Genomic DNA, 133,326 nt, shown 5'->3' with positions numbered 1-133,326 from the left:
CAAGTAGTGGATTAGCCTAGTTAAATCAGTTCTAGAGCTTCCAACTCGTAGCAGAGTATTTTAACCAACTGTGGGTTTGCTAATAACTCTGAAACCTAAGGTTCATATTCTAGGTTGTTTATATTCATTTCTAAGCACAGTTTAAGTCTACAGGTATTCTTAGAGAAGGGTAAGCCCACCACAACTAGGTGGTGTGTTTTGTCTGTCTTCCACCCTCAGAGATCAGCACGGCTGCAGCAGCTCATACTGCAGATTATCACAGCTGTTAACAGAAAAATCCTTCCCGCTCCAATGGGGAAAAGAACCTTAAGGTGAGACATACGCTCATTTGGGTACCCAGTTCTCTTTCGGTTACGGAGAGAAAAGAGGAGGGGAATGCAAACAGTCACGGCCCATACGCTTGCAAGGAACAATGTAACAGCTGAATATGAGATGACTACAGGACTCACTTCTCCAGGCATCTCTGTGTCCTGTTACATTCAGCTTGAACAGTGTGAACACAGCCGCCTCTGACGCCTGCTCTGGTCTCCTAAAGGTTGTAGTGTTGACCAGCAAACCAGTCAGCTGCTGGCTAAATTGTGTTCAGCTTGGGCCGCCCAACGCTGATCTGAGGTAAATGTGCCACATAGGCTAAGCTCTCTGTTGAGATTGGCACAGTTTATAGCCTTGATGGAGACTCTACTCTGTCTTAAAGGTGTTGCCACGAGCCCACGGCCGATGAGAAGACTGACTCACGTAGCTCAATTTCCTCCCATCAACAATTTATTTTCAGCAACATAATATTTTTGGATGGGGTGCTTGCATGATCCCAGTTTAAGAAACAAACAATACCTGAAATTCAGATAAAGCTAACCTTGGTTGATGCAGCCTACAAAAGGATTCAGAGTTGTGCAAAAACCCTATGATTTGTAGCTTATTCCCTTTGTTTTTCCTTCAAGTATTGTGAATTGTTTCTTTGCATTTGTAGCTTACCTCTAAAGTTCAGAGACATTAAATAATATTTTTAACCCTCTCGTTAAAATGAAATGAGTCTTAAAAATACTTAAACCCTAACTCACTAGACTGGAATAAATAGCTCTTAAAATATTTATGAAAGATGCTCAGGTTTGGGATTTTATTCTTTTCAAAGAGAAATTTGTACAGGTTTGGGGAGGTGGTGGTACGAAGCCATATCTTCTCCACTCACCCGCCCTGCACCATCTCACTCCACTTTTTGTGCACGCCTAATGTGGTGGTGGTGGTGGTTAAAAGCATACTTCTGTTTGTCCATGGTTCATGATATCAAATACAGGTGAGAGGCAGATAAAGACATGCCTTCTATAAAAGTTCAGGATTCAATTCCAGCAGCACCTTAAAAACCAACAATTTTTCCAAGGTATAAGCTTTCCAGAATGAAAGCTGCCTACCCTGGAAATTTTGTGGCTCCTTAAGGTGCAACTTGGTCTCGAATCTTGGCCTTCTGCTGCAGATCAACATGGCCACCCATCTGAAACTGTCTTTTATAAAAGTTACTCTGTTTCAAGAAAAATAAGATGATCCAAAGGTGCTACTAAAATCTTTTTTTTTCAATGACAGTTTTATAAAATAAATTCATTTAGAGGCCTTCCAACAGGTGCTGTTTTGGGATTCTGTTTGTCGTAATCCCCGGAACTCCAGAGTCGCCCTGGCGTCATTTTGCTTTGTAGTATTTTGTTCTGTGATACAAGTGCATCAGATTTGGTTCCAAAGCACATTTCTGGTCCCTGTCCCTTGAGGACCTCTGAACAAAGCCCACAGTCTCACCTTTGCTGCTGTTTTTATTCCCCACGCTGTATGTCAAAGCAGATTTTGTGTGTACATTTAACAAAGCACTTTAGTCTGCCCCAAGTCAAACATTGTACCATGTGCTATTTATTTTTTTTAAGTCTCAAATCCAAATAGGATTAAACTGTTCCACTGCCTAAAGATCAATATGTGATACTTCTGCACGACAGTATGAGCATTGCTTCTCTGCTAATTTCACTTCAGCTACTGTCTAAGACACGTTTCTTAAGAAAGATGTGGATGTCTTATATGCAGTGTTGACAGTCGGCGTTTGTACTGCAACTTTCATTGTTCTTGCGGAGAAAGCTGGACAGGAGTAGAAAGTGGAGGTGTGGCTTTATAAGCAATGGAATGTAATAGATACTTTTTAAACCTGTAAATGTGAGGTGTGCTCTAATTCCCTTTTAAAAATTGGTTCCCCCATGTCTCGGGAAGATAAACTTGAAAATACAGCATGTTTCTTTTGTGCCTGGCGCAATCCTATGTGAATTCTAAGCAGAGGCTTTCGTTAAATGATCTGCCCCACAAAATGTCTGAGATTGTATTGTACAAAATGCAGTTTGACCCACTTAAAGGAGAATGGTAATGAGCATTTAAAACCTCACCTATTTATATCTCTTTTCCATCTTGCTAACTAGGCATTTCAGTGATAAATCAGCCCCCTGGAATATTGATTTGGTGCATACCAGGGCTGGTAAACAGTGGTCACTTCAGGAGCTTTTCTGCACTTTGATGAATTTACAAAAATTTCCAGTAACTCCTGCAATCTTGATGCCTTCTTGTAAGCAAACTATGCAAACATATAAATAGGTGGTAGGTTTTTTTAAAAAAAAAACCAGACAGTAACTTAGCAAATGAATTTTGATTATGAACCTAATGACTTGACTTACACATGCCTAACTTTTTTCAAAGTGCACGTTCGTTCCTCTCTCAGAAGCTGTCTCCACAGGACCCCCAAACTGCTCTTTAAATTTTAGGGGTTACACAAACTGGAGGAAGAACCACTTGCATGCATAGCAACATTTTCTTTTTGAAAAGTTCTCTTGTCAAAACCCAAAAGAGGTTGGAGTCATCTGGAAAGATGGCTCATGCTTTTTTAAAAGGGGGGGCGTCTCTCATAGGCAGTGCGTGTGCACCCTCTTGACTCATGGCCTTAGTTTGTGACAAACACTTTCTCTTGATTCAAGAAACAAAGTTAAACATTTAAATTGAATTCCAGTCTCTAAATTGGAGCGGTACAATTATCCCACCACTCTTACTGTGAAGGTAAGGGGTTCCTGTTTAGCTGTCTTTAATTGTGTTGGCAAAAAAACCTCATACAATGTAAACATTTAGCTTTGCTTGGTATGAAGTCGCTCGTAGCTTGTGGCTGCTTTGATACACACCTAATGCTAATCCTTGTAGTGCTATAAGAGGTGGCGTCTTTCAGGGCTAGACAGAGAATGTAAGAATGGGCAGATCATAACAAGACGGAGACAGAAAATGGCTAGGATGCATATAAATGTCTGCCAGCTTCCACAGTTGACCTTGTTCAATACTTTCACTGTTTTCAATCCAAAAATAGTTAGCCAATAAATCTGGGACTTCAGTCTGTATTTAAAACAGTTACACTTGGTGCTTGGTGCGTCTTTCGTCTGCACTGCTTTACAACTATCAGTCAAGCCTCAAAACAAGGATTGCTTATTTCTGTGGAAACTGAGATTGAATGTTACATGGAGGAATGGTCCGTGTTGGTGCTACATATAGGATACACGGGCTTTTGCTTCCTTGTGCTGCTTTTAGGCCACTGAAGCGTACTTCTTGATCTTTCCCCCCACAAAAAGAGGGACAAAGGAACCCATGTTACTGATTGTAAGGTCTCTAAATATAATGCTTTGGGGGCACATTTTTTGTGATAAATGTGTTCTAGTTGTCCCTCTTTGGAACTGATGAGACCAATGGGAGATTCAGCATGCATATATCCCTGTGTGCACCCAACAATAAAAGAGATCCCACGTCTCAGTTTTATAGGGTCTTCTAATAACAGCAATTTAAAAAATTGGTGGGGGAGGGAGGGGGTTGTTGTTTTAGAGGTTTTAAGTTTTTAAGGGCTTTATTGGACAAGGAGAACAAAAAAAATATTTTTAGGTGCATGACTTAATTCTGGTTCTGCCAACTTTTGCACTGTGAACATTTTAATTACATATTTTAAACGAACAAAAAAAAATAACCGAGGGCTTAACTGTTCAACTTTCTGCCTTTTAATCCAAGGGTCACTTCCGACACAATTTTTGCATCTTTGGCATAGCTCTTGAAATGATTCCCATAGGGTGTTTGTGTGGGATCCCTAAAATATTTTACAAGAATGGGTCATCCCTTGCCTTATGTGAACTGCAGTGTCTGAAGTTTCAGCCTCAGCTCACGGGATCATCTGTAATCAGCTTAAGCGTGATTGGGCAACTCTGCCAAAATGATTTCCATGTATCCTTTCAGGAGCAATCCTGTGGATGTAAAATATTACACTGGACTGACTCCTTTCTTTGTTAAGACCAGTAATAGGTGGAAGAAAGACAGTGTGTATGTGTTTGGATGTAGACTACGGGCATCTGTTTTGAAACCGTGATAAAAACGGGATCTATTTAATCCTAAATTATCTGCTAGCGTACCTGCAAGACTATGTAGCTTTTTGTCTTCCACTTCATGACAAATATTTTTACACCCAGATGCTAAACATTTGTTTGCAGCTCTGGCAGAATTTCACGTTTAATGATTAGTTGGAAGAGGAATTTGGGACGCCCTGTTCCGAGCACTGATTTGCATCGTGTCAAGGTTTAAGATTGGGACGTTAATGTCCATATTAGGTGATCCCCCCCACACACACACACCCTGTGTTTATGCTTTATGGTTCATGTGAACATTATATAGATGTGTTGCTTGAACCAGAATCCCAGGTCTAAACATACCATGACGTGTCTGACATTAAGATCTGGATTCCCCCCCAGCTTATGCTGATTTAGATTCATCAACCTAGGAGGTTTATCCTTGAGAATGAAACTCTGCTTTCAGTTTCCTTGGGGGGCGGGGGGTCTAGCTTCTTAACAATGCCAGGGTAAGTCACCAGAGTTTCTCAGTAAAACTGGGTTTTTAATAAACCAGCGTAACCATCCTAAAGAGTCTCCTTCCCTGCAGAGAGTATTCTGAGCTTAAAATCGTGCTGTTGCTTATGAACAAAGTGATATTTTTTTCAGCTTTGACCTGTTCTGCTGGCAGAGGGCTGAATTTTTGGTACTTGTAGAACGTGCAAAATTCATGCTTCTGCCCTTGCCCGGGCATTGAATCATCAACATAGTGTTATTTTCCATGTAGCTATTTAGAATGTATATCTTCTGAATTTTGTAAGAATATATGATAAAATGTAAGGGTTTTCTTTTTTTAAAAAAGATCCAAACACACCAGTGATATAGGGATTAAAAGGGGATGCTAGGGATACCCCACACTGAAGTGATCAACTCTGAATCCATCCTTCTTTAGGACAAGTAGGATAACCTTTAACATCCATAAAAAGCCATTAATGAAATGAGCTGGGAAAAAGGCATCCTTTTCCAAGAAGAAATATCTGTTGAAAAGACATCAGTAACCGTGTACAAATCAGTCTGTATAAAACGTGTGTGACTTTTTTTATTTTCTATTATTTGGTAAAAGGTACATTGGTTGTGTTCAGTTTTCTGATCCAGAAACAAAGACCAAAGAAGGCCAACCTCATTTGATAGTGTATATTCTGCCTGTCTTAATTATTGATAGCTATAAAGGATACAGTGCAAGTAAGTGAATCTGGTAATCAATGGGGGGGTTTTTTGTATGTTTTTTCTTAAGGAGAGGAAACTTTAAAATGTATAATTTATTGCTCAGCAATACCCATGTTGTTAATAAAGATTAGCAACGTGTCCTGATTTCCCAATAGCATTATTATATGTTGTCCTTCAGTTTGTTGTATTGTTATTTGGTATTTATTTGTGTTTGAAGGTCTTGCTATGTCTTGTGTTTTGATGCTAATAAATGAGAACAGTGTGTAGAATGCCAAACTTTGAAATGCCGAACTGTATTAAAGGGAAAAAAAATAAACCTAAGTAGGAAGTCATATTTTTTAATAAATGGAATTCTGTCTTAATTTTATTGTACGATGTTCACTTACAAAATGCTCACTAGTTTTGATTTTGATTATTAATATGCCTTGGAGATTTATTTAGAAACTTAAGTCCTGCCTTACCATGGGTTGGATCCAATGGAGTCTGCTGTCAGAGCGGCTTTCCATCAGTGATGTAGAACTTCCTTAATGTCGTCTTCTCACTGCAACCCCAAATAGCCTCCAAAATGCTGTTGTGTGGACTCCAGGAACAGCCTGGCAGGGGCTTTGGGGTTGCAGAGCAACTTTAGGACATTGGTTCAGTTATCATCTGACTTATCACGCAAGCTTGTTCTGAGGAAAATAATGGAATCAGCCCATCCACGTACTCCTTGAAGGAAATGTGAGTTGTGAATGTGATGGACTGGTGACTGAATGAATTTGAGAACAAATGAATACTACTACTTGGCTAGGTTATTTTGCTGAGACATTAGCCTCTTGGCTAATGGGTGCGAACCAAAATACGAACCAAAGTTCATCACGAACCGGGCCAGTTCGTGTTTCGCAAACCAGTAGTTCATGGGAGCTCATTTTTAACGAACCAAAACAAACAGGTATGATTTTTAGCACGGTTCGTTTGGTTTATATTTCAGTTCGTCACTGCAGACAGCCTGGCGCCAATCAATCAGTTTCCTAGGCAACGGGGGGATAGGCTTTCTGCAGAACTACTAACCCAGAAGTGAAGTTTTCACAAACCAAATGAACTGGTTCGTGGTTTATGAAATGCTACAAACCACAAACTGCAACGAACTGCCGTTTTTTTTGGTTCATACTCATCTCTAGTCAAGATCTCTGACCTCAGCTCTATGGGAACTTCATCAGCCTGAATAGCCCTGATTAGCCAGAGCTTGGAAGCTAATCAAGGTAGGCTGTGCTTAGTACTTAGATGGAAGACCACCTCTGCTCATCTCTGTCCTTGAAAATCCCATGAGGGGTGACGTTGCGCTGCTTACAACATTCCATACCTCCTGGAATATTTTCAATCCTCTTCTGACTGTTTTTAAGGGGTTTGTTTGGGGCATTTGCAAGGACAGATTTTTCTCCCTGCAGGGAAATACCCCAGAGTAGCTAGAGATCACTCCTATTCCTGGTTTTGCTGCCCTTGTTAAGCACATGGAGGGGAGGGGAATGCCTGGAAATGCCTTTGATACTGACTGGCTGTACTAATCTTTCCCTGTAATCCGCCTTGAGTGTCAGTGAGAAAGGCGAACAATAAATGACATAAATTAAGTCAGTTGTGACTTGACAGGAGATTATTATTATTAAGGGAACTTCAGCATAACCTTGGAGCAACTAACAAAAATTCAATGCAAAACCGATGGAGAATTTTCATTTTGAGTAGCATTCATTGGATTTGCTGCAGGCTCGAGGCAATAGATGAGATTTCTCAGAACCTGCCTCAGGTGTTTGCTCTACCTTTGTCTAATGACCTGGACAACAAAGTCTCTTTGTCTAGGGTGTTTAGTTTATGCAACAGAAGGTAGTAAAAAGTAAAGGAAAAACGCCCAATTTTAAAGGGATGGGGGTGTTAGGTTAAATATTAAGGGGGGGGGGGACATTACATTTTTAGCAATGGCTTAACCTGCCTAATGAGGTGTGGAATTTCCTTCCTTGGAGGATTTCAAGATGATGCCAGATAGCATATCAGAAATTTTTTATTTATTTTTTATTTATATTCCACCCTCCCCACACCAGCAAGCTCAGGGCAGATTATGAACACATTGTTAAATCTTAATAAGTCAGTTTGGGTCAAGGGAATGGGACCCCTCATTGATTAATATCCCTTCCAGTTCTGCTACTTCATATACCATCCTGCACAGTCTATAAAGTGTCAAAGTTTTCTTTTATTAGACACTTAAGACTTTGTCCACTTACATGCAATCCTATGCAGAGTTACACCAGATGAAGCCCATTGGGATTAATGAGTTTAAATAGGCTGTATAGGATTGCATGTTCAGTGAGGTTACTTATCTTTGCCACATTTTAATACCTAATTGTATACAAACAGAAAGCTGCAGAATGGGAAGGCATAACTATGTCTTGAAAATGATCCCCGAATCAAATTCCAGGCAGCACACTTGAACTTGACATAGCTATAGTATCAGGATACTGACCTCCATTTCAAACACGAAGCTGGCTTTGTGTTTTAATAAGAGTCCTGGCCTCTGCATGATTAATTCTGAATGAAATTTAGTAGGGAACAATAGCTCAGTCAGATATCAAAAGGACATCAATGCTCTTTTAAGATAAGGCAGAAATAAGATTATTTCTCGTGAACATGACATTCACTTTCTGTGCATGGAGAAGATTAAAAGAGATGAAATTGCAATGTGAAATCCTTGCAAACGATGTTAGTGCCACCCCCACCCCCACCAGTTTATTGTATTTTCTCTTAAGCTTGAAACAAAAACCATCACAAATAAAACCCTGAGGGCTTTGTTGCTGCACACTTAACAATACAGACCATATGAAGTTACATTTCCTGCAGGATATTGAGAGACAATTTTACTTGTTCCTTCAAATATGGTACTTTTTTTATTGTGCGCGGGAAGATTTTTGTCCTTGCCATTTAGATGGAGAAGATGACATTAAATTTACCTCTCAAAAATCTTTCCGTTTATAAATTCCATATGTTCCCTCTCCCATCTGTTTTCATCTATTCATCTCAGTCAAAAGCACTGGATATGATTTGCCCACCTCTAGAAAAGCTGGGGGGGGGGCACAGTTTGCTGAAAAACAAAAATGCATTTATATTTGAATATTTGTTCTGACCAGGGCCGATTCCAGACGGCCCTCCCCATGCCGAAACGTTGTGTGTCGTCACGCGGAAACCGCAAAATATTGTGTTTTCTCGCGCAAGTTTTGCGCGACGATGCGCGACGTTTCGGCATGGGGAGGGCCGTCTGGAATCGGCCCTGTACTGAAGGTGTTTTCAAGGAGTGTATGGTACATGCGTGTGCGCACATAAAAGAGGGTGGGAAGGTACCTATGTTGATCGTCCTAAATTAATCTGTGTGCTCTTCAGACTCTTTCACACCCTGCAAATCTGCATGATATTGTGGGAACAATTTTAAGAAATGATTTGCGCTGTAGCCACTTTCCTTTTCTAACCTTACCTTTTTAAGTCTCTTCTCATCACACATCCAAGTGCTCTTTGTATACAGTTATTGCAATCTGTTGGATACTTCAGCTTGATACTCAACCACCCAAATTTAGAAGAAACAGTATACAAGGAAAACATAATCATGTTTTTAAATAACTAACCTCTTACTACAAGATATAAGTCTGGTAGCACCTATAAGATGAACAAAATTTGTGGTTAGGGTATGAGCTTGGCTCACGAAAGCTCATTCCCTACCACAATTTTTGTTAGTCTTATAGACTCTTGCTCTTTTTTACTGCCACAGAAAAACTGCCCATCTTGATCTACAAGACCTAAATTGTAACAATGAACAAACGAAGACAGTACATGTAACTTCAGTGTGTCCATTGCAAACTCTTCTGTGCTCTGCAACTAATGTACCAGGTTAATATAATGATTGGGGGTGAGGGGAGATTCCAAAACTGATATTAAAGAAATATGGAACCGAAATGTCACAAGCCAACATACAAAATGGGGAAGGATGAATGGGGCGAAATGGAGTATCAACGGTAAGCATGACAAACTACAAAAAACTGTCACCTCCACTTCCAGAGACATTCAAGGACCTAGGGGATTTCTGATTTCTGTGAGCCGTTTGCAGGCGAGTGCTGAGTGGGGGCGGAGAGCGGGGAGGTGGCACGGCGACAAAAACCCACACGAACACAGTGCTGGAGATAAAGAGGCCACAACTTTATTGAGATTACAGCTCAGGGAGCAAAGGCGCACATAGGGCACAGATCCGAGCATCGGCTGACCTGCCTGCCAAGCCGATGACCCACACACCCCCTCAGACCCCTGCTGAGGGGGGGAACCATGGGATGACAGTCAGTGGGATGCCACGTGGGTATACACCCCTGTGTGAATCATCCCCTGCCACCTTGGAGTGAGGCGGACTGACAGCCCCTGACTGGGCATGCACCCGAGGGGCGCGGGCCAGCTTCTCAGACCAGGAGCCCGCACCGGATGTGCCTGGGCGTGCTCACCTGGCCCCTGGTCACTCCCCGCCCCTCCACAACATGGCGGCCACCAAGCCATCTCCCCGCTTACCTCCCCCTCATCGCCCGCAACTCAGGCTCCCAGATGAGTCTGGAAGCCATCATTTCCAACAGTTGTCTTGACTGGTTAGGACTGGTGATGGCCTCAGCACTATTATCATGGTGTAGTTTACCTCAGGACTGCTCCCCCAGCAGGTTCTCGTGTCAGATGCTTACAGTTTTCCTTATGGGCTCCCTCCTCCCCTGTTGTAGCATGTGCTTCATACAAAACGTGATACCTACAAGTTACACCATTTGAGCGGCAAACCCACTGTGGAATTATATTTGCCCAGTTTTAGTCAGGCACAAGCTTTGAGCTCAGGGTAGAGGGGAAGAAAAGAATTTTTTTAAAAATACTGGGAAAACATTTGAAAATACATAATTTTGGAAAGGGAAAGTGGACAGCTGCCTAACACATGGAGAGGCAGATATTTGGAGACAAGTACCATGGGTCTATGAAGGAACAAAGGTGGATGTGTACAGAGAATCTCTCTAGACCTTGAAAATCAACAATTAGTAACTTCATTGATAGCCTGCCTTTCTCACTAAGTCTCAAGGAGGATTGCAAAATATGAAAAGCAATTCAGACAGCAAAGACTTCCAATAAACAATGCTGTAGGACTAGCTTTACAGGACTGGAAAAACAACACAACTGAAAATTGGTCTAAGGCGTGACATACCACAATGAACAAAGTACAAAAATAAAGGACATTAAAGGAAAAGGGGAGGCTTGAAGCACGTACTCTGGAAAATCTAGTTGCTCTCTAAGATGCTGCTGGACCCAAATCTTGCTCTTCTACAGGCCAACACATCTGCTCACCTGAAACTATAGACTACATCAACTTCATTTACAGAAATGACCTCTTGTGTTATTCCATGAAGCCTTCCCACAGGAACCTGCAAAGTCTGTGAGCCAAACTGCGCACTACAGAGGCCACAGTTCCAACCTGAGGCCACTGATGACATTTTAGAAGACAATTATGCTGTTTAAAAATTGCCACTAGGGTCTAATCCTGATCCGCCTGCCTCCTTTCAAGTGCCAAAATAGTTGCTTCCCCCAAGTTATGATCCTCTCCTCAAGAAGTGAGGTAGGTACTGTCTGTACAGATTTTCTGAAAGAAACTAAAGTTTTCTTATTCCAGAAGGCCTAACTGGTCATTGTCAACTGTGTCGTGTGTCCTCTATTAAAATTGTGCTTTTGTTTTGTCTTCTGTGTTTTAAACGTGTTAGGTGGTTTTTATTTGTTTTCAGGCTGTTTTGATGTTTTAGGCATGTCGTGAGCCATCTTGGAGGCTTAAAAGGAGGCACAGAAATTAAATGAATAAGAATTTACCCACCAGTAAGGGGGAAGGACTACCTGTTGACACTTTGGCCGATTCCAGACGGCCCTCTGCAATCCGAAACGTTGCGCGTTGTCGCGCGTCATCGCGCGGAAAACGCGATATTTCGCGTTTTCCACGCGATGACGCGCGACAACGCGCAACGTTTCGGATTGCAGAGGGCCGTCTGGAATCGGCCCTATTTATAGGTATGGTTGTATTACTCTCCGTCAGCTATTTCTGTTTCTTTTTTATGTTGAGGAAGACGATAGAAGCATGGAATTACTTTGCAAGTGGCTCCTGAAAAACAGAGTAAGTTGAGAATTGGGTTCTACTTCAAAAAGTTTGAGCTGCCGTCCTGAGAATGTTTAGCCCTGAATGAAAACACTGATTCCTTTCCTTAAATAACAAACTCATCTTCTGAGTGCCAAATCATGAAGTTTAAACAGCCAAAAGAAAACTTGGGCTTTTTTAAAAAGTGTGTTTCTGAGCATTAATCACGATTTGTTAATTAGAGTTTTAAAGAACAGTTTGAAAATATAAGTGGAATTCAGGGGAATTTATTGCCTCTAGCTTGTAGCAAATCCAATGAAATTTAGTATACTGTTTCTTCTAAATGTAAGTGGAATTCAGGGGAAGAGGGCAATCTAGACCCCCAAGATCCAGAAAATAGCTCTTTGGTAAACAAAAGTATATTTTGCCTGTACATGGATACATCTCTTTGCAAGAAAGAACGGCAATGTGTGTTCACTTTCAGATAAAAACAGTACCTGGGTACGTGTGAGGTTTTTTACCTCACAATCTGCTGTACGTGCAGGGCTTTTTTTCAGCTGGAATGTGGTGGAACGGAGTTCCGGAACCTCTTGAAAATGGTCACATGGCTTGTGGCCCCGCCCCCTGATCTCCAGACAGATTGCACGGAGGGCAATCTAAACTCCCCTCTGTCTGGAGATCAGGGGGCGTGGCCACCAGCCATGTAACCATTTTCGCCAAGGGCGATTTAAACTTTTAAAAACTCCCCCCTTGTTCCAGCTGACCCAAAGTGACGTCATTGGCCCTCAAAGCATGTGTGCACTTTGCGCTCGCACATGTGGTATCAGGGGCACCACTTCCTGCCAAGAGTTGCCCCCTGTGCTGGCAACCCACTGAGTTCCACCAACTCTTTTCCCAGGAAAAAAAAGCCCTGTGTACATGCATTGAGTTTAACATGAGAATGAAGAACAAATGCAGAACAAACAAGTGTACGCTATACACAGATTGAACGTGTGTTCACTGATGCTTGTAAACAAGGCTACTGTGAGCTCAGTTTCCAGAAAAAGTGATTAGTGTGGGAATGAGATGCACTGTGGAGGAGCTCCTTTTCTCCAGGTTCTGATGATCCCTTTTATTTATTTATTTTATTTATTTATTTTATTACATTTATATCCCGCCCTTCCCCTGAACAGTCTCAGAGTGGCTTTGCACTGCAGGAAGGAACTGTACTGGAAGGAACTGATCCCTCTACAATGAAAATAATGGTGTCCCAAAGTTTTCTCTCCTAGCTGCAAGGTTGATTTCCCCCTCTTTGAATTTGCCACCTGTCAGTGTGGTGAGCCGACCGGCAGACCGACAGACAGACAGAAAGACAGACAGATAGATTCTGCCTGCTCTTGCATATTGATGAGACATGTTTCTTCTCTCTCACCGCCAATCATGACTCAGCGTGCGCACCCTTTTCACCTTCCTACATGTCACTTCCTACTCTGTCTTGCTTCCTTTCAAGGCAAAAATTCCCCGTCATTTCAGCCTTTTTATCACAGAGCTCTTCTGTTCCCTTAATCATTTTCTGTGAACAACTTTTGCCAGTGATATGCCAATTGCTTGGATGTCGTAGGAGAGCGAGCACAAAAGGCCATAAATGTAGCTAAAATTAATTAAAAGCAAAAAGAAAAAGAAAAATGAAGCCCAACAGGCTGACTATTACAGCTGTACAAGCCTTTGTAGCAATACTTCTGCCAGATGAAAGGAGGCAAAGATGCGGCGATGACTCTGACTCTGTGACCTCACAAATGGAACTAGCTTAGGTTAGATTTCATTCAAAATTTACATGTTGACTTTGGGAAACCATCCCAAGAAAAATAAAGAGCTCCCTGGCACTATCTGAACATTATTCAGGAGCAAATATATGTGAGGCTTCTCTTGAAAAGGAGCCAAAAAATGTTACACTGATGCATAAATAGTACTAATTGACATAGAGTAAATCCAGCCAGCACCCGCTTTCAGTCAGATTGTGGGAACTAGTCGGATTTTATTTTTATCCTCAGTGATGAGACACATTTCTGCTTTTTCTTATCGTCCGTTATGATGTCATTTGTGGCCTTTTCATCTTCCTAGGTGTCACTTCCTGCTCTGTCTTCTCTTATTGTTTTGGTGTTTTTGGCCATTTCTTCACGTCTTTATAGGGACAGCCCACTCACGGAACGCTGGTGGCTTTCCCCCAGAAATCCAGAGTAGACATCTTCAATTGCAAAACAGTTGCAGATTTGGTTTCTGTTTTTGTTTTTCAGTCCCAGAAAAAATGCTGGAAAAAACAGAAACCAAATAGCCTGCAGCCGTTTTGCAAATGGAGACGTCTGGATTCCTGGGGGAAAGCCGCCAGCGTTCTGTGAGTGGGCCATCCCTATAATGACGTACAGAAACAGCCTTTATTTCAGAGCTGTTCTGTTCCCTGAATCAATTTCTACGAACAACTTTCACAACAGCTTCATTTTTGTGCAAGTCTGGTCTTCTGGTTGTCACCTTCTAGTTGTTCCATTGCTGATGATGACCTGCTCGGTGTTGTACTAGTGCCCATTCCATCTCTGCAGAGGCTGCCACCTTGTGAAACAGGGTCCCTGAGGAAGTGCGGTGGCACAGTCTTTCCAAGTTTTAGGAGGTGCTGTAAGGTCGTTCTGTTTGCAAGGGTTTTTAATGGGAGTTTAAGTTGCAGGCATTTTCTTGGGGAAGAACTTGATGGGATTTTATTATTTATGGGTTTTCATCCTGGAATTGTAATCTGCTTTGAGCTACAAAAGGAAAGGCAGGGTATAAATATTTTAATAAATAATTTGTTTGTTGATTATTCCACCATCAATGAATACAAGACGGAATACTCTGCTCGTATGGGCCAGCTTTGGGTCCAGTGGCACCTTAGAGACCAACTAGATTTCCAGGTATGAGCTTTCGAGACTCAAAACTCCTTAGTCAGATACATGAAGGGGGGAAAGGAGGGGCTACACTCCATGTATCTGATGAAGGGAGGTCTGACTCTTGAAAGCTCATAGCCTGGAAGTCTACTTGGTCTCTAAGGCGCTACTTAGGGTTGTCAGGTCCCTTAAGTCCCCTGGCAGGAGACTGGGATGCTGGTACTTACCCTGTGCTGGCTTCGGCTTTCTCTGCGAACATGCGCGTGCTCCCGGGCATGCATGATGATGTCACATCCAGGAAGTGACATCATCATGCGGGTCAAAGGGCAGCCCGGGAGCATGAGCATGCTCCCCAAAAGGCTGAATTGCCCTCCTCATGGAGCCGATTTGGCCCAAAATGGGCCCTTTGCAGAGCACAGGAGCTTGCCACGGTGGGCCACAGAGGTGTGCCTGCGCTGCTGGGGGAGCCTCAGGGGTACGCCCCCTTGCTGTCCAAGTAAGTGGGGGCAGGGGGAGGAGGTGGGAGCAGGGGATCCCCCACCTCCAGCAGAGGAATGTTAAGCCTAGCGCTACTGGACCCAAATCTTGCTCTTCTACTACAGACTAACATGGCCACCTGCCTGGAATTATCTATTCAAATGAGTTTAAAATCCAAAAAGGGATAACACAGTATTGTATCCTGCCCCAAATGCAGTTCTGGGACTGGAGGGACTTGAAAATTTGTTTAGAGCGGGGGAATCTGCAAAAACCGTCCTAAGTAGAAATTTCAATTGGATCCAACCAAAACAGTAGGGAGGAAAGTGAGGATAAACATGGGAGGAATATGTGTTCCTTTCTCTTACGTGTCATTAAGCATCCTTTCGGTAAGGGATGAGGCCTAAGGAGCTGTGCCGAAAACCTTGACAGAAAAAGTAGGTTTTGAAAAGGAAGTTGCAGAATGCGAAGACTTCAGAAAATTTCCCCAGTTAACCATTTTAATACTTTAATGCATTTCTAATTTCAGTGGCTTCAAATAGCTATGTAAGACATGAGAGATTGGGTAAAAGGATTCAGACCGATGATTTATTAGGTGTTATTCGGTTTGGCTAAAAGCCTTCCCTTCCAAGGGAGAACATCAGTAGCTAGCATTGAAATTCAGCAGATTTTGCTTTGTGTACCAAATCCTTATGAAGGCACAAGCCACAGAGCGATATGAGTTTCGATCTTTTTTAACCTTTTACACTTTATCACAGCCCAGAGATGATTTCCAGCAGGAGTCATTAGAGGCCAAATGCAGTCGCTCTGCTATCTGCGCTCAGTGCAATTCATGCTTATTACTGGTGTTCCCTCCCTTTGGCAACATTGGTTCCAAACTGTAGACAGAGGCAAGATCTTGACTTGTGTGTGTGCACAAGGGATTTACTGTGGATATTTTACCATATCTTCCCTGGAAAGCCCTCTGCTCGGCAGACCAACATCTGCTGGTGGTCCCTGGCCCTAGGGAGGTTCACCTCACCTCGACCAGGGTCAGGTCCTTTTTGGCCCTGGCACTGACCCGTTGGAACTCTCTGTCTGTAGAAATACGGGCTCGGCATGTTCTACTATCTTTCCGCTGTGCCTAGAAGACAGAGATGTTCTGCCAGGCATATGGTGGTTGAGGTGAGTGCCCCCCCCATCTGCTGAACATCAGGCAACTTGTCACCCCTCCCTCCCTCATGGGTTCTTGGATGTTGAGGGATTGTGCAATAGGAATGTTTTATTAATTGAGATTGTTTTTAATTATGATGTCACCTTGTTTTACATTTTGATGTGATCCGCTCTGAGCCCGTTTACAGGCAGATTGGAATACAAGTGTGATAAATAAAATAAAAACGCTAACAGAAAAGCAGGACACGACCAGGCAAGGTTCTGGAGATCTGTCAACATAATATACGTCGCTTTAAATTTCTACTAATGGTAGATAGAACGGTAGCACTGGAAACTCACACTTTACTTTCATGCCATTTTCCTTCCACAGATTCCCTCTCTTCGAACTATTTTTCCCAATAGGTGAAACATACTGTGAAGAAAATGCCTTTGTTCTAACTTATACAGAAGCCATATTTATTGAAACTTTGGTCGAGAGGCCTCATGTAGAGAATCCTTTTTGCTAGGAAAATCCCTCTTGCCCCCAACCCCCCTTTCTTTCAAGAAGCCTGTCTGAGAAACTAGCTGTCTCCAGAGTCTTAGTTCTCTGTGACCTTGGCGATCAGATAACACGTTCTGCCTTGTTAGCAAGTGAGCCTCCGTGGTGCAGTTCACTTGGAGCTAATTAATAAACACTTTGCACCTGCAGGACTGGGTGGGTGGTGCCAAGAACTGCAGACTTGGTCTCACTCCTCCTTTCTCACATACTCATTTACCTTTTAGTGACATCAGCATTTGGACACCTGATTGGCTAACAGGCCTGGGCCTACGGTTGCCAGGCCCTCTCAACCTCCCGGCGGGGGACAGGAGCCTATGGGGAGAGGGGGGTGAGCGTGCACAGAGCGTGTGCATGCGCCCCCACAAGCATGATGACATCACTTCAGGAGTGACGTCATCACGCGGCCCCTGGGCAGGCCCGTTTTCGGGGGCTGCAGAGTGCTCCTGCAGTGCCGAAAACAGGCTGTTCTGCCATGGATCAGGTGCTGCAGAGCGCAAGAGCGTTCCTGCGCTCTGCACCACCTCAAACTGGGCCCAATCCACGCCAAAACGGGCCCATTTTGAGCACTGCAGGAGCGTTACTGCGCTCCGCAGTGCCTCAAAACAGGCGTGATCTGCGGCAGAACGGGCCCATTTTGGGCACTGCACTCCACAGCACCTCAAAACGGGCCCGATCCACGCCAAAACTGGCCCATTTTGGGGCACTGCAGAGCGCAGAAGCACTCCTGCGCTCTGCAGCTGCTGAAAATGGGCCTGGTTTGCCATGGATCAGGCCCATTTTGAGCACTGCAGAGCGCAGGAGCACTCCCGCGCTCCACAGCGGCCCCAATCCGGGCCAAAACGGGCCTCATCCCAGTGGCTGTGGCGCACAGGAGTGCACTGTGCCGTGGGGGAGCATGCAAGGAAGGTGCGTGCCCCCCCTGCTGCTCAGGTAAGTGGGGGCGGGGTGTGGGGAGCAGGGACGGGGGTTCCCCCGCCCCCACCAGGGGTCTGGGATCCCTACCTGGGCCACTTTGGCTTCCAAATGACATTACAGTAGCTCCCCAACATGGAGTGTTCAAGCTTTCGGTAAGATTCAGTGACTTGACTGGCCCCTTGCTTCACTCCTGGCTCAGAACTCTGTGATGGAAGCTTATACAGCCCTCTATCCGTTTTGCTGTGAGGCCTAGCTGATTTGTCTCTTGACTAGAGACTCTGACTTGGCACCTTTGAGAACAACTTACTTTGTCTTCTGTTGAAATACTGTGGTGTGTATAACTGGAATTATTTGTTTTATCCCCACATTCTGTCTTGTGTATTTAATGTAACCTTGCACCTTAAAATAAATAAATAAATAAATAAATAAATAAATAAATAAATAAATAAATAATAACAAGCCCTTAAATAAATAAGCCCTTCAGGATGACTTAACACCCACTCAGAGCAGTTTACAAAATATGTCATTATTATCCCCACAACAAAACACCCTGTAAGGTGGGTGGGGCTGAGAGAGCTAGAACCTGTGACTTACCCAAGGTCACCCAGCTGGCTTCAAGTGGAGGAGTGAGGAATCAAACCTGGGCCGAATCCACACTACATAAATTTTCCCGCAGTTTTCCAACTTTTTTTGCGCAAATCTGAGTGCTGTTCACACTACCTGTTTTCCATTCCACAGTTCTCCTGCTTCTCTTTCGGTTTGGTTTTCATCGCCAGTTACTGGTCTCTTGCGGGAGTTGCACGGTGGACGCGAATGCCGAGAAGCGGATTTCAAGCGCCTTTTCTTGAAACCACCCCCACTTCCGTTTCTCTACCCTGAATAGGAAACCCGTTCCTAACACGTCGATTGTCTTATTGTCCAGACCTGAATCTTGCTCTTCTACTACAGGCCAACAGGGCTACCCACTTGAAACTTGCAACTGCCTTTGTGTAATGCCTAACTCCTTACTTAATTTTGTACTCATCTGTGGGCTTATCTATCCCCAGTAGGATGCAATTTAAAGCTCTCTGCTAAAAATACATTACTCCCAGACCTTATGAGGTGCAACCAGTCTCTCAGCAGTAGTCCTTCATTAGGGAAGCTTAGGCTGTGATTCGAGAAATCCTACTAGAGGGGACAATGCTATCATCAGGAAGTTCAAGAAGAGGGGGACAACGGCAGAGGGGAATATCAGCCGGTTCAAGAACCAGGCAGTTGCACGGTGGACGCGAATGCCGAGAAGCGGATTTCAAGCGCCTTTTCTTGAAACCACAGTATAGAAGAATATATACATGAACATAAAACAGTCCAGCACAAAACAACTTTCTTTCCCGGAAAAATCCACAGCCTGGAAAATCCACGGCAACCTTCTTTCCTCTCTTTCTCCTTCTTTCCATGGGTAAGGTGTGGAATTCTGTGAACTTGGCATTTTCTTAGCACATAAGTAGTTTGTCAGAATCTGTGTTTTGTCCAAAGACTTTAAGGGGCTTTTGCGTCTGTTGCTTTGTTGATGGGTAAAATGAATATCTAAGAGATAATTTTGTACTTCTGCAACAGGCATTATTTCTGGCTGGCCAAATTTTCAAAGGAACCCGTTACCCATATCACGTTAACAGTACAATTATAATATAGCTTAGAAGGCCAAGTTTGATATAAATGATCCAAGCAAGATGTTCCCAGGTAATGTTAGTGACTAGTTGCATATTTTTTGTTAGGAAATTATCAGTCTCACATTTGCAAAACTATGGTACATGACATTCTGGGCCTGGTGACATCTCACTTTTCAGATTTGTCAAATAGCCCTAGAACTGCATAATATTTTCTCACTTCTATTTGATTTAGTTCTTTAGACACCATCTCTGAAAATAGTGGTTCTGGTATTGCCATCTTTTAAATATATTCTACTGTACAGAATGATATAAAAGCAGACAAGCAACTCCTGGTAATCCCTGGCCCGAAGGACGTCCGTCTGGCCTCAACCAGGGCCAGGGCTTTTTCTGCCCTGGCCCCGGCCTGGTGGAACGCTCTCCCACTGGAGATCCAGGCACTGCAGGACCTGTTACAGTTTCGCAGGGCCTGTAAAATGGAGATGTTCCGCCGGGCCTTTGGCTGAGTGCCAGCGGGTGTCCTCCTTCTTCCATCTAAGGGCCAAACTACAAGTGATGAATGACACAGGTTGGACACTTGTCAGCTTCCCTCAAGTTTTGATGGGAAATGTAGGCAGCTTGGCGGAATGTTGGACAAGTGACAGTTGAAAAGTCCATTGGACAACAGACGGAGAGCCAAGCTACAAGACCAGGATGCCTACATTTCCCATCAAAACTTGAGGGAAGCTGACAAGTGTCCAACCTGTGTCATTCATCACTTGTAGCTTGGCTCTAAGACCACCACTTCTTCTGGGGCTGCCCTTGGCCATCTGCTATGCCCATATACAGACTCCCAATATTTGTTTAAATAGCCTGCTCCTGGACTATTTTAATGACTTTTAAAAAATTATTATTGATTTTATGTTTTTGTGACTTTTAATGTATTTTTTAATGTTATTAGCCACCCTGAGCCCATCTGTGGGGTGGGCGGGGTATAAATCGAATAAAATAAATAATAAATTAATAAATAAATTCAGCTTCTCTGCAGTCTCTCTGTCTTCTTTGGCCATCCTTTCACCATTTTGTCTGATGGTATAAACTGGGATGCCCAACCTTTTTGAACCTGTGAGTATCGATGAATTTTGAGAGGGGGTGGTGACTGGTGAGTACCCACCCCCAATGGTTGCCATAGGAAGTGAATGGGAGCTGCAGAGGCAGAACCAAACACACTACTTCCCTTCTTGCTTTGCAAAAGAATTGCCTGGCAACCACACCAAACACATGAAGTAGCCTTCTTCAGAGTGTGATGGTTGGTCCGTCAAGTTTTGTATTATCTGTACTTTGGTTGGAAGCATCGTCCAGCCCCTGGAAGGACAGCAAGCCTGAAGAAGGAGTGGGAGGTCTTCTGCTCCTGAACACTTATGGAACACCTTGTACTTTTATAGAACAAAGCTCCCTCTCTGCTTTGCAAAAGAAGCTAATGGTCAGTCAGTCAGTGCTGAAGGAGGAATGAAAACATACACTAAGGAATTCCAAGGTGCTTACCAGTCCTTCTGATTCTCTGGTGGCTGCAGCGGCTATTGTAGCCATAGAAAATGCGTTCATTTGAATGAGTAGCAAAATCAATACCGTGAAACCTTACTAAGACAGAATTTAAACTATCAGGGTCTATAATAAAGTATATTTAATGCAAGTGTAATCATTCAAAAGATATTTCACTGCATAACCATCTACAAGCGGTTAGTCCATAAAGAGCACATACCTACAAGGAGCCTTGAGCTCATATATACCATTCCTATAACATACTAAATTGCTAATGCCATTAAATATTACATATAGGAATTCCTATATCCTATACTTGGGAGTGTACAACAGAAAGTGCTATTAGCAGTCAAATACATCAATATATTGCTATATGTAATATTTACTGGCATTAGCACTTTAGTATGTTGTGGCAAAATGGGGCCTTTCCTCCCACTGGTAGACCCCGCTCTGCCTACCCCTCCCTTTCTGCCTCTGGCCAGGCACCTGAAGGGGCTGTCTCCCTTCCCTGCCTCCGGGTATTTGCTGCCACCACTGTCCCTGTATGGGGTCCTGGTTAGGCGGGACAGCCTCCTAACCTCCCTCCTCTGCTAGTGGGCCCAAGCGGTTGGGGGACTACGTGGAACAGAAGAGCTTTCCTCCGTCATCAATTCCGAAACTCATTTATTGAACTGCTAACTATACACAGGCAAATATACAGTGAACAGAAGGAATAATACAAACTGAAAAGAAACCCCTACTCTATCTCCCTCATGCCCTAATGAGATGTTGTGTAGGGCAGGCCCAGTCCTTTGCTACCTGGGGTTACACTAGATCTACCTCTCCCCTCAGAGCCATGTCTCCCTCCACTCTTCAGCCACCAACTGCCAACTTCCAACTCCCCTCCACCAACTGACTCGCTCTCCCTCCAATCACATTCCACTCCAGAACTGGCCCCTCCCCTCTGCAGCCCATAGAAAGGTAACTCCACAAACAGAATGGCGTTTCTCCACATATGTTATAGGAATGGTATATGTGAGCTCAAGGGTCTTTGTGGGTACATGTATTTTATGGACTAACCTGTTGTAGATTGTTATGCAGTGAAATATCTTTTGACTGATTATACACAAACTTTCATTAAATATACTTTATTATAGACCTTGATAGTTTAAATTCGGTCGTAGGTTTCACAGCATTGTTTTTGCTAGACTTTCCTACTGATGATACTCTCCTACTCTCGTATTTTTTCATTTAAATGAGGACAGCCAGTTACAAGCCCTGCCTTACAATGAACCCATTCTCTTTCTGAAAAGCTCAGTGGACACCAGCGAATGTGGTGATGAGCACCAGGGCATGTCTGCACCACATTGGGAAATGCGGGTATAGACCCAGAATTAGTCAGTTGGTTACTAGCAGCTAGTATGGGTATTACAGTGTAGTGGAAACAAGTGTAAACTCCAAATATTACAGACTGTTTACTCAGATCTGAAAATTAACTTCAGCAAAACTGATGTTGCATCGCAGATCTTGTTTTGTAGAAAAATGATGTTTGTTTACAATGTACTGTAATAACAGGATTTTGGGACAGAGATGTCCATATGGTACCTGAAAGTAATTTTGTAAGTTATATGCTTGTATGTTTATAATAAAAACTTACACATAAATAAAATGTGTCCCATAGAACAGGGGCACACGTAGAACGGTGTAATTTCTGTGGAGAAAAGGACATCCTCTCTGCCCTTTACTTTATTCACTTTTGCTTTTCATGGTTGTCTATCTGGGAAAATAATAATACTTTTAATAAATTTTTGTTCTTTTTGCTTTTATAGACTACAAAGGTAACATTAAGTAAGGTGAAGTGGTTTGCCACAAGTCAAACATAGCTGAGCCAAAAAACCATAGTTCTTCATTGGGCAATTGTGTTTGTGTGTTCTGGAGCAAACAAGTTGTGATGACTGCAGATGCACCCTCCTTCAAAGGACAATGTCACAGTGCCCTAAGAACAAGTCATTTCTCTTTCATCTGTAGCCAGAATATCTGCGTTTGTGCTGGGAACTCACTCTGGGCGAATCTAGGCCTTCCTCTCTGAGTTTCTAGACATTCTTTTAGACGCACAAAGGCCGTTTCCACACACGTTGAATAATCCACTTTCAATACGCTTTAGTTATCCTTTAGAAGTGGATTTTTTGTTCCACACATGGAAAATCAGTTACAAATGTTCACTAAAGCATATTGAAAGTGGATTATTCAACGTGTGTGGAAACGGCCAAAGTGAAGCTTCATGGGTGATACAGCAAACACAATTGTTACATATACGTAGTTTACACATATACACATAATTGCTATACTAAAGTGCTACTTGCTCTCTCTATATGCTGTTCTCTGCATTACTGTGCATGATATTCACACATACATACATATAGAGAGTGATTCTGCACACGTTGGATAATGCACTTCCAATCCTCTTTATAGATCATTTGGAACTGAATTTTTTGTGTGCGGAACAAAAAATCCACCTCAAACGATTGATAAAGTGCATTGAAAGTGCATTATCCAACGTGTGCGGAATCAGCCAGAGATGGGGAAAGGTGTGCTTTCTGCAGAAGAGGGAAATACAAAATAACACCACACAATCTGTACCTGTACTGCTTTCTGCCCCTTCCCCTTTTGCTCCCCCTGCCATGGCTCAGCAATCCCCCTTTCCCAGCTGAGCTGTAGTGTAAACCCTATACCGTGGTTTAGCAGTGGAAAAAAGGCCATTAAAGGCCTAAAATGGAAAAAGAAATGTGGTGTATAACTCTGCCATTTTGAAGGAAGGTCTAGGTTTGCTCCCCTCCATATCGGCTGTGGGCCAAGCATCCATGTGGACATTCCAACTGCAGCCACCCCACAAGTCCTCCTTTGATCCAGCTGAAAGGAGAAAGGTCCGTCAGTTGTGCCCGGATTGAGCACAACGTATGTTGCGTACACAATGGCAGCTGAACTGTATTGTGCAAGAGCCATTGTTCCATAAGGACGTCTTGCTGGATCAGATTAAAAGCCCATTTAGTTCAGCCTCCCATAATGGCCAGCAAGATCAGCCCAGGAAATTTATATACTGGGCAAAAAGTGTTGGGGGAAAAGGGTTAAAAATAGTTTAAAATCAGAGGTGCAATGGATCTTGAGTCAATAGAGAGTCAAAATGTCAGTTTGCTTTTAAAAACATTTACTTCTAAAGGAAAAAGGTATACAGGATTGCTACAAAAAACGGTGAGCTACATCTTTACTGACCACGACCACGAGTACAAACAAAGAGATAATAGCAATGGGGATTCTTCCTCTGTCTTCTTGACCCTGAAAGAAAATCACCTGACCTATTGACCAATAACAGTTTACGAACACATCTTAGCAGGGCTTTTTTTCTGGGAAAAGAGGTGGTGAAACTCAGTACCGTACAATGACGTCACTTTGGGTCAGCTGGAACAAGGGGGGAATTTTTTAAAGTTTAAATCGCCCTTGGTGAAAATGGTCACATGGCCGGTGGCCCCGCCCTCTGATCTGCAGACAGAGGGGAGTTTAGATTGCCCTCCGCGCTGCTTGGCGCGGAGGGCAATCTCAGCTCCCCTCTGTCTGGAGATCAGGGGGCGGGGCCACCGGCCTTGTGACCATTTTCAAGAGGTGCCGGAACTCCGTTCCACCGCGTTCCCGCTGAAAAAAAGCCCCGCATCTTAGTTTCCAAGGCTTCCAGGCTATTGGCTCGGCGCCAGATTCTCTTCCAGGTCAAAGCAAGACAATAGCACAGTGAGTAAATACATTAACTCCATAATGACTGAATGTCAGACCTTGCAACATATATTCCAACAGAAAGGTCGTAGGCCTCCTATCCTGCAGTCCCCTCAGCAACACATAGTTAGCATATTTAACTCTTATTCAGCAACTGGTAATAATCATACTGCCTCTTAATATGGAGGTTGTATTCACTCATCACAGCTAATAGTCAGTGACACAGTTTGTAGAGTGACTATTTTGTACAAGATATTAATACTAGAATTACAGCTAATGTGGAAAGTTGAAAAGACTCGATGAATTCATTAACAAGAGTCTTATACTGAAAACAACACCCTTCCATAATGAAATTTTTAAAGATTGACCTGGCAGCATGTCCCTTTTTAATAATGAAAGTATTTTGTTATTTATCACCCTGCTAATCTGTGCTTTATCGGCACATTTTATCAACAATTATTATTTTTGTTCTTTTTTTCTTAATCATTAATAAAATTGAGCAAAGAAAAAAAATACAGTTCCAAAAGTGAATGATAACTCGTCGGAATGCAAATATAGTAAGTAGGGTTGCCAGCCTCCAGGTGGTGGCTGGAGATCTCCCGGAATTACAACTGAATTCCAGGTGACAGAGGTCAGTTCACCTGGAGAAAATGGCTGCGTTGGGGGGTGGACTCTGTGGCATTATACCATTCTGAGGCCCCTCCCATCCCCAAACCTCTCCCTTTCCAGGCTCCACCCCCAAAGTCTCCAGGAATTTCCCAGCCTGGACCTGGCAACCCTAATAGTAAGACATCCTATCTTTCCTGGTGTCAGTATCAAATAAATATTTTGCAGCAATCTGGATTGAAGCTTTTCAGAAGCTACCTCATGTCTATAGAACAATCTTCCACATAAGGTTGCCAGATGGCATTTCCCAGGAGGCTGTAGAAGGCAGGGCTTTCAGAAATGGCTTCTGTCACTGTCCCAAAGTCACTTATGGCTGCGCAACCAGAAGTGACATCACTGTGTTGCAGGATGCACTAGGATTCACTTGGAACTCTATGGTAAAAAAAACTATAAAGTTTTGGCTGAGTTCTACAAAACCAGAAGTGATGTTGCAGTGTTGACAGAAGTCATTTCACCCCTCCCATTCCCCGCTGCTGTACCATAGAGTGCTAGTGGGAGAATTCTCGGAAAATGGGAAGATTACTCCTAGAAGAGGTTGAAGGCGCCTGCCCTCCTGGCTTTCTATCAATGCTGCAAGATAGAATTATTCCTTAGCATTTTAGGGTTAGCCTGATCTTGGGGAAATGGGGAAAAGCCTCCAAGTGGGGCATATTTTAAGATCTATTTTAATGTTTATTTTTTATTCCATTTTATTAGATTGTTTTATATTGTTTTTAATACCTTTATTACTTGCCTTGGATCTGGGGGTGATCTGAAGAAATAGGGGTATATAAATATTTTAACTAAATAAACAAACGTAATGTAACTCATGATATAGAGAATTCAATACCCTATGCTTTGAGGCCAATTTGTTTATGTTTAGCAAATGCTGGCTGTCCTGGCTGTAAGAAACATTAATGTTTTCACAACTCCGTTCTAGACATTGTAGACTTCATAGGTATTCTTAAAGGAATTGTCACATTGCCTGCCACTGTACATTTTTTTGTAAAAGACTGGATTGGATACCAAAGGACTGATGTTACTGCAGTCACGTGCCAAGAAAAATCTCCCATGGCTTTTGAAAGGCAAATAAAAGAGATGGCCGATGTCCACAAAATCAAGGTAAATATGAGTAGTCTTTATGTACCTTTTTCTGAATTTATGAACATTGGAGTCAGGAAGAAATGAAAGACTGACGTCCTAATGAGTGTTTGGCAGGACAAAGGTTGAATTAACATGTCCCAATTAAAGCACTTTTCAGCAATGCTTTGTCTTGTGGTGTGCACATACGAAAAACAAAGGCAGTTATACTTGTACTACAATCATGTTTCTGATTTGAGAGCTGTGCAAGAAGACTGATTTACAATTGCAATCCAAACTTCCTTGCATTTTACAATGTGCATGTGACTTTGGCAACAACTTCAACTGTACAGGAAGGGATGGAACAGTATTTTTCAAAGGATGCTGGCCACTATCAAATTACCAAAGAGAGAACATCTTTGCTTGGATTGTTTTTTTTTTCTAATCAGGCTGACTCAACGATGATTTTGTATGCTTCACAACCATTGCATCAGGAAGCTGACCTAGTGGTACTGAGTTCAGCATCTGGTGATAATATCACTATCATATTTTATTAGCACGTTTTCCTGACTACTTCGAAATACTCACCTTAGACAATGAGAGTGGAAAAACCTGGAAATTGATTAATCTGACCCGAACCGGATGTGAGTAAGAAAGCATTGTTGGGACTGTATACCTTTACTGGAAATGCTTATATTTCCTCCTTATTCACAAAGGTAATGAAGCATGGCTTAATTTAAAGAACCAAGATATTTTAATCGGGCTGGGAGCACATTGGAAAGAAGGATTTTTTTTAGGCCAGTTTGGTGTAGTGGTTAAGAGTGCAGGACTCTAGTCTGGAGAACTGGGTTTGATTCCCCACTCCTCCACTTGAAGCCAGCTGGGTGACCTTGGGCTAGTCAAAGTTCTCTGGAGCTCTCTCAGCCCCACCCACCTCACAGGGTGTTTTGTTGTGGGGATAATAATAACACACTTTGTGAACTGCTCTGAGTGGGTGTTAAGTCATCCTGAAGGGCGGTATATAAATCGAATGTTGTTGTTGTTGTTGTTGTTGTTGTTGTTGTTGTAGTAGCACGTAGATGGAAGAATGCTAACAGACCAAACAAGCCCTTTTGGCAATGTTTAAAGTCTGGCAGGCAAATAATGTGTCTGGTTACCACAGTCTGTAATATTACAGTGAAGGAGATGGGTTCTCCTCACCAGCAGCTTGAAGAGAAGGTCTTCCAGCAATCCGTGGCTGGCGGATTGTTGAGTAAAGACAGGGCTTTTTTTCTGGGAAAAGAGGTGGTGGAACTCAGTGGGTTGCCCTCAGAGAAAATGGTCACATGGCTGGTGGCCCCACCCCCTGATCTCCAGAGAGAGGGGAGTTGAGATTGCCCTCTGTGCCACTGAGCGGTGTGGAGGGCCATCTAAACTCCCCTCTGTCTGGAGATCAGGGGGGCGGGGCCACCAGCCATGTGACCATTTTCAAGAGGTTCTGGAACTCCATTCCACCGTGTTCCAGCTGAAAAAAAGCCCTGAGTAAAGGTATTGTATATTAGAGATGTGACCACCAAAGACCACATCTCTGAGTTTACCCTCTAGCACAGCAGAGGCCTAAGACTGAGAGGGGACAATTACTTATCCATCATTCCAACTATGTATGTGCCATAGGGGACCTTCTACAATACCAACCATAACTGTTGACACTCCTGAACATCTCGGATGGCTCTAAAATTAAAATAGATTCAAAATCCAGAATTTGTAACCATACACAATTGTTTTAAAGACTGTGTTCTCACAGTCTTGGAGTGATACTGGATTCCTCCTTATCGATGGAGGGCCAGGTCACGACAGTTGCCCAGTCTGCTTTTTTCATCTTCGACAGGCCAGGCAGCTTGCACCCTGTTGACCCATGGCCTAACTACGGTGATCCATGCAACGGTCACCTCCAGAATAGACGACTGTAACTCGTTCTATGCAGGGCTTTCCTTCGGCTTAACCTGGAAATTAGAGCAGGTCCAGAACGCCACTGCACCTGTCCTGATGGGCACACCATACAGGGCACATATTACTCCCATCTTGCTGCAGCTGCACTGGTTCCTCGTGGAGTTCTGGATTAGGTTCAAGGTTTTGGTTTTGACCTTCAAAGCCCTAAATGGACTGGGACCAGCATACCTGTGGGACTGTCACTCCCCATATGTACCCCGGAGAACATTAAGATCAGCAAATAAGAACTTGCTGGTGGTCCCCAGCCCCAGGGAGGCCCAGTTGGCCTCGACCAGGGCCAGGGCTTTTTCAGTCCTGGCCCCAACCTGGTGGAACTCTCTGTTGGAGGACACCTGGGCCTGCCAAGACCTTATGTCCTTTCAGAGGGTCTGTAAGACAGAATTGTTCCACCAGGCATATAGTTGAGGCCAGTCTTTGATTTTCTGATTGTTTTAGGAGCCTCCATACCGGTCTCCCGCCAGGGAGTCGACGAAGTCATCTGCCCACTATAAATGCAGTCACCAGAATATTATCAAACTATGCTCCCCACTCACTCTCTTTGGTTTGTTTTATGCTATGATTGGGGAAATTGGAGGGGGCCGCCATCTTATATGTTGTTTTATGTATTTATGTTCTCCGGAATTTATATTTTTATTTTTTATATTTATATTTATATTTTTATTGTACCGCAGCTTGAGCCTGTTTGTGGGGAGGGAGGGCTAAAAATCGAACTAATAAATAAATACCATTTTACTCTCCCACCGAAATCTCCTAGCCTGAGCTGTGTGCCCCTAACCACAGAGGTAAAGCTGATGGCACCTGAGATGGGACTTTTTCAGTTTTGATACCTCATTTCTAGAACTTTCTTCCCTCTAATGATCCACCAGGCACCCAGTCTGCTATCTTTTAGGACAATTTTATTTGTTGCTGGTTGTTTTACTGATTGTGATCCCAGTCTGGTGGTTAAAGACCATCTTCTGCCATGGTGGAATCCCGCTGACAACCCTATCAGCAACAAGGAAGCCTATGGTGCTGGCTGATTCTTATCCATGCCACCACAGGTTGCCCTACATCCCCCTTGGGTGTTAGTAGCCATACTTGCAGCTGTCCAGGAGAGTGTCAGGAAAGCAGAGCCATAAAGCCTTTAAGGTAACCAGCAGCTGTCCCAGGAGGCGAAGCATTCTCCCAGAACACCCGGAGGTGGGCGGAGTCAAGTGATGGCAGTAAGCTTGAAAGCCTGAGGGAGAGGTGGAAGAAGGGAAGGGTCGAATCCACATTACTCAATCTAAGTCGCATGTTCCCCACATTCCCCACGCAATCCCGAGTGCCGGTCACATTACCTCATTAAACAGATGCATTTCATTTGTATTTCTCCCGAATATGTGGTCACAGGTTTTCAACGGGAGTTTCACGGTGGCCGTGAACGGGCCAATGCGCAATTTACGCAGTTTTTTTTAAAACCACCCCCCTTCCTGTCTCTCCGGCCGTTCTGAGAGTTCCTATTGGTTGATTCAACTTGCAAGTGCTCTGTAGTCTGCAAAAGACTGTTTTTGACTTCATAGCATTGGATTTATTGATTATGCTGTTTCTGAATCAAATCTGGTAGTTTGAAAAATCATTTTGGGGTGAATCCATCCTTAGAACGGACTCGCAAAACTTCCTTTTTAACTGTTTTTTATTATTTTTATTTTATATTACTGTAATATCGAAATTACAAAATATCGAAATAATGACACTCCAAGGAAGTGAAACTTCAGTAAAATTCAGGCACTGAACTGTCCTGCATAGGAAATGCCCACGAAAGCTTCCCACATGCTTCCAAATTTCCAAAAAAGAAACGGGAGAGAGCCATCAGTGCTGTCAGTGGGGGAAAGAGAGAAATCATTATCTTCAATGATGTTTCTTTATAAGGCAAGATCGAAATAACGGAAAAGTGCACTCAAAAAAATTTAAAAAATGGGCGGGAAAAAAGGTCCCGCCCAAAAAAGCACTTTTCGAGCAGCCGTGTGACCGGAGGGACGCGCGAGAAAGACGGATTGGAAGCAGGAATGTGAACTAAGAGGAAAAAATTGCGGATTGGAGGCAAACGGAAGATATCCGATAAACATGCGGGTAATGGGTGAATGTGGATTTGACCAAGGTCAGAGAAGGAGGATGGTACCTGAACTATCGACCTTGGGAGGCACAGTAGACGCAGAACCTCTTGAAGCAGGGGAGATCAGAGATATAGAGACTTGCAATTTTGTGATTGTAAGTCAAGAATGTCAAATAAAAAGACTGTGAGTATGCCAAAATCCATGCCTTTTATCTTTTTTACAGAGTACCAGACCTTTCATGTGTCTCTGCCATGGGGGTGGACATCCCAGTTCTTAAATGTATGTTGTTGTTTTTGCAGTGCCTTTTATCTGTCTGGCCCCATATTTTGTTTTACTTTGTGGACTATGACCATTTAGCAAATAAATAAATAAATAAATAAATAAATAAATAAATAAATATTGCGGTCCCTGTATTTATGGAATACCGTGTTGCTGCTGTTTTTATTTATTTATTTATTTATTTTATCATATTTATATTCCGCCCTCCCCGCAAGCAGGTTCAGGGCGGATAACAGCATTAAAAACATTTAAAACATTTCATTAAACATTATCATAAAACATTAAAAGCATTGTATAAAGATATTAAGAATAGCAGCACTCTTTTTTTTTTTTTAGTGGCGATTACAGAAAGTGCAGCAGTGCAATTGAAACATGGCAGCAGCTTCAGAACAGTGGTGGGCAGCTCTCATAGGGAGGGGAGTAGATGTTATATCCTCCAGCCAGTGGAGGCCCAGCCTCAGCCATAAGCCTGGCGGAACAACTCTGTCTTACAGGCCCGGTGGAAAGATAGTAAATCCTGCCGGGCCCTGGTCTTGGTAGACAGAGTGTTCCACCAGGTAGGAGCCAAGACTGAGAAAGCTCTTGCTCTAGTCGAGGCCAGGCGGGCCTCCTTGGAGCTAGGGACTGATAGTAATTTCTTTTCTCCTGATCGGAGGGTCCTCTGGGGAATATACGGGGAGAGACGGTCCCTCAGATACACTGGCCCCAGTCCGCACATTTTTACGGATGTTTTGCTAGGGTTTATTGTATATTAGGCCAAAATTTATGATTGTTTTTGTTGCAATTAATTCTTGATTTAATTTTTCTAATTGTTTTATTGTTTTAATTTTATCACAAACTGCCTCGAGCAGATTTCTGGAGAAGCAGCAAAGAACTAATCTAGTAGACAAATGAAAGTGTTGATGGTCAAATAGAAAATATTGGTGTTTATGAAGACAATGTTTCACTCCTAACTGCTTGTTGTGATAATAATAGTGATAACAAGAATTGGTATTTAAATAAGGGAGATTGACTCTTGAAAGTGTATATCCTGGAAGTCTCATTGGTCTTTAAGGTGCTACTGTTATATTGCAAACGTGGCTACCCACCTGAAACAAGAATCAAGACAGCTATGTTACAGTACTGTGAAATGATACTTATGTGATGAGGAGGTAAATATTAGAAGGTTGGTTAGAGAACAAAATAAGGTAAGGCTTTATAAGTCCTGGATACTGATTGTGTTTTTGATATGCTGGTAACAGAAAAACTTGGTAAGTGGTGCTTAATGAAACATTTACGGTACATAACCCTTATTGTCAACTTTTTGTGTGCATGCAGGTGTTGTTGCATCTATAGCAACATTGGCTATTTCTAACAGTAAGCATCCTTAGATGGCTGAGTAACATAAACATTTGTAACCAGCATTCCAAAAACCCATAAAATGAGATGAAATCAAAAGTCCCCCCCCCCCAGGTGACTCCTTTCAAAGAATACTCCTAATGTCTCATATCCTCAAATTATGCCTAGAAGTGCATGTACAAGCTGCTCTAGATAAAACTATAGTTTGTGGTGGAGCACTGCATTTTCATGGACCTAAAGGCAAGTTCAGGAAAGGGCAGGATGGTTCTCTGGAAGGCAAAACACAGAATCTCTGCTCTGAGACTATTTGTTCAGGAACCAAATGTTACATAAAGAAGCACCACTCAAATTATCCTACTCCATTACCTGCTCCTTATAGTGGCTCTTCATAAATTCAACCCATATTAATCTGAAAAAAGAGAATGTTATTCAAACAATATCATGGTGGGTTTGTAGTTAAGATCCCTGAAGATTATGGCTGAGAAACCTGAATGTTTCTGTGGTAGACAATTGCGTTCAGAGTACCTAGCTGAAGTTTCTTCTCTGACCTTTCACAGTGTGGGGAAATTTAAGATGGTTCTCCAAAGGTAATAGATGCTATAAATAAAATTAGTCTTAAGGGTTATGTCCCATTTGTTATGTAGCCTAGAGTACCTGAATTCTTCTTTCCCTAAAAACACCCTGCCTGTATTCAGATTATATGTACCACTGTGGTTAAGAAAAAATGTATATGAACTCACCTTGGCTGTTTCCACACGTCTTACCTGCCAGCGGAACATTGCGCGAAAGACCCAGAAGACAGCGTCTTCTTGCGCAAAATTGCGCCAGGAAGATGCTGTTATCTGGGAGTTTTGCACAAAATCGCGTCTTCCTGGTGCGATTTCGCATGAGAAGACACTGTCTTCGGGGTCTTTCGCACGATGTTCCACAGGCAGGTAAGACGTGTGGAAACAGTCCTTGTCGTCTGGACATGGCTTAGGCCATTTTCACGTCTTACCTGCCGCCAGAACATTGTGCAAAACACCCGGAAGACAGTGTCCTTGCGTGAAATCGTGCCATGAAGATGCTGTCATCTGGGAGTTTTGCGCAAAATCGTGTCTTCCTGTCGCAATTTCACGCAAGAAGATGCTGTCTTCCAGGTGTTTTGCACGATGTTCCAGCGGCAGGTAAGATGTGAAAACTTCTCCCTTGCATCTCACATCAGGAATAATGGTTAAATGCAAATACGAGCTATCTGGGATATACAAATGCAGGAGTATGAGTTAATGAGAGTTTGTCCCCTCTCCCTGGTAACCAGGATCCTGGACCAGGATTTAGCAGGCAGAGGGAGACCTTTGGCTACTCCAAAAAGGCAGACAACTTTCCATCCGTCACAAAATCTTTGCCACAAACCTCAATTGTAAAATGTTAGTAGGTTCCAAACCAAGCATCCTCCTGTGATTAAGACAGCTACTTCTGAATTGGCATTTCCTGTAGACTCAGTCCCTCCTAGGATCTTCAGAAGTGCCTCCTACTCTACTGAGGTGGAGGACATCCAAGACCAGCTCTTTGATTTGGGAAAGAAACAAGTGAGCACCAGCAAACAAATCAGCGGGCACCGTTGTGCCCATGGATGCTGCATTGAGGATCGCTGGTTAAGCCATTGGTGGGGGAAATAACCCATGAAATGGATTAAGGAAAGAACACGATGTCTCAGCTCTCATATTAAAGACAGCTGCAGTGGATACTCTGGCTTCAATCTAGGCAACTCTCTGTGGACAAAAGTGGAGCCAGACTTCCTCACCTCCTCCCTCCTGCTCCAAATGTCCACCTCAATGATGCTTCTGGGAACAAAGGGCCTTCATAAACAGCAGGAGGGCTGGAGAGCTGTAATGGGAGGACAGAAGTGGCCAAAATCCTGGATATTTCCAGCAGAATCCAACCTACTTAAGGCAGAGGTGGAAAGTCAACTGGGAATGGTCCAGATTTTGCTGGCAAGGACAGACTTGGTATTAAGAAGAAGAGTCTTGCTGGATCAGACTAGTGGCCTGTGTAGTCCGGCATTACGTCTCACACAGTGGCCAACTAGTTACTCTGGAGGGCAAAGAAGAGAGGCTGAGGCCTTCCCCTGAGGTTGCTTCCTAGCACTCATGGGGCAGAGCACTTCAAGCCACTTCAAGTAACAAGTTAGGTTTTGAGCACCATAAAAATATCAATTGACTGTTTCATTGATTATTGGTACTTGTTGATGCAAAGCAGACTGAAACTGAATCCCATGAAGATGGAGGTCCTTTACCTGGGCCATGGGCTGACAGGTTCTGAGATCCATGTTCATGTTCCGCTTACATGGCTGATTCTCTGGCATATGCGAAGCATCACCGTTTGATTTTCTTTATGGGTATTTTCAGAGATTTAGGGGTTTTCTGGAGAATGCCCTGCTGCAGGCTAGATGCATTCCCGAATGGCGAAACTGGTCAGAGTTTCATACTCTGCTGCTGTGCCCTTTTCTTGCTTTGGTATTAAGCCATCCTTCTTTCCTGAAGCTTTTATGAGCCTGCATTTCTTTCCTTCACAACCTGCCATTTTCTATGGGCTTAGCAAAACAGTAATGCGGGTAATTTTACTGGGATACTGCAATGATTTAAATACTCCGGAAAGTCATCCTTGTCCATCAGAAGAAAAGCCTGTCCGCTTTTAAGTCCATTGTCCCTCGTACTTGCATGGGAAATACTATTAGGGAATTATCCATCATCCGCTGTGCTGCAGCTGGTCTGCCTACCGTGCTGCCGAACTAAAATCCTTCCAGAAGGCCGAGCATAGCATGCTTCTGCAGGCTTATCTGTGGGCCACTAAGCAACACTCATCAGATCAAGAAGCGGTGGCTCTTGTGGTAGGAGTCACTCCGCATGCTTCCCATCCTCGATAGGACCACATCCCTGGGGGGAAATCAGGCCACTATCACATCAAGCGATTCTGTCAAATGTAAAAATGATTCTGTGTGGCGTGCTATTTGCACCACTGTGGGATGTATATATACTAGTGGGATCTGAGTAAGCAAGCTTGGAAAACAAGTTACTCTGCTTCTAAATTCTGTCAGCATCAAAAGCAAGTCAGGAAAACCCCAACCCTATGGGCCAAACTACAAGTGACGAATGACACAGGTTGGACACTTGTCAGCATCCCTCAAGTTTTGATGGGAAATGTAGGCAGCTTGGTGGAATGTTGGACAAGTGACAGTTGAAAAGTCCATTGGACAGCAGTCGGAGAGCCAAGCTGCAAGACCAGGATGCCTACATTTCCCATCAAAACTTGAGGGAAGCTGACAAGTGTCCAACCTGTGTCATTCATCACTTGTAGCTTGGCCCTATGTTGTACAAACTGTCATGTTCTGTTCAGGCCTTAGACTCAACTCATCTGGCCATATTGATCTATGCTTTCGTTACCTTATGGTTGAACTACTGTTCCCCCATTTGCATCTATATTTATTAGTGTACTTCATTTATATATGGCCTTTCTCCACAACGGAGATCCAAAGCAGCTTACATCATCCCCCTTTCCTCCACATTATCCTTGCAACAACCTTGAGAGGTAGGTTAGGCAGAGTGTGACTGGATCAAAGGCACCCAGTGAGCTTCCACAGCAGAATGGTAATTCAAAGCTGGGTCTTCCAGATCCTACTCTTAACCACTGCATTATACTAGCTTTGGAGGACTGGGGGCTGCTTTGAACAGTAGAAGCAGCCAAGTCTGAGTGAGTCATGAAAATCATGTTGTATCAATTTATCCAGTGGTTGCTTCTGGGACTGGGCCAAAGAAGTCCTACCTCAAAGACCAAAACAGCATTGGAAAGAGCCCTGCTTCCTCCCCTTGCCTTTTATTGACAGCAACCAAGCCTGGACTACTGGCTAAACTATGATTGCCCAGCAACAGCCGCGGGGGTGGGGGGGTGGGGGTGGTATCTGGTTAAAGCTACAGGCGCTCCTTTTATCATTTTGGTTTTTTTTAACTTGCCCCCCATGTTCGTTTTTAGCTTTCAGATTTTCCCATAAATCTAGGGCATTTTTCAGGTGCATAGGAAGAACTGTCTTGTCTGTTCATGGCTCCAATCTCTGGATTTAAGTATCCTCAGATCAGAGCCACTGGACTATTAATATATAATATTCTAATACAAAATGAATATGAATAATGACTTCCTCCCAAAAGGACCGACAACATGTCCAGAGCATATCTTTAAGAGATGCATCTTGTAAGTTACAATGCCAGCAATGGTGTCCAGAATACCCTAAATATGGCCTGACCTGGATAGCCCAGGTGAGCCTGATCTTGTCAGATCTCAGAAGCTAAGCAGCGTCAGCCTTGGTTAGTAATTGGATGGGAGGCCTCCAGCATTGTCTGTCTCTTTCAGAGACAGACAATGGCAAACTACCTCTCTTTGCCTCTTGCCATGAAAACCCCAACAGGAGGTCGCCATAAGTCAGCTATGACTTGAAGGCACTCACCACCACAACCATACCCTAAACAAATTTTTTTGCTGAATCAGTTGCAGCTTATGATACACAGAAGCAATGGGTATAAGTTTTTGGGGGGAGATATAAGTCTTAAAACCAAGTCCCATTTCTTTGGCAGTCCTGGTTCATACTAATTTATCAGGTAAGGTTTTATGAGGAATCGCAGGGGAGGGGTACAACAGAAAATCATTCCTGTCTTCCAGTATCTCCCCCCTTGAAGACTCTTTAAGGTCTTGGGCTTCAGTAAGCTGATTTCCCCTTTCCCGTTTTTAACACACATTCTGGTGCTGTCAACCTTCCACTCTATCTGAAACATTTCAGCCCTCATCAGGTCAGGCTTTTTGGGGGGTGATGGTGATTGGGAGCAGTCTTTTTCTTTTTGATTTATTTACAAAGTCTTGTTTTTATGCCCATCCAGAGAGTTCTCCAAGTAATTAGAGACCCCTACTTTGTTTGTGAGTGGCCCCATAGTTCAGCTTTGAGATCTACACTGGGGCCAGACATTTAACTACCAGATAGCCTGATTGCTGCTACTGTGGATTTAGGAAATGTACAGTGCAATCCGAAGCAATGTTGTGTATTATTGAACCCATTGACCTCAACCGACTTAGAAAGGTGTAACTCTGCTTAAAAGTCATACAGGTCTTTCTGACCTAAAAGTAGCAGTTATTCTGCAGAGGAATTTCAAAAGGAGATTAAAAAGAGAGACTGCTGAATTGCAACGGACAACAAAGCTCAAGACAATGCATCCACCTGGACTGAATCGAGACATAGGCTTCCTGTCTCATTACCAGTGCTGATTTCTCCATGCCCCTCTGCATACCCCACCCTATCCAATCACACCTGCTCTTGTCATTCACCGGCTATTGTCATTCTGCATCTGCAATCACCCCGCTCTCCAAGATGGAAGGACAGATGGACTCACATTCTAGCCGTATCTGAAGTGAGCTGTGACTCACAAAAGCTCATACTCTGCCACAAACTGTGTTAGTCTTATAGGTGCTACTGGACTCTTGCTCTTTTCTACTGCTGCAGAAAAACACGGCTACCCATATAGGTCTTTCACAGCATTGTACACTATATATAATAAGTTATCGCTTTAACTATTATTTGAAGCTGACTTGTATGCAAATTACAAAGAATAAATATTTGAAGTAAAGATATAATACTGACCTACATTACAGGGGCATTATAAGAACAGCATGATGTACAGGAAGCATTTAAACATTTGAATGTACCATATAAATGCTTATGTTGATCCTCATTATCATATATCAAGTCTTCCTCTGAATATTCTCCCTGTAAATACCCCCTTTTCTCTACAGATCTCGGTTTTTAAAAAAAGATTTGTTAAATTCAAGAATCTTTGAGAACAGACTTGTATCCATCCACATAGATCCAAACATTTAAGGGCATTTTCTTCAAAGAAGGTGGCGATTTCAGCTGATTCTACCCTCACTCTGCAGCCTACGGATTCCCTGGAAATGTTGTTTCTGGGTGTTGGTGTTATCCCATGAAAAGCATAAGGGATAAAGTGGGGGGTCTGCTGTAGGAGGGGATAGTTGGGACCCCCTCAAGGGAAAGTTCCAGGGTTTAATTAGGGTTCCCAGTTGTCTGCTAGTGGTGGGCAATCTCTCGGGGGGGGGGGGTTACCCCTTTGCCCGCTGATCACTGGCAATTGGCGGGAGGTGGCTGTTAGAAGAAGGGACTGGCGGTGTCTCTTGCTCAGGCCTTTAGGACTGTGCCAGCAGAGAAGAAGGAAGGCAACAACCATAGAGTCCCTTAGATAGATAGGCTGCTATCAGTCTCCTTCCTTGCCAGGGGAACTTCCTTCCCTTCTCTCCCCCTCCTCTCTCTTTCCCCCCCTGCATGCACCAGGAGAGGCGGCATGGTGTCTTCTCCTGAGAGAGATGGCTTACTTTCAATCTAAAGCCATCCTAGCCTGTTAGTTCAGTTACTAGTTCTTTCCACCAGGGGTCATTTCATAGAAAAAGAGCTGGAGGAACTCATTAGCATAACACATTAGCATAACTCATTAGCATATGCCACACCCCTTGGCACCACCGGAAATGTGTCATTAGCATAACTGATTTGCATATGCCACACACCCTGACATCACCTATCCTGGCTGCTTTGGACCCAATCCTGGCCATTCAAGGCCAAAATTGGGCCCAAAATGGCTGAGAGTCAGGTGGGTGGGGCCACCTGACATGTGACCTCTTTGGGGAACTGCCGGAACTGCGTTCCTGTGCATTCCCCCTCAAAATGAGCCCTGCTTTCCACTAGACTTATGTAAATATATTTCTTTAGATAAACAGTTATTGGTTCTCTAAGTTGGATGAGAGCTTTCTGCATGCAGTTTGTTTAGTTAATGTGCCTTAACTAAAACCCAATAGTGGCACCCTTTTCCCCGGTGATCGCCCACCAGCAGCAGAAAACCCAAGAAAGCAGGCAGGCACCCAACAGGGCACAACAGGGCACCCAACAGGGCACAATGGTGTCAATTCCCAGAAGTGATGTCATCACAGGAGCGTCAGGAGCGCATGAGCACAAAGCAGGCACAAGAAGAAAACACTCCCTGTAAGGGCCAAATCCCCTCCTCTTGCTGGGAGGGTATAGGGACCTGGCAGCCCTGGGTTAAATCCCTGATATCTCCAGTTAAAAGGACCAGTAGAAGATGTAGAAGACCACAGTCGTTTTCACACATCTTTAACATCGTGCAAAATCGTGCAAAACTCACAGAATGAGAGCGTCTTCATGGCACAATTTCTGACGTCATCGCACCACAAAAACGGAATCATGACGGGGTTAAGTCAAAAATTGCACGATTTTGTGCACTGTTAAAGACGTGTGAAAACGACCCATGACTTGAGACATGGGAGAGCTGCTGCCAGTCTGAATAGACGGTGCTGACCTAGATGGACCAAAGGTCTGAATCAGCATCAAGTAGTTTTGTGTGCATTCAAGTTGTTTACTCAAAGAAGCGTCATGTACTCTTGCAACATCTGCATTCTTGAACTATTTCATTCTTTCAGTACTCAGTCATGGGCATCCTTGTGGCATTTGAACACTTTGGCCTTCAAAACATTTTTATTCTCATGATCCGTGAAGCAGCACAACCGTGAATGAATCACAGCTCTCTTAGAAGTCTTAAAAATGTAATGGATGAATAGATTTTTAAAAAACTGTACGGCCTTACAGCCCTGACCTGGATAGCCTTGTCAGATCTCAGAAACTAAGCAGAGTTGGCCTTGGTTAGTAATTGGATGGGAGACCTCCAATGAAGACAAAGGTTGCAGAGGCAGGCAACGGCAAACCACCTCTATTAGCATCTTGTCTTGAAGACCCCATCAAGACTCGACATAAGTCAGCTATGACTTGATGGCACTCTCCACCACCACCAAGGCCTTCTAACAACAAAATATAATGCAGTGTGACTGCAGGAGAATTGCCCATTCACACAACACCCGAGGCCTTTAATTAAAGGGAAGAGTTGCTGATATTGAACGAACCAGCAAGCAACAGGAATTGCTTGTCTTTTTCTCCACTGAAGGCCACCATTCAAGATTGGGAAACCATCTGGATGGAGCTACACTCTCTAGAAACAACTGTATGCTCTTTATATCAGTCCCTCTCAGTCATTCCCCCCTGCAGCCACAAACAAAAATTGGACAAGATTAATCTAGCAATGGACAATGGCTAAAGTCCAATTGTATGCGCACTTCAGCTAGGATTGCCTACTTGAAGCCCTCTTTGAGAAAGCAGTAGTGGTGTGTTAATATCCGGTTTGGTCTGGAAGGGACACACAATATGTACTTCCATCACTTGTCTACGATCCCTAACTGGATTGCAGCAATTATCTTTCATTTCGATCTTGGTTATTATTACGGCCCCTCTTTGTACGTGTCCGCTTTCAGAAAACGGTTTTAGCCCACCCCAAATGCAAAAATCCAATGGATTTAATCCAATGGATCCATTCTGCGAACAGCATCTCTCTCTCTCTAAACCCCCTCCACCATTGCAAGGAGACACCCCTGGACAGAAGCATTTTCCAGGCTCTTTGTGCCAGGGAACATGTCACCACTAGCCGAATGGGTTGACGGGATCCAACACTTTATTATGAACAAACGCTGTTCCTCCAGTCCTTTAAAACTGTTCTTTGCCTTTTGCGAAGTCTCTTATTTCAGATAAGCAGAAGCTGCACAGGGGTACGTGTTCTCCTGCTGCAGAGAACTGGGAGTATGGAGAAACAGTTATTGCTCACCCGTTGTGCTATCAGGGAAGGTGTTACAAATGTCTCCTCTGAGAACGTGTCCTCGTTTTTTTCCTTCAGAGGGAGAACATTATGAGAACACACGTTTCTCCTCCTCCTCCGTTTGTTCACATTACAAGTTGTGATCACCTTTTGACCCTTTCCTGCCTTGACATTGTCTATACTGGGATGGTGAGAGGGGCCACTACTGAGTTCGTCAGGTAATAAAAACCATTCAGTGTCCAAAATACAATGTGCAAAGATTTTTGTTCACTGCTCTCATCGGAGAGCATTAACTGGAAAAAAAAGAAAGAAAGCCTCATTTGACACCATTATTAGTAATTATAAGATAACAGGCATTTTGGAGAGGGGGTGAGCACAAAAGAATAATGCTTAGCAGTTCTATAGAACGTTACCGTTTTACAAACAATGAATGAAATCCAATTAAGGTTTAAAGAGATCTCTCAAACCAATTTCCGACTAAGGATCTGATAGCTCTAATCTACAACCTGCTTCCATTGGAGCAGCCCCATTAATTTTAATAGAACTACTCTGGAGTAAATGAGTTGTGGCTTTCAGCCTCACGCCTGGATTCCTGGACTTGTCGGACAGGCAATTACATGTTGGAAGAAGGGGAGTACGCATTATTGTATCATTAATTTTCTATTTATTTTCTTCTGTCTCTTAAAGTATTCTGCTCTGCAATATTTCTTTTCCTTAGGGCCACTGAAGTGACTTCAGGCGTGTGGTTCCTCTGGGCTTGCAGATCGCTCCATTTATTACTTTTTAGAGGCCCAGGATTTTTGCACACTGAACCACTTTCGAAAGGGATGTGAAAATCTATCATGCAAACGTTATAATTTTAGAGAGTTATATTTCATGTATATAGGAAAGTCTATCTGGGTTCCCATTTTGGGTTGGAGAAGTGAGAAACATTATTGACCAACTGGAGCGGAAGACAACTGCTGTTTTTGAACACCTTTGAAAAAGTCCATCCAAAACAGGAGTATAGCTTGCACCCTGTTGAGCATTTTTTGGATTTTCCACCTGGGAGGTGTCTGCCGCATTAGAGCCCTCCCCTTGGCTGGATTTGCACCTGAAAAGGGGGGGAGGGGAAAGACTTTCATACTCTTAGAAGATTTTCTCATGGACAATAGATCCAGAGGAGTTAGCCGTGTTAGTCTGTAGTAGCAAAATCGTAAAGAGTCCAGTAGCATCTTTAAGACTAACCAACTTTACTGTAGCATAAGTTTTCGAGAACCACAGTTCTCTTCGTCAGATGCACCTGATGAAGAGAGATGTGGCTCTCGAAAGCTTATGCTACAGTAAAGTTGGTTAGTCTTAAAGGTGCTACTGGACTCTTTACTCATGGACAATGTTAATGATAGACTTACCTGTTGACTCCAAGTCTCCACTTTGATGAAATAAGTAGTTACAGTCTGGGAGTAGAAATATACTTCCTGGCGACAGGATTTGAGAAGTGAATTGGTATGACTATGAGTATTGGATGTGAACGTTGTATTTATTTTTGTCTATTGTTATTTATTAATGATTGAGTACCTTGCACTTTATATACATGAAATATAGCTTTCTAAAATTATAACTTTTGTTGCACAGTGCATTTTAAGAACTTAAGGTCTGTGGGTTGTTACGGCGGCAGGTCCTTGTCCTTTTCCCACCAGTACATGGCAAGTGTCAGGTGGTTTATCCCTGGAGACTGTCAAGATCAGGTACTCGGCAGCACAACATCAAGGTGGCAGAGATGACGAGTTTATTTCTCTAGCACACTTCCCCCCAAAGAGCTCAAAGAAGCTTATATGTGGTTCCTAGGCGGTTGCCCAACCTACTTAGCATGACTGACTTGAAATCATTTGTAACATCTTTCCACAATCTTGGAGCCAATTCATGCAACTATTGGGTTTATGACATTTGCTACGTATTATCGATTTGACAATCATCTGATGTCAGGTATCAATCTACTATCAAGTCCAGATTAAGGCCTTTGCTCATAACTCTCTGGTACAGAGCATACTCTGCACAGATAGATTCATCATCAGATACCTATCGTTAAAATGATTTCATGTAACTGGGGAGGAAAAGACCCCTGCTTGAGAACTTTCATAGAGGCTACCAATCAGAGCAGAGAAAACAAAGCTTGGTGGTCCAACGTTGGTGCCATCGAGCTACACTTAGTGGTCTTCTTAATCTGGAAAAGGTACAGTAGGTATTTACCTACTGTAAATTCTTTGCCCCTGACTTTCTTGGGTATTCCATGTTTTATGAATTGTTTTTAAAATTTGTATTATGTTTTTATAACTGATGTACCTCGCCCTGAGCCCGCTTGCGGCAAGGGCGGGTTAGAAATGTAAACAACAACAACAACAACAATAGCAATAGCAGCAGCAGCAGCAGCAGCAGCAGCAGTAGTAGTAGTAGTAGTAATAAAGGAAAATGGTTGCACTGCTGGAGTAGTGGACCCTGCGCCAGTGTGGGGCCCCAGCATCTGCCTGTCCTTGCCTCCCTCTAGAGCCAGTGCCTGGTTTCCCATCCTTATGAAGTGCCTTGTACTGAACTTCACTGCCGAGCACAGTCCCCTCACATTCCCAAGCGTCATATGATACTGTGTGGTGCAAAGTTCATTGGGAGACCCAGGGAAGGCAAAGTCCAACCTGCCGGTGGCGAAATGAAGACGCTGCTTTCCTTCTTCATTTTCTTACATCTCCTTGGTAAGCAAAATATTGTTGAGGAGCATCTGGGTGTAGAAAATGAGGACAATTATTCCCTCCCTCCCCCACCGCAATAATATCTGAGAGAGCGACGGACTTGGGTGTGCGTGACTTATTTAAAATGCAGGAAGGAGAACTCATTTCCAGATGGACAAAGAGAAGATGACGGAGTGGCGGCCTGCATATGCAGAGCGCTGCACCTCTGCAGCTTGGATTTTCCTGATTCTTTTCTTGTCCTTCCTTTCCCGTCCCCCCCCTTTCCCTACCCCCACGACAATGTACAGCCTGAAGCTGTGCACTCTGAGCCAACTTCTGTTGAATATGCATGGCTATTTAACATTCAAAGGCCAGGATTCCATAGTGGGAGAACTGATTAAAGCAGAATTGGGGAGGATATTTATAGAAATGGGAAAGCTGCTTTAGGGCAATAATGCCCTGGCTGCCCAGTTGAAATCTGCAAAGATGATGGTTATGGGGATGGGGATGATGATGAAGATGAAGAAAAATGATGATATAACACTTAAGGTTCATAACAGAGCCTCATTATGAGTAAAAGTCACTCCAGCAGACTGGAAAGTGCCGTATGCAATTCCTTTTTGTTGTTCTGTAAAATAACATGGTGACTTCACCACAAGAAGGAATATAATAAAGTCAAATGAAATACATTTTCCTGGCAGAATAGATTATTATTAAGAACTTTTAATGTACAATACATTTACACCCAGAGAGACTTCTGGTGTTTCAGTGTACTTTATAACAGCCTTATAAGCTGGGACAGTATGATTATTCCTACTTTGTTGGTGGTGGATTGGGAGAAAAGTGGCTTGTCTAAAGCCCCTTCATGAGTCTGTGTCTATGGCCGTTTCCACACTTCCTAAAAACAGCACCCCATTCACCGAATGCTGGCGTCTTTTTCGCAGGATTTATGAGGTCTCCATTTCCAAAGCAGAGGCAGGCAGTTTTCGTGGCGCTGCGAAAACGGAAGCAAAACTGCCCGCATCCGCTTTGGAAATGGAGATGTCATAAATCCCACGAAAAAGTTGCCAGCGATCAGTGAGTGGGGCACTACTTTTAGGATGTGTGGAAAGAGCCTTAAGTTGAGATTAAAGCCTGTAACTAACAAGTTGGGTCATACTGCCAGCTTTTCCATTGAATTCCCTGTACTTTTCATTTTCTTAACATGTTGGGAATTGTCAGGGCTTTTTTTCAGGGGGAACGCGGGGGAACGGAGTTCCGGAACTTCTTGAAAGTGGTCACATGGCTGGTGGCCCCGCCCCCTGATCTCCAGACAGAGGGGAGTGTAGATTGCCCTCCGCACCGCTCAGTGGTGCGGAGGGCAATCTCAACTCCCCTCTGTCTGGAGATCAGGGGGCAGGGCCACCAGCCATGTGACCATTTTCTCCGAGGGCAACCCACTGAGTTCCACCACCTCTTTTCCCAGAAAAAAAGCCCTGGGAATTGTAATAGGCTTCCAAGGGAATTGTGGAAGCAAGCCTAAGCAAGTCTACTCAGAAGTAAGTAGTGATTTATTCAATGGGTCTTATTTCCCAGGGAAGTGTCCATAGGATTGCATTTAAAAAACCACTTATATCAAAACACGTTCCAGACAGCAATTGAAGCACCTGTACCAAGTCTGAACGGCAGCAGTGAGACTCATAGATTGTTCTTCTGTTACATTGAAAAGTATAACAGCCCTAGTACGTTACCCCCGATAACACCTAATGCGGGATTCCAGGAAAGTGGCCGATTACCACTTTATTTATTTGCTTGTTTGCTACACAGGTTGCAATCAAAGGCCACGTTTGCACTGAAGTGGCAAACCTGTTTCATTTGAAACTGCAAGTTGCGGTATGTGTGACTGAATATACTCCTCCAAACAAAAATAGCCCACCCGTCCCTTCCCGACATGGAAAACTAGATGCCAGGTAAAAGGGTTCTTTCCAAGTCTTCTCCCTGACATCTAGTTTTTACAATATATCAGGAAACTTTTGGAATGGAGAAACATTTCATTACATGAATCCACATGGCCAGGTACAGGCCAGATACAAATTTTCCAGCTGAGTCAGAAATAAACTCAAAGGAAGCCCTCTCCTCCAAAGAAATAACCATGCTTTTCATAATCTCGTTCATCAAATAACAGTCTATTGTTCTCTCTCGATTGTTTACCTTGATTGTGCCGTATGTCAGTGTTTGGCACCACACTCTGCTCTCCACACACCTAATTACACCTCATAAAACTGAAGATGTCCCCTCATAACCACTATCTCCTCTAATGAGCAGATGTTAAAAATTTCTTAATTAACAAAAAACATAAACTAGGCATCCCTGTCGAAACTATACTTAAAACTGTTGGGGGATAAAATTATTCTCTAAGAATTGTTTAGGTTTTACAGAATTTTACACCGTTCAATCAGATTTTTACAAATATATTGGAATGGATATGGACAACTTGCCGGAAGCCCTAGAGATAGGAGTGACACCAATTAAATGACTACTCTGGCTAGCCCAGGGCATTGTGCCATTAGAAAAGAGTTTTATTACAAACCACGCTATCTTATTCTAAAACACCCTTCGGCTTGGGTGAGACTTAGCAGGCAATCCTAAATATATTTACACCTTCTAAGCCCATTGACTTTAGTGGCCACAGAAGGCTGTAACTCTGCTTAGGATAGTAGTGCGGATCGCAAATAATAGATGCTATGGAATAGGCAGATCGGATCATCTGGCAACCCCTGGGAGACTGGAGGGGGTGAGGCTTACCAGAAGGGCATCTATCAATGCTGCGACATCACTCCTGGTTGCCGTAACTGGTAGGGATGTCACTAGGGATCCCAGGTGCCCGCTGGTGGCGGGCAATCTCCTGGTGGTTTACCTGCTTGCTCATCAGTTGCTAGCAACTGGCGGGAGGTTTTGGATTGCCAGAGATTGTCTGCCACCGGCAGGCACCTTGGGAACACGCACAGCCTGTGCGCTCCCAGTGGACACTACAACGTCGTTTCTGGAAGTGACATCATCACGTTGGTGCCAGGAGCACGAGCACTTCTGTTAAGTACTGTGTCCCTTCTGCTGGGAGGGTGTACGAGTCTGGGAACTCTAGATGTCACAGGAGGCTCTAGAATAGTGTTTCCCGGGATTCTGCAGGACATTGTCCTTGTGAGAAATGGAGGAATAAATAAATACATTTTTTGAAATACCACCAAAAATCCAGATATCCCTTGAAATATCATGGCTATTAAGGTGTAATTATTATGTAAGCTGACTTACATGATCTTACTGTCTTTTAATTGGTCACGTCCAGGGCTTTTTTTCTGAGAAAAGAGGTGGTGGAACTCAGTGGTGGAACTCAGGACCGCACAATGATGTCACTTTGGGTCAGCTGGAACAAGGGGGGAGTTTTTAAAAGTTTAAATCGCTCTCAGCAAAAATGATCACATGGCCAGTGGCCCCGCCCCCTGATATCCAGACAGAGGGGAGTTTAGATTGCCCTCTGCACCACTGGAGGGCAATCTAAACTCCCCTCTGTCTGGAGATCAGGGGGCGAGGCCATCAGCCATGTGACCATTTTCAAGCAGTGCCGGAACTCTGCTTTCCCGCTGAAAAAAAGCCCTGGTCACATCAAATTCTTATGTTTTGTTCTGGCAATGTTTCATTGCTGCATTCCTGTATTTGAACTAGAGGAGTTAGCCGTGTCTGTAGTAGCAAAATAGTAAAGAGTCCAGTAGCACCTTTAAGATTAACCAACTTTACTGTAGCATACACTTTCAAGAACCACAGTTCTCTTGGTCAGATGCATCTGACAAAGAGAACTGTGGTTCTCAAAAGCGTATGCTACAGTAAAGTTCGTTAGTCTTAAAGGTGCTACTGGACTCTTTACTATTTTGTATTTGAACTGTATGCCTCTTTTCAAATGTCTGCCATGCATACCCTATTATATTGTTTATTGATTGTCCCAGCTGTTGATAGAATTATGCTGTGTAATCCACATTGGGTTTCAGTGAGAAAGGAAGACTATAAATATAAACAAACAAACAAAAGGCCTTGACCCAATTTCTAATCAATTTAACCCTTGATTGGAAAGCCATTTCACCGAAGGCTGCAGCAAGAAACTTTTTAGTTAATAACTTCTATCCAGTGATCAGTTGAACAGTTCTGTGAAATAACAGGGGGGAAAGACCAGGTTACCCCCCCCCTCAAAAATCTTTGAAGTGCCTGTGTTCCGTTGAAAATTGCTGTTTGGCTCTTTGTGATCTGTGGATGCATGGTGGCACCTCATTTTTGGTCTCCCTACTGAAATCTTTACCGGAAGTCACTATGACAGTCACCCTATTAGAGTTCCTAGGGCGGAATTGTCGGTTTCCAGCAACCAATCAGCACGTTTTAAAGCTAATGGTCTGAGATGGATCTGCAAGCTTGATGTCAGTGCTGGTAACAGTAGAAACTCCTGCCTGTTGAAAGCAGCAAAAACCAAATCTGTCTCCTTCCGCCAAGGTGGAGATTCCCTGCCCCATTCCTTGAAATCTTCCTGTTCATGTTCACCAGACGGGCATGAGAAATTCTTGCCTTCTGTTCTCATGAAGGACTAGCAGGCCCTCAGTGGTCCCGAGACTCCAGTTTGAGAAGAACCGCTCTTGACTGTACCTCATCCAGTAGGACCAGACGTTCTTCTCCTATTTCCAGCCACTCACTCACCTGTATCCTTTCCTAATCCAGGAGTCGATTGATCCAATGGGGTCAATACAGCCTGCCAGATTTAATAGTCTTTCAGCTTTGCCATTACTCTTTCAAAATGAGATTTGGATTTCTGTTCCAGTTTGCTGACTGGAGAAGGAAAATGTGCAAAGACTGAGGGAGGAGGGTCTCCTGCCTTCTCCTTGTGCCATTTTCCTAACCTGAATCACCCCTGGGGGTCTTCTTTAGCCCTTTGGAGTGCTGCATGTTGAAGCACTCAGCACACATACAACCACACTAAGGAGACAAATAACACTTGTGGCTGTTTCAGGTCAGGAAAACAGTGGTAGGGGGGAAGGCAGGTACCCCTCGCCTCCCCCTGCATGGTCTCAAGCCAAATAGGTTCCCTGCGTTGCTTCTAAATTGAGTTCCAATGGGGAACTCACAGGTGTTCTGCGGTTGCAAGTCCTGTGGTAATCACGTAATAGATGTAATGTGTAGTTTGGATCCACAAGTTTTGCTAACCCTGGACCAATGTTCTTTTCACACAAGTTTTTCCTGTGGTTTGTGTGCAGACCAGCAGAGGTTTTCCTTTGAGCTTCCTCACATCATCTTTTTATGTTTGTTATCCTTCCACATTTTCCTTGTCATTTCTCCATGCTAACTCAAACCACCTTTGATTCAAACTGAGAACGCACAGAGAAATGAGAAAGAAATTGTGGAAGGACAGGGGGGAAAAAAGGAAAAAGGGACATGAGGAGAAAAACTCCTGCAAATTGACACCCAACTGCAGGAAAAGATGTCAACATAGAATGCAGCCAAATATAGGGCAAGATGACTGACCTGCTATATTTTGCTATCTATGAATCAGAAGACGATATGGGTAAAAGCCAATGGTATCAGGTATCTATCGTAGCTTGATTTTGCAACTTATGGACGAAGTGAGGCTAAAGGAAAGAGATAATTCCAGCAGGATGCCTGCCCCTGCCAGATTTTAGCATAACATGCAAGGGGGAAATGACTTAATATGGAAGAAACATTTAATATGGAAGCTTGATCATACCTGCTTAAAGACCAATCCAATACTTTTCCCTGGTGTCAGCAACAAGTTCCCAGCTAGGAGCTATTAGCTTTCCTCTAGGCCTTAAATAGCACTGACCTTCAGCGAGAGATGGTCAGAAAACCTAAATAATGTCATTTTTCATTTTAGTGGTAAGGAAAGGAGGTTCTTTGCCTGCACAGCCGCTTGACTTAAGGGAACTAAAGGCCAACGAAATGAGCTTTGCAAACTTAGTTGGCAGCCCAATTCTAAACCCAGTTGTCGGTGCCATTACTGCTGGTCAAAATCTTGTGTTAGCTTAGCAGAGGGGAAATACTTACAAAAAGACTCCAAGGTCTGGGAATTATAACAGATGAACTGGAATCCAGTGTGATCTTGCCACAGTTCACCCACTGTGGTGTGGCAGAGGCACGAATCACTTGTGAATCCAAGCTATTATTTGATTCGGCAGTTTTGCATAAACTCATCCTTAATCCTTTGTGGAGCTAATAGGAGCAGCTAATAGGTATCAGTCAGTGGGACAGGATCTTTGGATGTAGCATTTTGGGGAGCATGTGATGACTGGAATTTATAGACTGCTAAGTTTTTTTACTTGGCCAGTGCAATTAGTTTGAGAGGCTGCCTTAACCTACGGAACATGCAGAGGAGCACAATTTCCATGCCGGGGGGGGGGGGTCAATAACTGCAATTCAATAAATGGAATATCCATCATTAAGAATCTGCTACAGTGTCTTGTTGATAGATTGTCCTAAATTATACTGTGTTCCTTTGTCTTTTATTTTAGGTACTTCGGCTGCTGTGTATAAGCAATGGATCCCAAACACCAATTTTGAAAATGCTTCCAATTGGGATAAAAAACGAGTTCCATGTGCCAACGATGTGGTTGTTTTTGGGAGCAGTGAGGTATTTAACCTGGGGCTGGGGGACCACAACATTTCCTGCAGTCAGTCTTTTTGGGATCTGGTAGAACGATGTACTCTTTGTTTCTTGCAGGAGGTGTCTGTCTTCGTTCAGTCACCCCATATTTTAACAGATATGGTAAGTAAGTACAATATTGTGAGAATTGTAAGGAATATAATAAAGGGTCAGGCTAACCTGAGTCTTTCTACTCAAGAAGACTTCTTACATGAGGACGCAATGTTAGCTGAGAAGCATAGTTTTAAAAGACAGAGCCAGAGAAGATCGCTCCTCAGAGGGTTTGTTAATTTCATTGGGAAGGTGAAGATGAAATTAACAAACCCTCGGAGAAGTGATCTCCGCCGGCTCTGGCTTTTTAAACTACCCTTCCCAGCTAACATTGCCTATCCCTACACTTGTATCCAAAGAGGCTATCCCCGGTATAACCTGAAAAACTAAAGTGGAAACCCACCCGGAAAAGCAAACAAGAATTACATTCAATACAAAGTGTAATATATATTCATACAATTCATGCAACTGCTCCGCCCAAACTGGGACCAGTTATCACTCACGCAGATTTTCGTCTTGCGGACTTCCTCAGGGGCACGCAGTTCTTCCACCGTTTGTATTGTTCTACATTCATAACCTGGAGAGCGACGCTGACCGAAACTGGTGGGTGCATTCCCACCTTGTTGTTGTTTCAGCGGAGGAATACAAGGAAAGAAGATACTTGCCTTAGAAACATATGAGAAATTCTCCTTCAGCTTGTCCCGGAGTCTCTCTGAGTTGGGCTCATGCTTCGAGATTAACTTTTCAAAACAGTGACTACAAGTTCTTGATTATACCTGAACTCTTATACATGGTCATAAGTACATTTAAGCATTGTAGAGTTGCACAAATATTGTAAAAATAGCACGTTGCACTTCATTGACTGTGTATGTACTGCTGCATGAATTGTATGAATATATATCCCTACACTTGAGCATCCCCGTGTAAGATGTCTTGTGTAGACAAACTCTAAATGTGCTATAAGAGATCCATCTTCTCTTGTTTCTAATTCTGTTGTGCATGCTGCAGGGTGTTAACTGTGGTGAGTTCTTGCAAAAATCAAAGCAAAACAAAATGATCAAGGCTGTTTCCATATGTCTTTACATAGTGCAAAACTCACGGGACGCGGGCGTCTTCATGGCGTGATTTCTGATGTCATCGTGCCACGAAGCCATCCACGTTCTGTGACTTTTGCGCTATGTAAAGACATGTGGAAACAGCCTTCAAAGGAATGGAAAACGGTATGCATACATTATAATGCATACATAATGGAAAACGGTATGCATACATTACAAAATGTGATTGGACAGACCAAACTGCAGTTTTAAAAACTTAAGTTCTAAGATGGCAGGCACATTTTTGAGCTGGGCCCCTGCACTTCATAAGCACATCAAGAGACACAGTTAAATTATATGGCAATGTCTTTAAAATTTCCTTCTCTTAGAAATGGCTTCCAACATTTGTCGGTCTGGTAAGGAACACTTGTGAATAGGGCACCAAATCACCTCATGTGGCAGAGGCCTCAAGGGGATATCTTTCTGTTCATGGCTGAGATCTGAATCAAGAATTTGATTTTGATCGATTGATTAAATTTATAGTCCGCTCTCCTTGCAAGCGGGCTCAGAGCAGATGACAACATATAATATAATCATGTTAAAATCACAATAAAACATGCAATTCTGTAAAAGCAGAAATAACTCTGCACTGCAGCCCAATTGCTCAACCCAAGCCAACGTATCCCATGGGGTGGGAGATGGTAAACAATGGTAGAGAAGTTGGCAGAGAACCAGGGGAAGGGGGTTACATTTCCTCCCTCAACAGGAGGCAAGAAAGCCCACCCATACCCCCACCTCAACCATATGCCTGGCAGAACATCTCTGTCTTAAACACCTGGTGAAAGGGTAACATATCTCTCTGGGCCCAGTCTCAGCAGATAGAAAGTTCTACCAGGCTGGTGCCAGGACCGAAAAGGCCCTGCTCTGGTCGAGGCTAGGCAAGACTCTTTGCGGCCAGGGACCACCAGCAGCTGTTTATCAACCGATTGGAGCACCCTCCAGTGACCATATGGCAAAAGGCGTTCCCACAGATTTATGGGTTCACGCTCTGATGGCTAAACTACGTTTTCTAACAAGTTGGGTCCAGGGAACCCAGACATGCAGTGTTCTGTGCACACGAGACTCCAAAATCCAACAAATAACTCCATCTGTGGGGCCATTTCAACTTGGAGAAAGTGTGTGTGAGAGGGGAGGAGCCCCTCCTGCCTCCATGTTGTGGTCCCAAGCTGAATTGGGCTCTTGTGCACTTTTGAAATGCCACTCCTTGCAGCAGCTGTGTGGTTGAGGGGAAGGCAAATCAGTGGAGTTAGCAATCTACAGATGGGGCCTGGAGCTCTCCCCTGGATCCGTTCCTCTGGAGAAAATGGCTGGTTTGGAGGGTGACCACTTTGGCATTATACCCCACTGAGGTCCTCCCTAGGGACTTCCCCAAAATCTCCAGGAATTTCCCAACTTGGAGTTGGCAACCCTAAGAGTCAGGTCCCAGACCTGACTTGTTAGAAATCATAGTGTGTAGTTTGGCCCACTACCACACTGTAACTTTATCTTGTAAATTCCAGGTGGTGCTATGTAATATGTAGGTCCATGCTTCTTTCTTCCTGAAGACTAGAGATGAGCACGAACTGAAAAAATGTTGGTTCATTGCGGTTCATAGTTCGTGACATTTCATGAATCATGAACCGATATAAAATTGCCCAGTTCGCAAATTGGTTCATTTGGTTCGCGAAAATGTCACTTCCAGGTCAGGAAAAGGTCTGCAGAGAGCCCCTCCCCCCCATTGCCTAGGAAATTGATTGATCGGCACCAGGCTGTCTGCAGTGATGAACCGAAATACAAACCAAACGAAATGGGCTAAAAGTCATAGTGGTTCATCATGGTTAATCAAAAACGAGCCTCCACAAACCACTGATTCGTGAACCACAGAATGGCCCAGTTCATGATGAACTTTGGTTCGTATTTTGGGTTGTGCCCATCTTTACTGAAGACTTTAAAAAAAACACACACACACAGAAAGCCGACCTGGATACAGCAGTTTTAGAGAGACTAGCACAGCTGGAGACACCCAGTTTAAAGGCTCCTTTCTCAAACCTTTTTCCAAACAAAAAATTCCGCTCTCAAGCTGCTTTGGGGGAAAATAGGGTTACCTGTACATTTTCTAGGGCTGCCAGTCCCCCACTAGGGGCGGAGGATCCCCTGCTCCCATCTTCTACCCTCGCCCCCACTTACCTCGCTGGTGGGGGAAAAGGTGGGGAACGCGCCTCCTGGGGTACGCTCCCAGGTGGTGCAGCACACCCCTATGCTCTGCACTCCAAATCAGCCCACTGCGAAGCTCAAGAGCTTTCCAGGGCTTGTCGTACTGCCCCGGCAGCACTCCCGCACTTCGCAGAGGGCCAATTTTGGCCCCAAATGGGCCCAATTCAGTCCACTATGGAGCGCAGGAGCACTGCTGGGAGGACACTGGAGAACTTCTGTGCTTTACAGCAGGCCAATTTAGGTGCCAAATAGGCCTGATTCAGTCCCAAATAGGCCCACTACGAAGTGTGGGAGCACTCCCAGGGGCGGCACAAGGCTCTGCGCAATGACATCACTTCCCAGAAGTGATGTCATCATCATGTAGCCTGGGAGTTGTGTGAGGACATCTAGAATGGTGAGACATCTCACGAAGACATCTAGAATGGTGGGTGCTGGGCATCCTGCCTCCTGCCTGGAGGGTGAGAAGACCTGGCAGCCCTAAACTTTCCCTTAGCAGGGGTAAAAGAAGTTGGGGGTAGTGAGGTTGATTTTGAGTAGGAAAACAGCACAAAAGGAAAAAGCCGAGTCCCACTATGTTGGTCTCCCCCTTAAAACTGCAGCCTCAGTGGTTGCTTTCTTGGTTTTTTTTAAAAAAAAAACCAGTGGGGAAAGAATGACCCCCTCTGCTGCAAACCAAACTTTTAAATGCACTATTCCAACAGTATCCCTGTTGTCACAGTTTCTTGCTTCTATTTTCGATCTGGAGCCTCTGTCAAGAAACTCAGAGCTTCCAGTCTCTTTGCACTAACTGGCTGAGCATAGCTCTCTTGTGTGCTCTGTAAGGAGCAACGATACACTGCCGAAACAGCCAGGCTACGTGACGGTGTGGGTTCCCCCCTCCCTGCCTCAGCTCTGTTTCCTAGTCAATGCAGCTCTGCTACACCCAAGTGCCCGAGCAGAGTGTGTCTCATAAGGACGGAGGTTGTGCTCCAAGATGACCCTTTCCATTCAATAGCAACATTTTCAGCTCTCATGCTAGGATGTTCTTAGGGCGTTTAATAGTACAGCGAGCATAGTCAGATGGAACAAAACCATTTTTTTTAAGCAAATGGTGTTGCCGTAAACAATGATCTTGTCAAAATATCTGTCTTTTGATTTTTCCCCCCTCTCTGCAAAACCACATTCATTCTGGGAAATGGCAGCTGAGGTTGCCACGGTGATTTGATTTCTCAGCCACTGAGTTACCAACCATTAAATAGCTGCATTCAAAACTGTTTATATTCTGTATCTGCATAGCACACAGAGCCAAGTCTGGAATTAAGAGGTAGAACTGGACTTGCTGAAAATTTAACTTCTCTTTCTTGGTTTGCAAAGCAAGTGGCTACAGTGTTCCCAATATAGGGTAGCTAACTCTGAATTGGGAATAGGGTGACCAGGTCCCCTTACCCTCCCGGTGGGAGGGTGTGAGACCTGGCACTTACCTCCTTCTTCCCCTCTCAATGTTGCATTCGCGCGGCTGCATGGTGACATCATTTCCAGCAACGTCACTTCTGACGTCACTGCACCGCACAGAGGAAACACAGAAGTGTTCTCTGGGCAGCACGATGACATCAGTGACGTTGTTGTGCTGCATCAGGAGTGCACCTGGGAAGACCCATTCCCGTGCTTTCCTCCCCCGCTGGCCAGGTAAGTGGAGGCAAGGGTGGAGGGTGAAAGCAGAGGATCCCCTGCCCCCGCCGGGGGAATGGGATCCCTAGTTGGGAAGTTCCCGGAGATTTGGGGGTGGCATCTCGGGAGGTGGGATTTGGGAATGGGAGGGACCTTACAGGGAATAATGCCGAAGAGTCCACTTTTTCTCCAGGGATACTGGGCTCTGTAATCTGGAGTTCTGTTGTATTTCTGGGCAATCTCCAGGCCCATTTTTCTCCACTTCACTGGAGTTCTTTCAGAATAGCCCAGGATGCCTCATCTTTGGGTCTACAGGGAACACCTGTTTGGAAACAACTGCCTCCACCATAAGAAGAGGCTTAACCTGGAACCTCAGGACACCTACTAACATATTTTGACCGAGCCCATGTGACAGTAGGATTGCCAGGTCCCCTTGCCCTTACCCTTACTCTGCGGGAGGGCGGGTACCTGAGACTCTCCTTTGTTGTGTCCCTTGTGTGCTCTCAAAGCGTGCACTCATCCCTGCACTGGTGCGATGATGTCGCTTCCAGCGACATTGCTTCTGGCCAACGTCATCACACAGATGCAGGAACTCGCACACGCTTTGCAGCAGAACAACTTGGGCCTCAAACAGGTGCAACTTGGCCCAAATTGACACGCTGCAAAGTGCAGGAGCGCTCTTGGGGCAGCGCAATGATGCCACTCCCAGGAAGTTACGTTGTTGCACCGCCCCAGGAGCATGCCCAGAAGGCCTGTTCCTGCACCTTTCCCCCTGCTGGCCAGTTGAGTAGTGGCAGGGAGTGGAGGGTGGGAGTGGGTAACCGTATCTACGGTTGCCAGCTCCAGACTGTGAAATTCCTGGAGATTTTGAGGGTGGAGCCTGGGGAGGGTGGAGTTTAGAAGGGGAGGGACCTCAGCTGGATATATTGCCATACACTGTCCAAAGAAGCCATTTTCTCTGTTGTCTGGAGATAAGCTGCAATTTCAGGGAGAACTCTAGCTACCACCTGGAGGCTGGCACCTCGACCCTCCCTAAGGAACACCTCCAAATATCCAGGAATCTCCCAAACCAGAACTGACAACCTTAGTTACTTAGTTAGAACGACAGCTGAGAAGGAGCAGTTTAAGTGGTATAAATTCCCATCCACCTTGCTTGTTCAGCATGAATGGTATTCCAACAGAGGTGTGTAACTCTATGACATCAGTGTGCATGTGATTTCTGCTTTCCTTTTTCTTCCAAGCAGAATTACAGCTAGTTCCATCAGCCGCTGTGATCCTAACCAAGGGTTGTTGTTTTTTTTTAACCAAATGGGGTTATGTCCATCACAGTGCTGTAGTTTCTCTGTGTTACTATCACTTATATTGTTAAGAGAAAACGGTAGATATTGCCTGGCATCCAGAAAGTAGCAAGTTTAACATTTGTCTATGCAAGTAAAATATTTGCCTCTATCAGTCCAAACCAGTAGTGAATCAACAAAACATTTGTCCTGTTCTTCACCAGCACGCCACCCAAAAACAGAATTGTCTGAGTAAGCAAGAGCCACACATTAAGTAAAAATAATGCCCTTCCCAAGCAGATGGACCTGCAGTGTGATTCATGTAAACGCTCGAGAAAGGCAGATCTATCAGCGCAGTCCTTTACGGTGGCAAGATTTGTGTCACTCGGCTGATCGGTGTGCTCCTGCCAGTTACGTATTGCCTGAGTCATTCTTTCTAGCCTCCCTCGGCTCTCCATGAACTCTAAGTCAGACTGCCAGATGCTAGAATAAAAACCATATTCTCTGTGAATTATTTACAAGCCCAGTATATATGCCCGCTTCATGGGTTGACAGTGGGTGCAAGCACACTGGCCCCCGCTTCTGCATGGTTACTGGCTCGTGAGCACAGCATCTACATGTGGAGAACATGCTTGTATATTGGCTCTCTCCCTGTGATAGACAACGGCCGCTTCCACATGTCCGTAAAAGGACGGCATACCCACAAAAGGCTGGAGGCTTTCCCCCTTCCCTCTACACATGTCCATTAGCAAAACGGGTGAAGGGCATTTACCTACTGTTTTTTAGACACTTCTGTCAGGTTCTGTCTTGGGCGTTGCCTTGTGAGGTGCTGGCCCTCCTGACCTTGAGATGGGGATGCTGTCAGGGAATATGCAGGTTCCCGCTCTGTGGACGGAGTGGGGGGGGTCTACATCACCCTCGCTCCCTCTCATTACCCTCGCAGGCCTGCTCCACCTGACAGAGTCCTGGCTGTCTTCCCTCCCTCCTCGCCTTCTGCAGCCCCCAGACTCCTGTCCCTTTCTCTCCTTCATCCTCTTCCTCCTTTCAGCTTCTCTTGTTCTCTGTCTCCTCAACTCTACCATCCTCCTACACAACAACCCACCACACCCTGTGGGTGGATTCTCCTTATATCCTTTCCCCTATTCCCAGCTCCACCTGCCAGCCACACCCTCCCCTGCACTCTAGCCACAGCCTTCAATGTCTCAGGCAACTACACCTGGGTTTTCTCTGCTGGTTGCCTTGATCAGCCATAGCTGTGCTTTCCTGGCTGGCTGCCAAGCTTTCCCTGCTGAGTGCCTCAGGTCACCATACCTAGGATGACTTTGCTCCCAGCTTTTCCTAGTCCTGGCTAATCCCCCGCCGGTAATGTTGTTGGCTGGCTTGCCGGCTTGCTGGCTGACTGCCCTTTCTGAGTCTTCTCCCTTGGGGCTGTTCCGCCCCTGGTGGTTCTCACTTTCCTGGCCTGACCCTTGGGCCTTCCCCCAGAGGGTGGGGCTAGCTGGCTTCCAACTGCCCCGCATGATTCTCTAGGGCTTGGGTGCTACTCTACCCTCCTGAGACTGGGGCATCTCTCTTTCTCCTTCTGTTGTCGGCCTGGTCTGGTCCTGGGTGTCCATTGGTGTGTCTGGGTAGCTGTCCCCCAGCTGCCTCCCATCCCGTTCTTCTGGCAAGTCTGGGGGCTGGGCCCCAGACTCTGGACAGTTTCTTCTGAGAACGCACTTTCTCTAGTCTTTCCTTTTGGCGTGGTTTGACAGAGCACTTTTTCTTCATTTCTGGGCATGTGAATATTAAAAGCACTCCAAGGAAACCTTCGATCACTGCCCGGCTCCTCCCCACAAGCTCTCAGCATGCGATCACGCATGTGCAGAGCTAAAAAAACATTTGAAAGGGAGGCAGGTGACGCTGATGAAAGTGCCCGACCTCCCCTCCAAACCTACTTTTTCTAGGAGATGCTGAGGCTGCCTGCGACCACAAAAGTCAAGGTTAGTGCTTTTGGGGACTGCATGTGAATGCTGAGTTTTCAGTGTCTCCGCAAAACACAAACAATAACCGGGACCAGGGCAGGAATGAGCAGCTGTGTGGAAACGGCCAACATTTGGAAAGCAGCATCCACAATCACAGAGAGAAAGAATACATATAGACACTTCCGCTGTGCATTCACACTGTACACATGATCTGGTAAGAGTGGAGGCTGGAGAGTGAGAGCCAAGCTACAAGTGACGCCTGACACAGGTTGGACACTTGTCAGCTTCCCTCAAGTTTTGATGGGAAATGTAGGCATCCTGGTTTTACAGCTTGGCTCTCCATTACAGCTGCAAGACCAGGACGCCTACATTTCCCATCAAAACTTGAGGGAAGCTGACAAGTGTCCAACCTGTGTCAGGCGTCACTTGTAGCTTGGCTCTGAGCGTGGAACTAGCATGCGTGTCCAACTAGCCCTCCTGGTGTGTTTAGTGAACATGTGGAGGAGTTGTGTGTAGACAGCTACTGTAATGAATAAATGGAGTTTTTCCCATCCAGGTTTTGATTAGTTACTATCCAAATGCACATCCTTAGTTTCTTTAGTGATTCAGGGAGTGTCGCTTTTATTTTTGGTATAAAGCTCTATCTGTCTTGCTTGCGTTTCTGGTGTTTCAGTGAAATAGCATCTGCCTGTCAACTGCTTTTTTTAATGACAAAGTGTGGCTTGCCCAAGGCTAACCTCAGGAACCATGGATCTCACAGCTTGACTTGTGGGTAACAAACTCTGACAATTTCAAAAACCTTGATTGGTGGTGGTGTAATATTGTGTGACAAGTTCTCGCACTTATGAGATCTAAATGGGAAATGTATCTGATTAGTTGTACAGTGCATACATTTTGGATTTAAGTGCATCACCGAGTATGCAGACTGTCATTCTCACCGGTATATGGTGCTAAGTGTAGCTGTTTGCATTTGCAAGCTGTTGGGAGGCATACAGTGGCCCCTAAGGGCACAACCCACATGAACACATCAAGCTGCTTCATACGGAGTCATTCAGCATTCGTCTTGCAAGGTCTATCTTTTTTCCTGTGACTGGCAGTGACCAGCATCTCGGGCAGAGGTCTTTCACATCACCTATTATAAGATCCTTTTAAATGGAGATGACAGGTATTGAACCTGGGTCCTTCTGCATCTAAAACAGATTCACTACCCTGAGCCACTGCACACTAAGCACTGATACCGTGGGCACCCCAATAGTGAATTTCAATTCCCCAATTAACAGTTATGCCAACCATTCCGGGGTATAAACAGGATATACATGAGGAATAATGTTAAGCTAGCAATAAGGCCCGTTGCTTGGGAAAATACAATGGGACCTAGCAGCGCTCCTCCCGTGCCTCCTCCCATGGCAGCAGTTGAGGGGGGGATCAGGGAAGAGATGGGGCTCCCTCCTCCTCCAGCCCCTCAGCTGCCACTCAGCTTGTGGACGGAACACCCAAGGCCCCGCGGACATGGCGGGGAGCCCCCACAGCTGCTGTGGGATCTTGGGAGGGCTTTGCTGTCACGCTGAGCCTTCCCACAGCTGCACTAGGCATTTCCAGGCCTCTGGAGGCCCCAAGGAGGCGGCGGGGAGGCAAACCGTTTTGCCCCTGACTTCCTTCTTATTGCCCTGTACTGCACCTGCCCAGGGATAAAAAGTGAGTTGTTAGCAACATGGTTTGCCTTTTATGACTTCGGATGAGACAGTGGCAGTGTCTGGAAGAAGCTGCAGTGGGACAGTTAAGACGTGCTTCATCCTTTCCCTCTGAAACAAATTTGTGAAGAACAGGCAGACATTCTAAATGTTGTGGAAATGGGTTTTTACACAAATTATCTACCATGAAAAACAAAGACCTTGTAATCTAGCATGTGATTATCCAAGCCAAGTCTCTCTAGTGAGGACATTCTTATCCTGCCATCATTCCTCCATGGAGCTCAAGGTAACAATACATGATTTTCCTCTTCACTATTTTGTCCTCACAACAACCTTGTGAGGCAAGTCAGGCCAAAACAGAGTGACTGGTCCCGCAAGCTTCATGGCAAGATGGATGCTTGAATCCAGGTCTCTGAAGGGTCTCTCCAGACATGCTATGTAGCCGCTGAGAATGGCTGTTAAAAAATAAAGGAGAGCCCAAACAGCCTAAGAATGCAATCGCAGGAGGAGGAAGGGCTCCTCCCTCCCCCTCAAGCTGTTTTCTAGACTACCTAGTGGGGCAGAGGCGGATCTCTCTGATTTTACTGCTCCGTGTGGAGTGTTCTGTGCACATGGAGCAATTTAAACAGGTAAATAATCCCACCCCATGCTATTTTGACACAGGGAAATGGCTTGAGAAGAGAGGCAGGAGCCCTTTCTCCCCCCTGCATTGGTGTTCTGAGGCCGTTTGGGCTCTCCTTTATTTTTTAACAGCCATTCCCTGCAGCTGCTGTGTGGATGCGGGAACCTGAGTTGGGTCTGGGAAACCCGGACCCAAGTCTTTTAAAACCTCCACATCTACAGAGACCCTCACAGATTCAGATCCTGAAATCTAATCACTACATCACACTGACTTTCTATGCATCGCAAAGTTTAGTTTCACCCTTAGTTTGATTGGCCCATACCTTGGTTTTCTCCCTGCCCCCTTAGGAATACTCCATCATTGCCTTGGATAAATGTAAACGATTTCCATTTCCCAGTTTTTCCAATATCTTACAAGTCTCTTTCCTCTCTCCGTATACACTGACCAGCTGCAGAAGGAACTGAGTAATGCTGTTTAGGGGAAGGATAAAAGAAAGTGGGTCAGGGAAGAGGGTCGGCTGTCCTTTAGCTAGCACAGCGTGGAGTCTGGTTTGGCCTCCTTCCTAATGTTGCCCTTTTAGTGACTGTGCGGACAAGCACAAGTGTGTCTGTTCAAATTGCCACTATAAATTTATGTGCCATAATTTATTCACACTGCTTAAACTGCTAATTACTTGGATGTTTTAATAAGACAACATGCTGAGTTTAACTGGTCTATAAATGTCCACATGAGGAATTTTGTGCTTCTGTGTGGATAAGTTTCAAATGTATTGTGTTTTAGGAGGAGGAAAGAGGGATACAAGTAAAAAATTTTGGAAATATGAATATTGCCTGTATTTTAAAGATAAACAGTCCTATGTATTGTCGAAGGCTTTCACGGCCGGAGAACGATGGTTGTTGTGGGTTTTCCGGGCTGTATTGCCGTGGTCTTGGCATTGTAGTTCCTGTAGTTGTAGGAACTACAATGCCAAGACCACGGCAATACAGCCCGGAAAACCCACAACAACCATAAACAGTCCTCTTTAAAAGAATTTGCTTTGAAATTAATGCATGTTATTGGTAAAGCACTGTCTTAAGTTTTTTTTAAAGAAGTTGCAACAAGAAGGGATTTGCAGGGGTACCCCCCATCCTGCTCTTAATTACTTATCCTTTCGCTTCATGTTCTTCCCTCTACTCTTTGCTTACTCTTTATTCTTCCTTCCTTCTGCTCTTCGAGGTCTTCATGCTTGCCCACTCCTTCTCCACCCCCCACTGGCCATCTTTCAGTTTCATAGTGGAATAGATTACTCCCAAAATGTCATGAGAGTAAATCGTGATATCTCATCAGCCGTTTTAGGTTGGCTAGGCAACCAGAGCCATCAACAGACTTTTGTCTGCCGTTGCCTGGAAAATCCAACATGGCTGCCAAAATTTCATGAGGTAATCTTGTGAAATCTCAGCACTTACACTATTTTATGTTCATTCCCTCCCTCCTTTTATGAAAAAAAGCTTACTCGGGTTTGTAAAAAAATCCCCTCTTTCTTTACACAGTCCCATTGTTCCATTGTGTGGATTTTTCACATCTGCACTCTGGGTCCAGGTTCAGAATTAGATACAGAGATGATGCCCACACAAGGTGCCACTGCCATATTATCTGGCACGATAGAGGACACAAATAAATCATGGGTTGTGCTGTTTCTAAAACACTCTGGCTTGTGTATCTAGCATGCTGGAATCCTGTGCCTCCTAGTCAGATGTGAAGGGACATGCATTATCTCCCTGAGGCAGCCATTGTAGGCTGGCTGCATTGCTTCTTCACCTATCTGGGCTGCTTCAGCCTCCATCCCAAACTCTCCAAATCACCAAGCGAACAAAACTTGTGTGTGCTCTTTAAATCTCTCTTTAAAATGGCCTATCTTTTCTTTTTTTCTTCAAGTATAGGGCACACATGAACAGTAATTCACCACATAAGAATAGGGAGCTCTAGCTGCAGTGTGCATTTCTGCATATCATTGACTGACATGATGAAGGGGGAAAGAGAGAGAGTCATTGTCCGTGGTTTCAAACAAAGCACATAAAGGAGGAGGTTCAGCAGTCTGACAGTTGCAACAGAAAGGGCAGTGTGTGGCAAAATGTTATTTTGCCTAGATTAGCAAAACTATCACTTTATTTAAATGTTGAAGGGTAAACAAGCTCGAACTTAATTAATACAAAACAGGGGTAATGTAGACTGGGCGGTCCAAGGACCTGAAGTCCTCCCCACTTTTGATGGGGTCCAGCTGACTCCTTCTGAGTTGGTTAAGAGCCTAGGGGTGACATCTGAGAGAAGCTGGAGAAGCAAGCTGATGCAACGACCAAAAAGACATCCTACAGTCTCCACTTAGCTTGGAAAACGCCCCCTACCTTGACTCTTCTGACCGGGGCACGTGGATCCATGCTATGAGTACCTTCAGGCTAGATTACTGTGATACACTCTACATGGATCTGCCCTTAAAGACAACTTGGAAACTCCAATTGGTACCAGGGCCAGGACCTTTTCAGTCCTGCCCCAACCTGGTGGAACTCTTGGTCAGAAGATACTCGGGCCTGTCAAGATCTTATATCTTTTTGGTGGGCTTGTATGACAGAGATGTTATGCCAGGCATATGGCTGAGGCCAGTCTAAGGTTTTTCTTAGCAATCCCTCCCTACGAGTCTCCCGTCAAGGGGGGGGGGGGCTACATAATCATTTGCCCCCTCCTATGTGAAGTCACAGTGGCGACACCAGTTTGTACCCCCTCCCCCCCTGTTTATATTTTGGTTGGGAAACAGTGCAGGGGGCTGCCATCTGGGATTTTGATTGTATATATACTGATAACTCTGGTTTTAATGTATTTAAATGTCTATTTTTGTATTATTATATTGTTATAATCTGCCCTAAGCATGTTCACGAGGAGGGCTGGCTAAAAATCAAATAAATAATAATAATAAATAATAACACTACAGCCAGGAGAGGCCAGGGTTTGTGGGGGAAAGAAATCTCAGCAGAATATAATGCCATAGAGTCCACCCTCCAAAGCAGCCATTTCCTCATCTGGAGATCAGTTGTAATTCTAGGAGGCTGTCAAACCCTAACTGGGACCCTTACTTGCACACTAATACCAGGTCTTTCCATAAGGTAGCCCCAAAACAGGCAGCTTTGTAAAGGATTGCAACCCAGAAGGTGGGGTTTTGTGACCTTCCAAAGGTCTTGGCCCAGGGATGCAGACCACTGGAGTAGTGTTAAAGTACTGCGCTAGGACTTCGCGGGTTCAGATTCAAATACCCATGGGGCAAATTGCTGTCTCTTAGCTCAGCCTACGTCGCAGGGTTGTTGGTTTAAAGTGAAGGAGGTGAAAACCATGAACACTGCCCTGAGCTCCATGGTAGGAAAGGCAGGCCACAAACTATGAAAGATAGATAGGCATCCCGTTTCCTTAATTTTCTTTCACTGACTTTATGCAGAACCGCCAAAGCAAAAGTTGCCTGTCACTTCTTTAATGGCATTTAAGTGTCATCAGCAAAGAGAACAGATACTCCCATTATTAGGCGGCAACCCTGAAAACAGGAAATTATCCTGTTTTACTAGAGTAAAGGCGGGGTGGGGGGATCACAGCTCTGGCCTTGTGCTATTTTGAAGTCTCCTCAACACGGCTGAGTCTCCTTCGAATTCCTTTTAAAAATCTCAGCATGTCCCACACAACACGCACGCTTCCGTACCTTCCCTACGTTATCCAGTTTTTAATGGGGCCCATAAACCAGCTGCAAGTGGCAATCTAATAGGAACTGAAGGGGAAGGAATGGGCTGCTGTACTTTGCTTTGCAGCTGTCAAGTTCACCCCTCATATTTTCAGCAAGGAGGCAAGGCATGAAATATTTAAGAAGCACTGGAAATTCTTTCCTCTTCTCCAGGGTTTTCTTTAAGTGCCTAGTACTACACGTCTAAGAATCCCTGATAGCTCCACCATGGGACCATACTTTCTAGAACCTGGAACAGGTGACAAGATGAACAGGAGGAAGCATCTAGCAAGATTGGGATAGTTCTTTCTTTCTTTCTTTCTTTCTTTCTTTCTTTCTTTCTTTCTTTCTTTCTTTCTTTCTTTCTTTCTTTCTTTCTTTCTTTCTTTCTTTCTTTCTTTCTTTCTTTCTTTCACTTAATATGGCAGGATCACCACAGGTGCAAAGAAAGGCAAGAGATGGAAGCAGATAGTAGGGAATCTGAAAGAAAGCTCAATGCCATAACCTGTTTGACCAGAAGGGGCAGTGTACACAATGGGAAACAAAACCTCAATCCACTTTAAACTCTTGTAAAAGAAAGAACGGTTGTCTGTCTTGCCCTAAAGATGATTTGGCTCAGCAATAATGGTGCAGAGAGCCAACCATCTGTGCACAGAAGTCACAGGGAGTTCCCCTGCTTTCCTCTCAGTTCCTGAAGCCTCTTCTCCTCTCCAGAAAAAGTGATTCCTGGGTCAGGGCCCCCATTTGGGGGAGAGGGTAGAATTTACTGAGGCTTGGAGGTACAGAGGGTAGGGTTGCCAGGTACCTCTCACCTCCTGTCGGGAGGGTGGAGTACCTGGCACTAACCTGTTGAGTGCGAGGTCTTTTTCCCCATGCACGCTTTGCGCATACACGCCCCGAAGCTGGTGTGATGACATCACTTCCGGAAGTGACATCACCATGCCAGCCGAATGAGCGCTCCCATGCTCCACACAGGGCCGATTCGGTTCATTTAGGGCCCAAATTGGCCCCAAATGAGGCGTGGAAATGCAGGCAGTGCAATGATGTCATTTCCAGAAGAGACATCGCTGCGCTGGTTGGGAGTGTGCACCCGGCGCGCACTCCTGAGGTGCCTGCTGGGCAATTATGGATGAGGGGGCAAATCCCTGGAGCAGACAAGGGAGCAAATCCCTGGGAGTTTGCCTGCCACTGGCAGGAACCTGGGAATGCTGAACAAGGGGTCTGGCCCAGGGTGCAATTCTCATTACCATGAGGGGAAAATTAAGGATAGACTGTGGATCAGGGGTCCCCAGTGCGGTGCTTGAGGGCATCTTTGTGCCTGCCGATATCTTTCCTGGAGCCCACCAAGTGTTCTTTAGAAAGTGGGTGGGACCATGTGGGGCTTTTGCCAGGCATGGCTTCTGATAGGCCACTGGAGTTTTGACTGGCTGTGCAGATTTTTTTTTTAAATTGCTTTGTCAGAAGTTGCTTCCACAACACAAGGATCTTAAATGTGTGACTGAAGGAAAGCTGTAGCAGTCATTTTGTGGCTGGATCCTCCTCCTGCAGCAGTAGGATTACCAGTCCTCCGGTGGGACCTGGGGATCCTCTGTTCCCAACCTTCACCCCCCCCCCACTGCTTACCTGGCCAACGTGGGGAAAAGTTGTGGGGAATGGGCCCAGGAGGCAAAGAACCTCCCAGGAAAGCACATAAGGGGGCATGCTTCTGGCAGGCGCAACGTCACTTGCTCAAATGATATCATTGTGCCCAGTGGCAGGCATGCTCCCACACTTCCCACAGGCCAATTTTGGCTCCTAATGGGCTGAATTGGCCCTGCACAAAGCATGGAAGTACTCCTGCTGCCAGCATGATGATGTCACTTTCTGGAAGTGAAGGCATTACGTTGGTGCTGGGAGTACGTGAATGCTTTCCAGGCACATTGGAATACAAGTCCCAGTAAGTGTCAGGTCCCCTGCTCCCACCGAGAGGGTATTGGGACCTGGCCAGCCTGGGCATCCTCCACACTGTGCCAGAATTCCAAATGTGCCTGCGGATTCGAAAAGGTTGTGGACCCCTACGGAAGATTATACCTAACGATATTTATAGAAACTTATTTCATTGCATCTATATATCTATTGTCCAGATCTTATGAGATTAGCTAGAGCCAGTCAACAACAATGTTTGAGCACCATATCAAGTCACATGCCGAACTGCTGGGCCTCCTACTCTATCATATCAAAAACTACCAGTCCCAGAGTTCCTTTTGCATAGGCAGGAGGGAGAGACATCTGGTGGGAAGGGCAAAGCAAAGCACCACAAGACAGTGGGAGCAACTGTTGCTGCTGCTTCTGGTTGGATTTGCAGGAAAGGTGGACTATAAATAACATAAATTAATAAAATAAGAATATATGTAGGTGTCTAACAGTGCAATCCTAAGCAGAGTTACTCCAGTCAAGGCCCATTGAAATCAACAAGCTTAGACTGGAGTAACTCTGCTTAGGATTGCGCTGTAAATCACTCGCAGTTTGTAGCAGAGCATCTGCCTTACCTGCAGAAGGTCGCAAATTCAATCCCCGGCATCTTTAATTGGATCAAGCAATGTGTGATAAGAAAGACCTCAGCCTATGACCCTGGCTAGCTGTTGCCAGTCAGAGTAGGCAATACTGACCTTGATAGACCAATAGCCTGACTTTTTTGTGTGACTCAGTATAAGGCAGCTTCGTCTGAGTTCATAGTCATTATGCTCTACGGCTGTAAACACAAAGAGGCAGCAGCATTTTATTCACATGGCTCATCCATATATGGGGCTGCCCCTCTTTTTGCACTGCAGATGAAAAGGGGAGAAGTGGCTGTAACAATCCCGGATGCTGGCAGCTGCCAGTTCTTAGCTCCTGTTTTGAACCCCACTGGCCCCTTCCCTCCCTCGTTTCAATAATGTATAAAGAGCAGCTGTATGTGGCTTCCATTCATGCCTCTAAAGCACAAAGGATTGTTGTCTGCTCGTAGGTTCCTCTTTGGACCCCCCTGGCCCAAGAGACAGTCTTAGAGGAAAAGAAACCATTCTTTTAAAATGGAGTCTGAGCTGCTGATGCGCAGCTGGGAATGCAGAGTTTGTCTCTGATGTTTGTCCTACCACCTTCAGACGAAAGGCCGCTGACAAGCGCCTTCAGGACCTGGTCTATCTGTGCATTATCACTGCTGTGTAGGCTGGCAAAGTGAGGGAAACATATAAAAATGATTGCTGCTGGGGAAAAGTCAAAGGGTGACAACGTCTAACAAGACTTTGTAGTCCCAGAGGTTTATTGCCAGGCTCCTAATTGGTAGGAGAAGAATGTACTAAACTTTTCTTCAGGAACCTCGTAGCTAGCAAAGAGGTTGATCTTGAAATGCCAGCTAATCTCCAGAGAGGCTGTTCTTAGCCAATTGAAATGTTCCATTCTAGCTCTAAGGGCCGAATGCTTCTCTACTTCCTCCTTTTCTTCTAAAATAGCCAAATGGTCATTGGAATCACAGACAAGAAAGGCATTGGTTCATATCAAGCAGTCCGGAGATGGATTTTAGAGTAAAGTCATTATTAAGGCATGGTAATACTGTGCAGAATAACAACCTGGTGTGATGACTGAGAGTACCCAAACAGTGCGATTATGGAAGGATTCAGGGCCGATTCCCCTGACCATTTTGTAGCGGTGTGATTGTGAGTGGAGTGAATAGGGGGTGAGTTCCTTTATCTCATACAATCAGAGTATCACGTGACTTAACCATATAGTCAGATGACCTACTAATTAGTCATGTGATAAGGGGAATTGTGGAGCTGCTTACAGGGTATAAAAACAGAGACATCTTTGTGTGAAAACTGAAAGCCCCATGGCAGATAGAGTAGTATAAATGTAAGTAAAATTAGCAAACTCCCTTGGGCTTGAGGAATTATAACTAGAGATGGGCACGATCCGCATTACGATTGAAAAAAACACACGATAATGGTGATTGCGCGATCGTGAACCAGTGGATCGTGATCGTCCACGGCCAACGATCTAGCGTTTGGGGCAATCGGGATCGGGGCGATCGGGCTCGGATCGGGGATCCAGACACTCAGGTGCCAGCAATCTATTCCCCTGGCAACAGAGCCAGGGGAATGCCTGAGCTCTGTTTGCCCTCCTTCTGTCACCCTGGAAACCCGAATGGAAGCCCAGCTTTCCTTGATCAGCAGGGCTTCCTTCCAACCACGGAGCAGCAAAGCAGTCACAAGTTGGGAGAAGACACCCAGGGGAGGGCGGTGGAAGGGGGTGTTCTGTAGCCATGGGCACTCCAATCTCATCCCTGCAAACCCTGATAGGCAGCTCTGAAGGCCAAACACAGACGAGTGGCCAGACCCTCCGCCCCCTGAGGGGAGGCCCGTGCCCGCCAGGCCTGGTGGCTGCCGGCACCACCCACCTTCCCACATAATACCAGCATGCCCCACTTTGGCCTCTATGATCCACGGCTCGGGAACGGGAGATGATCGGCGCGGATCACTATTTCGGGATCGGCGGCGCCGCTGATCCACAATCCGCTGGATTGTTAAAATTTTTTGGATCGTGCCCATCTCTAATTATAACCACCCTGATTTCTGGGTGTAAATTCCTAGGAGGGCTTTCTTTCCTCCAGTATTGCTAGTGGCTCAGTAAAGAAGGTAAGTTTGCCAGCCTCCAGATGGTAACTGGAGATCTCCCAGAAATACAACTGATATCCAGGCAACAGAGACCAGTTCCCCTGGAGAAAATGGCTGCTCTGAAGGGTGAACTCTATGGCATTATACCCCACTGAGGCTCCTCCCTTCCCCAAACTTGGCTGTCTCCAGGCTCCAAACCCCAAACCTCCAGGAATTTCCTAACCTGGACCTGACAACCCTAGCTGGAGGGGGGCGGGGATGCAGAGTTTAGCTATGGAGAAGAGTCCACCTGCAGCTACCACAATTTCCCTTTGACTTTGGAGAAAAATGGGCTTCAGTTCTTCTCTGGAGAAAAGGAGGGGGAAAACAGGTGCCAGACATGAGCTTTATTTCAGGAAATTCTGAATGGACAGATTCCCTGTCCATGCAGGGGAAAATAACAACAACATTTGATTTATATACTGTCCTTCAGGATAACTTCATGCCACACTAAGAGCAGTATTGTTGTTATCGTCACAACAATCACACTGTGAGTTGGGTGGGGCTGAGAGAGCTATGAGAATCTATGACTGAGCCAAGATCCCCCAGCTGGCTTCAAGCAGAAGAGTGGGGAATCAAATCTGGTTCTCCAGATTAGAGTCCTGCCGCTTTTAACCATTAAACAAACTGGCTCTCCCCACATGGGAGCAGCCTCTGTTCAGAATACTGCATACTCTTTTGTAAAGCCTGCTTTCCACTCTATCATTATAAGCAGTAGACTTGTCTATGTGAAGGGGAGAAGTTTCTTTTCCCCTGAGCAGTAGTAAAAAAAATGGTGGGCATATAAATATCGGGAGGGGGTGCTCCAAACCCTACCTTCTCTGAACTTGATCAATACATCATTTAGCAGCAGTGCTCCCAGCAAAATGAACATCTATTCCACTATTGGCAGTAACCCAGCATTTGGAAGATCGCTCCATCAGGTTGTGTAAGAATAAATGACAGTCGAAAGCCAGCGCAGGCAGTCTAATGGTCTCTCTTTCCAGGCATGCTTTTATGGCACTGCAAAAAATGTCAAAAGGCATGCGGCATTCGAAACAAGGCAAGGCAAAGCAAAGAGCCTTTTCTAATGAACCAGAAGTGTTGGGTTTTGTGGCTGGGAAGAGGCAGTAGCCCTTTTCTGAAAAGTTCTGCAGGTCACGAGAATAAAGTAGGATATGTGTGCTTGTGAAGTCTTCAACAATGGTCAGACTTTAAAAAAATATATATAAATCCCTTTCAATCCACCTTTCTCCCAGCACGGGCTCAAAACAGGTAATAACAGGGACATTTTTCATGGAGTGCACCATCAGTTCTTCATAGCAGTGTAGAGGGCAAAGGGCATAGAAGTTTAAAGAATGTGGCGGCAGGGGTGATGCCATGACAAGGGCTGGTCAAAATAGACCAGACTGAGATCAGAGATCTCTCAGCATCTTTTTAACAGTATATTTCAGGCACTTGTGGCTTCAAGTTTGAATCGGAGAAGTAAAGAGAGGGAAGAAGGAGTTTAATTTCACCCTGCATGACTTTTGCATATCAAACCTACCCTCTCCCTCCCACTATTAGTCCTGGAAGGGAGAAAACGTCGGCCTTGGTTTTTTGTTCATTTTAAAATTTTATTTCCATGGTTAATCGGAATGCAGGGAGATTACATTCTCCCTGCATTCCTAATCTAAACAACTTCTAAATTTCAAGCAGATTGAACAAAGGGAGATGACCTTACAGAACGTTAAAGTAGTTCTCCCTCTGAGCAGCCATACTAAGTTCTTCCTACTACTTCCTAAAATGGTCATCAAACAGCAGCCAGCTGCAGAAGAGCTCCAGCCAGCCATCAGCATTAAAAAAAACAAAGCTCTGTCTGCATTCATTTCATTTCCCTATTGATTAACAATTTAAAAATTCATTAAAAATTCTTTACCTTTCCACTGGAAACTCTGAATTTTCCTTCTTTCCTTGTTGTGGCTTGTTCTTGGTTTCTTTTCAGAAAATGAGGAAGGCTTTCCCCTCACACCATCATTGTACTTTCATTATTCCCTATGGGGAACTACTGGGAGGGAGCTGGAGTCATTGCTTTTCAACCAAATTTCACCAAAATTGCAGCAGAGCGTCTTCTGCCTGTCAATCAAAGAACCCTTAAGTTTCAAATAAATTGGGGAAAGTGTTAGAATTTTAGGGCCCCTAAACAACCTTCCCTTCAGCCATCATTGCTCTTTGAGTGACAGCGCCCACCCACTCATGTCCCTGTCCACCAGTCTTCTGCCAGGTGCCAGGTACTGGCTAGCAACTTTATGTGGTACCCATATGCTGATGATGCCTGCATCTGCCTTTCTTTTTATCTGATCCCAAAGATTTACCAGTGTTTAGTGATTGGTTGGATGGGGGCAAACAAAGCTTAAAGCAGAGGCTCTGTTGGCTGATTTGAGATGTGGTATTCATCTTGATTGGGATAGGATTATACTCCTCCAAAGACTCCAATTCTGGAGGTATTTCTGGAGCTGTTTTTCTTCTTTGTGGTCGGATCATAAACATAGCAAGGAATGTTTTTTATCAGCTTAGGCTGTTGTATCAACTGTGGCCCTTTCTGGAGAAACCTGAGGGGCTGCAGTTACATGTGTTCTCTTAACTTCCAGAGAGGAATATTATAATGTGCTTTATAAGGGGCAACCTTTGAAAAGTCCTCAGGAACTTCAGCTGGTTCAAAGCGTGGCCACCTGATTGTGTCTGAGTGAACTAGTTTTGCCACATTGTTCAGCTTCATTGACACCCAGCTATTATTTGGGCCCCGTCCAAAGTGCTGGTTTTGGAACCAGGATGCCTGAAGGACCACCTTTCCTTTCCTTTCCTTTCCTTTCCTTTCCTTTCCTTTCCTTTCCTTTCCTTTCCTTTCCTTTCCTTTCCTTTCCTTTCCTTTCCTTCACTCTGATTAAATCTCATTGACTAAAAGTCTTGAGCAGTCAAAACCCATCTGTTGAATGGCATCATCTTGACATAACACTAAACCAATAAAAGAATCTTGCAACAGCAAGGATAAAATTTGACACTCTATCAGATATAAGGAGTAAAACTAACTCATATTGAGACAGAGCTGAAAAATTGTATAAGCTCTAAGTTAAAAACCTTTCTCTAAGACTAATATAAAGCAGACGCTCTAACACAATGCATCTGATGAAGAGAACTGTGGTTCTCGAAAGTTTATGCTACAGTAAAGTTGGTTAGTCTTAAAGGTGCTACTGGACTCTTCTATTTTGCTACTGCAGACTAACACGGCTAACTCCTCTGGATCTAACATAATGTGTGTTAATGTATCAGTTCTCCCCTGAGAACATCCACAAAGATGATCTGAATAAGGAACCGGACCACTTTTTCTAATATGAGCCTAGCCACATATTTAGGTCAGCTGGTGATGCCCCGTGTGCCATCTTCTTTAGATCTTTAGTGGGTAGCCATATTCAGCAGAGCCTTTTTGCTGATTACACCAATGTTTTAGAGCTCTGTAACACATGACGAGTAACAGGCATCATCTATTCTAGCCTTTAGGGGGATGGTCTGTCCCTCCTATTTTCTTACCAAGCTTTTGGTTAATTGATGCTGAATTAGTTGCTGATTTGGTGCTGCTACTTGGTTATGTTTTTTGGTTGAATTGTTTTTTGGGGGACTGCAAATTCTGTGGATTTTATGAGATATTTAATATTCTATCCTGTTTATTTCCCCCCCTCCAGTTACTGGTTGGTGTGTTCTATCCTTCTGATTGGTTTTTTAAAAAACAATTCTTTATTTGTATCGGCTGACAAAAGATAATTACTTCTTGTATAACAGTACAGGGTGTTACAATATAGCAAGAGATTAAGAATTTCAGCTGGTCAGTCGAGTGTAACAAGAACAGGCTAATGTGCAATGCATTATTTATATCATAAAATTAAGCATTTTAGATAAAGTTTATGACAACTAAAAGACCACTTACTTTGTGTGTGTGTATACTTATGTAAAGTAAAAGAATCTTCAAGGGTACGTGCCAAAACTCTTGAGACCATTATTCTATCTAGCTATTTATATAAGCCATTTTGTGTGGCTTTAATTCGTTCAGTTATTTTGTAAGCTATTAAAATTTCCCATATCATATTATATATACCAAATATTTATGGCAGGTGTTAATTTTGCTTTCCAAAGTTTACCAATTTGCATTTTTGCAACTAAAAGCAGGAACTGTATGAATTTTTTGTAAATCTTTGGAATAAAGGATCCCAATAGAATGTGTATTTCTTGTTTTAAATATATTTTGTATTTCAGATTTTATTGTTTTGTAAACTTGGTATTATTACCAGGACAGAAATATTTTAATAATAAATGACCCTTGTTTCCAACTGACACTTGTGGCTGTGATATGGTACCACGCAAAGCAGTGAGAGGTACAACGTCAACATATTTCAGTCCTAAAGGATCTTTGGAGAGAACGTTTTTCTTGACGTATGTTAATATTATAGCAAGTTCCTTGCCTCGGAAGAAGTTCAGTTTGAACTGAAACACACTGAGAAATCAGTGTTGCTCCAAAACTGAGACATTGGTTCTAGCATAAACCCAGAAGCCACATTGGGGCAATGCTCTAGGATTCCACTGAAACTCTATGGTAAAACAATAGGGTTTGGATGGGATCCTAGAACATTGCCCCAGTATAATAACATCACTTCTGGGTTCACTCAGATCAATGCTAATTGACTTGTACCCACTTCCAAAAACTCCTACTGTGTACCACTCCTGGGCTGGTAACCTAGCAGAGGGATGAGATTTAGATTCCCTCATGACATTTTCCTGATCCATAATGAATCCAGAGAGATGTTATTGACCAGCTGCCATGAGAGTTGGGTCAGAGGAACCCAGACCTGACTCATGGCAAAGCATCCTATCTAATTTGGCCTCAAGTTTATGGTTTCTATGAAATCCTGTTGCTTTTGCATCTAGTAGTATTGCTAGCCAGTGCCAGGGCTAAGGGTGAGGTTATGGGAGGGTATGATGCCAACTGTGGTATCATATCGTTACTGTTCTAAAAAAAAAGAAGTGACATGGGTAGCTGAAGGAATTGCTGGAAACTCTATAGTAAAACCATAGTTTCCGATGATTCCTAGAACTAACCCATGTCTCTTACAGCTTTTTTCCCACTGGAAGTAACATGACACTGCATTTTTTTTCTCCTGCTATTGCTCTGAGCAGTGGCGGGCTACAGGACAATGGGGAGGGGAGTCCTCCATCCCCACTGGGGCCGCAGGACCCCTGGCATCTAGGGAGACCTCCCAGTCACCTTCTTTGTTGCATGCTGCTCTGCCAAGAATTAGCAAAAGAACAAAATGCTCGAAAACTAGTGTGGCACTGGTTTTGCCGTAGAGTTTTGTCCAAATCCTAGAACATCATGTTGGCATCACATCAGCAATGTGATGTCATTTCCAAGTATTTACTGAAAGTGATGTTATGCTGTCATTATGATGTAATTTCCTCCTCCTTGCCCCCTCCTCCTCCTGCTGGCTGCCAGCCAATAAACCCTACTTGCACCCCATTCAAAGAATTTTGAAAGACTTTACACATTTGCTTTGTTTTTGGAAGGAGGCTATTCATTTGCTTCCAGATCCCATGCCAGCACAGCTTGTTTACTCTGGCATTGCTAATTTTTTAAATCATTTATCATGCAGTTTGAAAACATGCCCAGCTATTTGTACAGGATATGATGGGTTTGCTCTGTCTCTTTCATTCAGTAAAATTCATTAAGCTTAATCATTCAAAGGATTTCTAACTGTTTTGTGTACCTGGTCTAATCTCCACATTCTGAGGGCTGGCTTTCTATGCATAGTCATGTTGATGGGATTTTGAGGGGATGACTCTGATCTCTTGGGGTTGAACACGAACAGTTTTCCTGTTTGATGAAGCCAGCAGTAGATTAAAATTTGTCCAAGTGCATATGAATGGGATGGACAAAAAGTTTTTGTTTTTTCTCACAGGATCATCTGTCTCCTTCTCTACCTTCCTAGAGAGCCAGTTTGGTGTAGTGGCAGTGGGACTCCAATCTGGAGAGCCAGGTTTGATTCCCCACTCCTCCACTTGAAGCCAGCTGGGTGGCCTTGGGTCAGTCACAGCTCTCTCAGAGCTCTCTCAGCCCCATCCACCTCACAGGGTGATTGTTGTGGGGATAATAATAATACTCTTTGTAAACCGCTCAGAGTGGGTGTTAAGTTGTCCTGAAGGGCGGTATATAAATCAAACGTTGTTGTTGTTGTTATAACATCCACATTAAATAATTGCATACCTTGTTATGCAAATGATTTAACCAAGTTCACATTGCTGCCCTTGAATTAATACTGCTTGGGTTATACGTGCATACTAAACCTATATGAACTGACAGTTCAGGAGAGAAGAGGGTGGGTTTTCATCTTTATAGAAAGCTCCGTGGGGAAGGTTGCTCCCCCGTGATTGCTGTGGGAAGCTATAAAAATCTGGTACCAGTTCAGTGGTCTTCAATGAAGCTTTAAAACCCAGCTGTATATATTTAGTGAACTTGTGATTGACTAGAATAAGGTCTGATTCAAATGTGGTACTTCTCTGTCCTAGACAGCTGGTCTACATTTCTGAAAACATGGTATTTCTGGTCCCTTTTTCACCTTTTTGAAGTTGCTACTATGAACTTTTCCCCAGAAGTGCGATAAGCTACTGGAACCCTCAAAAGAAATAAAATTCAATTCATGTGAAGTTGGGATTAGGTGTTTTTTTTCTCTAAAACCTTGCCTTTTTTCTGGTGGCTTTGCAATTCCAGAGAATGCATGTAGATTAATAGATCCACGTCACTGTGTGCACTTTATAGCTTCATTACAGCCTTTTTTTTGGATTTGATAGTTGATGCCTTTTAATTGTTGGCTATTATGTAATTTACTTCTGCTTTGTGTCTCTCTACACAAGACGTTTTGGTGCATGTTCGTCAAGTGTAGGAAGATGCAATGTTAGCCAGGAAGCGTAGTTTAAAAAGACAGAGCTCCCAGAGATCACTCCTCAGAGAGTTTGTTAATTTCATCCTTGCCTCCCCAAAGGCTCTGTCAATTTTACCTCTCCAGTCTAAAACCATGTGAAATCATGAGAGGGCAACAAGGAATGGGAATGGGAATGGGCTGGAGCTGCCTTCCAGAGCCGGGCTTGGACCTGGAGAGGTTCTAATGGGCTGAAGTTTCCCTTCTGTCATTTCACAGCACCTTCACACAGCTCCAGTGTATAGCAAAGCCTTTGCCCTGCCGCCAGCTCTAACTTTTTAAACTACTCTTCCCAGCTACCATTGCATCTCCTGACAGGTGTTCTTCATGTGTCAGATGTCTTGTGCAGAGAGACTCTTTGTATGGTTTAATATTGTTGTGACCTGCCTTGAGCCTGCTTGCCCAGAGGGCGGGATATAAATAGAAAGGAGAAAAGGGTAGATAATGTGAGGTTTTGTAATGACAAAGCTGTTCATCAAGTGTTCGTCCAATGGATTTAGGGGGAGTAACTCTGTTTAGGATGGCATTGTCACTGAGGCATTGTTTCTCAGAGCAGAACTACAAGTGACAAAAGGCACAGATTGGACACTTGTCAGCTTCCCTCAAGTTTTGATGGGAAATGTAGGCAGCTTGGCGGAATGTTGGACAAGTGACAGTTGAAAAGTCCATTGGACAGCAGTCAGAGAGCCAAGCTGCAAGACCAGGATGCCTACATTTCCCATCAAAACTTGAGGGAAGCTGACAAGTGTCCAACCTGTGCCTTTTGTCACTTGTAGTTCCGCTCAGCCTCTGCTAGATGGTCACAAACCTGAACAGCAGAAGGCCTATGAATTTGCTATGGAAAATAAGGAAGAAAACATTGTAACTGTCTTGGGGTACTTGAAAATATAAATATCTTTTAAAATAACATATTTATGCATGTATTGAGTATACAATTATACATAGATACAAAATTTAAGTAAATACATAAAATATTTATAAATAGTAATTATATCTGTTCCTATCTACAGCATTGCAATTAACGCCAATTAATAATATTCATTAGTGTTCTTCAAAGATTGTAATTTCTGATTAAATAGTGATGCTTCTGCAGAATCTCGCAGTTTATTTTTCATCTGCTATTTGCTACTGTTAAGATCATAGTTCTCGTCAAATCAATACATGGAAAATACGCCCCCCCCCCCACACAGATAAACTTATACAAATTACAGCAACAGGCATGATCTAGTCCAGGGGTCCCCAATGTGGTGTCTATGGGCACCGTTGCACCTGCCAATGCCTTTCTTGGTGCCCACCAAATGTAAAAACATTTGGGGTGGGGCCGGGTGGAGATTTTGCAAAGCATGGTTTCTGATTGGCCATTAGAGATTGGCTGTGCAGCTTTTTAAAACATGGTTTTGGTAGAAGCTGCTTCCACAGTACAAGGATTTTCAATGTGTGACTGAAGGTAAGCTGTTGCAGCCATTTTGTGGCTGGCTCTGCCTCTTGTAGCAGCCATTTTGGCAGCCATTTTTTTGGGTGTGCCCACCATGCTGTGTCAGAATTTCAAATGGGCCTGCAGGCTCAAAAAGGGTGGAAACCCCTGATTTAGTCAATGGTAAACACTTCTGGGCCTCATTGATTTCAATGGGAATGCTAAGAATGGGAACTCTTTCCCATTGAAACCAATGGCATTTAGGAACCCTTGACTTTGTCTGGATCATGCCCATTGTGTGGGAAATGGAGTGTGGAGATCACTAGAGGAAATGAGGCACCTGCCAAGAGAGACACCAATCTCCTCCCTGATTCCAGGTTATTTTTTATTGGGCCACACCCCCTGAAGTCCCTCCCAATCATTAATACTTTTCCCACCTGTCATTTATCCTGACTAGCGTTCTTTACACTCCCTTCCCCATGGATGTTAAGTCAGGCAACCCTGTAGTGGTCCCTCATTTTACCATTGTCTGTGGACAACTGTAACGTGATTACTGGAACTGAAGTTTAAAAAAATGTAGGGGGAGCAGTTTGTAGGAGAACAGCTCCCAGCCTTATTCTGGACACAGATCTTAGTTCACTCGAGGTTTGATTGCAGGCCTATCATTTGCTGAACCTCTCTTTTTCTTTTGAACTTAAATGAAGTTGCAGCATAGAAGCTGTGATTTCTTTAAAATATAGGGGGAATAAGGTTACCAGTCCCCCTGTGGTAGCAGGGGATTCCCCACTCCCACCCTCTGCATCCCACCACCACTCACCTGGCTGACGGGGGGTGGGGAAGCTCAGGAATGGGCCTCCCGGGTATGTACCTAAAGCATACTACTATAGTGTATAACATTTTTTTAAAAGCCACAAATCTGAGCCTGAAGCCTACTGTACATCTCAATTTCTCATACAGCAGACTAGCTCAGAGCTAAGCTACAAGTGACGCCTGACACAGGTTGGACACGAGTCAGCTTCCCTCAAGTTTTGATGGGAAATGTAGGCATCCTGGTCTTGCAGCTGTAATGGAGAGCCAAGCTGTAAAACCAGGACACCTACATTTCCCATCAAAACTTGAGGGAAGCTGACAAGTGTCCAACCTGCGTAAGGCGTCACTTGTAGCTTTCAGATGTGGTAAAAGGATGAGTTCAAACTATATACAGACCGGTAAGGAATTGGAAACACCCAGGAACTAAAGCTTTTATTTTTAACACCCACACAGCAGCAATGAGCCAGTGGCCCGTTCTTGTAGCCCATTCTTATGTGCCTAGGGTAATGCCCATCAGGCAGATCGACCAGGCAGATGAATTAGTTCTTCCCTCTGTACCACTTCCTTGATAGAAAATACCCCCCAGCGTTGCTCTTAACTATAGTTAGCACAAAAAGTCATGTACAATACAGTCTTTCCCCCCATAAATAATAGTATTTCTGGACGATAATTTCTATCAGGAAATCGTGAGAGAGAGGAGGGAAGGGTTAGATCTCTTCACCCAATGACCCTAGTACAAATGAACCCCTCAGCTGTCTTGTATGCTAGATCTGGTTTTGAATGTTGCACACAACTACAGATGCTCGAATAGCTGCCAGTTCACCTCATGTCCTGTTCACCGGTCATGAATAGGGAACTGATTTTATGATAATCAGTTCAAGTATTCATCAACTCAATATTGGCTGTTTAGCAGGATGTGTTACTATATTCCTTCCTTACCATGCAGTAGCGCTCAATTGGCTTTTGGTGCATGCACATTCTCTTAAAGCCTGAATGAGTTCTCCTATCTATCTCCACTCCACTGCCTTGGAACCAGTAAAAAAAAGATTTGTCTCCCCGCACCCATCCAATGGACAACTTTGTTTTCAATTGGCTCATTCCCCTTCCCTCCACAATGCCACTGGCCTGCCTGCTGCCCAGCTCATTGGTAAGAATCGAGCGGAAACGCACGGCACGAAAACTCACAAAGAGACAGAGGGACTGTTTGTTACAATTCAGTTTCCTGAATTTGGTTCAGTGTTCCGGAATCCACTATAATGAGTCAATCCAGCAAAACTCATTTTCATTTTGGCTTGTTATGCACACCCCTAATAGCTACCAATCAGTTTGAACTGACTGCATTTTTGCAAAAAAACCCCAATGTAACCCTGTTCAGCAGGCATTCGTAACTATTCAGCATGAACCGATCAGGCTGGGTGATTGGCTCACGTTGCAATCAACACCTTTGAATACCACTAGTTTGACTGTCAAACACATTGTCAGTCCTTGGCAAGTAAATCCCCAAGTTCTCCACTGCAATCACACAGGTGAATTGGTTGAAGTAACTTTTATTAGAGATCTATCAGGTTCAAGGTGCTCAGACAGTGGAATTGGCACAAGTGACGTATTGAGGGAAATCATGGTTAGTTATAGGTTAATGTTCCGCCCCCAGGTTAGTAGCCCGTTGAAATTCTGGCACGAATGCCAAAGACAAAAAATATCACAGTTTAGACTGCATCTACAGAGTAAGCATGAAATGATCCCTGTTCCCAGGGGAAGCCTCGTTTGTGTTTGGTGCAGCCGGTCTCAAGGCCGCTTGCTTCAAAAGGGAAAGTATTCTGCTTCTTCGGGAAAGTGTTTACGTTCATGGTAGAGATAACACACTTAATTTCCAGGCAACAGGCAAGGAGAGGTAACCACCAAAACTCTTCATAGTGTCAGAGGATTAATAGACCACCCACAACCTACTCATGGCATGTTTTGCAGATAGGCTTAGATGACACACATTTGTGGCAAAATTCTCAACATCCCTACACATAACTTGCAATTTGGAACTTGGGTTTCTTTGGGCTGTACTGCCTCCTAAGTAGGGTTCCTCCCACAGATTGTCTCCATTGCCCACCACCGCTCGGAGCAGTGCATGTGTGCGTGTGGGAAGAAATAAAGAAAAAAAATACACCGCCAGCCTCTGTGTTGGTAGCTCTAGGGATCACTGAGTTTCTGGCCATTTCTAGAGCTACCATTTTCACTTCTGGGTTGTACCTGACGATGCTGAAGTCACACTCCCCCAGTGTCTCCACTCCCCAACCCTCCTGCAGGTTACCAGGCTTGGCCTATCAATCCTACTCCTAAGGCATCTTTGGACAGTCTTACTCTGCCTTCCTGTCTTCTGTTGGCAGAGCGGATGGGGGAAGTGATAAGGGACCCTAGAAAGGCTCTCCTCCTCTCCTGCTCTTGGAGGTTCCTGCTATAAATCATGGAAGACAGATTCTTCCTGAAATGCTGGATCAGTGTCACGGTGCCCTGCACAGAGACTGATGAGCGCGGCCAGGGCAGCAACTATGGACAGCAGCAGAAGGATGCTGACAGCTGAGTGTATCTTAAGACTTCTCAGGAGGAAACAATAAAGATGTATTGCTGTGTTAATATTAGCAAGCCAGAGTGGTGGTGTGAAAAGGGTATGGATAAACGGAATAAGATGGAGCAGTTAGCTGAAGCTGAGAGATGCATGTTAACCTGTGTTCCCTCCTAACGCCACGTTGCTAGGATCAGCATCAAATTATGGCATGAGAACTGGATGTCAGACACGCCCGGGACTGTTTTAGCAGCAGGAGTCCAGGGGCAACTTAGAGACCAACAAGATTTTCAGGGCATAAGCTTTTGAGAGTCAGAGCTCCCTTCATCAGAGCTCTCTGAATAAGAAGAAAAGAGCAAGAGTCCAGTATCACCTATAACACATTCACAAAATTTATGGTAGGATAGGAGCTTTCGTGAGACTCACGGCTCATTTTTTCAGCTACAGCTAGAATGTGAGTCCATCTGTCCTTATATCTTGGAGAGTGATTTCAGATGCTGAATGACAATAGCAGGTAAATGACAATAGCCAGTGAATGACAATAGCAGGTGTGATTGGATAGGGTGGGGTAGGCAGAAGGGTAGTGGATGTGGAGAAATCAGCATTGGTAATGAGACAGAAAGTCTGTGTCTCGATTCAATCCAGGTGGATGCACTGTCTTGAGCTTCGTTATCAGTTGCAATTCAGCAGTCTCTCTTTCTAATCTCCCCTTGAAATTCCTGTGCAGGAGAACTGCTACTTTTAGGTCAGTAACTGAATGTCATGGAAGATTGAAATGTTCCCCCGCTGGTTTTTGAATGTTGCGGTTTCTGATGTCAGATTTATGTCCATTCATTCTTTGTCGAAGGGACTGGCCAGTTTGTCCAATGTAGAGGGTGGAAGGGCACGGCTGACACATGATGGTAAAAATCACAGTAGAGGATGAGCAGGCGTATGAGCCTGAGATGGTATGGCTGATGTTGTTGGGTCTACTGATGGTGTTGCTAGAATCTACATGAGAGCAAAGTTGGCATCTTGGTTTGTTGCAGGCCTTAGTACCAGAGTCCATGTTAGTGTTACTCACTCATTGTGGGTGACTAGTTGTTTTAGGTTAGCAGGCTGTCTGTAAGCAGGAAAAGGTCACCCCCCCCTCCCACAGTGCCTGTGTGAGGGAAGTGTTACCATCTAGCATGGGTTGTAGGTCATTAATAATGTGTTGAACTGGCTTGAGTTGTGAGCTGTAAGTGACCACAAGTGGTGTTCTGTTGTTATTTTCTTTGGGCTTGTCTTTGACTTGTAGCAAGCAGTCCCTGGGTGTCATTCTGGCCTTTCCAATCATCTTTCTCACTATGTCAGGGGGATACTGTAGTTGCAAAAAGGCCTGTTGCAGTTCCTTCAAGTGAGTATCTCTGTCTGATGGGTTGAAGCAGATGCTGCGACTATAGCATAGGGCTTGGCTATACAGAGGGGACCTGGTGAGCCTAAAAGGAAAGGTGCCAGTGAGCTGGAGTTCAGAAAATGCTGTTCTAGGTCCACATTGAAAATGTTGGCATACCCTCTGAAGAAGGGAATCTGAAGAAAAGAGCATTGACTCATGAAAGCTTATTCTCTGAAAATCTTGTTGGTCTCTAAGGAGCCATGGGGCTCACATCCTAGTGTTCTACTGCAGACCAACATGGCTACCTATCTGAAATTATCTTCAGGTCTGTTTTAAGGCTCTGACAATGCAACCTCAAATTATGCTACATCCTTTTAAGTCAATTGAAGTCAATGGGCTTAGAAGGGTGCAATTCTGCTTGGGATTCTACAGCAAGGGACCCAGGGGCTGACTATTCATTGGAGGACCGCTTTCTTTTGACACTGTATGTCAACATCATTTTTTTTCCTTATTAAAAATGGATAGTCATACGATATTTTTGCAAACCGTCTACATTTGATGTTGGGACTTAATGCATGCAAAGACTGTAAAACTTTTAAAAAATCTATTAGAGTCACTTGTAAATGCAGCACTTCTTTTGTAAGTGGGCTCCTCCCGTTAAGTGGGTTTTTCCCCCAATGAGATTCTTGGAAACAGATATTTCCCTCATAATTTTATTTATTTACTGTGTTTCAGGGGTCATTTCGTAGAAAAAGAGCTGGAGGAACTCATTAGCATAACTCATTGGCATAACTCATTAGCATGTGCCACGCCTCTTGCCATTACCGGAAGTGTGTCATTAGTATAACTGATTTGCATATGCTACACCCCCTGACATCACCTATTCTGGCTGTTTTGGACCCAATCCTGGCCATTCAGGGCCAAAATTGGGCCCAAAATGGCAAAAAGGGGCTGAAAATGACTAAAAAGGGGCCCAAAATGGTCAGGATCAGGCCACTGCTGAGTGGGAGAGTGATCCTCCACCCATCAGAGGCCCAATCAAGGTCGTTTTGGCCCAAATCCAGGTGGAAACAGGCCCAAAATGGCCGAGAGTTGGGTGGGTGGGGCCACCTGACATGTGACCTCTTTGGGGAACTGCCGGAACTGTGTTCCTGTGCATTCCCCCTCGAAATGAGCCCTGCTTTGTTTACACCCTACCCTTCTCCTCAATAGGGACCCATGGCAGTTTACATTGTTCTTTGGTTTCACATTTTATCCTCACGATAACCCTTTGAGGTAGGCTTGGCTCAGAGCATGCTGCCGGCCCAAGGTCACCCGGCAAGCTTTCATTGAAGAGTGGGAATTTAAATCTAGGTCTCCCAGATCCTCCTAATCCGACACTCTAACCACTGCTTCGCACAGGCTGTCAATGCTTTAATAGTTAGACTGTCCCTGGGAAAAGAGCTGATAATTCCCAGCATGAAAACATAGAGCTGTTTGCCAGTGCTGACGTGCTCCCTTCCATGACATGCTCTATCAAGAGGTCATGCACCTGCCCAGCTGCACTTCTAACCTTCCAAGGTGTGTTTGTCTCGCAAAAAGCAAGTTGTTTGTAGTTGGACAGCAGAAGGGTCCCAGCCGTGCATGAAAATAGCCTGGCGCCTGGTTACGTATGGTAGGTAAGTGTCACGTCCAAGGAGGGCTTTTAATGAAAGGATTGCTCTTTTTAACACAGCAATACCCTGTGGCTTGTAGAAAGCCACATTTGCAATTGCCTTCAACCAAAAGAGTCACATTTACTTCCCTGAGAAGAGTTCTGGAGAACTCTAAAGCTTGCACACTATTTTGAGTTGGGGAGGGGTTGGTCCTACTAAAAGGCATTGCATTGGCCTGCTGTGGCTACCTGCAGACTCCTTCTACAATGACTAATGAAATTGCCAAACCAAATGGTCCATTTAGCCTAGAAGGTGATCTCTGGCTGAGAGCCACTTTGTGGAACTTCAGAAAGAGAATGATCTTCTCCTTCTGTCATTTTCCATCCGAGATGAGGGCTACCAACAACTTTCAACAGTGGCTTGAAGCGCTGATGCTTTTCATGGCACAGAAGTAAATAACATCACCTGGTTAAATATCGCCTCTTAAAGGGGCAGCGCATTTTCCCCCTCCAGGTTGTTGGCAACCCTATCTGAAATCCTTCTTTTCAAGTAGGGAAGTCAAGGATTGATCCTGTGACCTTTTATATGCAAGTCATGTGTTCTGCCACAGAGCCACTGCTCCTCTACACATTCTCTGCGTGACTGCTTGGGTGACAAAAACCTTCCCTTAAGGATTCATGGACCCCTGTGCTTGTTTTCTTCATCCTGAAAGTCATTCGATCAGGTCCAGCTTTTCCATACAAAGAGAAAATGTGTGGGTTTTCTGCAAACTGGTTCTGTAGCCAGAGGATATTGGCAAACTCTCGCCCTTCATCCCCCTTCCCTTCACCCCTAGTTGGAAAAGGAATTGTCTCCTTCTATTTCTCTGAGTAGACAGTGCTAGAAAACTGCTGCCACCTGCAGGCAAGAGCTGGTAAATGCCTATAAAGACAAGGACAGATGAAAAATAGATGGAAAGTAATTAACTGGATGACAGGGCAATCTGCCTCTCCCCCCTCCTTTCCTTTTCTAATCCCAGATGCAGCTTAGTTTAAAGAACCCTGCAGGAAACTTTCTGTATTAAAATCCCTGTATTCTTTTCAGAGTCCCCCTCAATCAGTGCCAGGCTATCTAAAAGGCACTCAGCATTATTTTATGGCGAGAGAAGGGGAGGAAAGTGCAACGCCACGGCCAATCACAGTCGTCACACAGCCTGATTGCGAGTGAGCCTTCTGCGCAGCCCTGGCAAACGTTTCCAGCATTGCAGAACAGCATGCTCCCTGGTGCAGCCAGTGACATGCGAGCGAGGCAGCTCTGGCACGCTTCAGGCACGGCAAAGCAGAGAACGTTTCTCTGGCTCAGAAAATGAAAATGACTGCATAGCAGGCTACATTTAATAAGACCGCCTCTGCCTTTAAGAACATTTAATTCCTCTCTTCCCCTTATCTGATTCCTTCTCTGGAAGCCGGCATGGTACGGCGGATAGAGTGTTGGGCTTGCACTGGCTTAGAGGGCTTTAAAAGGGGATTAGATACATTCAGGGAGGCCGATCAGCGGCTCTTGGTGCTGATAGTTAAAGAGGACTTCCAGGGTGAGAGTGAGAATGCGACTGGAAATTCCAGCTGTTGGGGAACAGAGAAGAGCTGGGGAGAATTGCTGATTTCATGCCCTACTCGTGGGGTTTTCTGGAAGTAACAGATTGTCCACTGTGGGAAACAGAATTGATTTTCACCCGTCGAATCAACAGGGCTATTCTTACGTTAAAGGAAGACCTGGGTTAAAATACTGATACAAGCCACTGTCTCTCAGACTAGCCTACCTGACAGGGCTGTTGAAAGGACAAAATGAGATCTCCTTTCCCCAACTTTCCTCTGCCCAGAGCTTCTTGGAGATAGGATAGGCAGAGCATGTAGTAAATACAATAAATCAACTATTACGAATTTGTTACACTTGACTTTTGACCTTTGAGAGCCAGGGTGGTGTAGTAGTTGTGGTTCCCGTCCAGGATCTGCGAGACCCAGGTTCGAATCCCTCCCTCCTCTGCCATGGAAGCTCACTGGGTGACTCTGGGCCAGATACACATTCTCACCCTAACTATACATGATGTTTTAGAAAAGTTTCCTCTGGGGATTTACTGGTCCCTGGTGGCACCTCCTGTGTAAAAGCATTTTGGGGCTTGATTTGGGTCAGGAGGACCATGGTGTGAAGGAAAGAGGGGCTTTTGAATTCCCTCCTGTGCCATTTTCTAGAGCTGAAGCAGCCTGGGAAAGCAGGGGAAGGCATTCTTTGTCCTGTTGGATGGCTGCCTGTGTTCTGAACCCTTGCACTGAACCCTTGCATGATAGTGCAAAGAATGCCATCCCCCGGGACCATGTTGGCCCCAGAAAATTGTGCGGGCCTCCCCCAGTTTGGTTCCAATTTGAATTGGGCCTTGAGGTGCTTTCACACAGGAGTTGTCACAGGGGACTGGCACCTGCAATATGGCTACCCAGCCTGGTGACAACTCGTGTAACATATAACTTGGTTCTTAGTACCTCCCCACTTCACCTAGTACCTGGGACATATGCACTGTAGAAGTCACCCTATTGTTTATCCAAATGTCTGGTAATCTGAATGCTCCAGATGGTCATGGGACTATCATGGTCTCCATACTGTTGTTGATAGGGTTGCCAGCCCACCAGTGGCAATCCTTGGAATGTTTTGTGGACGGAGTCTGGGAGAGGAGGCAGCATGATGTCACATCCAGGTGAGCACCTGGAAGTGATGTGACAGCGTCTGTAACACTCTAATAATTCCTCCAAATCTTTACCATAGAGATAAAGGGAATTGCTAGAGTATTGTGGATGCTGTGCGTCACTTCCAGGTGCTCACCTGGATATGACATCACAGCATTAGCGCCGTTGTTTCCCTTCCTCCTTTTTTCTTCCTGCTGATCCATCAATCCACTGAGGGGGTTGGAGGAATAGGAGGTTGCCCACCATGGTGGAAAAACTGGTAAGTCCAATTCTAAATAGTAAGTTTGGATGGATGTTCATTCACTGTATTTGGTAAAATACTAGCTGTGTACCAGTATGGCTACTGTTGGGACGTCAGGCCTTGAAAACCCTTCGAACTCTCTACTTCCCTTTGTTTTATTTTAGTTCATTCCGCTGAACGGAGAATTCGTTATGGCCCCTGGTGCTGGGTTTGCAGCTTTTGACAGCAATTATGAACCAGGATGTCAGACAGGTATTGTGCGCAATCCACCATTCATTAGTCATGCAAATTAAGCTCATTGAGAATAAGCCTCCCTTACGCTGCTTGCCTGAGTCATTTGCAAAGTCATAATTAACTTTTCCCTGGAGTCCTCCAAAGTTTTGAAATTATAGTTGGAGCTTTCCTTTAAAAGTGGGGTGGGGAGGGGGGAAGGAAAGGCAATGATAAACGTTGGTTACATACCTTCTGCCAGGAGCATCTCCTTTGGGGACTCCATTAAAATGAATTGTGCTGTGTTCTCGCCAAACACGCATTCATTTCAGAGCTGCTTGCATGGGGGATGTTTCCAGCAGAATAATGCTCATTGTTTGCACTTTTCATTGTTTGGAGGACACATGTACTGAAAGGGAAGTTCACAGGCTCGTAGCCACAAAGGAGGGTGTGTCTGGGACTAAATTTAATTGGAGACTAAAACTTGGGGGACCTTTTTGAGCGAATAGGTCATGCAGGTTCTTTTGGGCCCAGATCTTATAGCGTAAGTTAAGCAAGTAGGGAGGCTATTTTAATTCACTGTGGTGGGTCACCTTGGCAGGGGGCTCAGGGAGCGAGGATTCTGGTTGGGAAGCACCGTGCTGTGGACCGCAGCAGAGGTGGACCTCCAGGAGTGGCTGAGGGAGCCCGGGCTCAGGCAAAAGCTGCGGGGCCAAACAGCATGAGAACGCTCTACACGGCCAAGCTGGAAGGGCACAGGGATGGGCGAGGAGAAGCCCCAGGATGCCGTTGAGGGGGGCAGGGTCCAGGAGGAGAGGTGGAAGGTTCAAAAGGGAGGCTGGAAGGGAGAAGGGGGTGGTGGTAGCGAGGAGAGGGTAGCGAGGAGAGGGCAAGCAAGATGCAAAGTGCAAAGGAGGAAAGCAGACAAATGATAGAAGAAAGAAGCAAGGGGGCTCCAGCGAGGGCCAAGGGCTGGCACCCAGCCAGGAGAGGTTTGTCTTCCTGGGCGGAGAGCTGAAGGGCGCGGGCTGGCTCAGAACCCCCAAGCTAGATAGGGAGACAGCAGCTATGCCACCGAGAGGACCAAGAGAGTCCAGGGAATCCCCTTTCCCTCACAGATGGCATACAAGAGAATTTTTTCCTCATGGAGCACGGCCAGGTTGGTGAAGTGAACACGCCCAGGTGAGGCCGGTGATGAGAAATCAGAGACACTGACGACACAAGGCAGAGCGTCCTGCCTCTGAGACCTGGGGAAAATCTTCACATGTATAATTCATAATTAATTTTATAACATGACTACCTAAGTGTTTGCAACTGATTGTAAATTTAAGTAAAAGCAAAATCCTGTCGACAGCACACACGTTTGCTGTTCTTGCACGCATGGGTCATAGCTTAGTACTGAGACATGCTTAAGAATATTGATTTCCATTTACTAAGCACATTCTAGTGTTGTGCTGGATTCAGTAAAGACCCCCCCCCTTTTTTGGAGGCGGGAAGCAGGAGTGCCAGTGTTTATGCAGAGCTTCCAATTTTGCAAACCCTTCTCTGTTCATGTCAATGGAAGGGGGTGCCTTAAGCATGCAAAGAGATGCCCATGAGAAGCAATCTCCTCCATTGGAGTGACTGGGGAAGCTCACTCACCTTGCAACTCCCACTGGAATGCATACAGAGCTCTGGATCACCAATATGGATTGGTGTATATGTGTCATTCCCCTGGTCCCATGCAATCTACGTTGCCCAGGAGTTCAATCTAAATTCTGAGGTAGGGCTGTCAAGCCCCCACTGGGGGCGGGGGATCCCCACCACTGGAGCTCATTTCCTGCAGCTGCTCAACAGAAGAGGGAAAAAGTTACAAAAAGTGGCCATTGGGCTGATGATGTGATGTCACTTTCAAGGAAAACCTGGAAGTGACATCAGTCCACTCTAGGTGTTGATGGAAACTCTATGGTTTTCCCTGGAAGTGTCATCATGCCATTACTGACAGTTGCCTCCATGCCTCCCAACCCCATCTCTTGCTGGCAACCCTCTCTGCAGCAAAGATCTCACGGTTCTTGGGTCTTACAAGCATGCTGGATTATGTGCAGAATCCATGACAGCTTCATTAATATTGAACAGAAAGAAGATTGTTAATGAATTAAATATGAATTTCAATAATACACTGTGTTCAGCAGCCCCTGTGTATTGTTTATTTCATATTAAATTCCCTAGCTGAGGAACGATGGGAAGCAGTTTTGTGGATGGCATGTTTACAGTTGCACTAGCAGAGAGCTGTGACTTAAACTTACTCGCACACACTAATGGCTATTACATTTCTAATAAAGTCGTCAAGTTTATTGTCATCCACAGCCTCCCACTAGAGTCTTATTCACATGGAATATTTGTGGAAGACTTCTACATGATCCTCTCCAGTGAATTCTAGAAGTGCAGGGTAGCATTCTTATCATATGTCTAGAGTAGTAAGCCAGCTCTTTGTGCCTTATTACGGGGTGGAGTTTGCTTGCTTTCAAAACTACTGAATTGCTCCAATCTAATAATCTGTATGGGTCACACATACCAATCAATACTAAGTCTAGATATAGAATCCTAGGATCGTAGGGTTGGAAGGGACCTCCAGAGTCATCTAGTCCAACCTCCTGCACAGTGCAGGAAATTCACAACTACCTCCTGCTCACAAGCCCACTGACCCCTACTCTATGCCCAAAAGATGGCAGAATATCGTCAGGATCCCCTGCCAATCTGGGCAGGGGGAAATTGCTACCTGACCCCAAGGTGGCGATTGGCATTACCCTGGTGAGTCGTGTAAGAAGGAGCCATGAGAACTAAGCACTGATGCAACCCTTCCTGCCCTCCCCTCTCGTGATCTGCCTGGGTTCACAGAATCAGCATTGCTGTCAGATGGCCGTCTAGCCTCTGCTTAAAAACCTCCAATATTTCCACTATAACCTGAGCTGAATCATTCCCCTAACTCTCTTCCCCTAATGGCCGAGCTTTCCTCTGGTACAAGAAGAGGCTCTTGCGTGGGTAAAGGAGTCTATTCTGGTCGGGGCTGCTGAAAGCCACTCAAGACCTCCAAAGAAAGATTGCATGAATTGACCGGCTCTACAGGTTGCTAGGGTGACCAAAACTCTTGGAATTTGGCTCCCTCCATCTCTTCCTGTTGAATGCCTTCCTTCTGCTTCAGCCTCAAAATGGGTTTCCTACAGATCTGGACAGAGCGCAAGGCATTCGATTTTCGTTTCTCTCCATATAAGACGTAAAAAAATAAACAGATTTGGAAGCAGAGCTTAATTTTTTAAAATGCTGCTATTTTGGAACACCACATGCCTAGGAAACAGAGCATTTGGATTTCAAGGGTACTGCCAAACTTTAGGAACTAGAGAGAATATCAGCCACATATTGTGTGACTGGTGGTGGAGAGTGCTGTCAAGTCATAGCTGACTTATGGCAACCTTGGTGGAGTTTTCATGGCAAGAGACTAACAGAGGTGGTTTGCCATTGCCTGCCTCTGGTACCCTGGTCTACGCTGGATGTCTCCCATCCAATTACTAACCAAGGCTGACCCAGTTTAGCATCCAAAATCTGATGAGATTTGGGTTTACCTAAACTATCCAGGTTAGAGCATAGTGTGACTGGGTTGCCAGGTCCAGGTTGGGAAATTCCTGGAGATTTGGGGAGTGGAGCCTGGAAAGGGTTGGGTTTGGGGAGGGGAGAGGCTTCAATGAGGTATAATGTCATAGACTCCACCCTGCAAAGCAGCCATTTTCTCCAGGGGAACTGATCTTTGTCACCTGGAGATCATTTGTAATTCCCGGAGATCTCCAGCCACCACCTGGAGGCTGGCAACCCTAGACAATGCAGGAAGATCCTTTGACTCCATGCTCTGAACTGTCCTTCATTTTATGAGCAATGGAAGCACGACTGTTGCCTCTGGTGGTTTTTTAGAGAGCTATTTACATGCCCCACCCTGCTACCTGGATCGAGCAAACTCCCCCAAATCATGACAGACTCAAAAGGAACTAGTCTCAGCATTAACAGTGTCCAGATTTATGAATGAATAAAAAGAAAATGATCAGAGGAGCAAGATGGATTTCATGTACTACTCATGGTTATTTTTTCTTTCTTTCATTAGGTTCAGAAATCACATTTACCAGTTCAGGGCGTTCCCAGTGGTACGACCCCACACTGTGGCATGCTGCAGTCTCCATGGAAAATCTGGAGATGGGCAAGTATATATTCTCTACGGATGAAGAACGTGCCCCATGCCAATATGATGATGTCCTCTTTCAGCCCGAAACCTCCTTCTGGGTGAATATCGAGTCATCCGAGCAGATGATACATCTCAGGAGCATTTCTATAATGGGCCAGGTAAAAATGGAACGTCGGTGGACTGAAATAGAGATGCTGCTTCACCGCCTTCTGTTTGGGAGTTTTAAAAGAACAAAAAGTGTAGCGGTGTGCAGAGAAGCATTAACCCAGCTTTTTTTTAAAAAAAAAAAAGCAGCCTGCCCGTTCTGCCAGATTTCACTGGCATAGTCACGTGATGTCATTGATTTATAGAGTAATATATATATGTGACAAAATAAACCAGAAGTTGGCCATGCATCATCAGACTTTTAACTTATGGTTTTTGCTTTATGAATTTTTTTTCTAGCACCCCCATCCCTTCTCATCTTGACTGGATCTGCTAGAGAATCAGGGTAATTTAGGTCTTTACAGAGTTGGCCTTAGACTTCAGACTAGGTTTACCAGTTGCCTGTCCACAGCAGGCAGCCTCGCCCTGCCCCTGCTGCCTTAGGCTCCTTCTCCCATGTTTGCCTGATAGAGCAGAGGGGAAAACAATGGGGGAGGAAAATGATGCTGTAGAGGCCAGGATGTCACTTTTGGCACGTACCCAGAAGTGGAGTTGTGATGTCTGCAAGGTTCTAGCAACTTCCCCAAATCTCTATGGTCTTTATCATAGAGGTTCCAGGAATTCCTTGAGAGTTGCTGATGCCATGATGTCACTTTGGGGCAAGTACCCAGAAGTGGAGATGTGGTGCCTGCAAGGCTCTAAGAACTTCCCCAAATTTACCATAGAGATTGCAGGAATTGCTTGAGAGTCGCTGATGCCATGATGTCACTTCTGGGTGCCCGTTTGGAAGTGATGTTACAGTGTCAGTGATGCTCCCCCCTTGCCCAGGCTCTGCCCTTCACATGCTTCCAGGGGTTGCCAGTACAGGGCTGGCTACCCTGCTTCAAACACTGGAAGAAGGACAGATCATATTTTAATGGACTCTAGAAAGTAAGATGACCAAGCCAAGGTGTTTTGTTGAAAGCTAATAATAATATGTGCTTATATGCGGCTCTTCTAGACAAATTAATGCCCCACTCAGAGCAGGAAACAAAGTCAGTGTTGTTATCCCCACAATACAGCTGGGGAACTGGGGCTGAGAGAAGGGGCTTACCCAAGGCCGCCTGCTGAGCTCATGGCTGTGGTGGGATTCAAACACCAGAGTGTTGACTCGCAGCCCAACCACAGTCAAACAGACATGCTCGCGTGTCACTGGCAAAGCAACGGCATCACTTCTGGGCTGTGCCTAGGGTTGCTAGGTCCCCCTGACAATTGGTGGGCGTTGGGTGCGGCTGGTAACTTATCATGTGATTATGTCACTTCCGGTAGCGTTTTAGTCTAAATTTTAAAGAACCAGCCCCGGTACATCACTTCTGGGTCACACCGGAAGTGACATCATCAGCTGGGAATGCAGGCACATTTGCACTGATTTTGTCATCCTGTGTCCTGACCTGCCTCCTCCTACCAATCAATTGGCGACTGGTGGGCACAGGCACAAATCACCGGGAGTTTGGCTGCCATTGGTGGGCTCCTGGCAACCCTAGTTGTGTACAAAGTGGCATTACCATGCAGCTGGCAATGTGGCAACGTTTTTCACATGGGCCCCCTGGCTCTGCTGGGTCCGTATTGAGTGTGGCAGTGTTCTGTTCCTTGGTAGTGTGATGGTGGAGAAGGCCTCCCTTGGACCAACACAAGGAAGCCCCTGGGAAGCTGATTAGCCAGGGTTCAGAAAGAGGGTTGCCCCCTCTCCCCTTCAGGTCAGATCAGGTCAGGTTATGTTTGCTAGTTCCAAAGACTGGCCAGTAGCATAAGATCACCAGCTGATTAATGCAAAGCTGCTGAACCAGCAAGTTTCCTAGCTAAGGCCTAAGTAGTCCTACCTAGAGGAAAGCAGGCAGGGCCATATTATTCCTGAGGCTGACTAGGCCGAAGCCTAGGGGCCCTACAGGGACTAGGGGCCCGTCAATTTTTTTTTGCTGAGGCGAACCCCACATAAATTCCAATTAATTTATTGTCTTATATAACCTCTGTTCATAAGATAATTAACTGCTTCCTTATTAAAGTGAAACAAATTGTCTCTTATATTAAAACAATTATCCATAAATTATATATTTTAATAAATAATAAAAAATATTCACTTCAAAATATTACAATATTGAACAATTATACCCCCAAAATGTGCTTTCCTGAAGAATTCTACTTGCACAATAAAAATATATATTAAAAATGTGAATAGAATTATTCAAGAGACCCTCAGAATAGATATATGGCTATGAACTGTGGCCTAGTACCTACCATACCAGGGTCAGGCTGTCAGCTGTAGTGGGGTGAAAGATTGAAGTGCCAGAGGTGGGGGGGGGATGAAATACCTTAAGGCCTAGGGGCCTGGCCATGGGTTAATATGGCCCTGAAAGCAGGGTGTTGTTTCTGGGGCCCAGGCTACAAGGAATTAGCCAAGTCAGGCCATGATGTGGCTGAGGGATAGGTGCCTCTTTGGGCCTGGAAGGTCTATGGAGTCTCAACTGACCTCCAAGGCAGTTTCCTCAACAGCAGGCGTTTGCTGTTCCAGAATTATTGGAGGTTATATTACCTGGGGAAACAGCATCGGCATTAATTAAGGCATTTTGACTGTGATTTGGTTTTTTGGAGCAAACTGACTTACTGCTAGCGACTAATATTGATCTGTGTTTGTTTTCTGAACTGTAAATTAGAAGTTCACCCATGATGATACTCTGGCAGAATATATGCAGAGCCGTTCCGCGAAGCTGCAGTTCCATGGGCAAGGGACATTCCGGCTGTCAAACGCCAGATGTCCAGACAAATCCGGCTGTGAATGTGGCAACGCAGCTGTAAGTTTCACCTTGTTGCATCTTTAAAGACACAGGGTTTCTGCCTATGGTGACTGTTGGGTGGAAGACCTCTGAAAGTCAGGTCGCCTGTGTAGATCTTTCTCTTCAGTGAGTGATCCAACTGTTCTGATTAAAGGAACATCAGAGAATCTGCGCTGCCTTGCTCCAGAATTCCGAAGGCCAGTGTGCCGTGCCTACGTGCCAGAACCCATTGGAGCCGGTTGGCCACTGTTGTGAAATTTGTGGTAAGTGAAGGCTGGCTTGTTTTATTTGTACAGTAGACAAATAAGTGGGTTCTAGATCAAATCAAGCCTGAATTCCCCGTAGAAGCTAAAATGACAAACTAAGGCTATTGTACTTTGGTCACATCATGAGAAGACAAGCCTCACTGGAAAAAACAATAATACTAGGAAAAGTGGAAGGCAGTAGGAAAAGAGGAAGACTCAAAATGAGATGGCTGGACTCAATAAAAGAAGCCATGTCCTCTAGTTTGCAAGACCTGAGCAAAACTGCTACTGATAGGATGTTTTGGAGGTCTTTCATTGATAGGGTCGCCATAGGTCAGAGGCAACTTGACAGCGCATCACACTCACACACACAGAGAGAGAGAGAGAGAGAGAGGACTAGAGTTGCCAACCTCCAGGTGGGGTTTGAAGTTCTCCCAGAATTACAACTCAAACTACAGAGATTGGCTCCTTTGGAGTTTCAGAGGGCAAACTCTATGGTATACCATATATTCTAGGTGAAATCCCTCCTCAAATTCACCTTCCCCAGGCAATGCCCTCATGTCTCCAGGAATTTCTGAAGCTGGAGTTGCCAATCCTAGACATGACAAGCAGGCAGATTTCACAAGGTCCCTTATGGATAGGATCTGCACCAAGTCTTATAGGTTCTATTGTACTCTTGCTCTTTTTAAAATTCTCTGGTATCTGGTTCAAGGTACAGTCTACACTTCCTGCCCTTTTATTATTGTGTTGCACTTGTGATGACTGATAGTGCAAAACTGGCTTTCTCGATGAGAAAGGTGAGCTATAAATGAAGTCAATAAATCACACTGAGCTCAATGGACTAGTGGTCTGAATCAGTACAAGGCAGCTTCCTGCATTCACTTATGTGAGGCAGTGGCTTACTCAGTAAAGTTCCTGCCACAGTGGAGGGTCTGTCTCATCCTCTGCCCAGTACATCACACTGAGCTCTTTATTCATTATACAACCACCTAATGGGATAGCAATTATGGCTTTTCAGGTGGCTTCTGGGAGGGCCAGTTCATTAATATATTGTGTTTTCATCCAGCCCTTGTTCTGGTAAGCTCTGGGTGGTATACATCGGATTATTCCTTTTTATCCATGAAGCAAGCCTGTGGGATAAATGAAGCTATTACATTTTTATCTCGTCCTTCCTTCTTATGCTTACAAAGCTACTATGAAGCAAGCTGAAGGAAGGAGGAAGAGGGAGAGACTGCCCTGAGGTTGGCCAGTGTGTGGAGATTTTAAAACAGAGTGGGCATTTAATTGAGTGGGGATTTAAACATCTGTTTCCCAGTCCAGTGTTGAACAAAGTCTTCTCCGAGGCCATTTTTCCTCATGAAGTTCCCCATTATGTGGAGAAAGATCCTGGAAACTTTTTTGAACCGTAGATTGAAGTCTAGGAGGTCAGGAACTGCTCTTGCCCTCTGCTGCCATTAAACCTGCTCTTTGTTGACCATTCCAACTTCTTTCCAGGCCAGGGACAGCTCCTCTGTTGGGGTCAAGAGTCTCTGGCCATTTCCAGCGTAAAGGCTGGAGTGAAGGTGACCTTATCAAAGTTACTGAGGAATAAGAGATTTCCAGAGAGAGAAGCCAAAAGCTGCCTGGTTTGGGGCAATCAGACTGTTAATCAGGGACCTCTTAAGCTATTAATCAAAGTATACTTAGACACGGAGGATTCAGCTGCCATTAGCATTGCTGCCAATAAAGACCTGTGTTCATATTAGCATATTCTTCTAAGAGGTTCTTAGTTCAGGCTGCTCTAATTTGGGCTGGTTTGAATTTCCTGCAGGAAACCTAATCAATGAGGTAGCTCAGTGCCTCCAACTCACCTCTTTACCCAGAACATCCCTCCCCCATTCCAGTCAGGGAGAACTTTGTGTGCTTACCTGATCCCTTCCATGGCTAAAAATCTGGCATTTTGGGCCATTGTCACACCAGTGATGTGAAATAGCTTGCCTGTGAATGCTTGCACTGCTTCCTTCCCTACAATCATTTTTAGGAGGACCTGTGAGGCCTTTATTTTTCAAAAAAACATGTGCTTGGTGGCCGGTATTGCTGGTGTTGGTGCTGAATGTTTATAAAAGCCCTTTCTGAATTCATTTTTCATATGTATTGGGACTTTTTACAAGCAGTTTTGTTTTTCTTACAGTAAAATCTTTCCATATCACTTTAAAGTTTTTGAGTGAAAGCTCCCTTCTCGAAAACTCATATCCTGGAAATCTATTTATTTTATTGATTGATTGATTTGATTTTTTAGCCCCCCCCCTCCCCGCAAACGGGCTCAGGGTGGGGTACAATAAAAATGCTCAGTACATATTAAAACATATAAATACCTTTAAAAATCCAGACCACAATATTTGTTGGATTTATATCCCATCCTCCCCACAAGCAGGCTCAGGGTAGGTCACAACATCATAAAACCACAGTTTAAAATACAATAAATAACAGTTAAAATCATAAAACAATAAAATCAACCGATCTCTAGTTGCTCTCTAAGGTGCTACCGGACCCATGTCTTGCTCTTCTACTACAGACCCACAAGGCTGCCCACTTGAAAGTAAAAGCTTTTGTTACTCAGTATCCATTGAGAATAGTGGTTTATCATTCTGCCCCACCTCCTACCCAGAGGAATCTGCCACTCCAACTCCTCCCTACTCAGAATGCCACGGGGACAGTCTCTTCGCCTGGTGGGACCCTTCCCCTTTGCCTCGAGCAATGCAGCCATCCCATGATGCAGGCAGATATGAGGGCCAGCTGCCCAGGGGCCTTCAAGAAAGGCTGGCTTATAACTAGAGATGGGCACAAACCAGGGAAAAACCCAACTATGCAGTTCGTGGTTAGTCAAATTTCACAAACCACGAACTTTTATGAACCTGCTCTTGGTTCGCAAACCGGTTCGTTTGGTTCGTGAAAACATCACATCCAGGTCAGAAAATCATCATTCCTGGTCAGCAGAAGGTCACTTCCAGGCCAGAAGAAGGTCACTTCTGGGTCAGCAGAAGGTCTGCAGGAAGTCCATCCCTTGTTGCCTAGGAAACTGATTGATTGGCACCAGGCTGTCTGCAGTCAGGAACCAAAAGACGAACCAAATGAACCAGCCTAAAGTTCGTGGTGGTTCATCAGAAATGGGATCTGGTGAACCGCGGTTCGGGAACCATGAACCAGTCTAGTTTGTGCTTAATTTTGGTTTGTATTTCTGTTCGTGCCCATCTTTACTTATAACTGCTCATGGCAGGCTGAGTGGGAAGGAAGTACCCAACACCAGCAGGCAGTACCAGCTGTCAGAAGCCCTGCATGGGCCGGAGTAATCAAACTGGCTAGCCGGAGAGGCAGAGATGGGGCATGTGTGCCCAATGATGTGGGGGGGTTAACTGAATACGCTGGACAATCAAGTGCCACATGCAGCCCTTAAGAGTATTGCGTTTTTAATGGTTGCTCTGTTTTGAATGTTTATACATGTCCAGTGCTGCTGGAAAAGCTGGTCATAGTTTTTTAGAGATATAAGTCCTATAAGTAAATAGCCATGGACCATGGCCTTAGCACTAGGGAAGTGCTATTTATCTTGTCTGAAATCTACCCTCCTTGCCAGTATTATAAGCTATCATGAAGAAAAGGACAAGAACAAGCCAAAAACCTGCATTTCCCCCCCTGATTGGGGAATTTTGTCAGGGAAACGGAGAAGAACAGAACATCCCCCTTCCCAGAACCCTGACCCCGATACTTATTGGGGGTCATTGGGTATACATGCAATATGCAGAGGGCATGAAACTGCACACGGTGAGCTATGGAGCTGCACATCCCTGTTGGCTTTGTGTTTGATCGGTTTTTCCCTGAAGGAAAAAAAAACACCGCACGAGCCTTCTGGAAAACATTATATTAATTGCTTTCAAAGGCTTCCGAAGAAACATATGTTGCCACCTCTATAAACTGTTTGGTTTTCATATGGTAATTAAGAATTAGGGAACGGAGTCCAGAAAAAAAAAATCTCTATCTTTGCCTCCCAGGTAAATTAACAGATGAGCAACCCATATGGAGAGGAAAGAAATGTCACTAACCCGTCGGACACATTTTCATTTTACATCTCAATTAAATTTCGATCCTGGATGGGACTTGTACAGAAAAAAGGAAAGGCATACATTCCTTGGCTGTATGATTGTACATTCCTTGGCTGTATAATGATTTATATCCCACTTTCCTAGACTCTGGTTCGTGTGGGGCATAAATCTTTAAAATAAAAAAGCAAAGACTTCCTCAAAGGGTTAAGGTTTCTTCACCACACGTATATCTCTCCTTTGAGGAACTCAGGGGTGATCCCATTATTCCTTTCCAACCCCCTGTCAGATAGCTCGAGCTAATAAATTGCCTTAAAACCTTCACAGCTGACCAAACATTTGAACCCTGACCTTTCTTGTCCAAGTCTCATATGCATATGAAGCTGTCTAGAGTGCCTGCCACCCTAAAGTGGATCACCTTCCTCCCCTGCCTGAGTCTCACACAGATCAGAGGATCTGTGGAGATTTAGCAACAGTGGGGGCATCGGGGCACTTCCTGGGGCAGCTGGCTGCAGGGCAGTAGGGGTTCCCAGCATGCGGCCTGGGGAAGCTGCTATGAATGCCCTGTGGCTAAGATTGGTGGTGGAGAGTGCTGTCAAGTTATAGCTGACTTATGGCGACCCCTGGTGGGGATTCATGGCAAGAGACTCACAAAGGTGGTTTGCCATTGCCTGCCTCTGCAACTCTGGTCTTCGTGGGAGATCTCCCATCCATTTACTAACCAAGGCTGACCCTGCTTAGCTTCTGAGATCTGACAAGATCAGGCTCACCTGGACCATCCAGGTCAGGGTTAAAATGAAACCCTGCCCTTAAGTCATAGTTGACTTCTGGTGACCCCTGCTGGGGTTTTCAAGGCAAGAGACTCACAAAGGTGGTTTGCCGTTGTCAGCCTCTACAACCCTGGTCTTTGTGGGAGGTCTCCCTTCCAATTACTAACCAAGGCCTACCCTGCTTAGCTTCTGAGAACTGATGAGATCAGGCTCACCTGAACCATCCAGGTCAGGGCAGAAAAATACTTACAGCCCTCCTATCTGTAAAAGAAGTAAACATGTAAATAAATAAATTTACAGGAAATCGGGGCCTTGTTCTTTAAATGGCAGCTGCCATGTCACAAAAGAGAAGTCTTTTTAAAAAATGTATCTTAGATGGAGTAAAACAGTGCTCCAGGTGTGTGTGGGGTGTGTGTGTGTGTGTTAGTGCATCCAGTATCCTCACCCTATTGTTCGGAGTGAACCCTAATGTAGTTTGAAAGCCAGCATCCTAAACAAACGTTACATCCCTACAGGTCTCCCATCCGATTATTAACCAAGTCTGACCTTGCTTGGGTTCTGAAATCTGACGAGATCAGGCTCAGTTGGGCTATCCAGGTCAGGGTGTAAGGCTACCGCTGATAAAAACAGTAGCAAACATGACATAAGAAATGCAAAATTTGGATTACAGAAATCAGAAACCTTAATGGATCAATGGTCCATTTACTATAAGGTGGCTTCATGCTTTTACATGCTCTTGTGGTCTATCGTGACATATATAACACTAACCAAGCTGCTAGTGCTGTTTCAGTTCATTGGGATGGGGAGGAGATACTAGTGGTGGCTTGTTTGTAAATGCTAAATGAATCACCACAGATATTTTCTTCATGTCTTGCTCTGTTTTAACTGCAGGAGCCATGATTTCCCTGGAATATTCCTCTGGTTTTGACATTGAACTGTATCGGGACAGAATACTCCATACTTTCTTGAGTCTGGTATGCTAGACTAATTTCCTAGCCCTGTACATGTTTAAACAAGGAAGAGCCCCTCGTCCAGTCTGAAATAATTCCTTTGTGGGACAGAAGAACCACAATGCAGTGATTGTCATGTTTGCTCAGAACTTGCATGGTAGATTTTTTTAACTAGGCAGAAAGAAATGTCTGCTGTGTAACCACAATGGCTGCGGTTTCTGGAACCTGTCCAGCCCCTTTAAGTAGCATTCAGTCAGGTGTAACTAAGGTTGCCAACTCGAGGTTGGGAAATTCCTGGGGATTGGGGGGGGCACCCTGGGGAGGGTGGGGTTTGGGAAGGAAAGAGACCTCAGTGGGCTATAATGCCATAGAGTCCACCCTCCAAAGCAGCCATTTTCTCCAGGATCAAAAAGAGTCCAGTAGCACCTTTAAGACTAACCAATTTTATTTTAGCATAAGAAGAGAACTTGATTCTCGAAAGCTTATGCTAAAATAAAATTGGTTAGTCTTAAAGGTGCTACTGGACTCTTTTTGATTTTGCTACCACAGACTAACACGGCTAACTTCTCTGCATCTATTTTCTCCAGGGGAACTGATCTCTGCCGTGTTAGTCTGTCTGTGGCAGCAGAAAAGAGCAAGAGTCCAGTAATACCTATAAGAGACACTGCTCATACAGCCAATTTGACTCTGAACAGTGTCACTCTAGAATTAAAACAAGAGAAAATTTATTAACACCTGCAAGACTAACAAAATTTGTGGTAGGGTATGAGCCCTATCATGAGTCACAGATATCTGAAGAAGTGAGCTGCGACTCACAAAAGCTCATACCCTACCACAAATTTTGTTAATCTTATAAATGCTACTGGACTCTTGCTCTTTTCTAGAAATCAGTTGTAATTCTAGGATATTTCTAGCCCCACCTGGAAATTGGCAACCCTTGATGTAACAATTGTGGAGCAGTGGGAATGTGCGGCTTGCTGTGTCCTTTTCTCTCCTACTAGTGAGCTTTGGAAAAAAAACCACCACCTTTGAACGTGGAAAAGCTACTTGAACATGGCACCAATTGGCTAGCGCATGTGACATCATCCACACATATCCTCTTGCCCAATCTCCCTGATTCTTTTGTTATGGATGTGAGCCACTTAAAATGTACACATGCTCACTTGATGCATAAGCATTAAGAATGTTGTCTAAAGCAGTGTTCAACTGTTTTTATACATACTGAATTTTTGAAATCAGGTGACTTGGAAGGCATCACCTGTGCGATAGTGCAGGATCCCTGTTAGGGTGGGAAATGACTCTTTTCCACCTGAGAATTACTTGATGGGCTTTCTTTAACCCTTCTTGTATATACTGTTCTCGTAAACCCCAAACAGTAATGATGTGATTATCAACTCTGTGGCTAGTACATTAAGATTCATATTTGCAGGGCTTTTTTTCAGCTGGAATGCGGTGGAATGGAGTTCCGGCACCTCTTGAAAATGGTCACATGGCCGGTGGCCCCGCCCCCTGATCTCCAGACAGGGGAGTTTAGATTGCCCCCGCCCCTCTCGCGCTGCTTGGCGTGGAGGGCAATCTAAACTCCTCTCTGTCTGGAGATCAGGGGCGGGACCTCCACCCATGTGACCATTTTCGCTGAGGGCAATTTAAACTTTTAAAAACTCCCCCCTTGTTCCAGCTGACTCAAAGTGCCGTCATTGTGCGGTCCTGGGAACATGTGCGCACTTTGCACACGCACATGTGGGACCAGGGTTACCACCTCCCGTCAGGAGTTGCCCCCTGTGCTGGCAACCCGCTGAGTTCCACCCCCTCTTTTCCCAGAAAAAAGCCCTGCATATTTGGAACTTATTTTAACATGCATAATCCCTCAATATGTATAAATCAGAAGGGGAAATGGCCTGGTGATAAAATTTATGCTTTTCTTGCAAAAAGATTCAGCATCAGTTCCTGCCATTTGCAGTTAAATGCTTGAGGGAGCTGGAGAAGGCTTCCATCAAGGTCTTATAGGTCTGCCCCCCCCCCATTCAGAGAAGAGAGGACTAATCTCCACCTTCCCTTTTAATGTGAGGTTTTGTGTGTCTTTTGAAAGCCCAAGAACGCAGGTGTTCAGATGGCTATATCAAAGGTCCATGGGCCTCGCACTTTCCTGGGACTCTTCCCACGCAGCTCTGCATCCCTCATCCAGGTTGTGCTAATTGATAACAGGACCGGGTCCGAGAGTGGCACTCATGCGAAACAACTGGCAGAGGACGTCATGAATGATATAGCAGAATACGGTAACTCGTTCCACACTCCTGCGGCTGCAGATCTTTGCCAGGTCACCAACGGGTCTCATGGGAAACCTCTAGTACTACAGGGATGCACTATATTTACTGTTTTGTTTTTTTTAAAAAATCCTGCCTATTATTTATTAGATTTATATCCCTTCAGCCTTCTTCATGTCAGCAAATTTGATGTAGTGGTTAAGAGCAGCAGGACACTAATCTGGAGAGCCAGGTTTGATTCCCCACTCCTCCGCTTGAAGCCAGCTGGGTGACCTTGGGTCAGTCACAGCTCTCTCAGAGCTCTCTCAGCCCCACCCACCTCACAGGGTGATTTTCGTGAGGATAATAATAATACACTTCATAAACTGCTCTGAGTAGGCGTTAAGTTGTCCTGAAGGGCAATATATAAATTGAATGTTGTTGTTGTTATATGCGGTACTAACCAGGCCCACATCTCTTAACCTTAACCAGGCCCAAATCTCCTTAGGCTCCATCTACACATTACAAAGTCCTTGTGTTTGTTGGAGAACAATGTGTGGCTACACATAAGCAGCTCTGTGGGGCGGTTTGAGGAAAACAGCAAGGGGGGAGGAGGAGGAGGAGGCTACAGCTGCTAAGTTCTGCCCTGTGAAACTGCCGTATACTCAGACCCCTGGTCCTAGGGATGCCATTCCCCTGCCTGGGGCGGGGGATCCCCTGGTCCCACCTTCCCACCCCCACCCCCACCCCCACTTGCCTGGCCAGCTGGGGGGTGCAATCCCTGGGGCACCCCCCTTGGGTGGCATGGCACATCCAGGCTGCCCTTTGACCACGTGATGATGTCACTCCTGGAAGTGACATCATCACACCATCTGGGAGTGTGTGCACGCGAGGAGAAAACACCATGGAAGAGCCAGGTAGGAAGCAGCGTCCCTGTCTCCTGCCGGGGAAGCGAAGGGACCTTGCAACCCTACTTGGTCCATCAATGTCAGTATGGTCAACTCTGACTAGCAGTGGCTTTCCAGGGTCTCAGGCAGAGGTCTTGCACATACTACCATTTCCTTTAACTGGAGAGGCTGGGAAGTGAACCTAGAATCTTCTGTATGCCAAGCAGATATTCTGCTACTGAACCACAACCCCTTGCAATCAGAAAAGAGCCAGTGTGAGTCTGAGAGGCAGAAAACTCCCATCGCCCATGTGATTCACAATGTGTTCCCCATGAGGACTTTGTAATGTGTAGATATCCTGGGATCCCAACAGGTAGTTTTCCATCCTAATGGGACTCTCAAGGCATTAAACAATTAGTGGTAGCCTAAAACATTAAAATATCTAGAGGATAGTGGTTAAGACTGGCAGGACTCTAATCTGGAGAGCCAGGTTTGATTCCCCACTCCTCCACTTGTAGCCAGCTGGATGACCTTGGGTCAGTCACTGCCCTTTCAGAGCTCTCTTAGCCCCACTCACCTCACAGGGTGATTGTTGTGAGGAGAATAACAACACACTCTGTAAACCGCTCTGGGTGTTAAGTTGTCCTGAAGGGCGGTATATAAATTGAATGTTATTATTATGTTGTTATTATAATAAACTAAACAACTGTCACTATACCTAACCATAAATGGCTGGTCCCAGTGCCAATCACAACTGCAGCAAAAACATGCCAAACTAAAGGTAAGGTTAGGGTTTCTGTATACTCGAGAGGTTCCCCAGTTATATAGAAAAGTCTTTGTAAATTAAGGAGGATTTTATTTTTGAAGGACGTTGAGGCTTGATGAGGGTAAAATATGCTTCAGGAGCAATACATGTTGAAACGAATGGAGTTAAAAAGGGGGAAAGGAGGTAAAGGAAAACTGGCAGCTCAGATCCCAGAGAGTTTCTAAAATCCTGGAAGAGAGGAGATGTCCAAATTGTCATCTTCTCCTCACCTCCACACAACATGATTCCTCACTGGCCCAGGCGTGTGCACGTTACAATAACAAGTCAAAAATGGAAGAGCATGTCAAAAGTAAAATCCAAAGCCTGAGATTGTACTTGCTACCTAAGAGCGGAACTACAAGGGACAAAAGGCACAGGTTGGACACTTGTCAGCGTCACTCAATTTTTGGCGGGAAATGTAGGCAGCTTGGCGGAATGTTGGACAAGTGACAGTTGAAAAGTCCATTGGACGGCAGTCGGAGAGCCAAGTTGCAAGACCAGGACGCCTACATTTCCCATCAAAATTTGAGGGAAGCTGACAAGTGTCCAACCTGTGCCTTTTGTCACTTGTAGTTCCACTCTAAGTCAAAGTTATTCTGAAGCAGAAATGCCTTGACCTGGTATCTGAAGGTGAGCAAAGGAAGGGCCAAACCATGTGTGAGAGAGTGACTAGCCTAAGGTCACCCAGAAAGCGTCTGGGATTTGACTGCAGGTCTGCCGCATCCTACTCTGATATTCTAGCTACTACACCACACCGGTTATAATAGGAATACCTTTTCTTGTGACCCTATGAGCCCTGGAGCAAGTCCTACCTTGATGAAGTGTGCAGGTATTCATTCATCTGACCTTGCACAACTCTGCACGCTTGGTAAACCTGTGCCTCTTTCATGACTAGACAGTGTGAGAGAGGAAGAAAGGCCATGCATGCGTTTCCATGTGCTTGGTTTGGGAGTGCCCGTGCAAAGCAGGACGTGCTGGGAGCCGTACAGAAAGCATATAGGTACCGTTTCAACATGTGCTGTTTTGCACGTCGTTCCACTGTACAGACGCATCAGGCATCGCTTTTGCCCTTCCTGACTTTTCATTTAAGTGCAGCTCGCACTGATTTGGATGTTCTCGTCTTGCTGGGTCAAGCCTCGCTGAAAAACTCTCAAAGAATGCTGGAGGAAGCTGAGGGTAATATGGGTGTCAGGAACAAATGGTAAAAGATGCCTCTTGTCAGAACCTGTGAGAGAGTGGGGAACAAGAGGACAAAGTCCTATGGGCCCCAGGCAGCCTGGCCCATGGCATATCCTTTGATTTGCTTGCATATGGCATTTGGCTTGGGTCTGGGTCGGGTGAGGGAATGCCCATAAGGAACCTGTTTTCTGGGGTCCTGTGGCACCCCTTCTTTTCAGAAATTACCTTGACAAGCTTTAGGAGTTCCTGAACTGAGGTTCTGCATGGACCCATTGCTGGAGACAGGAAGTTTGAGTTGATCTGCCTGGTTGCTGAGAATCCCCCATGATATTTATTTATTCCCCGCCCTCCCCACAAATGGGCTCAGGGCGGCTAACAACATTAAAAAATACATTAAAATCACAAAAACATAAAATCAACAATAATTTTTTTAAAATCATTAAAATAGTCCAGGAGCAGGCTATTTAGACAAATATTGGGAGTCCGTATACGGGCATAACAGATGGCTGAGGGCAGCCCCAGAAGAAGTGGTGGTCTTAGATGGAAGAAGGAGGACACCCGCTGGCGCTCAGCAGAAGGCCCGGCGGAACATCTCCGTTTTACAGATCCTGTGAAACTGCAACAGGTCCCACAGGGCCCAGATCTCCAGCGGGAGAGCGTTCCACCAGGCCGGGGCCAGGGCAGAAAAAGCCCTGGCCCTGGTTGAGGCCCGACGGACGTCCTTCAGCCCGGGGACCACCAGGAGTTGTTTGTCTGCAGAGCGCAACACCCTGCAGGGGACGTAATAGAAGAGGTGGTCCCGCAGGTATGATAAGATACCACCCCTTGCCATTTTCCCCTGTGAGTGGTGTTTCTGCACACCCTAACATTGTGTAACACTCATGGAATGAGGGCGTCTTCATGGCGCGATTTCTGATGTCATTGCGCCACGATCCCTTTTTTGTGGCGCAATGACGTCAGAAATCGCCGTGAAGATGCCCTTGTTCCGTGTGTGTTGTGCGACATTAGGACACACGGAAACGACCCGTGTTTGGTGGAAGGCAAATTTTATTCCAGTGCTGAGGCAGAATTTATTTGAACTTGCTGCTACTATGGATTTATAAGTGTTGTTATCGTATCAATTGGTTTTTATGGTTTATTTTAAAAGTTATCATTCGCTGCCCTGATATTTCTTTTTAAAGCACATGGCAAGATACAAAGCGAATGAATGAATGATCATATAAATACAGTGCAGCCCACTGTGTTCTTTCTGATTCATCGAAAGAGCATTGAAGTTGCGGCGTTGAATGGGGACTGGGGGTGGGGAGGTCAACAGTTGCCATTTACCTCAGGGATAATTGCTACTCTCTGGTAATAGCTATAGGAGATGAGCAAAGCAGTAGGAAAGGACAGAGAGGGCCGTGTGTGATCGAAGGTTTATTTCGTCCAGGCAAACAAACTGAGTAGCTCTATGGTATTTTGACCACTTCGCAGGAGACTCCTTTGGCATTGTGAGAGGCTCCTTGCAAATAGCCACAGGGAACAACTGGAGCGCTCAAGGAACGGGGCCTCATGTCGGTGCTACCACAGCTGGGACCGTCATTGGTCTACTCCTAATCCTTCTGCTATTGGGAATTGTCTTGCTTCTCTACAGGAAAGGAATATTAAGGTAAGAGAGAGGATACATTAAAGAAAATCCTGTGGCTTCCTAGCATTTCAGACCACATGTAGGAGAACCACATTAGGACATTCCCCTCATGTCCCCAAAAATCCCTGCCCATAGAAAACTAGCACACCAGGGAAAAGGTAGACTGATTTTCCATGCCTTCGTCCCCCACCCTGAGTGGTGCACTGAGTCTTCTCCAGTAATCATTGAGCCGGTGATTTTCCTCTTTCGGTTCAGTAGCGTTTAGAGTAAGTACTTCTGAGAGGAAATAAAACTGGCTAATTGGTAGTGCACGTTTTTGGAAATGTTAATGTAGCAAAACCACTCTGAGGCGGTATTAGTGCTTGGCTCAAGATTCAGAAGGGATAAAACCGCAGTTCCTCCCACCCTGACCTTTTCTGTGAAAACTGGATTAATTGTCACTCAGGATTGCTGTCCTGTTCAAACATGTTTTGTTCGATAATCACAGGCAAATGTTGACGTGCGGACCAAATTGCAAAGAACTACCAGTTGGCTCACAATGTCCATACACACACAGTAGTAGGAGCCTTTTAACCAGAGTGCTGTGTGATGATGATGATGATGATGATGGTGATAACTGCACTTGTATACCACTCTTCTAGACAGATTAGTGCCCCACTCAGAGTGATGAACAAGTTAGTGTTGTTGTTATCCCCACAGTATGGCTGGGGAGCTGGGAACGAGAAGAGTGGCTTACCCAAGGCCACCTGCGGACCTCATGACAGTAGTGGGATTCGAACTAGCAGATGACAGATTCGCAGCTGAACCACTTCACCACTGTGCTACAGCAGCTCTGATTTTAGGCAACGAGGACACAGATTTCAGTATCCTAAGAATCTGGACCTACAATGTTGTAAAAAGCAAGCTGCTAGTCCTTAAGAGGTGAAGGAGAGGCTTGACAATGTATGATTAATGGGATGCTTCCTGGAAACTAGACTGCAAGGGGTAATATTGAGTAGACTTTCCCTCAGTCAAAGGTCTTCACAGCCCATCTGAGGGCCAAGCTACACATGACGAATGACACTTGAACGGCAAGTGGATTGAGTGGAGGGCAAGTGAACAGGGAGAAATACAATTGCCATTCAAGTGTCATTCGGCATGTGTAGCTTGGCCCATAGTCTCCCCAGGAGTTTCAGGAGCAGAAGAAATTATGAAAAATGCATGCAAATCTAATGAGCATAAATTAAGGTTGCAGAATTCATGCAACCTAGAGGAATTCATGCAGCCAGCCCTAGAGGAGACATTAGCCTTTACTGGGCAACTTCTTTCATTTTTGGCAATCTGCCCACTCTCTGTCTTCCATCTTAGGGGGGCTCTGCCCTTCTCAGCATTACCTCGCAGAATGCCATTTCTCTTCAAGAAGGTGAAGATGGTATTCATTGATTCCTATGGTGCCACTGATGTGGAGGGCATTTTACAGAGTACCAGAAGACTGGTCAGTCTTAGGAAGATCTTATAATCTTAAAACTTGCCATAAGAGAATCTCGGTGGGGAAGAAAGAGGAGGCAGGGAAAAATAGACGTGTATGCACACATTCTGATACTGTGCCATCCTAAACACCTTTCTAAGCCCATTGACTTCAGTGGGCTCAGAACAGTATCACTCTACTTAGCATGGTACTTTAAGAGTCCTTTTCTTAAAAGGGCACACCTTACCCTGCTTTTAGCCTTAATTAATTTCCTTAGAGTTCTTTCAAGGATGGGGATGGGAGGTGGTCTTTGGAGGGGTCTGGGACTTACCAGCATGTAAGCCAGCAAAACCATCTTCTCTGATACTGGCAGCCAGCCCTAGAGGAGACATTAGCCTTTACTGGGCAACTTCTTTCATTTTAGGCAATCTGCCCACTCTCCGTCTTCCATCTTAGGGGGGCTCTGCCCTTCTCAGCATTTCTGCTGATTTGTGACCTTAGGATCTCTGAGGCTGAGGGCAGGATCTCCATTACGATTGCCCAAATAATTTGTGGGGGAAAGCAACCTAACTTTAAAAAAAAACTCCTTTGAGTTAATGGCAAGAATGTGTTGCGTAGAAGCCAGAAATTTAACCTAGTTGTCATTTTCCCCTGCCGTGAAGATGGAATTTGTTTTGATTAAAACTCAAGAGCCTCGTTTTCATTTAGCGCGCACACTGCACTTGTCAAGTTAATGTTCTCCTGCAGTGCTTCTGCATGTGAGCATGCCAGGGCTGTTGCCCCACTGGCTCTTTTGATCTGGGGGAGGCAGAGTGAGTGCTAAGGGAGGCTGTGCAGTGGGGCAGTACCAGCAGTGGGAATTCCATCACTGTGACTATTCTGTATGGTACTATCCTATTAGCTAGGTAGAAGAGGCTTCTTGAACAATTCCATTTTGCACAGTTTGCGGAATAACTACTAGTAAGAGGCTTATGGGGGAGAGTACAGAAGCCAAAAAGCCAACAGACTCCCCTAGCAGAAGAATTGAGTATTAATATTAGTAAATATTAATTCTGAATCCTTTTGCTAGGGGAGTCTGTTGGCTTTTTAGTTTGCGGAATGCCAAGAGAGTGGAAGCTTTCCTGGCATCTTCAAGTGGGCCATTCCATAAGGCGGGGGACAAAACAGAGAAAACACGTATGGGCAGTTGTTGATCTTGCCCATTTGCTGATTGGCATTTGCAGAAGGCCCTGCTCAGATGAGGAAAAACTGTAGTAGTTCAGCATAGGGAAGAGGCAGTTCTGCAGATATGAGGGACCAAGGCCATGAAGGGCTTAGCTAATACTTTAAATTTAGCCAGGTAAGTGATGAGCACCCTGACCTGGATAGCCCAGGTGAACCTGATCTCATCAGGTCTCAGAAGCTAAGCAGGGTTGGTCTTGGTTAGTAATTGGATGGGAGACCTCCAACAAAGACCAGAGCTGCAGAGGCAGGTAATGGCAAACCACGTCTGTTAGTCTCTTGCCATGAAAACCCCACCAGGGGTTGCTTTAAGTCAGCTATGATTTGAGGGCACACTCCACTACCAACTGATGAGCAGCCAATGAGGTGACTGCAGAACAGGAGTAGAGTAAGTATGCATGCGTTATCTAGTTCATGATGTGCCCACTGGTGTCTCTGAGTGGATTTTGAGGGGAGACTGATATCAAGTGCATTACAGTAGTCTGGTCTGGATGTTACTGTGGCATGGGTCCAGGTGGCCAGATCAGCCGCGTTGAGGTAGGGGGCTGGTGAGAGGGGAAAACATGCAGAGAATCGTTGTGCAGAGTTGTGCCTTTGTATTTGCTGTAGCAATGAGAGCCAAATAAGGTGTCACTCTGGCGTGGAAGCAAGCGCTCCCGTGAATCTTTCCACATCAGCCAATGATGAATAGCAGTGGAAAGGCTGAGGGGGAGAGATGGTGGGATTTTGCTGACCTCCCCCCATTGCTGTGCCCAAAACTGACTGATTGCTGAGTGCCGGTCTGCAGTCTCCGTGGACTACATCAGCACATGCTGCAGATTTCACGTGGGCGTCACACTGTTTGTGGCTATGCATGCCCCTGGCAAGCTTCCACCTGCAGTCCCCAAAGCTCTTCCTGTGCATTCCCCAGGGTAATCTGTGCTTTCTTGGTGTGTTCCACCAGCTGGCAACCCGATTCTTCATGTTCTGTGCGCTTCGGCTGTTCCTGTTCATTAGCGCTAGTCTTTTTCCACCAGGCAGCAAAGCTCTTGGGCTCTGCTTGTTTTCGTTGGTGGTGTCAGGGTGATTAGCGTTCCCTAGCAATAAAAGAAGAGCGTTGTTTAATTTCTAAAATAAACCTCCAAACATTCATGGCCAGAAATATAGTGTTGTTTCTCAGTGAGGAAACCGGCCATGCTTTTGAAGTCAAACCCCCTTTTTTCTTTTTTAAAGGGAGAGAGTTTGGAGGGAAGCAGTTTACAAGCAGCGAAACCCAGACCCAAACCTGACACCTGGGGCCAGTTTATCTGATCAGACATCTTGGGATAGTGATAACCAAACTCTGCTCCACTTGTTGATTTGTTTACCAGTTGAGTAATGGCAAAGAGGACAAAAAGGCAGTCAACAAGCCCTCTAGCGAAATCCCAGGGCTCAGCCATTGCTCTTCCCAAGGTAACTGATAATAGTCAAGGTGTCATCTGCGGGTTTCAAGGGTCCTTGGGCAAAAGACAGTGCATATCTGCAATTGAAAACATCAAGCGGCTTTGGAAACTGTAGCCCTATGAAAGGCATTCTCAGTGCTTTCATCAAACTACACTTCCCAAGATGCTTTGGGAGAAGCCATACTGGTTAAAGCTAATGCTAACAATGCTGGCATTTTTTTCACACTTTAAAGAAGTATGTACAAGGGGATGGGGCCATGGCTCAGTGACAGAGCATCTGATTTGCATGCAGAAAGTTCCCAGTACGGTTCCCACCATCTCCTGCTCAAAGGATCAGGTAGCAGCTTGTTTATATCCCCGAAGAGCTGCTGCCAGTCAGAGTGGACATTACCACTGGGTTAATGGTCTGTCTCATTGGCTTGACTCAACAGGCAGCTTCATGGAGGGAAGGCGGGTATGTGCATACTAGATGCCAAGCCAGCTAAACCAATAGAGATGGGCACGAACAGAGAAAAAAAGAACATGATGTTCGTTGCCATCCACGAACAGGGACTCACGAACAACCACGAACATGGCCCTGTTCACGAACATGTTCGTGGTTGGCTGTTCATGGGGGCCAGCAGGCTCTCCTCGAGCCACCATCCAAGTCAAGATCCCTTCTGCACCACTCCCAGAAACCTGACCTGAGCAGGCACCAGGAAAGGTACCAATAATAAATAATAGCTTGGCCCAGAGCCTGGCAGCAGCCCTGGAACTTGAAGGGGTAGATCCCTATCCCACCACACACAAAGAAAATTCAAGCCCCAATGCACTCTCTCTATCAAAATGCCAACAGCAACTGTCTCTTTCCCTCTCCACTGTCTGCAAAGTCAGAGCTAGGAGGCCCCCTCCCCCCTGGTCTTTGCTCCCTTGTAACAAATTTGGAGCTCCACACTTGAAAGGAAGACCTGCCTATCAAGCTAAATTGGGCTTAGATTGGGGTTTCCAGGGCAACAGCAGTTCAGACAGAGTTCAGACAATCCCTGCCTAAGTTGCCAAGAGAATTGATTGCAGGTGCCAAACTGTCTGGCTTGACAAACAGCAAGACAAACAGCAACGAACGAGGCTTGCAATGACCACCTGTTCGTTTAGAATGGGGCCTCGCGAACAGCTTGTTCGTGAACAGCAGATTGGGCTATTCATGGCTTTTTTTTGTTCGTATTGCTGTTCGTGCCCATCTCTATAAACCAATGCTTCCTTATTCGGGTTGTCCAAGCAAATGCATATCCTCTTGAAAGTACTGCAGTGCAGAAGAGCTACATTCAGATATATAAGTGCCTTTTCCAGCTTGTGAACATATGTGCCAACTCCCGTCTCTATTTTTCTTCAGGTGGAGAACAGTCGTTAGACCCAGCTCATTCTGTTTAGCCACACCCATTTGTAGGGTTACCAGCCTCCAGAGGTGGTGGTGCATGCCATCAAGTCATAAACTAGCTTTTGGCGACCCCTGCTGGGGTTTTCATGGCAAGACACTAACAGAGGTGGTTTGTCATTGCCTGCCTCTGCAACTTGTCTTTGTTGAAGCTCTCCCATCCAATTACTAACCAAAGCCAAGCCTGCTTAGCTTCTGAGATCTGATGAGTTCAGGCTTGCCTGATCTAACCAGATCAGGGTACCAACCTCCGGTGGGGGGTGAGGGAGCTGAAATTTGCCCAATCTTACAATTGGTCTCCATATTACAGAGATCAGTTTCCCTGGTGAAAATAGCAGCTTCAAAAGGTATCTGGCATCACATCCCTGTTGGGCAACCTTCCCTCCCCAAACTCCATCCTTCCTAGGCTTGGCTCCCAAATCTCCAGGATTTTCATTCGTTGGCACAGCCCCTTCGATGCAAGACCCGTTAGGGGCATGAATGGAACTGCTTACCAGAACAGCACTGCAGGCACTCTTGCATGTTTCCCATCGCTGGACTAATTTAATGAGTGTCTTCTCTTAGATCTTTCCCCCCTGTACCAATGCTCTCCCGATGGAAGCGGATGAAGGACTTGGATTCTTTCGGAGAAGCTGTGGACAAAGGCTTTGATAATCCAATGTTTGACACACCATCCAACCTTGCGGTAAAAACTTTTGTCTTTCTCATTTTTTGTCTAAACACAATTTCACATAGTGTGTTTTTTGTCTATATTTCTCCCTGGAGAGAGAGAGAGAGAGAGAGAGAGAGACCACGCACATACTACCACGTAAGCCAGCTGACTCTTGAAATGTGGATATTGTATAAGTAACTTGATCAGAGAAACCATGGGTGGGAGTGGGGTAGAAAGGCAGCGAATGCATGTTTTTAACAAGTAATATTTAATACAATAATTTATTGGCTACTGAATTCCAAGTAAATCGCCAAACTTTGGGGCAAAAGTTTAAGTCAGTTTGCCTGGGGAGACATTTAAACAGTAGACTTTTTAAAAATGGCAGGAGGAGACAGACACTGGGGGCGGGACGAGGGGGGGCTCTTGCTACCACCTTAGGGTTTGTTAAGCTGTCCTAGTGCTGTATTTGAATAAACTGAAAAGAGTTTGCTAGCTACTGTTATCACATGATAGCCCACTCTCAAGTTGGCTTGCTGAAAAGACCAGTATTTTTTGCACCTCCCATTTATTCACCTTTTCATTGCTGTCCCTAGAAAGCCCTAGATAGCAAATTACTCCTTTCTGAAGCATAAGCCATGGGGAAGAGAGAGGCGGCTGGATATAGGAAGTTTACGCCTGCTGGCTATTGGATAGTTTGTGCCCAAAGGCCAGTGTGGGAGGTGGAGAGAAGGAAGAGGCCTCCAAGGTTCAGACATTTGAGCTGCTACCTCCTGCAAAGTTTATCTGCCCCTCTTCCAAGCAGGGTTGCCAACCTCCAGGAGGAACCTGGAGTTCTGGAATTACAACTGATCCCCAGACTACTGGGATCAGTTCCCGTGGAGGAAGTAGTAGTTTTAGAGGGCAGGTTCTATGGCATCATATCCCTGCTGACCTCCCTCTCCTCCCAAAGCTCCATCCTTCCTGGCCAACCCCCCTCCCCTAATCTCTGGGGATTTCCCAGGTTGGAGTTGGCATGGCAACCCAACTTTCACATTACCGTCATCCATGTCTGCTTCTTTTCTTTCATGACATGGTCCTTACTGGAGAATTCTAAACACAGAGAGAGTAATTCTTTAGAGTCAAACTAGACTAGGGCAATGGCTAATGCCGCATGGGTGATTCTGCATGCGTATCACAGATATGCACAATATATTTTGAGTAAAGAATTTGGGTTTTCTTAATGAAGAAATGGGTGGTCCTTGCTTGCACTGCATATGAATAGCCCTCAGTGCAGCTTTATGAAATGTTATATGAGCGGTGCATCAACAGCATGGATTAATCCTAACCTGTAAGATCTGTTGTATCTTCAAATATTTAAGCTCTCTCTCCCTGCATTAAACTCTTTGGTCTCTCTCTCTCTCTTCCAGGCTTTGGACGGTGCATGTTCCATGGGGGAGATGGGGAGCAAAAATAGCCAGGTTTATTTCATTAATCCTTTATATGATGAAACAGAACTTCAGGCTTAAAAGAAAGCCATCCTGTGAAGATAACCCTACATCGTAGCGAATTCCTCCTGGACCGCTTTTGTTTGCAATTTTGTCTCAGTAGGCTCATCTCATTCACCAGGACAACTGTAAGGAATATCCAATTTATTTCTGTAGGCTAGAGCTGAAGAATTTCCTGATTCGAGTCTAGTAACACCTTAAAGACCAACAAGATTTTTGGGGTATAAGCTTTCAAGAATTAAAGCTCCCTTCTCCAGATACTAGATAAAGGGAGCTTTGACCCTTGAAATAGTACATCCTAAGGGAACTTTAGTAAAGAGTCCAGTAGCACCTTTAAGACTAACCAACTTTATTGTAGCATAAGCTTTCGAGAGCCACAGCTCTCTTCGTCAGATGCTCTTTACTATTTTGCTACTACAGACTAACACAGCTAACTCCTCTGGATCTAAGGGAACTTTGACCCTTGAAAACAGAGCTTTGTCTTTCGAAAGCTTATTCCCTGAAAATCTTGTTGCTCTTTAAGGTGTTTCTGGTCTCAAATCTTGTTGTTGTGTTGCAGACCAACATGACTACCCACCTAAAACTTTCCTGATGGATTGTGCCCAATGTCAGTTTGCCATTTACCTTTCTTAAAATATTTGCTAATTTTTGTTACAGGAAGACTAAAATCAGTTATTGTGCAGCGCTCAGGAATGATAACGGTTTGCAAGTGTACTTGTCATTGTTTCTAGAATTCACCCAAATCCAGCAGGAATTCTTATCCCAAGAAAAATATTTAAATCTAACTGTGCATCACTCATGTACCTGTTCCATTCCAGTTCTCTCAACTCTCAAGCAGTAACTATTACCCAAATAGAGAGGGTCTCTTTGTGAGTTGGGGGGATTAGAATTCAAGGAGATGCAGCAAGAGGGTATAACTGGGATTTCCACCAATGTATACCAGGATTGTTCCCTAAGAGAACTCTCAAATAAACAGGCAGAGGTTCTACAGCAAAAATTTCTTTATTAAAAGAGAAATAAAAGGCAAGCATACAGAAAATCACACACAGCATACACACAGCTAACTAAGAAAACAGTGAGGAAATGGAAAAGCAGTTTCAAGGAAGGCTATACACACCCATCTTGAAGAAGGAGGTTCATGGAGGAGCAGCAAAATAACCAGTGCTTCACAGAATAACAACAACAACATTTGATTTATATACTGTCCTTCAGGACAACTTAATGCCCACTCAGAGCAATTTACAGAGCGTATTATTATTATCCCCACGACAATCACCCTGTGAAGTGAGTGGGACTGAGAGAGCTCCAAGAGAGCTGTGACTGACCCAAGTCAACCTGCTGGCTTCAAGTGGAGGATTGGGGAATGAAACCTGGCTCTCCAGATTAGAGTCCTGCTGCTCTTAACCACTACACCAAGAGAAGGAGAGGGCTCAGACACACATCTGAGCCCATATGGCTCCATATGCATATGGATCCAGGGACACACACACTGAGCACATGACTGGACAGCCAAGTTATAAAGCAAAACATATCTTGGGGCAAGGCTGACGTCTTGCAGCCAAAAACAATTGCTTGATGGCTGTCTCTAGAGGTGGAACAATAAAGCAGGAAAGATTAGATTACTCTCTCGGATGGTTTGTAGGCAGAAATATGGCTTGACTACCTGGACAGAAACACGTTCATGTTCGCTGAATAGCCTGATCAGGTAAGATAGGTAAAGGGGAAGCACAGAAGAGTGTTGATGGGATTAAGCTGGGAATCTCCAAAGGGAGCCTCATTATCTCTAATTCTCTCTGGGGTGTGGGGGTCATTCAGTCAGTCTTTCCCCTATGACTCACGTCTTGGTAACTTTCCAGTCTCCAGGCCAGCTGGCATCTGCTCTGCCTGGAGCCAGGCAGTGTCTGGGACTTCTGGCAAGGTGTTTTACGATATTTCATATCCATAAACTGCTCTTTTAGTATGAGAATCTGACTGCTAACATAACAGTGAGTGTAATATGATCAATATTATCTGAGATCTTTTAATCTCATTTATTTCAATGGGGAGTTTACAGTTTAGCCATTGAAATCCAAAAGTGCTTATGATCAATGGGATAGCAGCTAGTGTTTCTAGCGATACAGAGAAGAATTCACAGTCTGGGTCTGTTCAGAAATTTGACATTTTCTCATCACAGGTCTGAATCTGGAGAAATGATATTCTAAATGAAAGTGCTAAATATGTGCTGGAGTGGGGCTGTCTGATACAGTTACCAGTATCACCAGCTAAAAGGATTCGGGGAAGGGAAGAACCTCCATTTAAAATCCTGGCAAGTTGCCACCACTTAGAGTAGACCATACTGACTTTAGTAGACCAATGGACTGAAGACAGCTTCATGTGTTCAGGCTTTAAATTACGAAAGTAGGTGCATTCTCATCTCCCCATTGCCTTTCTAGCATCCTATTTTCTTACAAACTCATGAGAACGATTTCCATTTCCTGTTCCTACCTTCCTCTTTGTCTTCCTTCTTCTTCCGTTCCTGTTTACATCCTACTATTTCAAATCCACATTCTCCCCTCTCCCGCCCAGGGTCATGCTGGATGGCTTGACTGAATATTGCTTCTGTTTTATTTCCAACACTTTCTTCATTTTTGCATTCATTTGTTTTCATTTTCCACTGGGGAAATCCATGTCCGGCTGTAGCATTTTTTTATTGTCCATCCAACTCGGATGAAACTTTGAGAGACCGTGTTCCTTGCCCAAAGGATTGTACCGATAAATTTCAGATAAGGACCATTTAAATTCTCATTGCAGTGTGAGTGGAAGCAAACATTTGGCATCCTAAGAGCCAAGCTACAAGAGACGAATTACAAGAGGAGGAACATGTAAAAGAAGTCGCAATGTTAGCAGGGAAACTGAGTTTTAAAAGAGATTGAAAGGCTATGTTAATTTCCCCTATCTACAGAGCCAGGGAGATGGCTGCTCAGAGAGTTTAATTTCCTCTTTGCCTCTGGAAGGCCCTGTCAGTTTCACCTCCCCTTCTATGAGGCAAAGAGGAAATTAACAAATCCTCTGAGCAGCAATTTCCCTGGCTCTGTAGAGAGAGGAAATTGACAAAGCCTTCTGATCTCTTTTAAAACTCAGCTTCCCAGCTAACACCGCAACTCCCTTCACGTGTGTGTCCTCGTGTAATTCGTCTCTTGTAGCTTAGCTCTCAGTGTAAGCACAGGGAGGCATTTCGCCTCTCCCAAAATACTGACATTACAGAGGGAACACAGGGAGGCATTTGGCAGTCTAGGAAAGGAAGAGTTACGGAGGAAGGATGTGGAGGAATTTGTACCTCAGGAAAGGAAGGCAGAGTTAAAGGGGGGGGGGGACAGGGAAGCATTCGGCACCCCAGGAAAGGCAGGTACTATGGCCATCTGAGGCATAACTTCCTATCTCATTGTTCAAACAGCTTGGTGGAAAACACCTCCGTTGCCCGTGTCGATGCTATGTCAACAGGATATTATGAGGACACTGAGTTTTGCTTTGTAATACTGACCGCGCCCATTGCATTTAATATATAGTGTGCAATGCTGTCAGAATGTGTCATGGCGTCATCATCTGGCCCGTGCAGCCTAGTGGAGACAGTAACAAGTAAGTGGAAGTGAGAGGGTTGGGTTTAAATCGCCAGTGACCCGTATGGCTCACTGGGTTTTTATTTGTTTATTTATCCGCTCACCCCACAAGCGGGCTCTGAGCAGATTACAACAATATAAAATTTAAAACATGGGAGCATAAAACTAAAATCACAATAAATATCATTAAAATAGCAGTGCACAGATAAATGCTCTGCTGTCTTAATGATATTTGCGATTGGCTAGTCAGTAGCTCTTTGTAGAAAGGATTCAGGCCCATTCACACAATAGCTGTGATCACCTGAGATGAAACCACTCCTTAGAGTGGTGTAATGGTTAATGGTTAGAGTATCACAGTAGGATCTGGAAGACCCCACTCTGCCATGGAAGCTTTCTGGGTGACCTTGGACCAGTCACGCACATATAGCATAACCTACCTTACAAGGTTGATCTGAGGGTAAAAGGAGAAAAGCCACTTTGGGTAATGACTGGGGATAAAAGTGGAGTATAAACGATGTGACATAAATAAAGGTTGCTGGAGAAGGTTTGAGTAGATACTACTGGGTGGATGGACCATAGTCTTTGTGGAAGACATTGGCTTGGATCCCCTAGTGCATTTCCTCAGATGGAAAGCTTGCCACTCATGGTATGTGATGTTCTCAACTCTCCCCTCCTGCTGCAGCCCCAAATGCTGTTTTGGGGTCCCCTGTCTGTAGAGTTGCCAGCCTAGAAGGACCTAGAAGCATGTCCACTACCTCCACTGTGGGCTCATCACTTCGTCAGCTTGTGTTCAGCTTTGGGCTCCGGGAAAGGAATATAGATGAGAAGAGAGCTTGGTCTCCGTTACACTTGGACTTTTGTTTGCCTGGGCTTCTCTGTGGTGGTCGACCTTCTGTGCAGTTAATATCTGTGGCATTTGCCACTTGGAAAATGATGCCCTCATCTGTCATTGTTCCATTGTATTGATTGTGGATTAGTATTGATATATATGCTGCTTGCAAATTGAATGCATCAACACCTAGCTGTTCTAGATAAATGTCATATATTTTGTTTAAAGTTTTGGCATATGTATGTTATTTAACAGCTGTACGGTGTATTGTTAATATTGTGGGTCATCTAGACCTGACCACGGTAGGTCTATTGTTTGCTTTCAGCCTAGAAGGACCAGCAGGAGGAAAGGGGAGGGACAGTGTTGCATCAATGGCATGATGTCACTTCCAGAAAATACCCAGAAGTGACATCAGCACGACAAATATGATGCTTTAGGATTCTCTTGGATCCACTGGAACGTTTCTGTGGACGGAAGGATTTCTGCCCTTGGAGACCCACTTTTTTGCCTCCTTCCATATGCTGAAGACCAAACTGCCCCCTGAAATACTATCCCTGGGAGACTAGTAGGGAGGCCAGGTCTCCCATTCCTCTGCCCATCACCACTCAGCAGGCAAGTGGTGGAAAATGCCTGAAAATCTGGCGTCCTGCCATCGTGATGTTACTTCCAGCAAATACGTGGAAGCGATGTCACTGTGCCAAATGCGCCACTTGAGGATTTGCCAGAAACTCTTTGTGACTTTGGTACCTGGTATCTACAGACCTGGTCTCACTACTTGTCTCCCAGGGGCAGCACTTTAGGGGGATTTTTAGCCTTCAAAGGAGGGAGGCAAGAAAGTTGCTCTCCAGGGGTAGAAATCTCTCCATCCACGGAAACGCTCCAGTGGATCCAAGACATTATCAGGGTTCATATGCAATTCCACAGCGTTTTCAGCAATGCAGCAGGAAGCCACATCAACATTTTCAGGAAATTTTGCCAGAAGTATTCCCTTGCCAACAAAATGTAGTCATATATCAAGACACTCTTAAAGATCCAGTCCACAAAAATGCAGGTGCTTTTTCTCCATGAAAGCTTTGAAAAATTCACATATTTTCCCTTGTTGTGCTTGGCTCAGCATCAGAGGGCTGCATACGAAGCCAAGCAGTGATTTGTGTGCCTTGAGAAATAGCCTCCACACAGCCGCAGATACGTTTCAAAGTCATGTGCTGTTCCGTTGGCTCCTCTTATAGAGATTATCAGGATTCTCCAGGCAGACTTCTTGGTGACTATACCTCTCCCTCAATCTTTTTACTTAAAACAGCCAGAATTCTCCGATTTCTCATTTCAGATTACTGGAGCCTGACATTTGCTTTTTATAGACTTCTTTGGGATTCCCCAAGTGGTTTCCTGATGTCGGCAAATAAATGTGTTAGTACCATGAAAAAAGGCAGCGAGAAAGGGAAAATGTAACCCATCATATACATAACAAAGGTTGCCAATCTACATGCAGGGCCTAAACTAGGAATGGGCAATCAAAAATAGGTATTTTTTGGGATGCAGGTGTCAGGAAAGCCATATATATTGGTATTCCTGATATCTGAGTCCTGTTATACTCGACTTGTATTAGGATCTTTTTTTTTCAGGATTCTGAAATTAATGTCATCCATTACTCCTTATGGGGGAATCTTTCGGGTGGGGGAGGGGGCTGGAGGGATTGTTTTTGAAGCAAATTACACCAAAATTGCAGTGGAGTGCAAAGACCTTGCCAATTTTCAAGAAGAATAGGTGAAGGGGTCCAATTTTATGGGCCCTTGAACAAAGAGATCCCAGCTACTTTCCATTGTTACATATGGGGGAGAAATTCAATGCTTTCTCCAGGGCAAAGAATCCTTGGCCAAACACATGAGAGCAACCACTGATCAGAAAGACCCTATAAAGCCTAACAGAACCAATGCCAAACTAGACAATCCCAAAAGAACCAACCTAACAGCAGACAATGGAAGTCCCACATTCCAAAAACAAATCTTCCCCAAATCTATAGTCAGTAGCAGCATCTTGTTTCCCCTCTCTGTACAGCTTCCCCAGGCCAAAACCCCCCACAAAAACCATGGAGCGGGGAAGGAGGCAAGGCAGTTCTCACAGAATCATGATCATTCTCTCATAGATCACATGAAATAATAGTGATTGGACAGACAATTAAGCTCCCCCCATTCGCTTGTAAGAACTGCCTTCTTCCCCTTCCCCTTTTTTGCCCAGGAATTGTGAAAATAAGAAAAACAAGCTGCTGCTTTGAAATGGTGGACCTGGTTAATCAAGAATATTTTCAGGATTAATCAGGACTGCTCATACTGATATATCTGAGAATCCCAGATATGATCAGGATTCCCAAATATACCCCAAACTACTGATAAGATAGATACGGAGACTGAGGATTCAAACTTGGGTATTTCTAGATCAGCATCAGGCAGTCTCACCCAGGGGTCCCCATCCTTTTTGGAGCTTGCGGGGAAATTTGGAATTCTGATACAGTATGGTAGGCACGGCTACAAAATGGCTGCCACAAAATGGCTGCTGCAGGAGGCAGAACCAGCCACAAAATGGCTGCCACATCTTATCTTCAGTAGTACAGTGAAGATCCTTGTGCTGTGGTGGCAGCTTCTGCCAAAGCAATATTTTTAAAAATCTGCACAGCCAATCAAATCTTCATTGACCTATCAGAAACCCTGCAGGGCAAAAGCCCCTCCTGGTTCCAACCACTTTCTAAAAACAATTGACGGGCACCAGGAAATAGGTTGGAGGGACAGTGGTGCCCATGGGCACCACATTGGGGATCCCTGCTCTAACCACTACATCATAGCAGTTAGCAATAAATGGGCAGGTGTGAGGAGATATTGCAAAGAGAAGCCAGTCTGAAACAATGACCAAAGTGCTACCAACCCATATGGAGTAGAATGAGGACTACACCAACTGTAGATGAGCAGAGCAGGGCAAACAAAACATCTAATCCAGGGTGGTGGAGTGTGATCTGCAGAACTCTTTAACTTCTGTAAAGGGTAGGTCATGCTTAGCTACATTTATACACTCCAGTATATCTGATGAAGTGGGCTCTGATTTTAAAAAGCTGATGCTGGAATCGGCTTTGTTAATCTTTAAGGTGCCACCGGACTCCTTTTTTTTCTAAGGGCAGCACTAGAGCATAGAGTTTGTCAGCGGGGTTTGGGTGGATAACAGCATCCGGTAAAGGCTTCTCTGTTTCTCCCAAACACAAGTAGCTCTTTTCTCACACTGAGCATTTCAACAGAAGGTTTGAATTTAAAATGGCCAGGCACTAAATCGTCCCTGTATGCAACCAGTGAGTACACAATGGCACCTTAGTGCTGGGAGGCAGGCTGCAGAGGCAAGACGGTTTGTGTTTGTGATAGCAGCTAGGAGCCCTCTTCATTTCCCCATGACTTTGGAACTCATTTTGACATATATCATGAGCCCTGCCAGAATGTGACAGCTACTCTATAGCATTTAAAAGCATTACACACCTGTCTCTGGGATAATGGCTCACTGGAGATGTTCTGGCAAAAATTGAATTTGTCTTCCAATATGTTTCCTGGCTAGATCCGATATATCTCCCTCCCCCAACAGTTTCTGCACAGGCTGGTTTACTGGCATAAATGCGAGCTGGAAAAACAACAAAGATCACGTTTGCAATGTCCTTGGGGAAAGGACAGGGCTGCCCAAGTGCCGTAATCCTAGAACTTGGGGGCACCCGATGAAGTCGATGAGTAGGAGATTCAGGATGGACAAAAGGAAGTACTTCTCAACAGGTAAATAAATCGTGGACTTCACTGCCAGTGGACGTAGTGATGGTTATGAGCTCTAAAAAGGGTTTGACAGATTCATGGATTCAATGGCTACTCCTCATGGTAACTAATGGGAACCTCCATATTTAGAGGCAGCAAACTTCTCTGAATACCAGTGGTAGGAGTCACCATCAGAGAAGGTTATGGCTTCTATGTTCTTTCATGTTAGTCTAGGGCAAGTGGTTGGCCATTGTAAGGTACAAATTCAGAAGAATCTTAAAGACCAACAAGATTTCCAGGGTGTAAGCTTTCAAGAGTCAAAGAGTCTCTCTACATAAGACCAGGGGTGTGCAGCCCCAAAAGATTCCGGTTTCCTGCTTCAGGTTTACCTGAAGCGGGGGGGGGGGGGATTGGAAATACCATCATTCCAAAGCGGCAAGCTGCTTCAGAATTATGGTATTTATACTTGCTTTGGTATGCTCCGTAAATATTCAGAGCATACCTAAGTGAGAGGGAGCAACGCCCCCCCCCACTTCCCACTCCTGGGGCAACCCCTCCACCCCCACCCACATACCTGGCTGTCAGGAAGGGTGATCAGCTGGGCAGCGGGCTCGTGCTGTGCCACCGCCGTGGCGGGCTGCAACAGTAGCGGTGATGTGGTGGTGGTGGTGGTGCGGCAGCGGTGGCAGCGCGGCAGCAGCAAGTTGGCTGCGATGGCCTGGAGCTGGCTCCGCCTCTGCTGCCACTCTGTGGCCCTGCAGGGCAGTGGGGAGGGCTGGAGCAGCCTCCGCCAGCCGTTCCTGTCCCTCAAATGGCTACTACGGCAGCCATTTGGGGGGCAGGAAGGGCTTTCTCCGCCTCCGCTTCTGCTCTGCGGCCCCGCAGGGCGGCGGGGACAGCTGGAGCCACCGCTGCCACTGACTGCAAGGTAAGTGGTGGTGGTGGGATGGGGGGCTGGGGCTGGGGCTGGGGAGCCCTGGCTGGGGGTGGGTTGATGTTTAAACTCAGCACCGAAGCTTTCCAAAGCATTACGAATGCTTCGGAAAGCTTTGATTTGGGATTTCTGAATTGGGGCCAGCATGCCCTAATTAGGACATCCTGAATCTTTATGGATCGGGTCCAATTCGGGTATTTTACCCAAATCAGAAACCCAAAGCGCACATCCCTACACAAGACACCTTACCTAGAGATGCTCAAGTGAACCTCATTTCACATGTCTCCCCTTCAACTTTCCATGCACTCACTCGCACAGTCAGACTTCAATTTGCTCCATGTGAATACATTCACCCGTTCGATAACAGTTCCTTCTCAACTGCTAAAGGTATCCCAGTTTCCCCTATATCCATTCATTAAAATGCAGATCTTGACATTTTCTCACATCTTAAAAATGCAAATAGGTGAGTTAAAGGATACATTATTTATTCTCACAGTGAAAACAGAGCTGAATTGGCACTTTCCCCTCCGGATTCACTTGTCGATGCAATAGGGTTGCCAGCTCCAGGTTGGGAAATTGCTGGAGATTTGGGGGTGAAGCCTGGATAGAGTGGGGTTTGGAGAGAGGAGGGACCTCAATGGGGTATAATGCCATAGAGCTAGGGTTCCCAGGTGCCCAACGGTGGTGGGCAAACTCCTGGGGATTTGCCCCCTTGTCTGCCAATCGCTGGGGGATCAGTGGGAGGGGGCATGCTCCGGGAGCTTGCCCGCCACCAGCAGGCAACTCAGGAGCACATGTCACACGTGTGCTCCCACCTGGCATGGCAACGTCACTTCTAAGTGATGTCATTGCACTGGCTGCGGAAGGATTCCCATGCTTCGTTTGGGGCCGATTTGGGCCTCAAACAGGCCGGATCGTTCCCGTGCAGAGCGCAGGAGTGCTTTTGCCACATGCCCAACATGGTGATGTCACTTCTCTAAGTGACATCATTGCGCTGGCTGTGGGACCGCTCCCATTCTTCATTTGGGGCCGATTTGGGCCCCAAATGGGCTGGATCATCCCCATGCAGAGCGTGGTAGTGCTCTTGCGTCTGGCACAACGTCACTCACGGAAGTGACGTTGACATGCACCCAATGTGCACCCGCCGGGAGGATAGAGGGACCTGGCAACCCTACATAGAGCCCACCCTTCAAAGCCGCCTTTTTTCCTCCGGGGCAACTGATCTCTGTGGCCTGGATATCAGTTGTAATTCCAGGAGATCTCCAGCTATCACCTGGAGATTGGCAAGCCTAGGATGCAATCACACAAAGGCAGCTCCCATAGAAACAGTATTCACATGCTCCGAGCACGTGAATTGAGGACCACACGTAAAATCCTGCATTTGAACATCCCTAGGTACTTAGTAACACCCAAATCTCCCTTTGCCAGTTGGACACTGTGTGAAACAGGATGCAGGATTAGATGGACCACTGGTCTAAAGAAGAAGGACTGTTCTTATTTGGGAAACAAAATCCTAGGGGCCCAGCTCTCCCATGGAATTGGGCAAGTGATGTGATTTGGTTTCATTTAATGGTTACATTGGGTTTGGCGCCAATCTCCAGGTGGGGGCTGGCGATCTCCTGGAATTACAACTGATCTCCAGATGACAGAGAATTGTTCCCCTGAAGAAATGGCTGTTCTGGAGGCTGGACCTTATGCTGGCATTATACTCTACCAAGATTCCTTCCCCCTACCCAAACCCTACTCTTCCCAGGCTCCATCCGTGTTGTATCTTGAACGCCATAACACGCCAGCTTTATATATTAATAACGGGTTTTATTCATCTCTCACTCAGGCTCAGCCTGCATTTTTAGTCAACCTCTCAGTCTCAGTCAAGCCTCAGCAACCTCCAATTTGTTATAGGAGCCCAGAAGGGCCAAGACTGAAGAACACACAAAGCAGAAAGCTGTCCCCTAGAGGCTGCTTGTACACACTACAGCAACCTCCAAATCTCCAGGGATTTCCCAACCAGGCTTGGCAACTCTGTTTGGGTGTGTGCATTGGGACTAACAAGAAACTTTGCCTGTAGGGGAGAGACACTATCGTGCAGGGGTTAAAGTGAATGGCTAGGATTTGAGGAGCCCCAAGATGAAACTCCTCCTCTACCATGGAAGCTCACTTGGTAACCTTGAACCAGTTTTCCTTTCTGAGCCTAACTTACTTCACAGGTTTGCTCTTGTAATAATAAAATGGAGGAGGGGAAAATGATGTTGGGTCTCTGTTGGAGAGAAAAGTGAGATATAAATATGTAAGCAAATGAGCAAACAATGTGATTGTGAGTTTCTCTTGAGCATCTAAATCATAGGCTTTTAACGTGGAGTGTTATAAACTTCAAGGGGCCTACATTGGAAGTGCATGTCAAAGGAATAAATCTCAAGTTAAAAAAAGAGCACAAAAGTCGGGTGGGTATTCACTCTGATTTGGAGGCCAGCTTTTGTGATAAGCATGGTAAATGAGTTAACTTGGCACGTGATGCTGACATAACCAACTAGTGGGCCTTTTTCTACTGCCCTGCTTCCTTCTGGCTCACGGGAGGTTACATATGCATGGTGTTGTAGAAGATATTTGCCATATGCAGATTCAAATAATCGGCTTTACACCAGAGCCAGGGCTTTTTTTCAGCAGGAACTCGGTGGAACGGAGTTCCGGAACCTCTTGAAAATGGTCACATGGCTGGTGGCCCCGCCCCCTGATCTCCAGATGGAGGGGAGTTTAGATTGCCCTCCGTGCTGCTCCAGTGGCCCAGAGGGCAATCTCAACTCCTCTCTGTCTGGAGATCAGGGGGCGGGGCCACCAGCCATGTGACCATTTTCTCCGAGGGCTACCCAATGAGTTCCACCACCTCTTTCCCCAGAAAATAAGCCCTGACCAGAGCTATGTCCGTGTGTGTAGGGGAAGGGTTGTGCTCCATTGGAGCAGCAAAAGAAGAAAGCCCTAGTAGCAGTAGAATTTATTAATGGAGTTGCCAATGCCATCCTCCAGGTGGAGCCTGGAAAATTCTTAGAATTACAACTGATCTCCAGACTACAGAAATAAATTCCCCAGGAGAAAATGGCTGCTTTGGAGGATGGACTCTATGGCATTATACTGTACTGAAGTCCCTCCTTCCCCAAACCCTGCCCTCCCCAGGCTCCATCCCCAAAATTTCAAGGAATTTCCTAATCTACAGTTGGCCAAAAAAGAAGAAGAAGAAGAAATGAAAAGACCTTACTAGTCTTAACACAAGACTGTCCCATCATGGAAAGAACCATTTCCTCCATGCACACCCCAATACAGTTTCAATAAATGATTGGAGGAAACCATCACCAACCAGGGTTGCCTACTCCGGGTTTGCAAATCCCTGGAGATTTTGGGGTGCAGCCTAAAGAAGGCAAGGTTTGTGGAGGGGAAGGAGCTAAGCAGGGTATAATGCCAGAGTTCCCCCTCCAAAGTATCCATTTTCTCTAGGGTAACCAATCTCTGTCATCTGGAGCTCAATTAACTCCAGGAGACCCCACTGGAGGTTGGTATCCCTACCATCACCTCTTGAAGTTAACTAGAGCTTCTGTAGCATAGTGGTTAAGTGGCTGGGCTGAAAATCAGTACTCTGCTGGTTTGAAACCCATTACTGCCACAAACTTACCAGGTGGCCTTGGGTAAGCCCCTCCTCTTAGCCCCAGCTCCCCAGCTATATTGTGGGGATAATAACAACACTAACTTGGTTCACTGCTCTAAGTGGGGCACTAACCTGTCTAGAAGAGTGGTATATAACCTCAGTTGTCATTATCATCATCATCATCATCATCTTCTTGGGGCTAAGAGTCAATTGCCATTTTCAGCTGTCTTCCGCCTTTTTAAAAGATCTTGCTCTTCATTCCTAAACTGCTCTTTCAACTCAGAGAAGCAGAAAGAGCAGTTTGGCAGGTACGGGGACCACCTTTGAGAAGGCAATGTGGGATGGGAGCAAATGGGTTCACAAGTGGTACCCCCCTGGGTACCACTGGCCGAGGGCAGGGGGGGTCTGGTGCATATTTTCTTGAACTCTCTTCCCAACAGCACTTGCTTTCCACTTCATTATGTTCAAAACAGGTTTTATATAGGATTTGAGAGATCAGCTGTGGGCTTTTTCATGCTATGTGAATGCAGGGTTGTAGGCAGGGCGTTTCTTCTGGAAAAAGAGGGGGTGGAACTCAATGGTGGAACTTAAGACCACACAATGATGTCACTTTGGGTCAGCTGGAACAAGGGGGGAGTTTTTTAAAGTTTAAATTGCCCTCTTGAAAATGGTCACGCGGCCGGTGGCCCCGCCCCCTGATCTCCAGACAGAGGGGAGTTTAGATCGTCCTCCGCGCCGCTCCAGCAGTGCAGAGGGCAATCTAAACTCCCCTCTGTCTGGAGATCAGGGGGCGGGGCCACCGGCCACGTGACCATTTTCAAGAGGTGCCGGAACTCCGTTCCACCACGTTCCAGCTGAAAAAATGCCCTGGTTGTAGGTAGGGTTGCCAGCTCCGAGCTGGGAAATTCCTGGAGATTTGGGGGGGGGGGAACCTGGAGAAGGCAGGGTTTAGGGAGGGAAAGGACCTCAGCATGATATAATTCCATAGAATCCACCCTCCAAAGCAGTCATTTTATCCAGGTGAACTGATCCCTGTGGTCTGGGGATCAATTGTAAATCCAGGAGATCTCCAGCCACCACCTGGAGGCTGACAAACCTAGTTGTAGGGAATGTAGATAAATCCTTGATCTTGCTCCCATGCCTTGACATTAAGCAGTAGGTGCTACTCTTTGTTTTATTTCCATACCAGGAAAAAGCTTCACCTGGTTAACTTCTGCACTGCATGCTATGGCTACAGGCAGAGGCAGGGTTTTTGTTTTTTTTAAGTTGGCAGCCCTATGGGACAAGATTGCATTAACTATCCAAAACAGTCCTTTCAGTGCCCTCCTGCAATCTTCCTTTCTGCATTTTTATTCTATATCTTGTGGTTTCCAGTGTCAGAGCAAAACATATTTATTGTGTGCTGAAGAAGGACTTCAGCTATGGGCCAAGAAAAGAAAAACAATAATTACAGGGATAGTTGCCCGGCTCAGCAGCAAAAATACCATTTCTCAGCCAGTTTCACTGGAAAAAAAGAAAATTCTCCTACAAATGCGACAGAGCAAAATCTAGTCTGAGTCTCAGGAAGATGTTTTGATCGAAGGAGATGAGGTGTCAGAGAAAACACGACAAAATGTAAAGTCTGACAACAGGAAGACACTTTCGGTCGGCATAAATCAGGGCCAGGTTAGCCCCTGGGTATTTGGGAATCAGGATTTCCTCTGCAAGTGAGGATTAATTCAAAATGCATTAGCAGCAGCGGAGAGAGCTTAAGGTCACTTGCTGAAAAGATTTTAATTAAAGCAGTGATCAGTTCTGTCAGCCTGCTAACAAAGCACATTCTGTTCTCTTCCTGGGGGAGACACGTTCCATCACCCAAGAAGAAATGTTGCAAGGACTCGGGACAGGTTCAAAAGGGGAGAGGGCCTGTCTGGGGAAATCAGGAGGCCCTGATGAGCTATCGGTTTCCTTTCTGTTGATACACATCGTGTGACACCGAAAAGGCTCCAACTAGCAGTGACACCCTGTACAAGGTAACCTCACCCCAAAGGGATGCAATTGGTCCCACTCCCCACTCCTCCAAAGCAGAGTGCTGGTGTCCCTTGCAGGAAAACCCAGGCCATGCTTGCTCACAGAGGCGCCCAAAATGACTGCTGCAAAAGGGGCTGAAAAAGCTGAGCTGTAGCAGATACATCCATCACTCTGGACACACTGGAGTGGGGCATATGTGCTTGCCCATTTTTCTGGGAGCTGAGAATCTTCACCTCTGTTTTCTGTAGCAACCATGTCCTTTCTGTGCCAATAGATGGGTAGAGACTGTGAGACAGCATCAGCATGGGAATAAGAATAGTCTACCTTAAGGCTGACAGTCACAGAGGAGTCTTATGATTTCGTAAAATCATAGAATTGATTGGAAGATGCTGGAAGGGACCTCTAGGGCCATCTAGTCCAACCCTCTGCACAATGCAGGAAATTCACAACTCCCCCCCCCAACTGCCCCAGTGACCTCTGCTCCATGCCCAGAAGATGGCAAAATACCTCCAGGATCCCTAGCCAACTGGCCTGTGGAAAATTGCTACCTGACCCCAAGGTGGCGATTGGCATTACCCTGGGTATGTAAGAAAGCCACAAGAACTAAGCACTGGTGTAACCCTTCCTGCCCTCCCCCTCATGATCTGCCCAGGTTCACAGACTCAGCATTGCTGTCAGGTGGCCATCTAGCCTCTGCTTGAAAACCTCCAAAGAAGGAGAGCCCACCACCTCCTGAGGAAGCCTGTTCCACTGAGGGACCGCTCTAATTGTCAGGAAGTTCTTCCTAATGTTAACCAAAAGCTATTTCGGTTTAATTTCAAGCCATTGGTTCTGGTCCAACCTTCTGGGGCAGCAGAAAACAAAACTGCACCATCCTCTATATGACAACCCTTCAACTACTTGAAGATGGTTATCATATCACCTCTCAGTCGTCTCCTCTCCAGGCTAAACATACCAAACTCTTTCAACCTTTCCTTACTGCATTTGGTGTCCAGACCCCTCACCATCTTCACTGCTCTCCCCTGAACATGTTCCAGCTTGTCTATATCACTCTTAAAATGTGGTGCCCAAGGAGGAGACAGTAAAGAAATGGCTGACATTAAAAAAAAAATATAGCAAATCACATGCATCTGCTTTATACTGAATCAGACCTTTCAGTCCATCAAGACTAAAAGCTGTTGAGATTATAGTATCTCGTATTAGCCCTCCTCCCTGTTTGTGTGTTTATGTTTTGTTTTAAATATTTTATACATATTTGTATTTTAAACAGTTTTTTAAAAAATTTTTTATTTTTAATTGCTTACAATAGCTAACAATACAAAGGGAAAGAAGGGGGGCAGAGGGAAGGAAAGAAAAAAAACCATATAACAACACTACACTACAAATAATGCTTTCCCTTCATACTGCCATTGTTTAGTATTAAAACTTTGTAAAATACTGATGGAATGGTTGACCTTGCAAAATACAAATTACAATCCAAATTAAATCTTCCTCCCCCCCCCCCCCGGGCCTCGGACGCAGTTCTCTCTGAACAGCTGCAACCGCCGTGCTCGTTCCCTCCTCCCCTCCCCCTTCAGACTTCGAGTCCTTTTCTTCTTGCTTGGCTTCTTGCTGAAATTCTTGGTTTTTGCCCTCAAAGTCCCTTAGCTGATCTTCTGATATTATCTTGTAAGCTTGATCTTTGTAACTAAACCAGATACCTTCCGGAAATAGCCATTTATACTTTATTCCACATTCCCTCAGAAGAGCTGCAAACCTTTTATACTTAAATCTTCTTTTCTGAACTAAAAATGGAACGTCCTTCAGTATCTTGACCTTGTTCCCCAAAAAGTCCAGATCTGCATTGTATGAGTTATATAGGATAGTGTCCTGGATCCTCTTAGATGAAAAATCAATGATGATCTCGCGAGGCAGCTGACGCTTCGTTGCATATTTTGAAGAAGCCCTACGGACCTCCAAAATGGCGCTTTTTGCCTCTTCTTTAGTTTCCCTCGCGGGTGTCGCCAATAATTCCGAGGCAAGATCCTTTAAATCCTCATTTTCCTCCTCTTCCACGTTCTGGAGGCGCAAAATTGTCTGTGTTCGTTCCACTTGTAGCCCGATCAGCTGGTTCTCCACCAGCTTTAATTCTTTGTTCATTGCCCTCACGAGTGACGCATTTTCCCGAGCAGACTTCTCTGCCCCCCCGCTACTTCCTTAATGGTTTTCACTTCGCTCTCAATTAAGCCCACCCTTTGATCCGTTTCGTTTAACTTGTCAACAAAGGGCTTTATGGCTTCGATAACCGACCTCTTCACTAAGTCCTCAAGAGACTCTCCTTTTCCCTGCAGGACAGCCGAGATTGCCTTGCCCAAAGTGGGACTCTGCTTTTTTGTCGCCATTTTAGGTGGGGGGAGACCGCCAACCAAGTTCTGAAACTCAGTGAGGGGGAAGAAACCCGAGCCTTCTTAGCTTCAGATCCCACCAATCCTTCACGTACGCTTGTAATAACAGAAGGGATTCGCTTACTTACAGGCTTTCGCCTAGTTCTGCTCTTTGCCGCTCGAGGTGCCGCGCACGTCTGCCAGCCTCCATAGGAGCAAACGGGCAATTTACCCCCTGCATCAGTTTCAGGGGGCTCTTCCCACAGCGCTCTGGACCCAGCCTCCCTCACTGGGAGTCCTGGGGGCTAATCTTCGCAGATCAGCCGCCTGGTCAGGCTGCTCAGGCGCTTCCTCCCGGACCTGCGGAGAGGAGCGTCTGACGTGGCCGAGAAAACAAAACCGTATCATATTTTAAACAGTTTTAATGTTTGTTTGAAATGTTTAAATGTTTGAAATGTTTAAACAACAAGCTTGAGAAGTAGACTGAAAGATTGAGAGGGGTCCATGGCAGAACAGAGATTCGAATCCCATTACCCCACCCGACCCCGGCCAGGTCCTAACCCAAAATTCTAACCACTACTAGCAGCAATACTTTGCATACTTTTTTAGCAGATATGCCAACTGAAGCTACTGCACGGATGAAAGGTGCTGCCTACCTCATTCATGCTTCCATGCAGGATTTGCAGTATGTAGACCAGTGCTACTTGTGCAGTGTAAGAAGACCCACAACTTCCAGGAACAACACTTGTCTTTGCTGATCTTGTCCTTCCCAAGGAGGATTATTGCAATAGTTTGATGAGTGTCAATGGTGCAATTTCAAACAATGCTGCTCTAATTAATTCTCTGAGTCTCTGATTTAATCAAGCAGCCTATTGAGAGGAGGTTATAACCTGGTTGCTTTCGAGACATCTATAAATACAAATTTCTCCCTCCTAACTCTGTTCAGTCATTTTTAGAACCAAGGTCATTCCTCCAAAAGTACCAGATGTCCATTTATTCAGAACTAGACAAGGAGTAGGTCCAATGAGGTGAACGCAAGTGGGACAGCATTCAGATTAAGTTACACTTTGAATTCCTTCACAATAAAAATGGTATGAAATGGTTTCCTTTCCAGGGAACAGCAAGTAGGTAGAAAAGTTGATAATGAATTTTATAGGATACTAAGAAGAACAAAGTTTCAGGAGGACAGCCATGTTGCTCTGTAGTAGAAGAGCAAAATTTGGATCCAGTAGCACATTAGAGACTAACCTGATTTCCAGGGTGCGAGCTTTCGAGAGCCAAAGCTCCCTTCATCAGACACTTTTAACTCTTGAACACTCACACCTTGGAAATCTATTTGGGTCTCTAAGGCGCTACTAGACCCAAATCCTGCTCTAAGAAGAACAAAGATTCTCTGTAAGTAACAGTTTTCTGATACAAAAGATAAATGGCATTTTCATCACTCCATCCAAAGCAGCTAGCGAGGTTAGCTCTCCAAAACCTGGCTCTGGGAGTATTATGTAGGGTAAACTATAATATATGGTACGTTGGCTCTTTTGATTCCATTTCCCTAACAGCACGACATTCTGCCAACAAATGAGGCATGTTCTGCCTGCAGAGAGCTCCACCATTAGCTAACTGGAACTATAGGATCC

The 133,326-nt window shown here is 45.0% G+C and overlaps 1 protein-coding gene across 1 annotated transcript; it reads left to right on the top strand.

Annotated features, from left to right (window-relative positions):
• Window positions 1-43,433: 43,433 nt before the first annotated feature.
• AMN (amnion associated transmembrane protein) lies at window positions 43,434-117,402 on the top strand. The gene is made up of 12 exons (XM_054970180.1): window positions 43,434-43,481; window positions 49,994-50,112; window positions 50,203-50,247; window positions 86,932-87,019; window positions 91,107-91,342; window positions 94,019-94,156; window positions 94,293-94,401; window positions 100,118-100,200; window positions 102,266-102,452; window positions 106,764-106,938; window positions 112,982-113,102; window positions 114,476-117,402. Exons 1-12 carry the CDS (start codon window positions 43,439-43,441, stop codon window positions 114,572-114,574), a joined length of 1,443 nt encoding a protein of 480 aa, XP_054826155.1. The 5' UTR covers window positions 43,434-43,438; the 3' UTR covers window positions 114,575-117,402.
• Window positions 117,403-133,326: the final 15,924 nt, after the last annotated feature.

The sequence above is a fragment of the Eublepharis macularius genome, chromosome 2, assembly GCF_028583425.1.
Source record: "Eublepharis macularius isolate TG4126 chromosome 2, MPM_Emac_v1.0, whole genome shotgun sequence".
Lineage (NCBI taxonomy): Eukaryota > Metazoa > Chordata > Lepidosauria > Squamata > Eublepharidae > Eublepharis > Eublepharis macularius.
This window is presented reverse-complemented; position numbering and strand designations above follow the sequence as displayed.

Excerpts from the sequence above, each read along its gene's own strand:
- AMN (XM_054970180.1), top strand. The coding sequence starts at position 43,439 with ATGAAGACGCTGCTTTCCTTCTTCATTTTCTTACATCTCCTTG. Across the intron at positions 43,482-49,993 it reads CATTTTCTTACATCTCCTTG|GTACTTCGGCTGCTGTGTAT; the intron begins GTAAGCAAAATA and ends CTTTTATTTTAG. Across the intron at positions 94,157-94,292 it reads GTGAATGTGGCAACGCAGCT|GAACATCAGAGAATCTGCGC; the intron begins GTAAGTTTCACC and ends TTCTGATTAAAG.